Here is a 128,083-nt window from a genome sequence, read left to right as displayed (position 1 = left end):
ACAAGATACAAAAAGGCTAAAACCCAACTGCCACTTCTGAGGTGCTGGGAGCAAAAGCAGGGGACCGCACATGCCCCCTGCACACAGCACCACCAAAGGGGTGGACACACCATCCAAGCCGCCCCTCCTGCCTGACCCATCTATCCGCCCCCCCCCCATTTAAGGGACCAGCTCGCCCCCTCTGGGGAGCAAACAAGGAAACCTGTTACTTTTTTTCACTCCCTCCTGCTGCCGCATGAGTCCCAATAAAGCCTTGCCTCAGTTCCTCATCGACCTCTAATCAATTTCTAGTGATTAAAGTGATCCAAGAACCTAGTAACAGCATCACTTAGGAAAGTCCAAGCATTTTAGGAGCTCTGCACCAGGAATGAGCATGAAGACCACATAGGTATTTCTTATTATAAATCATGATCTCTCACCCTGAACCCCCTTAGCTCCATGTCTGAATAGACTGACTTCTATCAGTTCTCTCCTGGAGTTTGGGTTGTAATAAGTTTCCAAGAATTCCTCCCCATAAGCTGTTACTGAGGAGTCGCAAGACGTGTGTGTGTGTGTGTGTGTGTGTGTGTGTGTGTGTGTGTATGAAGCAGGAGCTGTGCATTTTCACAAGGGATACCTCGTCACTCCTTCCGTCATAACACAGATGTCACTTTATTCAAATGTTGTTTGCACTGACCTGACCTGTTGCAGTCAGCTCAGGTGGCCATAATAATACACCTTAAATAACAGGCATTTATTTCTCACAGTTCCGGAGGCTGGAAGTCCAAGACCAAGGTGCTGGCTGATTGCGTGCCAGGTAAGCAATTCCTGTTGCCCTCACGTCGCAGAGACCACCGGTCGGTAACACTGGGGAGGCCTCGCCCAGGCTCCAGGCTCTGGGAGGGGGGTATTCTCTCCGCCTCCCGGGATACCCAGACTCAGCAACTCCAGGTATTACTTGGTTGTTATTTGTTTGCTTGAGTCTGTGGAACCTTCTCTTGATGATTAGATGTTCTGAATGTACATCTTCTTTCAGGGAAATGAGATGTGGCCTTACCCTGAGATCCTGTGATAAGAAAAAGTTCTCAGAAATACAGCCTGGTATCCAGCATTCATACACAGATATGAGATAGGACAGGAAGGAAAGGGGAAGACAGAGAGTTGATACAGACCTTCAGGCACATGCAGGATGGGGACGGAGGAAGAGGAAGCTGCATCTTCCATCCTAACATGGAACCATGGTGCCAGAGCCATGGACACCACGGGAGTGAGGAAAGTATGAGAGCTCGGGTCAGGCACAAAGGCTGATGACCTAACGACACCAAAGGCAACAGCAGCGAACTGAGGTCTGAAATATTAGGAGAGGTTTGCCAGCTTGTCCGGGGTTAGAGAACTTAAGGAGATTGAATAATCTCCTTAAAATAAAGTATCTTTAAAATCATAGCAGAATAAAAGTTAAATACAAAGAAATCAAATGGTTCTTAGAAACAAACAGAAACAAGAATCTCTAAAGGGGTCTCCAGGTCTGTTTAGGTCCAGAAAGGGTCTTTGCAGCCCCAGTTCTATTCTTACTCCCATGGTCCCCCAGAACTGTCCATCCACAGGTGGTACCCAAGGCCCCGTGGATCCTGGCCGCCCAGGACCCACCCTCCACCCTCATTTCTGGTAGACAAACCCACTGCCTCACCCAACCAGATGACCCCGCCTGATGTGTCCTGGTTCTGCCCTCTGTGGCTGTGCTGGGGCTCTTCCCGCTGTTCACTATGTCCGGGTCAGCTCTCTGGGAAGCAGGCTCTGACATGGAAGTTTCCCGGCAGGGCATGCTCTGCAACTGGCTCTCGCAGGGAGTGGGGAGCAGAGGCCCTGGGAGGCGGTTGCGATAGAGCTTCAGCTGATGGGACGTGGCTGGGACCCTTCAGGAACGTTCCAAATTCATGCAGCTGAGCAGGCGTTTAACTCCCAATGGACCGATGAATGGAAGCACTGCCTCCAGACATCTGGGCGAGGCAGCTTCCTTTGGCAGAGGAGAATTTGCAGGAAGTGAGCTGTCGACACCCCCTCACTCCAGGCAGCTTGGGGAGTGAGCGCTGCCTGGAACCATGGTTCCATGTTAGGATGGAAGAATGCAGGTTCTATAGGCGGGTCTATGCAAGGCACTACAGCATCGACCTGTCACATCTCACCCAAACCCTGTCCAGTGGACGGAGCTCCATGTCCTGTTCCCCTCTCAGCCTTTATTGTAAACCTTTAAGACATTATACCACGTGGCCACACGCATGAGGAATGAGCTCCGGGCACCACAATCTCTGTTCTGATTCTCGCCTGATTTCCTCACGGTGTTGCCTTTCTGCCTCTCTGATGCCTCCATTCCTTCCAGGTTCCCATATTCTCTGGCTCCTGGCTGCCTGCCTCAAACGTGCTCTCATGTCTAAGACTTGATGACTCATTCTACTTAGCTGGTACTGCACATTGACTCTCCTTAAGACCCACAGTGAATTACTGTGACTCGACAGCAAGTCTAGAACGAAGGCATTAGTAAGTGTAGACTAGGTTTCCATAGCTTAACACATGCAAGTGTACATTCTTCTGGGAATTACCAGAAGAATTACCTAACAGGAGGTAACCCAGGGACCCAGACTGATTTCACCGTAGGGTCCAGCCGTCTCACTAGGTGGCTGTGTGCTTACTGTGATGGGGACAGGCCGGGCCAGTTAGAGGTCTTTAAGTTCTTCTCTCTGCCTCAGCTCAGAAGTGACAGTCCTGCGCACAGTCTGGTGAACAAAATGAGCCACATGCCCCCTCCTACCTGCAAGGGGCTGGGAGATGTGGGGGAGCACGTAGATATTTAGCGAGCATCAAATGTCTGCCCACAATTAAGTCCATCTAATGTTGAATATAACTTAGTCATTCCTTCAGAACTGGAAAAGCCTTTTAAAACTCTGCCAAGTCACAAGGGTCATATCCTATTGATTGTTCTAGAAAAGCAATATAATAAAACGTGAAAATAACTGAATCAGCCGAGAACCTTGAGTAGTAGTACCGTGGGTGTCACTAACTGGCAGTGATCTTGGGACCTTCAAGGGCCACTTTAAACCTCAGTGTTTCTACGTGTGAAATGAAAAGATGAGATTAAATTTTCTCTCTGATCTAAATGTCTGTGTAGAACCTATGGCCTTTGCATCTGAGCCATATAGAAGTACAAGGTAGCAGAGAGTCCTGGAAGACAAGATTCATCTGTTTCTTTAGACAAATATTTATTAAGTGCCCAGAACTTGTTACTGTGCTGGGGTTAGTGGTGAACAAGACAGAAAATGTTTTTACTTTCTGAGAGGGTGCCAGAAAAATATCTTTACTTTTTGATTAACATGGTAACCTTCTTGCTTATTAGCATGTACTTTATCACCTTGGTATGACATTTTTATATTTGTTATGAAATTATTCTCTAAATCGTAGTTACACATGGACACTTTCTAGCTGCTTGTATTAGTGTGCTAGGGCTGCTGAAACAAAATACTATGGGCTGAGTGGCTTAAAGAAGAGAAATTTATTTTCTCACAGTTTTGGAGGCTAGAAGTCTGAGATTAAGGGACCGGCAAGGTGGGTTCTTCCTGAGGGCTGAGGGAGAATCTGTTGCAGGCCTTCTCCTAGCTTCTGGGGCTTAGCTGGAATCTTTGCTGATGCTTAGTTTGTGGAGGCATCAACTCATCTCTGCCTTCACGTTCCCATGGTGTCCTCCCTGTGTGCCTGTCTCGAAATTTACCCTTTCTATGAGGACACCAGTTGTATTGGATTAGGGCCTACTCTTCTCCAGTACGACTTCATCTGCAGCAACCCTATTTCCTTATACGGTCATATCAGGAGGTGGTGGAGGTTAGAACTTCAACCTATGAATTTGGGGGACACAGTTCACCCCTAGCAGTGCTGTTGTTAAGTGATTGCAAGGATGAATTTCCCCTTCGCTTGTACTTTCTTTCCTGAAGTTCTGTTTTTCTTCCTTAAGCTATCATGCTTTGTTGTTTTGACCACACACTTTATTGTGACGGTAAGGTAGTTTTGCTTTTTTTTGCATTTTCTCTCCACATGTTCTGGGAAAATACCCGGAGCCTTGGATTTTTTCTAGCTCCAGGGGTCTTTGTACAGCAGAAGGCAGAGCTGCCCGAAGACAGCCTCTCTGGGTTCCTTATGCGATGCTCCACCTGCAGAGGAGATTATTTGGGACATCTAGGCTGGGAAAGAAAGAGAGGGGGTCTTTGTGGGAAGGGAGGCAGGGGCTGGACAAGGAAAGCTTTCCCAAAAGGCCCTGAGAGCGGCAGAGACTTGGCATCGCCCTGGAAGGCGGGGAACCTCTCAGCTGCCCGTGTACCTGGGAGAGAAGCTGAGTACAGCCTGCTTGCAAGGGACTGCAGGGCATGGAGAAGGGACTGCTGGATGGACAGCGTGATGGGCTGAAGATGACAGGTTACATCCCATATCTCAGCACTGTAAAATCCCCCAGATTCCTGTCGCCTCTAGGGAGAGAGAAGTAGAACAACAACTGACATTTTGATTGCTTGCTACTCTAGAAATAAGGAATTGAATTTAAGTTAATTTTAAAAATTAAAGAAATGTGAATTTTCTGTACTTTCAGAATGTGTGATTATGAATTCATACAAACTCCACTGTCTAAAAATGTTCTATTTTAAGCCACCAGTGTGAATCTTGAGCTTCGCTCAATTTTCTATGTAAAGGAGGAACTTCATAACAGACTTCCATTTCTCCAGCCTCTGGACCATTTATTTACTGTGGCACTGATTCCCTGGCCTGTAACCATCGAGCACAAGAATCTTGCCCTTAGTAGGTAATCAAAAAGGGGCTTGTTCAGAGAGTGAATGATGAGTCACATTGCCCACAGGCACAAACGCTTAGCAAGAAAAAGTATTTTTTAAAGTGATCTTGACCTGACAAACCTCTGGGTGAGACGGTTGAGAGCCGTGACCTGTGCAGAGGGTCAGTTGGACAGAAAACCAACCAGCGATGGGTGGACGTGACCTTGAGAGACATTGGAGAGAACCAGGAAGGTTGCTCAGTGGTACAGCTCAGAGCAGATGACTCTAGTCTTTATTTATTGAGCACTTACTATGCTCAAGGCCCTCTGGGAAATTCCATACAAAATTACTTCATTGCTGTTCTACAGAATCTCACGACCTAATAAAATCAGGCAGTAAATATCCAAAGCATGAAGTCTAAGAGATGCCATGATCAGCATGGAGACAAACTATTATACAACTTCAGACTCCTGGAGATGGGGAAAGCAGTGATGGATTGGGAAGACTTCACAGAGAAAAACGACATTTGAGATGCAGTGCATGGCCTGCTGCAAACTGTATTGTCAACGATGGTGTCCTCTTTCCCCATCTCCCCAACAAAAATGATGTTAACAAAGACAAACAAACAAACATGGGAATGAAGTCACACACACACACACACACACACACGTCACTGCTTAAGGACCCAGTGGCTCAGTTGGGTAAGAAGTTGGCTTTGCACCTCAGCCCTCTTCCTGCCAGCCCTCCCCCCATCCCCATTCCCATGCCCCTGCTAACCATACAAACATCTGCATCTCAGTATGGGCCCATTCATCTTCCTCCCTGCTACTTGCTGTCATCCTTTCATTCATTTAATCATTCATTCATAAGCAGTATCACACCAGTACATTCCTGGTACCACAACCAGTGTATAGAAGGGGTGAATATATTTTCTGTGAAGCTCAGGCCTTTATGCAGAATCATTTTCATCTTCTGGTGAGAGGCTGGAGTAACCAAGTATTGTTGGAATTCTTCCCATTGTGCCTTTTCCTTGAAAGATGACATTTGTACAAAGAATTAGACAAAGACATCAGAAGTGCTCATTCATATTTGGGGAGGAAAAATATTTACCAGAATAACTTCTCAATGTAGATGAGAAGATTTATTATAATGATTATTATTATTTTTAAAAAGATGGTTATGTCGTAGAGGAAGGCAAATGATGCAGTGTCAAGATAGTTAAGAATCTTGTAGTTTGGGGGAAAATGAGACAAATAACAGCTAAGGACTATGGACTCCTTATAATTTTCCAGTTATGTTGAGATTGCTCTATGCATATTTGCCGTATTTAACCCCTGCCAAGATCTCGATGACCATCTGTATTTTTCAGATAAGAAAATCAAAGCACAGAGAAGTTAAGTAACTTGCTTAAGGTCACTGGGCCCGTAGGTGATGGCATTAGAATTCGTGTTGAAGAAAGCTATGGTGATGGGTTTTCCCATACTTCTGGAGAAAAGAGTCTGTCTATTGAAGGAGGCATTCTTTCATAGGCACCAATAGGTTTTGTTCAGATACGCATGCCTGAGACATATAATTTAGCACTGGTGCAACTTCCAGCTACTAGAGGGGGTGGCAAAGAGAAATCTTACAGGAAAATTCTACCTTCAAAGATCTTTGGCTCTAGCAAGCTAGAAACCCCAAGAATAGGAAATAAACTGCTGTGCCTGGATCTCGGGAATCCCCAGAAGGAAGGACCAGACAAGTTGCCTCCTCTTCTCCGGCCGTCCAAGCAATCAGGTAGTGGGAGGCAAAGACATTTCACGTGACGCTGGCGTGGAAAGGCCCTCAGCCTTCATCTCAAGGTCCCCACACGCCGGGGCATCAAGCCCAGGTTCTGGGAGCCCCGATCTGCTCTGAGGCAGTGCTCTTTCTATCACCCGGCTAAGAGTGTTTTGGGGTCACCCATTTCTCTCCCGTCTTGCTGATCGTTTCTCCCCGGCGCATGGGCATCTGGGGCAGTCTTCTGGCTGCCTCCGGACGACGCGCCCCGTGCTCCTCTTGGCGGCGTGAGGTCCGGGTGGTCCTCGGGCACCGGGTGTCCCCGCGGGCCTGCGCGGCCGAGGGCGGGGCGGGGCGCGGCGGCGGGCGCGGCGGGCGGGCGGCAGGGGGCGCTGCGCGCCGGGCGGGGGCGCTCGGGCCGAGCCTGTGCTCCCCGCGTCTTTGTGCCACTCGGCGCCGCCGCCCACTCTCCCCCCGCGGGCCGTGCGCCCCGGCTGGAGGGCGGGCGGGAATAAAGGGCACCTCCGGGCGGGGCGGCGGACGCGCAGCGCGGACACCCGGCCCCGGACCGCGGACCTAGGCGCGGCGCGCGGAGCCCCGCCCGTGGCCGAGCAGGAGCGGCGGCCCCGGGGCCCCTGCCGCGCGGGACCAGGTGGGTGACGCGCGTCCCCTTTGTGTCGGCCTCGCGGGAGCCGGGCGCGGCCGAGGGGCCCGAGAGAGGTGGCCGTGCCGAGCCGGCCTCGGGCGCCGGGAGCGGGCAGGGGCGGGGGCCGGTCCGCGCCCAGGGCGCCACCCTGGCCCTGCCCCTCGGTGGCTCCAGTGCCGCGACCCCTTCGGGACCCCGCCCGCCTCCCGGTCCGCCGGGTCTGCAGCGCCGCGTCCCCGCGCTCCGGCCGGTCCCGCGGACGAGGTGGCGGCCCTGGGTGGGGGGCCGCGGGACGGACCGCCGCGGTGGACGGGGTCTGGCGAGGGCGAGCCGCCGGGGCGCGGGGCGGGGGGGGCGTCGGGAAGGTTCAGCCCGGCCAGAGTGGGCCGGCGCCGCGTCCTCCGGGGGGCACACCCCGGCGCCCGGTGCCCGCGGCCGCCCGCCTCGCTCCTCCAAGCCGTCCCCTCCCCAGCGGCGCGCGGAAAGTTCCCTGCGGGTCTCCCCGCCCCACCCTCCGGCGGTGGCTGCCCAGCTTCCCCGTACCGTCCTGGGCACCCAGCTCCGGGCGCTCCTGCGAGCCTGGAGGCTCAGGGTCGCGGGGAGGAAGGGGTGCCTCGTGCACCCTAATGATCTCCGTAGGCAGACCTCTGGATGGGCACTCCAGAAGTTCTCTCTGCCTGCCCTCTTCCCAGTGAGCAATTATAATAATAATAAAAATCTCGCTCGACAAGTATCCCATGCTGGCCTCGTGCCAGGCCTAAGGCAGGCGGGCTGAGGGAGCCCCAGGGGAGTATCCCCAGGGGGTCCTGCTGCCCTGCCGGGGGGGAGGGAGCTCTGGTCCCTGAACTAGAAACGGACCTCACATCTTGCTTTGAACTGTTGTGGGAGGAAAGCCTTTTTCTAGGAGCCGGCCTGGGGATCTGATAAGGACACATTCCAGCGAATCTGGCCTGGGGCAGCTGGCAGATAAGCTGTGCCGATAGTAAAGTGTGAGACGGAAAGTGCGGTGTGCGGACACCTGCCTGAAGAGCTGTGAGCTCTGTGCGTGCCCAGGAGGTAGAGGCAGGGGAAGGAGGGGCCCAGCTGCTGGGGAGCCTGGTACTGGGTCAGAGCTTGAAGGAGGGGCAGGTTCTAGGTGACAGGAAGGGCCCCAGGCCAGAAGGAACTGCCCAGCGGAGGAAGGGGGAAGGAACACAAAGTGTGACCCTCGAACTTTCCCCCAGGCCTGCAGCCCAGGTGTTCCCTTTCCTGGTACTGAGACTCGGGACCTGGTCTTCTGCAGCTTTCCAGCACCTTTTTAATTTTTGCTTTTATTATTTTTTAGAGAGTGCAAAGGAATTATGCCTAGAGCGGTCAGATGAGGGTAGATGGTGAAATTCTGAATTCCAGGCCTCCTTTGGCCTTGATCCTGTGGCAGTGGGCGCCATTGATGCTTTTGGAGAGTGAGCTGGGCCCTGGTTTAGAGTGGTGAAGGCGCGGTTGAAGGATGGGGACCACACCTTACTGTCCAGTGTGGGGTGTGTCGCCTTTAGTCCCCAGCGTGGGCTTCCACCTGTGCCCGTTATCAAAGGTCAGGCATGGATTCAGAACCTCAGGAGAAAACAAGGTGCAAATGACCTAATTTTAATGGGAGGGGCCTTCTCCAATACAGCACCACTGGGGTTTGGGAGGTTGTTTAAAGAAGCTCTGATTCAAGTGTCAGGACGCTTGGAAGAGGAGCTGGAAGGGAGAACTCAAGGGCTAGGGGCAGAGCTGCAGCCGGCGGGTGATGGTATGGGCGCCCACGGGCCATGAAGATGGCGGTACTGAAACCTGCAAGAGCACTTTCCAATCCCTGTGTTCTAGAAGCCTGTTCCAGTGCCCTTACTTTGATCGCGTGTTAATCCCTGCATCCAGGTCTTCACCTGAATTCAGGGCTTGGCTTGTGGGCTCGATGTGGTTTGGGACTTGGAAGGGACTGCCCACACTTCAGTTGAAGCTGCTGGCATTTAGCGGGTGAACGTGCCGCTAGGCCAGACGGCGGCAGGGCCAGACGCCGGGAGCCACGTTGCCTGTTTTTTCCACTGTGGTTCATAATTTGTCCCCACTGCCTTCTTTTGTGCACATTTCTCCTCCTTCTTGAGAGCCTTTCTCTCTGGTGTACAGACAGGGGAAGTCTGTCCCCGCAGACTGAACATCACAGAGCTCGCTGGTCAGCACAGATCACCAGGCCAGCCGGCCCACTGTGACTGAGGACACTGTGGGCTGGAGGGGGGAGGTCAGGGGCCCCAGCGACACAGAGGGCCATGGCTGGCCTGGGCCTGGCATCAGCTCTCCCGATGGTCTGCTGTCCTTTCTCCTGTTCCACCCTAGAACTGGGAGGATGGAGACGTGTCAGCTGCCCTGGGGTCTGGTGGTCTGGAGCCCCTCAGACTCTTCCAGGGCATCTGGCCAATAAGGACCTCCCCTGGATCCCGCGGGTGTGGAAGATCAGAGGCAGCCATGAGGCTGTGAGTAGAATGGAATGCTTCTACGGAAGATGGACCCTCTCCGTATTCCCTTGGGTAGTTTCCTACCTTGGAGACCCGAGAACTAAGTTGAAGGTTCTTTCCTTTAAGACTGGAAAAGTCATGTGAGGCAATCGTTTCTGGAACTGGCCTCCTCTCTCCTTTGTTTCTGCATTACTGACACACATGAATACCTTTTCTAAATTAGATGAAGAAATTAAATGGAAGCAACTGTTCGCATACCTGCTGGGGATTCGGGCTGAAAGGCAGAGCTTGTACAACTTTCTGACCCAGCTCTGTGACCTTGAGCAAGTGTCTTAACCTCCCTGTGTGGCCCCAGTTCCTTCAACTGTGAAACTGAGGTGTTGGTCTAAATGATTTCCAAGATCCAGATATAAAAATGTGCTGCTTTAAAGGTCTTTTCCAGGAGCATCAATATTGCCAGTGCAACCATTTTTAAAGAATTTTGCAAGAAAAAACATTATATATATTTTTGCTTTCAGAACAATGGCTTTTCTCAAAGATGATAATTTGAGAGATGGGCTCTGAAGAGGGTGGCTCCTTGGTGATGAGAGTCTGCATCTTCCTTCTTTCCTGGAATCTAAAGCCTGAATCGGATTGTGTTTCCTGAATGGCCTATAGATAGACGCAGAGTAGGGCTTTCACCAGGAAGCAAGTAGACAAGCTGGATGCAGTGTTACAGAGGAAAAATAAGCTCCTGGGTAGCATGAAGAAGCATGTCAACCAACATGTTATAGTCTCCTGGAGTTTGGCTCTGGAGAGCCAGGGAACAGTAGGTGTTCATTTAGCGTTTTCCATCACCAGGTGCTGATAGGAAGTTCTCTGTGTGCTCGGACCCAGTTCTCACTTGGCCCGTAGGACAGGCATCTCTACTGTCCCCAACCTACCGAGGTGAGAGGGACAAGGAGAAGTTGTGGCGTCCGAGGCCAGGTACGTGGTACATGTTGAAGCTGGCACGGAACTCAGAGTCCTGTGGAAAAGGATATCTTCCGTGACCTTGAGGCGGCTATGGTCTGGGGGGCGGAAGGTAGCCAGTCACAGATTGTTCTAGCGCTGGGGTCGGTGTGCACCGTGCAGTGGGGCGTGGTGAGCAGTCTGCCCGCTGGAGCCATTGGTGCTGGCTAGGACCTGAAGGATGAGTCCCGGTTAACCAGGCGAATGAGAAGGTCAGGGTCAAATTCTGGGGCTGGGAACAGCAAGAAACTGCCCGGGGTGGGAAGGGAACTTCGGGCTGGCCCGGTGGGGCTGAGGCCCTGTCCTGCTGGAGGGTGGCCCGGCTCTCTCTGAACGCTGTTCAAACCAAGCTCCTGGGTGCAACGCCGCTGCTTTCACTTCTGGAATCTTCTGGACCATCCCAGCAGTGCGGGGGACTTTCGTTCTTTGGTGTTGGAGCCTCTGTCCTAGAAGTCTTCCCTCCTTTTCCCTTCCCGCCCCCAGTTTCCTCGGTAGGGGAGAGAGGCTTCAGGGAAGATGAGAGGAAGCCCAGCAGCAGCCGTGGTGGTTTTTACAGCCCAGTGTCACCACGCCCCGTCTGCGGGGTCATCTGAGCAAGGCTGCTGTGATTCCCCAGGTGCTGGCAGCCGGGCCTGCAGTGGGGACGCTCCGAGCTGGAAGTGAGCCCCAGCGAAGGACGGCAGTGAGACGGGGGTCAGCCCTGCTCCTGCCGGCTCTACCCTGCAGGCGGGAACCCGGGCGGAGCCGGTGGGGCAGGGGATTCCAGACCCGGAAGATGGAACCCGATGACATGGTTGACCTGGGACATGTTTTGGCCTCCAAAGGGTCAGTTTTCAAACAGTCCTTTGAAACCGGGCATGTTTGATGTCGAGGTGGCAGCGTTTCAAGGTGGTTTGGAGGGCGGTGGGCTGTGCAGGCTGCATCGAAGGGGAACAGAATGCCTTTCGGGCTCCCACTGGCCCGCTGGCCGCGCAGGGACCCGGGGAGCCGTTCCTGACGGTCTGTCTCTGCATCCGGGACGTGGTACCTGGCCAGCGGCAGGTGGTGTGTGCATCCCCTCCCCGCTTGTCCTCTGTAGCTGGCAGGTCTGCAGGCGCTCCCACGTTCCAGAACAGCCCCGCTGGCCACCCCTTGCTGCCCCCTCCGCGGGGAGGCTCGCCCACACACCCTACAGGAAGGACAGCCTCCTGGGCAGAGCGGCTGCTTTCTCCCCCGGCTCATGGGTGGACAGTGCGCAGACCTCTGCATTAGGGGCCTCTTTGACCTCAAGGTAGGACAGTCTCTTCAGTAGGTGTTCTGAGGCCAGAATCATTCAGATACTGTTTCACTTTCCCGGGATGATTTTTGTGGTTCCCAGTGGTGTCCGCCTCCAGGCTCACCACTGACCTCTTGTCGCTTTCCTGCTGAGACACCGTTGTTTGTTAAGTCACGCATGTGCCCCTGGATCGAGCTTCCGAGATTCTTCCCACTTGGTTCCAGCCCGTCTTTCCAGGCTGATCTGTCCGCAGCTTCCACACGTAGGCCCTGGAACATTCTCCCACCACCTCCACGTGCCAAATTCCTAATGATCCTTCCAGGCTTCACACACATGTTGCCTTTTTCTTAAAGCTGTGGGATCATCGACGTGGGGGCCGTGGAGGCCAACTCCACCAGCACTGGCGTCTTGCAGATGAGAAAATGCAGGCGCGGAGCAGAGAGGACGGAATGGCAGACCTGGGGCTCCAGCCAGGCCCCTGTCCTTCCAGGCCCCAGCCTCCTGTTTCTCCCGTGAGCTGGGAGCCTCTTCTCTACCAGGTGTTTCCACAGCAACATTTTTTCAGAACCTGTAATTGCACTTAAACCTCTCTAATCTAATTTTCCTGTAACTTTATCATTTCTTTTTTTTTTTTTTTTTTTTTTTGAACTCTACTTTTTAATGGTTGGCTTTGTTCATCACTGAATTTTTGTCTTGTCTTTTGTTTTTCCCTCCTATCATTTCTTTTACTAAATTATAAGCTCTACGAGGGTAGGAACTTCTTCATGTTTGCATTCCCTCAGTGCCTATCGTGCTCTCTCTAAATGAATTTTTGCTCTGTGATTGAATCCAAGATAGAGAAACCTGGTTCAAAAGGGAACCTGAGGCAGGTTATCGACAGGGAGATGGGATCAGGGTTCACATTCTGTTCTCCAGCAAGATCTGAGCAAATCGAGAGATGCTTTCTCTTTGGGGAGGTCAGGCCACAGAGCAGGACACTGCAGGATGCGTTCATGAGGATGTCGGGGACCCGGGGCTGAGGATGAGGCTCTCCATCAGCCTCACGAGTCTGGATCTTTCTAATGGGAGACAGAGGTGCTCTAGGTAAAGAGGTGGTCAGGGTTCCTGGAGGGTTTGCCAGGTGAACGTGGTGGGGACCCTCGAGTCACATGGAAGAACGGAGTTGTTAGAGGTTCTGTACCTACAGGGCATGTAAGATAATCCATAGTGGTGGGCGTGTTCTCTGTCCCTGAGGAGTCTATTTTTTGAGTGCCTTCCCCTCTGCTTTGGTGCATGGGGCCAGTTTGCATTCTAGAGCATCTTGTAGGCTGTGTGTTTCCAGAGCAGCTTTGCTCTGGGAAGTGGGAAGGCTTGCAGACACCCTGGGGGGCTGGCTGTTGGTTATGACATTAAGAACATAAAGAAACAAACAGTCCCATAAATTGATTTTTCCTGACACCCTGATTGCCACATGGTACTTCTTGGTACCACATGCATGGCTCATAGCAGTCCTAGGACAATGGAATACAAAAGCTTCCCGAAGGCTTTCAGAGCTGGTGCCTTGGGAGCCGAATTTGTTGGTGAAAACTGTATATTTCTTCCTAATCGCGTGGCAGGGGTGAGGCAGCGCCAGTGCTGGTGTGGACCAGACAGAGATGGCTGTCCCTGCTGAGATCGCAGTTGCTTCTTCTTCTTTCTTCTTTATGTCTTGATGAAGCATTAGCCTGAGATAGTGGGAGGTAGAGCGGTGGGTGGGCTGGATGTATGAGAAGAAGAAAAACGGGGTCTTTAGTCCCTCAGCTCGTGGGACCCTAAGAAATTGCCTCTGCTTCCGTGTTTATTCTCCCCGCTTCTCCCAGTCTCGCTCATTGAGACCTCCCTAACTTCCCTCTTGTCCTCAGGCAGACGTGTGATGCTATAGACCCAGGCTTTGTGTGCCCCCCCAAATTCGTTTGTTGAAACCTGACCCTCAGTGGGATGTTGCTAGGAGATGGGGACTTGGCAAGGTGATAGGTTTAGATGAGGTCGTGAGGGTGGGGCCCTCATGAACGGGATTAGTGCCCTTGTATTGATAAAATAGACCCCAGAGAGCTCCCTCGCCCCTTCTCTGTGGCAGGATGTGGTGAAGACCGCTGTCTGTGAACGAGAAATGGGTCTCACCAGACACCAGATCTGCTGGCACCTTGTTCTTGGACTCCCAGCCTCCAGAACTGTGAGGAATAGATGTTTGTTGTTTAGAAGCCACCCAGTCTGTGGAATTTTTGTTAGGGAAGTCTGGATGGACTAAGATAGGCAAACTGGCTCATCACCAGTCATATTGGGGGTGAACCCACTCTGCTGATCATCTTCAGAGACCCTGATAAGGTCATGTTCCCAGACGCTGGGACCTAGGAGTTCAGCATATCTTTTGGGGACACAGTTCAGCCCATAACACACATCTCCTAGTGCCACGCAGTACATGTGCATATGTCCTTGTATGTTACTGTATGTCTGGCCAGCAACACAACACTCCCTGTGTCCTCGGTGACAAGGCATGGAAGGGGCTGGTGGCTGGCCTTGGTTCAGCTGCTCTGACAACCCAGGGTCTCCTGTGTCTGCACCATCTTTCCCTGGACCCCAGGGCCTGATGGCTCTCCAGGCTGCACTCACATCCGTGTTTAGGTAGCTGGAGAGGTGGGGCAGTTGGTGTCAGATCCATTTGTCTTTCTTTATCCTGGAAACCACCCTTTCCAAAAGCACCATGGCTGCCTCTGTTTCTGTCTCATTTCGCTGGGCTGGACGGCAGCTCCGGGGAGTAAGAGAAGCTGGGAACGTGAGAGACCATGGGAGCAGGGAGAGCGTCCCCGAGTGGATGGGACAGGACAGAGCTTCCGGTGTGGTGCATGGCTAGACTGTGATTTAATACAATATCTTTGCTGCTCTCACTTGGATATTTGTGGTTTGGGGTGCAATGAGGGTCAGGAAATCAGTCCAGTCTTGTTCATTTCTGTATCCCTCTAACACCTGGCACACGGTGCCTGGGACACGGTAGATGCCCAGTAAATATTTGTTGAACTTAGTAGGCGTCTTTTTCCTTCAAAGACGTTCGAGTCCAGAAACAATATCGTCATTCCTTCTTTCTTTTTGTTCATTTATTCACTTGGCAACATGGTTTTGGTCCTGGGGGTTGAAAGGCAGATTAAGGAATAGACAGTGAGGGTGAGCCATGGGTGGGGTTGGGGGGGACGGACTGGTGAGGCGTTTCTAGAACAAGATAGGGTGTGCTGTTCAGTAATCAACAGGACGGACAGGTATCAATCTCGTAAACTTTTGTAATTTTATAAAATCCAGTTTCACTAAAAACAACCACTTGGGACACATAGGAATTTCCATGTAGCAACACCACTCACTCTCCATTTCTCTTATTTGTGAAATAGCTCCAAAGTAAGGTGCATGCTTTTTAATATGCTCAATAAATATTTATTGAGCCCTCACGCTAAGCCAGGTCCTGGGCTGTGGAATGTGCAAACGTGAATAAGTCTCTGAAGGAAATGTTTTCAGTTTGTCCTGTAATGAATGTACCCTTCCTATAGCGGAGTGGGAACAGTTCTTATCTGTTAATACTTTAATCACTCCTAGGATTCTTTTCCTTTGGCCTGAAGCCATGCTTCCTTGATAGTGACCTTGTTTTCTCCCTGTCCCCAGCCACATGCAGCTGGTCCAGCCTTTGTCCAGGAGGACCAGCTCGACTGCCCGCGGGGGCCGCTGGTTGGAGGCCTTGGGCTGTGTCCTGGGGCCTGACAGATAAGGCCTCTCTTTGGGGACCTCTTCCTGGTACAGCAGGAGCAAACCAAAGGCGGGCAGGCAGCGGGGAGTGCGGGTGGAGGCCCGGGCTGTCCAGGCAGCAGCCACTGGCCCCGTGGGGCTGCTGAGCCCTTGAACTGTGGCCAGTCCCACGTGAACTGTGCCCTGAGTGTAGAAAGCATCTGGCTTCCAAGATCTAGTGTGAAAAACAGAATGCAAGATATCTCATTAATAACGTTGAAGTTGATTACACGTTGAAATGATTTTAGTTTGGCTGTATTGAGTTAAATATATTACTAAAATGAATTTCCTTTGCTTATTTTTACTTTTTTTTTTTTTTTTCTTAATGTGGATACCAGAACATTTAAAATTACCAATGCGGCTCTCCTGATATTTCCTTGGACTGATGGTCCGAAGGGACTTGGAGGGGTGAGTTTCTTTTTCAGCTGACAGACCTTGTGACCAGCCTAGCCCTGTCCCCTTCTAGAACCTGGCCACCCGGGGACTCGGCACTGGTGGGCTGGCCAGGAGCAGGTCTGGGCCTGGTTTGTGTCGAGTTTACTATCACTGGACGGTTCTGTCTTGAGTTTAGTCCTGGATGCTTGAGATTCCTGCCCAGCTCGGCCCATCCTCTTCTCTGCAGCCTTCGCTATTCAGATTCAAGCATTCCACTGAGGCCATTCAGTACCAATTCAGATGCAAGTCCGTAGACTTTTATGTTTAATTTGTAAAAGGAGGGGTTCACCTTAGATGAACATTTTTCTTTACAAAGCTCCTTGATCATTGAAATCTGCCTTGACTGTCAACTTCCTGCCGGGTTAATAGCCGCAAGCCCTCCTGGTTTCCTCTCCCGAGTCCCCCGTGGCTCACAGTGTCCACCTGGCTTTCCCTGGGACATTGGCTTCTGGCCACCCGCTGTCGAGGGTCAGGTCAAGTGCATCCAGCAGTCCTCCACCACTAGATGCCCAGTGGAGACTGGTTGAGAGAATCCTCTCCCACACATGTCCCCTCTTGGTGAATCTTGCCACCCATGCCTGGCCTGAGTCCACACATCTCACCTAAGATGTTCTAGAGTGTTTTCTCCAGCTGGTCAGCCGCCCACCCAGGCATCCTTCTCTAGCTGACCTCCGGAAAGCTGTCGTCCTCATTCCCGGCAACGGTGCCTGCCTTGTTTGCATCTCCGCTTTCAGAGCTGCCAGCTTTTTTCCCTGCATCTTTGAGATGTGTTTCTTTCGCCTGCCCTTTCCATTCTCTGGCCTGCCGTCCTTGGCTGGCTGTGTTCCCTGCCGTCACTGGACACACTGCCGTGGTCCAGGGCGTCCCAGGATACCTCTGTCTCCACATCACCTGCCTTTCCCTGCATCCCAGGCTCACCTCCGCTTTCCTGACTCGGCACTCTGCCTTCTCCTGTGGCCATCCTGGCTCACCAGCTGCTTCTCTTCCTGCCGGTTCCCGGGAGCTCTGCGCGGCCCCTTTGGCCCTCATCCTGTCCCTGAACTGCCCTGGCATTTTGTGGATGACACGGAGTTGAGTCAGCGTCCTTTTACTGCCGATCACAGCAGGCACGGTGCCTAGGGCCTGTGAGCTTTGCAAAATTGAGTATTTTAAAATCCTGGAAACAAGTATTAGCTCCAAAGTATTAAAAAAAAACAAGAAAAGAAAAGAAGCCCAAAACCTGAAAAGCCAAAATTTATGGTAACACCCGTGTCATGTTATGTAAACAAAATGTAACTGTCATTTAGTCAGCCGAGAGTTAAGACACAGTCATACAGAAAATCATATTTAACCTGAAATGAGGGTACTTTTTAGTGTTTGGCATGATTCATGGTGGGGCCTCTGGGAGTAAAACATCCCTGAGGGAAGCACTGCTCTCCATGATTCTGCCCTCTGAGATTCAGGCTTCCCCATTTATTTGTCACACTCTCCTCGCTAAATGGCAGGCCAGGCCTATCACTCAGTTTTGAATTCCCAGCACTGGGCCTTTTACTCCCAGCTTCAGTGTGCTAAACTTTTATCGCAATTCAGTACGTTAAAAACATGAGTAAATAAGGGACATTAAGATGCTGCCTGAAGGTTTAAAAGTTTTCTCTTTTTTCTAAAACATTACCATATGGTAGTTTTTAAAACCATTGACATTTATAAACTGACCCCACGTGACAAAAACCCTTAGATGAACTGCTAATAAAAATAATCATCTAGAAGCTGCAAATGTAGTTTGTATCATTTTAGCTTAAATTATATGTGGATCTTTCCTTCCATGGACCCTATGTACTTTATACCACACTGCTTATCTAGAACCCCGTCTAGTTACAGTGTAACTACCATTATGTGATAATAAATACCTTGGGTCGTAAGATAAAAAATTTCTGGGTTAAAATTTTTTTTAATTGAAAAACAATCCGAAGATAAGTTAAGCTACAGGGAACATTTGCTAATATGATGAAGTGGGCTCTGCTGCAGAGCAGGGAGTGTTTAAATATAAATCATGTTGCCTCAGCAGGAAGAATGAATTTCTAGGTCTAATCTGGGGGAAGGGATGACTGAAGGATAAATGCATGATTTTTATTTGTAACCGCATGATTACTTCAGACAGTTGCACTTTGGAGAATTTTGCTCAAGGAAATGATACTAAATCTGGAGAAAAAGAAGTGCTTTAGGCCCAAATGCTCGTCATTTGTTTCTTTGTGTGTTTTTAATAATAGCCCCAAATGGGAAACATCTAAATATGGATAAGCAAATATCCTGCTCTTATTTGGTAAGATTTTTAGAGATTATGGTCATGGGAAAATGTTTAAAACATATCATTAAGTGAAAACAATTATGAGACTGAATTGTATGCATGATATGTGTACAAAGATGGAAAATATACTACAGAAAGGAAATCCTAACTCACAAGGGTTGTGACATTTTTTTCTATTTTTGATTTTTTAAATTGTGGTTCTTTTTAATTTTATAGTGGAATTATTTCAGTTTAAAAATGTTTAATTATAAATTCTGTGCTGCCCCCCCCCCCGAATTTTATTATTTCATATACAACAAATATATTTCGGCAAATAACCCTGTGTCTCAAGTGGACGTTCTGCTGCCAGGGCTTGAAGAGAAATGAGTGTAAACTAGTAGACACCCCTCCTGTTAGTTAAACAAGATAAAGCAATACAAACACTGACATTTTTCCGGAAAGGGGGCTCTTTCAGGCTTGCTTATAGGTAATGCCCCTGCATCCCAGCAGTGACACTTAATGTCAGAACCGTGAGACTCGGCCTGTGAAGTCCGGGCACCTCCTAGTCCTGTGGTTATGGTCACTGCCTGAGCCGAGCGGAGCAGGACCACAGGCCCGGTGGCTCAGAATCCTCCTCCAGACTCCACATCCCATCGGTCACTTCCGCAAAGACCTTTAACCTCTCTGTAAATGGTCCCATTTTATCCACCTAAAAAGTGAGACTAGTACTAAGGCTACTTCTTTTTCGGGGCTCCTCTGAGGATTTCATAAATCGCCAGTGAGAAAACCTGAAGAAAAGCCTTTAAGCTCTATGCAAAAGGCAGAGTCACAAATAAGTCTTCAGAGTTCCACAGGGACGGAGGCAGCCAGGTATGAGATGTGAGGAAGTGGTGAGGGGTCTGGGAACTCGGACAAATACTGCCTCTAAATGAACTCAAATTCCATCTGGGAAGCACGTCCCGGTTGGATACAATACTGCCCTTCTGGTCCACAAAAATGGAAAGTATTAGACCCATCAAGGCTGTTATTTTCTCTGGCTTTTCAGCTGTTTCTGTTGAGAACAGTCTAAATGAAATAATGCCACATTTCTTCCTTTCCTTATTTTTCTCTTTTGATTGTTGTTTTGCTCTAAATTTTCAGTGAAAATACCCCAAACCACTGCATTGCTGGTAGACACGGCAGATACAGGCTATGGGCTGAGGTTAGTCCTAGGTGCATTTCTTATTGAAAGCTCACACTCCTTATGCTTTATGTACCATCTTAACCATCACAATTTTAGCCTAGCTAGATGTTTATCAATTTTATTGATCTTTCAAAGAATCAGCTCTTGGTTTTGTTGCTTTTCTCTGTTTTGTTCTGTTTATGATTTCATTGATTTTTGCTCCAGTTTTTATGTCTTTTCTTCTGCTTGTTTTAGGCCTAAGTTGCTCTCTTTACTCTAGTTTTCTAAACAGGAAGCTTTGATTATTGGTTTTAGATCTTTCTTCTTCTGGCGTATAGGCATTTAATGCTATAAATTTCCCTGTCGGCACTGTGTTTGCTGCATTCTGCTCATCTTGATAAGTTATATTTTAATTTTCATTCAGTTCAAAATATTGTTAGTTTCTCTTGAGACTTCTTCTTTGGTCCATGTGTTATTTAGAAGTGTGCTGTTTAATCTCCAGATAGTTGGGGATTTTCCAGCTATCTTTCTGTTATTGACTCCCAATTTAATTCCACTGTGATGTGAAAGCATACTCTATGATTTTTGTTGTTTTTGTTAATTTGTTAAAATGTGTTTTATGGCCTAAAGTGCTCCATATGAACTAGAAGAATGTGTATTCTGCTGTTGTTGGATGGAATATTCTATGTGTCAAATAAATCAAGTTGATTGTTTAGTGCTGTTCAGGTCAGCTGTGTACTAACTGCATTTCTTGCTGAATCTGTCCATTGCTGAAAGGAGTGGGGAAGCCTCTTAACCATAATAGTGGGTTTGTCTATTTCTCCTTGCAGGTCTGTCAGTTTTTGCGTCTGTATGTTCCCACTATGTTGTTAGGTGCATACACGTTTAGTATTTGTATGTCTTCTTGGAGAATTGACTCCTTTATTGTTACGTAGTGTCCTTCTTTATCCCTGATGATTTTCCTTGGTCTGAAGTCTGCTTTGTTTGAAATTAACATAGCTACTCCAGCTTTCTTTTCTTTATCATTAACATGTTATGTCTTTTTCCATTCCTTTATTTTTAACCGGAGTCTTTTTATTTAAAGTGGGTTTCTTTAGACAACATTTAGTTGAGTCTTGCTATTTTATCCACTCTGAAAATCTCTGACTTTTAACTGGTACAGTTAGACAGTTCACACTTAAAGTGATTATTGATATAGTTGGATTAATACCTACCATAGTTGAAATTGTTTTCTATTCATGACATCTGTTCTTTGTTTTTTTCTCCCCCTTTTTCTCTGGTTTTGAGTATTTTATATCATTCTATTTTATCTCCTCTATTGGCATATCAGTTATACTTATTTTTAACCTTTTTCAGTGGTTGTTCTAGAGTTTGCTATATATATATATAACATATATATATGTATGTATTCAATATACATATTTTACTAAACTAAGTCCACTTTCAGATAACACTATACCACTTGCTATGTAGGAAAGGTGCCTTATAGCAAGTATTCCTGATTCTTCTCTCCCTGCCCTTATGACTTCACTGTCATTCTTTTCCCTTATCCATATTCTGTAGTCACCCAATGCACTGTTGCTATTCCTGCTTTAAATAATTTTCTTTTAGATCAATTAAGAAAATTAAAAAATGAAACATTATATTTTACCTTCATTTATTTTCTCTCTAACTCTTTCCCTGTGTTTATGTTGATCTGTGTTTCTCACTTATTTTCTTTCTCTCTAAAGAACTTTACATTTTTTTGTGGTAGATTCCCTCAATTTTTGCTTGTCTGAAGAAGTATTTATTTTTCCTTCACTTTTGAGGGATAGTTTTCCTGGAAATAGAATTTTAGTTTGGTAGTGGCTTTCTTTCAACATTTTAAATAGTTCACTCCACTTTCTTGCTTGTATGGCTTCTGTAGAGAAGTCAGATCTACTTTCTTATACCTGCTCCTCTATAGGTACAGTGTTTTTTCTCCTTCATTTCTGGTTTCTTTCAAGATTTTCATTTGGTATTTGATTTGTGCAACTGAGTATGGTATGCCTAGGAGTACATATTTCAGTATTTCTCCTATTTGATGTTCTCTGAGCTTCCTGAATCTGTGGTTTTGTGTCTGTAATTGATTTTGGAAAATTCTCGGCCATGCTTGCTTCAAATATTTTCCTCTTTTTTCTTTTTCTGGTGTTCTAATTATGTATATGTCATATACTGACATATGCATATGTCAGTATGTATATTGAAATTTTCCTACAGTTCTTGAATGTTCTTTTATTTATTTATTTATCTATCTATTTATTTATTTCTGTTTGCATTTTAGTTTGGGAACTTTCCTACTGTTGAAATTTGAAATTTTCCTACAGTTCTTGGATGTTCTCTTCCTTCCTTCCTTCTTTTCTTCCTTCCTTCCTCCCTCCCTCCCTCCCTTCCTTCCTTCCTTCCTTCCTTCCTTTCTTTCTCTCTCTCTCTCTCTCTCTCTCTCTCTCTCTTTCTTTCATTCTTTCTTTCTTTCTTTTCGGTTTGCATTTTAGTTTGGGAACTTTATTTTACCTATCTTCAATCTCACTGACTTTCCTCTTCGCTGTGCTTACTCTGTTGATGAGCCCGACTAAGGCATTCTTCATTCTTTACAATATTTTGTTTTCTAGCATTTCCTTTGATTCTTTAAAAAAAATTCCATCTTTATGTTTACATAACTGTGGATGAAAAATGTCACCTGCCACATCAGTAAACAAAGGATGTTGTGGCCATCAAGCCATCAGCCACTGCAGCCACCGCCAACTGTGTACCCTGAGGGGATTTAGGGTGGAGAAAAGTAGGACACTGGCCCTAGATAGCTGAGGTGCACATCAAAGGAATGGTTTCAATGAGTCCAGACTCTTACATCTTCCCATACATAGAAAAGCGCTGAATTCATTAACTTGAGATGTCTGTTTTTTCTTTAATTAACTGTAATCTTTTAATGTTCTGAAGACCCGGTTTTTGTTGCAAAACTCCTATGAATCCTGGTTCCTCCCTTACCTCTTCAGAGCGGTCCCTCAGAGCGATTTGAGAGGCTGTCTCCCAGGCTTAAGTCCTCAGAAAATCCTCCAAATAAAACATAATTCTCAGCTTTTAGGTTGTGCATTTTTTTTCAGTCCACATAACCCATTGGCTTTGCGTTTTGTCTACGCTGCCCAAAAGAACCCTTATTGTATTAACCATAGCTATTTTAATCCCCTGTGTGATAATTCCAGTATCTGTGTCATGTCTGGGTCTGGGCTTGATGCTTGCTCTGTCTCTTCAGATTGCAATTTCTCTTGCATATGGTATGCTTTGTGGGTTTTTTGTTGATAGCTGAGCATGATGTATTTGTTAGTAGGAACTGAGGTAGAGAGCCTTTAGGGTGAGGTTTTATGTTAATGTTGGTAGGAGCTGAGCTGTGTTTAATGTGTGCTGTAGCTGTAGGTGCCAGAGGCTTCAAATTCCTCTTGTGAACTTTTTTGTCTTCCCTGACATCTTTGGGGTTTCCTAAGAACTTTCTTAAGAACTCATCATTAGAGAGTGTCTGTTTCCTGCAGCCCTCTCACCTGTAATTCACTGTTACCATACTGGTGCCCTGTTAATGGGGCTGTAAGTTGAGAGGCAGGGGAGCATTCTATACTCTCAACATTAAGCCTCAGTCTTTCAGCAGGACAGTGTACCTGGGCTGTGTTCTTCACAAGAGTTTCTTAGCTATTTTGCTCCTCCTTGGGTGAGACAGGGTGAGACAGGACTGGAGTGGGGTCATTGCTGTTCTTCAGGTTAGGTGAGGGCTGCAGAATGGGCCTGTGTTATGTAGATCGTCCTGGGCATATTTCAATTGGTTACTCTTCCCCTCTCCAAGCTAGAACCAGGAGTGAATTTTCTTGGTTCTTCACTGTGAGAACCTGGTGGGATTCCTAGAGGTCCAACCCACCAAAGCATGGGGGCCTCCTCAAGACTGTGGCCCCTCGTAGTTTCTTTCTCACTCAGTCTAGTTCATACTCAACCTCTAGCAATTCATGAAAATTACCATGTAGGTGATCCTATCTGTTAGGGCCTAGAGGATTCTCCTTCTGGTGAACAGATCTTGGCTGTGACTCTGTGACCCCTCCAGATTTCAGGGGATTGGTTTGCCCTGTGCCCTCAGTTTTCTGACGAGTCCAAGAAGTTTCTGACTGTGGGTTTGTCCAGCCCTTTCGTGTGAGGATGGGAGTGACAGCTCTTTATGTGTCAGAGCTGAAACCTCAGGTCTCCACCCTCACAGTTTTCTGCCCACATGTGCTATTCTGCCTTACTCTCCTTTGTTCAATAACAAACCTTGTGAAGGCGTTGGCTGTGAGAGTGGAGAGGATATCAACGGAAACCAGGGCACTCAGAACTGTGGTGTGACGCTGGGGAACTTTGTGGGTCTGGGCCTTGACTTTTTAACCTATAAGTGAATGAAACCTCTGTTCCCTTCCAGCTTTGAATCTAACCTTCTCTTTCTTCTAAATTACTCATGATACTTTGCAGGATATTCTGCATAAGGTAGGTGTTCAAACTTTTCTTCAGTAGGCTGATAACTTTTTGCCCTTTGAAGTGGAACATAATTAGCTGAATAATCTTTTCATGGCTAATTTCATTGTTCTGTCATTTATGGGACATGATATAATGGATTTACATATATTAGGCATTTAAATATTTTTGAAAAACGGAGTGAATGACTTGAATGGAATTTTTCCAGGAAATATTTTATTTAAATTTTAGTTTTTAATAATGAAGTGCAAAAGAACCCAGACACAAAGGGTCACATATTGTATTATTCCTTTTTGTATGAAGTTCCCAGAATAGGTAAAACCATAGAGACAGAAAGCCAATTTCTGGTTGCCAGGGACCGGTTGGAGTGAGAGTGGAGATTAACTGCTTAGTAGGTAATGGGTTCTATTTTGGGGTGATGGGAATATCTTGGAACTTGATTGAGGTTCTGCTTGTACAATATTGTGAGTGCACTGAATGCACTGAACTGTTAACTTTAAAATGGTTAATTCTATGTTATGTGAATTTGACCTCAATAAAAATTGTATATAGCACATTAAAAATTCAAAAGTCTAACAGTATAAAAACTTTTACAGTACAAAGCAATTCTTCCTTCTGCCCCAGGCCTTTAATCTTCTGAACCAGATGCACCTGCTATCAGTTTCTTATATACTTCCACACCAGTCCCTCTCACCTCCCTTTTTAAGTGGGAAATGCTGCATATTGCTTTTTTTCTACTTATTTTGGATTTTTCTTTATCAGCACATAAAGAACTACCTTTCTCCTTTTCAGAGCTACATAGTCAAAGGAGTTATTTTCTAAGTTCTTAAAGTTGGTGTGTGTTTTATCTCACCATTCTAAATAAACCATTCTTTCCTGTGGTAATGCCTCTACTATATAACAAGCTGCTTAATCTGTGCCTAATTCAGTATCCAGTTGGGTAAATCAATCTGCTCTTTGTGAGCAGGTTTAAACCTAAGAATTAGCTTCATTTTTATGAGTCATTTCTTAGAATCAGGAAGGATGATGGTATTAGCCAAATGACTTTTATCACAACAAGAGAATTGAAAATCATTTAATTAATTGATAGTTAAGGAGCCAATGAATCTGTTCCATAGTTATAATTTGACAAATATCTCCATTGCTGAAGACCATATTTTATTTTCCCCCAGAGAAGACAAATGTGAAATAACTAACTGCAGGACGACTCCAAAGGGATGGCTGTGGGGCCCTCTGTCCCCCAGTGTGCGATGCTATTAGTATACAATGCCCGTAGACAGAGATGGCTTTATACACGCTGGACAAGACCTCTATTCATCTCAGAGTCAAACAAATTGCACATATGAAAACCTCCACTTACTGTGGCCACAGAAGCTGAACCGAGTAGAACTACACGCATGTTTGAATTAGGAACTTTCAAGCCCAGCAGCAACTAAAAGACAGTTCTTGATTTGGAAATTGAAAGATTGGGAAGAGGTGGAGGGACTGCCTTTGGATCTCTTTTGAGTACTTGTGTGTATGGAATTGTAGGTAAGTGGGAGGATCTCACTCTCTGAGCTGGAGTCTGTGCTGATAACCAGTTGGGTCTCAATGTCCACTCAGTGTAGAGACAGACAGGGAGAAGGAAGAGCCTCCACTAACCCTAATCCCTGTGCCCATGGCAGAGCCGGTTCCGCTCTAAGGATTTGCTTCAGGGAGCCCGGAATGCAAAGCAATGGGGCTTTTTGTGGGATTTTAATTCAGTCTGCAATATGAGATCCTGTGTGAAGCCAAAGAAAAATAACTACTTTCTCTCAATGTGTAGCATCTCATGGGGAATAGACTACATCAAAAATCTTTAGTGCTAAAAACTTCGAGTTATAAATGTAGAAAGTAAAAAAAAAAAAAAAAAAAAGTTTAATTAGGAATAAAATGAAGAGTAAAATTCCCGTTAGTATAAAGTGATTACTGTTTTTTTCTACATTCTTCTAGAAAAGTTTTGTGCGTGTGAGTGTATAACTAAAACTTACGTTTGTGAATGGGATTATTATACACATGGTTATGTATTACGCCTTTGTATTTGCTGTTATGTCTTAGACATCTCTTCATACCAATGCCTGCAGGTCCAGCTCCTTCTTCACTTATATGAAAGACACCATCTTATGTATTCAGCTTGGCCCTCTTGATGGACATTTAAGTCACTTTCCAGTTTTTATCTTGCAAAGAGTGCTGTGAAGCATTCTGTCATCTGCCCGTTCCCAAAGTGATACCTGGTTATTCCGACACCCGACATCCAGCACCCACCCTGATCACTATCGTTCCTCATTGCAGCTAATCCTTTTGCTCCTGGTCTTCAGAAATACTTCATCCCCACAGGATCGTCAGCCCTACTTTCTTTTCAGCGTTCACTGCCACCCTTATGTCTTCAATCCTCTTCTTTCTGAAATGTGGCCCTTTCTCCCACTTTCATAATCACCTGGCAAAACCCATTTTTGGGTAAGCCCATTTTCCAGGGCTCCGCCTGGTCCCCTGCCACCCTAGATCTGCACAGTGCTACCTCAGCAGGGCCCAGCAATCCTGCAGTATGTGTGTATATATATATATATGTATACGTATATATATATGTGGGTGTGCGTATACGTATTACGAAATTCTGAACGTTCTGAGTGGTTATCCCTAACCCCAGTTTTTTCTTTTGTTTTTGTTTTTTTTTTGGCCGTGCCATGAGGCACAGCATGCGGGATCTTTGTTCCCCAAATAGAGATCGAACCTGTGTCCCCTGCAGTGGAAGCTCGGATTCTTAATCATTGGACCGCCAGGAAATTCCCCCAGGTTTTTTCTTATAAGCCTGGTTATTTTAGTGATTCCAGCTGTTCTTTGTGTGGTGAATGAATTTAACAAGGAATAATATTATATATAACTCACTAATAGGACCCATTTATATATTGATGTACATACAATTGGTGAAATAATTTCTTTAATGCGTATTTTTGTACCAGGTTGGCTTTCTCAGGTTATTCCAAACAGTTGAGACCTTTGTTATCTGATGTAGCATCCCTGTTCCTATAAAAGGGTGAATTTATTAAATTTATATTGGAATGAAATTGAGATTCCAGAGGAGCACAGACTTAGGAAACAAGAAGCCTGGTCCTAGGCTGTGGTGTGTCATATTTGCTTCCAGTGACAAACGGTAATGTTTTTTTATGTTTAATCACCCAGGAGAGTAATGTGTGGGCATAAAAGTTCCTATCAAGTCTGATCTCCTTGAGAGCAGGATCATGTCAGATCCATTTTGGTATCATCCCTACCCAGCATCTCAGCAGATGGTAGGAGTGCAGAAAAAGGTTAATAACTGATAGATGTTTACTATAGGTGTTTCTGCTAAAACCCAGTACATAGATTCCTGGTTCTCTGCAGCACCAGCGCTAAAAATAGCAAGGCTTGTGGGGACCTAGGATGGGGACTGACCGATCACAATCTGTGCAGCTTTGTAAGCAGAACTCTGTGAAGGGCAGTGTTTCATACCTGGAGGATTGAGCCGAGGCTGGAGGTGGCCACCACTTCCACGAAACATGTGACTGAAGAACTACCGTGGGAAACGCTGCAGCGCTTTAATACTTTAAGCCCTGCCTGTTTGGGGAGCCCAGGCAATGCCAGCGTAAGGCAGCCCCCAGAGTGGGGCTCTGGAAGGTGGGCAGGGGTTTTCCGACCTGCTGGCAGCCTGAAAACACACAGGCTCACGGCGCAGCCTCCGGACAGAGAGCTCTGCGTGCAGCCTCTTTTCATGAACCTTTTTCTAATGCAGCTAAAACAGTCTTCTGTTGTCACTGCACCAGCTCACCGAGAGCTTTTCTTTCTTGCTGAAGACTATAGCTCTATTTACTGGCTCTTCGTACCTGGGGAAAATGGCAGAAACATGTAGTAAAGCAGACTTTTGTATTATCTTTTGTTTGAAGGGTTCCTATTGATTGCCAAGTACAGGCAGAGAAAAGATGTGCAAAACACAGGGTCACATTTTCTGAAGCTGGTACCTTGATGCTTCAGGGCAGAGGAGGAGCTTCCTGCAGATAGACAGGGTTGCTTTGTGCAGGGGCCAGGTGACGGGCGGGGCTCGCTCAGAGCCCTCAGCCTCCGCATCGAAGGCTGTAGACTCTGGGAGCTGGTCAGGAGCATTGCAGGAAAACTCACTTGCTCAGGCCCCACGTGGGCAAAGCTTGTCGTTTTAGTAAAAGCGCAGGGAGGAAGGGCTAGCTCCAGAGGAGATGTGGGTTTGTCCATTGGGATGTATCTCACGTCTACTCGGATGGAAACATCTGCTGCTCTCGGATGCCCTACTTTGAAGTGACTAGAAAGACAGAATTGATTTTGTTCTTTGCTTCCTGACCATAGACGCCTAAAAATAAGCCAAGTTCAGATGCTGGTGTTGCATTTCTGATGAGCAGGTGTTGTACTTGAGGAGAGAGAAACTTGGGAAATTCTGGAGTTATTATGCCCTTACATTTTTTCCAGTTGATATATTTCTTTTTTAATAATAGTTTCATTGAGATGTAATTCATAGAGTATAAAGTTCATCATTTTGAAGTATACAATTCAGGGGTTTTCAGGATATTCACAGAGTTGTACAAGCATCACCATCATCTAATTCTAGAACATTTTCAGTTCCCTCCCAAACCCCTGATCCAATAGCCGTCGCTCCTTACTCTGCCTTGCCTCAAACCCCTGGAAACCATGAATCTACTTTCTGTCCCTCTGCATTTACCTGTTCTGGATATTCCATATACATGTTTTCTTGCAGTTTGTAGCCTTTTTGGTCTGACTTTTTTTTTTTTTTCTTTTACTTAGCATGATATATTCATAGTTCATCCTTATTGTAGCATTTCAAATCCATTGTGTGGACATACCACATCTTGTTTTCACATTCAACAGTTGATGGGCATTGGGGTGGTTTCCACTTTTTGGCTATTTTGAATACTGCTACTGTGAACTTCCACGTACAGGTTGTTTGTGGACGTTTGTTTTCCATCCTCTCGGGTGCATACCTAGATGTGGAATTGCTGGGCCATACGTGACTCTGTGTTTAACCCTATGCAGAGCTGCCAAACTATTTCCCAAAGCAGCTGCACCACTTTAGTTTCCAGTAGCAATGTGTAAGTGCTCAGAATTCTCCACACCCACACCCATGCTTGTTATCTTCTGTCTTTGATTCTAGTCATCCTAGTGGGTGTGACGTGGTATCTCATTATGGTTTTGATTTGCATTTCCATAATTGAATAGTCATGTTGAACATTTTTAAATGTGCTTATTGGACATTTGGATATCTTTTTTGGAGAAGTGTCTATTCCAATCTTTCGCCCATTTTTTATTTGGGTTATTTGTCTTTTTATTGTTGATTTGAATGTGTTCTTTATATAATCCGGATACAAAGTCCTTATCAGATACGTGATTTGTATATGTTTTCTCCCTTTCTGTGGGTTGATTTAACTTTATTGATGGTGTTCTGTAACACACAAAACTTTAAAATTTTGATGGAGTCCCAGTTTATCTAACTTTTCTTTTGTTGTTTGTGCTTTTGGTGACATATCTAAGAAACTAGTATGTAATCTAAGGTCACAAGGATTTACTCCTATGCTTTCTTCTAAGAGTTTTATAATCTTTGCTCTTACATTTAGGTGTACAATCCATTTTGAGTTAATTTTTGTGAAAGGTGTGAGGTCTGTGTAGAGATTCATTTTCTGAGTGTCAGTATCATTTGTTAAAAAGCCTATCATTTACCCTCTGGACTGTCAAGGCACTCTTGGCGAACATCCATTAACCATAAATGTATGGGTTTATTTCTGGACTGTCAATTCTAAGCCATTGCTCTCTATGTCTTTCCTTATGCCAGTATCATACTCTCTTGATTACAATAGCGGTTTTTTTTTGGGGGGGGGCATCCAAAAGTGTGAATTCTCCAACTTTGCTTTTCTTTTTCAAGGTTCTTTTGGCTATGTGAGATGTCTTGGATTTCCGTATGCATTTTAAAAACTGCTTGTCAATTTCTGCAAAAAAGAAAGCTGAGAATTTAATAGAGATTGCATTGAATCTGAAGACCAATTTGGGGAGTATTGCTGTCTTAACAATATTGTCTTCCAACCCATGAGCACAGGATGCCTTTTCTGTGTACTTAGTTTTTAACTTCTTGTAATGATATATTGGTAGTTTTCAACGTACAAATCTTGCATATCTTGTTAAATTTATTCATAAGTATTTTATTCTTTTTGATTCTGTTTTGGTGCTCTTCTAACAGCGTATGTTATGTATCCATTGTACCAATTTCTGCCTTTTGATTGGAGCGTTTAGACCATTTAGTGTAACTACTGATAAGATAGAATTTATGTCTGCCATTTTGCTTTTTTTCCTTATGGATCTTATGTCTTTTGTGTTCCTTTATTCCTCCATTTTGCCTTCTTTTGTGTTAGTTTCTAGCATACCATTTTAATTCTGTTGTTCATGTTTTATACATTTTTCAGTTATTTTGTTAGTGGTTGCCCTGGGGATTACAGTTAACCTAATCTTGCCTTATGTTTAAACTTTTCTATGGCCCTAAACCTCTCCCTGTAGGAGTCCCATTGGGGCAAACCTGAATGGCTGTGATTGGAAAAGGAGGGGACAGAAATGGAGACCCAGGGACACACTGTTATCTGAGAATTGCCTGTGTTGGTAGATTTATCTGTTAACTTCTTTGTGGAATTTGATTACCTATACCGTAAACCTTAGTTTCTTCTCCGGTGATACTTTACAAATGTTGATCAGATTAGATTTCTAGTAGTTATATCACTAGCTTTCCCTCTTGGGCTGGGGATTTGAAAGGCTGATGCTGGGTTCTAAATCAGCACAATGATCTTTGCTGCCCCCTGCCACCCCCCAACCTGCTCTCTAAGCTCCTGTGCCCTCCTGCTCCCCAGGTGTTCACCCTGCTGAGTCTGATACACTCCCCATCCCCCAGGTCTGCAGGAACCCCAGTGCCAGAGATCTTCTCCCACTACTCCAGATGGGCAGCCTGACATGAGAGGGAGGGCCAGCTGAGCACATCAGGACACCAGGATTTGGCCAGAAGACCGTTCCTCTCCTCCCATCAGGACTTTTCAGAGGTAACTTTGAAATTGGAAAATGAAAGCTTGAAAACCTGCATTTATGTCTTCTTGGTGGAATCTCAGGCCATTGTTGGGAAAGACCCCAACCTGGATGGGTTTTCCTGTACCTCTTAACCACACCAAATAAGCAATTGCCTAGTTTGCTTCCCCTGAATGAATTTTGAGGATGGTCTTCAACATATTATGTTAAGCGGTTATAGTAATTAGTATTTTACAAAGATTACCACACGGGTCCTCATTTTCTGCTTTTAACAAACTCATGAGGCTGTTATTGCTAGTCTGGTTTTGTAGACCAGGAAACAGGTTTAGAAGATCAAAGTGATGCCTCTAGGGTCTCAGTGATTCATTAAGTCGTCCAGAACATATGGATTGAGCAACCGTATTGTGCCAGGTGCTGTTCTAACCCAGGACCCACGGTGAGCACAACAGACGCAGACTTCTCTCATGGAGGTTCCAGGTTGGGGGGGGGGGCGTGTGAGTGGAGGGTGGACACAGGCACCAAGAGACTGACCGCCATGTGAAGAAGTAAATTTTATGTCTCATTCCCAGGCATAAGTGTTGTGGAGAAAATAAAAAGCTACCAAGTTTAGAGGGGTGGAGTTTTAAATGGAGTGCTCCGGGAGGTCTCATAGAAAAGTCGACATTTGAACGTGGATTTAAGGAACTGTGGGAATTAGCCATTTAACCGACTGGGACAAGAGACTTGGAGCTAGAAGAAAAGGTGGGTGTGAAGGCCCAGAGTCCAGTCTGTGCATCGCAGCACGTTGGGGGAACACCGAGAGGCAGGGGAGCCAGCAGAACACCGGGCGGCAGGGGGCAGAGAGTGGTCAGGAGGTAACAGAAACTTGACCATGTTTAGGCTTTACGATGGGCTTTACGATGGGAAATCAGTGCAGGCTTTACGATGGGAAATCAGTGCAGTTCTAGGCTTTACGATGGGAAATCAGTGCAGTGTTTTAGGCAGAGGAGGGACGGGATCCATTCTGATAGGCTCATTCTGGTATCAGTGTTGAAGGATGGGGGGGTAGACCAGGAGACCACTTAAGAGGTCATTAAAGAAATCCATTGTAGTAATTCAGACAAGAGATAATTTGGTGGCCTGCTCCACTGGTAGCCGTGGAAGTAGGGAAACGTGGTCACATTCTAGATATATTTTGAAGAAAGAGCCTTTAAGATGTCCTGGCAGAATGGGTGTGGGGCTTGAGAAGAAGGGAAAGTCCATCATGATGGCAGAGATTTTAGGTTGTGCAGCTAGAGGGAGTTGTCGCCACCTGAGATGGGGAAGTCTGCAGGGTGGGGAGGGTTTGGTGCCAAAAGAGGTTAGAAGTTCAGTTTTGAACAGGTTGAGTTTGAGATTATAAGACCCCCCCAAATGGAGATGCTGAGTGGACAGGTATATCCAGATCTGATAGTTGAAGATGGTGATCTGAGCTGGAGGTACAATGGGGGTCTTTGGCCTGCAGTTGGTATTTAAAGGAATAAGGTCAGTGAGATCCTAGTGACAGAGGAGTTCTCAGGAGTGGGCCCTGGAACATTCCGGCTTTAGGAAGAGCAAGGGAAGAGAGACACCAAGAGGCAGTCCCCGGAGAGGGAGGGGAAATCCAAGGGTGAGGCATCTCGGAAGCCACGTGAAATCACTTCAGAAGGAGGGAATGGTGAGCTGTGCCCAGCGTGTGGATGGGCCAGATGAGGCGGAGACTGGAATTGACCCTTGGATCAGTGCCACGCAGGTCATTGGTGCCTTCGGTAAAAACAGCAAAATGTCATGTGGGTCTGGTGACTATGGCAACCGAGGGAGAGATGGAGGGAGAACTCTGAGACCGAGATTGTTGACGGCAGTTTGGAGAAGGTTTGCTGCAAAGGGGAGCCGAAAATGGGGTGGTACCTGGTGGGGTAAGTCAGGCCAAGAGAATTCGTTTTTAGTTGGAAGCATTAGCGTGATTTATACATGGATGGGAATGATTCAGTAGAGAGTAAAAAGTTGATAATATAAGACAGAGGGTTGCTGGAAGCATGTCTTGCGTGGGTGAGGGAGGTGCATTCGTGTACAGGTGGAGTTGTTTGCTTCAGGAAAAGCACAGATAGTTACTGGTGGGGGACGGACTACATGACAGACACATGGGTGCCGAGGTGGCGCTCAGAAGAGGAGTTTTCTCCGGATTGCTTCTGTTTTCTTTGTGAAATAGGAAGTCAAGTCCCCAGCTGAGAGTGCCGTGGTGCAGGAGGGCTTGTAAGTTTGGGGAGGAAGGGAAGGAGGTGCGGAGTGATCACCTGTTAGTCATTAAGAGTCCACCTGGAGCTCTTGGCCACAAGTTGAAAGACCCCATCGGTGAGATTGTGTGTTTTTCTAGACAGCTCAGCTGGGGAGTTGAGGGCACACACACAATAGCTCAAGAATTGAATTATGGAGATCTGTGAGTCTGTTTCTGTTTTGTAAAAAAGTTCATTTGTATCTATTTTTAATTAGATTTCACATATACATGATATCGCATGATATTTGTCTTTCTCTGTCTGACTCACTTCACTTAGTATGATAATGTCTAGGTCCATACACACTACTGTATATAAAATAGATAACTAACAAGGACCTACTGTATAGTACGGGGAACTCCACTCAGTATTCTATAATAACCTATATGGGAAAAGAATCTGAAAAAGAATGATGGATACATATATAAATATAAGTGATTCATTTTGCTGTCCACCTGAAACTAACACAAATGTGTAAATCAACTGTACTCCAATAAAATTAAAAAAAAAAAAAGAATTGAATTATCATTTGGCTGAGCAGAGAGGGACAAATTGAAAGGGGTGGCCCCAGCAATGGCATCTGCAGGAGAGAGATGGCCCAGGTCACCTGGAGATTACCACGGTGACTTGAGGACAGAGGACATCAGTCGTGAGGAGGAGGTTGGACTGGGCGATGGGGGGATTGGAGGTGCCGGAGAAGGGCCAGAGCTGTCTGGCCGGGGACACTGGAGAGAGCGGCTGGGGAGACAAGAGGTGGTGGGCTGACCGTGTGCCTGAACCTGGGGATTTGGGGTGCTTTCGGGAACCTAAATTCCAACGTTCCTTCCCCCAAGCCTCAGGTTCTCATCACCCCGCTTTGCCTTTTCACTGCCTGCCCTTTATTTTTTAAATTTTTGGGGCCACACCTCTAGGCTTGTGGGATCTTAGTTCTTAGACCAGGGATTGAACTCGTAGTGAGAGTGTGGAGTCCTAGCCACTAGGCCACCAGGGAACTCCCTCACTGCCTGCCCTGTAAAAGGGCCTGCTCGAGAACTCTTGCTGAATCCCGAACCAGATACCAATATTACCAATGTTCCTCTGGTAATACTGGGGATATACTGCTGATTTCTTACCAACACATTTCTTTGCTGAGGCAGAGGGAGGCCTGCAGCCGGATCATCAGTGCAGTAAAGACACAGGAAATGTGACAGCTGACATTTGAAGCCGCCCTTCCCCTTCTCCACAGGCCTTGGACACTAAGAGGATTTTTCTTTTTCTTTTTTTTTTTTTTTTTTTTTTAACCTCGACTTTAACGTTTTAGGGTTATTGCATCCCTCTCTGCAGTACATTTGCTGGTCCAGAGATAGAGTTCCCTCAGGTATGAGGGAAACATGAAAGCACCCTGGAAAAAATGAACTGCAAGGCCAAGTGGAATTGTGCATTCTTTCCTGAATCTGCCCACTCCCACCTCCCAGGACGTTGTGTTTGGGAATCTGTCTCCAGCAAATTCCAAGAGCTGAAATGGCTTCGTAGTTACAAAAGATTCATGTTGAAGAAGCCAAAATACCAGAAAATGGCATTCCAGCACAAGCAAAGATATTTTTAAATGTTTAGGATTTATAAAGAGAAACAGCCTCCGTAGGGTATAAACCACCCCCAATTCACACTTCTGTCATTGACGTAGCTATATCTAAAAGATAGTTTTCTTTTTTCTTTTTCTTTCTTCCCCAAGTGGAGAATGTCATTGGTAAGAAAATAAATCTTCTGTTAAGAAACTTTAACTGAGCCTTGGCCTTGACTCAGCCTTGGGAATGGCCGGCATTTGGAGAGCTGCAGCTGGGACAACGGGGCTCAACGCTGCTCTTGGCTGGTGAAGCTTTAAGGCAAAGGTCGTTTAAAACTCTAACTAGAATCGAAAATATCAATACCCTGCTTTACTTCTCATGGTTTTGGAGTGGCTGAGGTGGTTACACGAGCAATATTTTTAGAAATAGAAACACTTAGAGATGCTGTTCTGAGATGCCATGGTGGAAGGTCCTGTTAAAATAAATCTTAACGACCACATTTCCCACATTTGTCTCAATTGCAGTTTCTTTGAATTTTTTTTTGTTCTTTTTTTTGTTTTGTTTTGAGAGCTATATGTGCTATCCTCTAAGCCGTGCTGTCAAGTCAGTATTTCTTGGGTAAGTCTCCGTGAGCGTTCTCAGTGTTTCCACATCCCAAAGTCCAGAGGCAGCGAGAACCACTGGTCAAGGAGAAGCAAGTGCCTGTTCCCTAGGACAGTGTGGATTTCTCTAGACAGCCAAGCATCAGACACCTAATGAACATCTATTATGTGCAAGGTCATGTGCTTGGGCCAAGAGGGATGGAAGAGTAGACACGGGGCGGGTTTCTGCTGTTATGTTTTCCTTTGACTACTGTTAACAAGCAGACGTGGAACGCCAATTCCCAAAACTTGAGTGCAGGACAGAGCAGAAGTGAGGCTGCGAGAAGTGGGTGCTGAGCACTAGATCCCTTCACGGCTGAGACATGTCTGAGTGGAGAGGAGAGAGGGACAGAGATGAGAAGGCGGTACGGAAGGCCACTCGGGCTGGACCCTGCAGGTTTGGAGTTAGACTCTTTCCTGTGGCTGGTCGGGAACCGTTATGATTTGCTAAGGGTAGTGATAGGATTTTTTTAAAAAGTGATTTGGACAGATTCATTGGGCACTCTTGTGCTCCTAATACAAAGAAAAGATGGAAAGCAGGGAAAACAGTCAAAAGGAAAAGTTTGATCATGTGGCTTAACAAAATTAATGGAATATTTTCCCCCCGATTTAAAAAATACAGTACGTTTTTGATTATTCCCCAAAGCCTAAGAGCAGAGCTTTACAAACACATGCAAGCACTTTTACCAGAGAAATATCCTTCTATCATACTTATGATTTTAGCTACATTTAGCATTGCTTGATTAATATCAGTGAGGAAACCTTTAGTATCTAGCCATTATCATGTATTGAAAACTGCGTAGCATAATTGAATTATCTCAATCTCATTTTAATCCTGAATTTACTTATTTTAATGGCTGACTTTATGAGTGTATGCCATAATTTATCTATCATCTATATATAAACACACTTATTTGAATTTAAAAACAAGGTAAAATCTCTCTGATAGAAAGGAATTCTTATTGGCTCATTGGTTTGACAATGAAAACTGTCTTCATCTCTTAAGTTATTGGAAGGAGCTAAATATGCAAATACTATGGACAAACATATAGTTGAAACATGGTTATAATAAAATCATGTATTAAGGTATTTTCTATGGAGAGGTGCATTGAAATGAATGTATTTTTTCTCAAATTTTTTTCTGAGTGTATTTGTTTAAACAAGGGGCCTCTATAGTCAGCATGTTGTACATTAGATGCTCAGATCTTATTCATCTTGTAACTGAAAGTTTACACTCGTTTACCAACCTCTGCCTATTTCCCACACTTCCTGCACCTGGCAACCACCTTTCTACTCTTTGCTGTTTCTCTGAGTTTTACTTTCTTTCCTTTTTTTAGATTCCACATGTAAGTGCTACCGTGTGGTCTTTTTCTCTGTCTGGCTTATTTCCAGACAGAGAAATAGCCTCCAGGTTCATCCATGTTGTTGCAAATGGCAGGGTTTCTTCTTTTTTTGAGGCCGAATAATAATAATAATAATTATACACACACACACACACACACACACATACACACATATCACGTTTTCTTTATCCATTCATCTGCCAACAGACCCTTAGGTTTTTCCATACCTTGGCTGCTGTGAATAGAGCTGCAGTGAACATGGGGGTGCAGATATCTCTTTGAGTTCAAGATTTTGTTTCCTTCGACATATACCCAGTAGTGGGATTGCTAGATCACATGGTAGTTATATTTATAATAATTTGAGGAACCTCCATACTGTTTTCCATAGTGGCTGTACCAGTTTACATCTCCATCATGTGTCCAAGGGTACCCTCTTCTCCACATCCTTGCCAGCATTTGTTAACTCTTGTCTTTTTGATAATAGACATCCTAACAGGTGTGAGGTGACATCTCCTTGTGGTTTGATTTGTGTTTCCCTGATGAATGGTGATGTTGAGCATCTTTTCATGTACCTGTTGGCCATTTGTACATCTCCTTTGGAGAAATATCTATTTAAGTTCCTTGCCTGTTTTAAAATTGGATTATTTGTACTTTTACTATTTTTTTTTTAATAAATTTATTTATTTATTTTTGGCTGTGTTGGGTCTTTGTTGCTGTGTGTGGGCTTTCTCTAGTTGCGGCGAGCGGAGGCTACTCTTGATTGCAGTGCACGGGCTTCTCATTGCGGTGGGTTCTGTTGCTGTGGAGCACGGGCTCTAGGCGCGTGGGCTTCAGTAGTTGTGGCGCATGGGCTCAGTAGTTGTGGCTCGCAGGCTCTAGAGCGCAGGCTCAGTAGTTGTGGCGCACGGGCTTAGTTGCTCCACGGCATGTGGGATCTTCCCGGACCAGGGCTCGAACCCGTGTCCCCAGCATTGGCAGGTGGATTCTTAACCACTGCGCCACCAAGGAAGCTCTGTACTTTTACTATTGAGTTGTATGTGTTCTTTCTATATTTTGGACATTAACCCCTTATCAAACATAAGATTTACAAATATTTTTTCCCATTCTGTAGGTAGCCTTTTCATTTTGTTGATGGTTTCCTTTGCTGTGCAGAAGCTTTTTAGTTTGATGTTTACTTTTTTTGTTTACATTGCTTTTGTTGCGTTTGCTTTTGGTTTCAAATAAAAAAAAAAATCATTGTCAAGGCTTTTGTTAAGGAGCTTACTGCCTAGGTTTTCCTCTAGGAGATTTATGGTGTAAGATGGGGGTCCAGTTTCAATCTTCTGCACGTGACTATCCAGTTTTTCCAACACCATTTATTGAAGAGATTATTCTTTCCCCATTGTATATTCTTGGTGCCTTTGTTGAAAATTAATTGATCCTATACATATGGGTTTATTCCTGGGATTTTTATTATGTTTCTTTGATCTATGTGTCTGTTTTACCCAACACCATACTGTTTTGATTACCATAGCTGCATCATACAGTGGGAAATTGGGAAGTGTTCAGCTTTGTTCTTCTTTCTCAGGATTGCTTCAGCTATTCATGCATATTAAAAAAAATAAATGATATACTAGAAATTACATTTTTTGAACTGTTGCTACTTTATTTTAAAAAGGCAATATTTCCAATATGCCAGAAGTTACGTATTCTGCAACTATTTAAAATTCTTCTATAATTTTTAATGGCGACTGAGGAATGTGCTAAAGGCCTGTGTACTTGTAAAAGGTTATTTTTGGCTATAGCCCAGCCCCTCTCCAGCAAAACCAGAAAATCTCTGCTTTGGGCCACACAGAGCAAATTCAAGGCTTTGTGGTGTGGTGGGAAGTGATGGACACAGGGGTCAGAAGACAGGTCTAGGCCCAGCTTCGCCACTAACTTGCCCAGTGCAGCTTGGGAAAGTCACTGACGTCTCAGAGCCTGGATTTTTTCTTAGCAAAACGGGAATGACAGCAATGCTTCCCTACCTACCCGGAAGTCCCTTGTGAGGATCAGATGCGAGTGAAAGATGGGGACGTTTCTCATGATGTGTAAACAACTGTCAGCTATTATTTACTGGTTAGGAACCAAATGCAAGTGAAATGACCACCTGCAGCCTCCTCTGGGATCTGAGGGAAGGGGCGGTGAAGGTGGTGTGCGTGCAGGTGGGGCCGGACCTTGGAACCACAGAAGATGCAAACAAGATGACAGGAAGCACATTGCTCACAGCTGTGAGGAGGGCTAGGCGTTCCCACAGTCATGCACGTTTTGTTCTCTGAGGAGGGATATTCTGATTACTAGGGAGGGCTGCAGGAATTTGGAGGATCTGGCTAAGGGATGTCTTCCAGCACAGGAGGGAGAAGCCACAACCCTAGAGAGTTTGATTTACTCTCTGGCTTCTGAAGCCACTGTCGAAATGTCTAGGGAGAGATGAGGTAACTAGTGATGGCTGCTAATAGCTGTCGTTGGTTTATCGCTTTGGAGTTCATACAGGAACCTCCATGTGCACTGTGTACTGTTATTAGCTTACACAGCTCTCCTGTGATTATAGCTATTGTTCTTCCTACTGTCCAGCTGAGAAAACTAAGACTGAGAGCGACTTGTTCGAGATGATGCAACTGGAAATTGGTGGTGGAGCCCAACAAAACCAGGACACCCAACTTCCAGATCTCACTTGACCTTTCTGCCTGATAAAGAAGGTTTTGTATGGATTCTCAGCCCCCAGGAAAGCAGGGAAGATTAGGAAGTCTTGGAGAACATCTTGGTTCAGAAAGTTCAGAAAGGAAGTTATTTAAGTTTTTTTTTTTTTTTTTTTTGCTGGATATGGTTAACTTTACAAGAAACTTCCAAACTGTTTTCTACATTGGCTGTAACATTTGGCAGTCCCATGAGCCATGTATTAGAATGTCACTTCCTCTGCATCCATGCCAACAGGAAGTTATTTAGGTTTGCAAGACATCTTGAGTGCCGGTAGTAACTATGGGAGGGGCCATATATATTGAAAAGGGATGAATTATTTGCAGAGTTTAGGAACATCCTTGTGAAGTCCATTAGTGGGCGGGGTTGGTGTGGTGAGGGAAGAGGCCAGTTGGGCTCTGGGGCATCCATCCCTAGAAGTGTTAAGAAGTGTAGGCTGTATAAGATGACCACAAGGTACTTTGTAATTTTGTTCTGGATTCTCTCTGCTCAGTTCAAGTTCAACACTGTGGTGCAAGCTGAAGTGAACACCAGAGAGTGTAATCTTATCACTAATATCCCCCAGAAGGAAAATCAAATGAACTATGGGGTTTTGAAACATCAGAATGAAGATCATACTGTGATTTCTCCACTGTGTGAGTGAGTGAACTGAATGTGAGGATTAACAAGAAGCAGGATGTTTGGTGTATAAGTTGCTCCAAGATGGGGAAAAAATCATATTTCATAATCTTTGAAGAGGGGGCTAGCCAGGGGAAAACAATTCATAGTCCTTTCTTCCCCCGTGTTTAGGGAATCAGAAAGCTTCCAATAGAATAGAGAAGAAATTACAAGTACAGAATCTGAGGAAGGTTCTTATTCTTTTATAGGACAGGACCCAAAGGGTGTCCTCTTTATTGAAAGGATCATGAAATCTGTAGACCTTAAGAGCTGGTATTGGAGTTGAATCTGGACTTCTTGTGCCCAGAGCTGCCTCCCTGGCCAGGGAGATGGAGGCGTGGGATTGGGGGGCGGTGTGGGCATGGTCCAGGACATCCGTTCAGAGAGCTGGCCACCAGCTCAGCCCGGACATCCCTGTTTTCTTTAATTTCATCGATGATGAATCAACAATGAGCTTTCTGAATCCAATGAGCTATCGTTGCTCATAACCACCAAATTCGAGTTCCTAAAGCTTACCAGTTAAGCTGGTTACTTAATTTTTTAAATACGTATATGCATGTAGTAAAATTATTAAAATACAGACAGGTTATTAAATACAAATGTAAATGCTTCCTCTCTGTCCTCCCCAGAGAAAACCACTATTGATTTTTATTTTTTATTTATTTATTTATTTTTTAGTTTCCCCATCTAGAAAGTTTAGTACCCATGAAAAGATACCCGTTTTAAATCTGAACCAGATTAGACAACACCATTCTAAGCAGAGCTTTTAAAGAAATGCGTTAAGTCGGATTCGGTACATACAACACTTTATGTATGTGAGTTATGAAGCATAATTAATGAATATCCATGAACCTGTCTCTTAAAGAAAAACATCATTAACACTGTGACATTGATGTGGACATTTTCCTCTCTCTGACTGCTCTTTCCCCCGCACTATCATTTAATCTTCCCTTGCTATTTTTGGTAGTCTGTATTCCTAAAAGTATATATAATGTTACTCATTAAAAACTGTGTCATGCTGTTGTTCAGTGTTTTGTTTCTAAGATTTAACCACCTTGTTCCGTGAGGCTATATTTATTCATCTCACTTACATAATATCTGATAAGGTTGACATCCATGCTTCCTCCTGTCAGTGGGTGTTTGAGCTATTTTCAGGCTTTTACTGTCACAAAATACTCTGCTATTTATATTCTTGCACATATCTCTGCTATACGTACACCATTTTTTTTTTCCTTGGTTATATACCTAGGAGGAGAGTTTGGGCCTGAAGAAAGGCTAATTCATGACCAGCTTTACAAGAAAATGTCCTGGTGATTTCCATAGTGATTATACCACCAATGCACATTGCCATCAGCAGTGAATAAAAGTTTCCTTTAAGATTCATGCCTGCCTTATCCCAACACTTGGTGTTATTGACTTCTTAATTTTTGACAAATTAATAGTAAAGTGAACTTAATGTACCAATAATATTGAGCTTCTTTTTACATATTTAATTATCATCTGTTTCATCTATTGTAAAAGGACTGTTCATCTCCTTGGTCTAGTTTCCCAATGGGTTGTATATTTTTTTTCATTGATTTGAAAGCATTCTTTATATATTCTGAAGATTCATACTGTTAAAAATATTACCTTCTAGTTTGTGCCATATATTTTCACAAGGTGCTTTTTGATGAACAGAAGTTCTTGATTTTAATGTATTTAATGTATACAACCTTGGCCATTTAGAGCCTTTCATTTAAGATATTCTTCTGTATCCCAAGGTTATAAGTTACTCCCTTATTTCCTTTTATCAGTTTTACAATTATTTGGAATTAATTTTTGTGTGTGATAGAGGAATCCAGGATTATTTTTATCCATAAAGAATAATAATTTGCCTAGTACCACTTATTGAATAATCCTTTTTTTTCTATTGATCTGGGATATACAGTCTGTAATATATTGAGTTTCCCTAAGTGCATGGGTTTGTTTTTCTGTGTTGTCTCTATTTGTATGTTGGTTAATTTGCCCACCTCTGTATCAGTGCTGCCTGCTCTTAATTACTGTAGCTCTCTACGAAGTCTTGATATTTGGTCCTTTCATCTTTTCCCTCTTACTGGGTGATGTTTGGCTGTACGTGGATTTTTGCTCTTCTATAGAGATTTTAGAGTTAGTTTATGAAACAGCAATAGCAACAATAAAAAAAAAACAACAAAACCTGTGGGGAATTTGCCTGGATTGCATTCAATCTATAGATCAATTGAGAAAAAATTGACTTTTTTTGATATTGAGTTCTCCTATCCATGAACATTGTGTCAGTATCCATATATTTGTCTTCACAAATGTTTTTTGGGAAAGCTTTGTACTTTTCTGTAGATAGGTCTTACTCATTTGCTGTATGCTTCTAGGGACATGTGACATGTTTGTTTGTTTCCAGCCACCTCAGTTTTGGGGTGCCTTCAGAGACGGCGTCTTTGCTGGAGGATAAAAGTGTAATTGATATCTATACATTGATCTTGCATCCAGCCTCTTAACTAAACCTTTAGTATTTCTAATATTTTGTCTATGGATCCTCCTATATGTAAAAAGCCATTTGTGAATAATTAAAGTATGGTTTATTCCTTTCAATTCTCACATTTTCGTTTTCCTATTTTCCTTGTTTGAGTTAGGACCTCCAGTACAATAATGAATTGGAGCAATAGAAGATAGCCCTTCATTGTTCCTAATCTTTATAAGGAGCGTTCTAATTTGATTAAGAATGTTGTTTGCTATCACTTTTTTTCCAAATACCCTTTATTAGGTTAAGGAAGTTCCCTTATGTTTCTGTTTTACAGAGTTTTGTTTTCTGCTTTTATTCGTAAGTGTATGCTGAGTTTTATCAAAGGCTGCTCTGCATCTATTAGGATGACCGTATGATTTTCACTGTTTTCCTGTTACTATTTTATCTTACACGTATGGCTCATTCCGATGGTAAACTCTCTTCTATGCCTAGGATAAATCTAGCTTGTTCGACTTTATTTTTTTCCCCCTAAATACATGCCTTATGCACATCTGGATTCTATTTGCTCTTATTTTGTTTTAAATTTTTGTTTCTTTACTCATGAGTAAGTTTGACCTCTATTTTTCCTTTCTTTAACTGCTTTTTGTCTGATTTAGAGAGAGTTTTTTTTTTTTTCTATTTTTCTATTTCTTGCAAGATTTTCTGTATGATTTGAATTATCTCCTCTTGAAATTTTGGTAGTACTCAGCTAAAAACAAGAACTCGTGCTTTCCTTGTTGCAAGATTTTTATCTATTTAATTTTTTTGAGGCTTTTAAAATGATCCGAATCCCTATTTCTTTTTAAACTGAATTTCTTTCAGTTTTCTTAAATTATATTTTTCTAGGAGTATATTCCTCGTTACCTGTTTTTCAAATTAAAATTAGCATAAAATTATTCATTTAGTTTAAAATCCCTGCTATCCATATTTTTCATTACAAATATGTTAATTGGGCCATATCTCTTTTTTCTTCCTTGACCAATCTGCCAGACAGTGTATGTTTTATTATTATTTTCAAAGAAAAATACTTTTGACTCTGTTGACTCTATTTTAACTTTGTGTTTTATTTATTTTTGTTTACCTGTTAATAGGTCTTTTCTTCTACTTGCTTTGTGTTTATTCTGCAGTTGCTTTTCTAACTTCTTAAACCAGAGACGGCTCAATAACTTTTAGACTTCTTTTTAAATATAAGCATTTAAGATTGTAAATTTCTTAGTACTGCTTTAATGGCATCTCATAGGTTTTGTTAAACAATATTCTCAGTATGTTTAGTTCTACATGTTTTTAAAGTTCAATATTTTCTTCTAAACCGATGAGTTTATTGATAAGTCTTCTGTGATTTTCAAGCATGGAGAATCTTTTCATTATTGATGTCTGTCTTGCACTGATGTCAAAATACATGATCCATATGATACCAGCTACTAGAAATTCGCTGGTCATTCTTTATGTCCCTGTGTAAGGTCAGTTTTTGTAAATGTTCTGTGTATTTTTGAGAAGATTGTGGATTTTCAGTTTGTTGATTATGAGAGTTCCTATGTCTATTAAATTTAGATTGTTAATAGTGCTTTTCATATCACCTCTATTTTTCCTAATTTTCTATATTTGCTATTAAACAATGTATTGTGATTTCCCCACTGTGGTGGTATATTTGCCATTTTTTTCAGAAACTATTTTATTTTTGCTTTTTATATTTTGAAGCTATTTGATATATACAAACTTAGAATTACTATAGCTACATAATGAATTGGGTATTTTATTGTTATATAATTGCCTTCTTTTACTCTAGCTATATCTTTTGCTTTAAGTCTTCTTTTGTCCGATAGCTTTCTTTGGGTTGCATTTTTCTGGACCACCTTTCTCCATCCTTTGACTTCCAATCTTTCCAGTTTCCTATGGTTTTATGTGTATCTCTGTTTTTAAATTTCAATTTTATCATTTATTTCTTTTGGCTATTGAGTTTAATCAGTTTATTTCTTATATGATTTAATAGGGTTGGTTATTTTCCTACTAAATTATTTTTATACTATTTTCTTTGTTGCTTTTTTTTTAAAGTGCATGTTTGTCTCTTTGTGTTCTTTTTCCACTTCCTCCTTTTACATTAGGCAGTTATATATTCAATTTCTCTTCTCTCAGTGGAAACTGCTGAAATTTTACCATAAATACATCTAAGGTCTAAAATAAATATTTTAACTCCTTAATTCTCAAAATACACAAAAGCCTCAGAACACTGTAATTAACTTGGAAGCATATAAGCTAGGGGTACTTATTTATTTTTGGTTCAGTATTTTAACTGGACTTTAGTTGTTTTCCAGTGTGAGAGACCTTTGCAGAATCTAATTCATCATATTGAGAGAAGTGGATGTCTCCCATTTTTTTGTTTTAAAGTAATTGCATCTTTGTTGCTACTGAAGATACGGATGGTTTCCAAGCCCATTTCAGTATTGGGAACATCACTGTGGGTGATAACCCCTTACTGCTAGGAAGGTTTTCATGACACTTATGTAGATGGTCAGTGAAATGGGTGCAGCAAGTGTTAGTGTAAAGAAATATTTGTTGGTCAGTTTGGACCAGATGACTGATCCAGATGTAACCTGTATGTAAACAGAGGGGCTTCCTTCATACATCATACAAACATACAGAAAGGACACAACAGCATTAACATTACTTCTTATCAACATGGTATTCTAGATTTTTTAATTCTGTAATTTCATTTTACCCTTATCTTCTATAGTGTATCAACACTTATAAAGAGACTTACACCCTCTTCCCTCAAAAAAAAAAAAAAAAAAAGTCCAAGTGTGTATTTCTTTAAAAAGGAACCTCTCTGTTCCATGTTTTTCTCAGTGACTTGAAGTTCTGGGACATACCATGGTTTCATTATCCAAAGGCTGGCACTATGCCAGACCCGATGGGGCAAGATCGCCACTCCCTCTTCTCCTGCACGTTTCCCTGCCAGGCAGTGCCGATGTGTCTGGATATAGAATTGTGGAGTGTTCTGCTTAAAGGAAATCGTGCTGCTCATGTAGCACGTGGTTTTCACAGTTATTTCGGGGAAGGTGGTTCAGTGATCCTTTCTTCAAAGAAGTCTTCTGGAAGCCTGATGTCTCAAAAATAAACAGGCTCAGATTGGAACAAACTTGGGGCACCTGTAGCCCGTGCCAGTGAAGGCCTCCCCGCCCTGGCCCCCAGGGAGAGCCGGGGAAGTGCAGACCCTACACAAGGCCTTTCCTTCTAGCTCCTAGCTCAGCAGAGGAGCAGCTGGAGACCTCAAAGGGGCCCCAGGTTGGCTGGGGGCTGGATCAGAGATCAGGTCTTTGCATCCTTTTCTAGGCCTTCCTGCCACTAATGGTTCATTTCCACAACCAGGATAGCTGCTCCTTCGTGCAAAGCCCATTAGGAAGTGATGTCCACGTTTCCACTTTCATTATTTTCTTTATATTCAGAACCACGTCTAGACGTTTTGCTTGGGTGACCCCAGTTCACCAGCTAGACTTGCTGCGTCCTGTGTCTTCTGAAACCCCAGCCCCGGGTCTGTTGCCAGCTTTCTTAGGGGTCTCCCAGACTGGGGAAAAGGTGGCTGGTAACAGGGAGATGGTGACAAAAAGCCTCATTTTATTCTGTGTCTTGGGTTTGCTTCAGGCCCTTTGCTGGTCTTCTCACTGCTGGTCACAGAGCGACCCATTCCTTCAAGCAGACAGACCACATGCTATTTCTGTTCTGTAAATTTCCAAGGCTTCTTCCCTGGCCACCTCTCCAACCACACGCAGGAGCAAAAAGTGTATTTGCAGCTATAATCAGCACGCTTAAATGCCGGTTAAATTCAGAGTAAGTACAAAATCTGTACTGCTCGTGACTCCAAAAGAAGCTATAAAAAATACCACATGGCCTTGAGCCGTCCGAGACCTTTGACAACGAGGTGGTCCCTCTGAATCTTTTCAAGGCTTATGGCTGTTCCAGAATATCCCAGATTACATGGTAAGGGGGGGTGTGATTCGTAGAGGATTGAGTCTTGGCTGCCGACTGGCAAATTCCTCTCTTGTTTCTATTTTCCTGGGACAAGATGCACAGTAATGGTCATTTATTTTCTTGTAAACGCTGTGAGGGCGGCGCCTTCCTTAATTGTCTCGGCAGCCTCAGTGTCTGGCACACGTATGGGCCTGAAATAGTTGTGAAGTGGCTGAACTAGAGAGTCAGGGGGCGGAGAGCAGAAGAGGCCGCCAGCTCCCTGCCTTGCCGCTCCCACGCGGACGCCCCTGATGCTTTCCCGTTTCATTGGTGCAGTCCCCGTGACGGCCCCATGAGAAGTGGGGTGGTTGCTTTTAATCCCACATGACAGATGAGGGTGCTGAGGCTTCCAGGGGGTGTGGAATCATCCAAGAGCTTGTGAAGTTCATGTGCCATCGGCTCTTGAGTCTAGGTCTCTTGAATCTTAGGGGTTCTTTTCGTCTCACTACTGGTATATCCTCAAAGATGCTCTTTTGTAATCTCCTGGCCCCTGGGGGCGCTGGGCTGCCTCAGCGTCACGCTTTGGAAGGCTTGCCGCTGTAGATCCCACGCCCCCACACGTTCCCTGGTAGCCTTTCACTATGTACAGACACTGCTGAAAACAGAGAGGCCACTTCCACATTGTTACTGATCTTCAGCAAAGTTCTCACTGGTTTCTCTGTCCCGGTAATCTAACTGGATTACTGCCGCGGAGTAATCGTCCTAAAATGATAAACATAGTCTCTGTTCAAAACTCCATCACTGGCTCCCAGAGCTTCAAGGACCAAGATAAGAGTCTTTATCTGAACCCGCGAGGCAGCTCCAGCCTACCTGCAGCCTTGTCTGCTCTGAGGCCCCCAGCACGCACCTGGCTGGAGTCCGAGGAGTGATTTCTCCATTGTTACTCCCTTCCCTCCGTCCAGTGTCTGCAGGAAGCTGGTCCTGAGAGCCAGTTCGGTGGAGAAGCCCCTCCCCTGTCCCCTGCATTTGCTTCTGTTGGAGCCCGTGTCCCTCCTCCCTGTCATCAGGATTTAACCAGCTCTGAGCGGGCTGTGAGCTTGGTGGGGAAGACCGTGCATCCCCTTGGGCTCTGACAGCGCCTGGAGGGCCATGCACTTAAGTCAGTGAGTGAACGAACTGCGTTTACAGTTCAAAAATTCTCTCTTGAATCCCCTTACACGTGTGTGTGCAGTATGGGTATTTGTAAGGATGTGATGGAGAGGAGGGAGCTTGCCATGGGGTCACTCAGAGGGAACCTGCTCCACCTGACGTTCACCTTGGCGCTGGTCCTGGGCTCCAAGCCCCTGATGTACGGACGGCGCTCTGGCCTCTGCCAGGGAGGCTGCCCCATGAGGTTCGTCTCTTTGTTCTCCCAGCAGCTCTGCACAGCGCTCTGGCATGGCGCTGGCTCTCAGCCATTTTTATGGGATTGTATAACACTGTAATTTCCCTCAACACTTGGACTTTTTGAGCCTTTTCGGTTCTGGGCCTCTCATAGATCCCAGAGGACACTTAGAGGGACGCTCTGAGAGCTAATTCTACAAATGCTTTCGTTGTAATAAAAGCAGTGTCCTTTGCTCCACCCTTTCCAGTCTTTGAGCTGTGTCACCGTGTGTGTCACCCTGTGTGTCACCTGGTGTGTCACCCTGTAGGCCCCGTGGGGACCTCACACTCCCTGCTTTCCCAGCACCCTGTCCTGACTGGTCAGCAGCCCGATACAGGTTCTCGGCTTTTCTCCTGGACCGAGGCCACCTAATCTTGGATGTGTCCCATTAGTCACCGACAGACTGGGCTGGGAGTGGCAGGAGGCGTTCCGGGAAGCATGTGGGCCCCTGGAGGGCTTCTGCCCCGTGCGTGGAGTGGACAGAGGGACGCCCGGCAGTCTGTGGGGTGGCGGTCTTGTGGCTACCTCAGGGGCCAGGCCCGCTTGTTTTCAGAATGCTGGGCCCCGTCCCATCGGCCCTGCCCCTGCGGCCCCTCCACGGGCCCTCTGCTCTGGACTGCTGCTCCTGTAGAAGCTGGGAAAGGTCCAGAAAGTAAACAGGAGTGATGGAAAGACAAAGCCCAGCTAACTCGCTAATGCTGTGACAGAGACGGTGTACACAGACAGACGGACAAAAAACAGACAAGCTCTTCTTGCTCTCCTTCCATCACCCAGTGAGGGAGAAAAAAAGCCCTCCTGCAGGTAGAGCAGTTTCTAAGAAGGAAGGTCCTTAGCTCCCCCCAGGCCTCTCGGCACAGACCTTGAGAAAGTGGCATGGGACCCGTCTGCGGTTCCGGGGGAGCTCGGGGCCCCTTTGGGCATCACACAGTCAGGCTGGGCTCGCACCTTTAGCTGATGACGTGGCGGCCTCTCTCCTGAATCACAGTGGCAGGTGCCTGGGCCTTTGGTGTGGCTTTTTGCGCCAGGCCAGAGCCGCAGCGCCCACTATTCTGGGAACATCCGTGTGACCGCAGTTGACCTCCCAGAGGGTCCCAGGCTGGCCTTCCCTCCCAATCAGTCCGGTGTTCCCGTGAATCTCGGTAGGAGGTGTGAGGGGTTTGGCCCACACGTTGCACAGATGTCACTGACCCCGGGAGGGTGCGAGTACCTGAAAACACGGGATTTAGAGGAATACAGGGGCCTTTCGGTCCTTGGTTTTGTTGTCAGGGTAGGTGGTGTTGCCAGAGCCTGTCCACAGCTGCAGGGTTCAGTCAGAGGGTCTCAGACCCACAGGGGCCTTAGCAACGAATATAGGCCACATGTTACAAACTGCTTTTGTTTTGGCAGTGGAACTTTTTCCCTCCAAATCAGCTATCATGTGTGATCTGAGCTGGGGTGGAGGACGCAGAACCCCCTTCCCTTCTACCCCAAATCATTGTGAAGACCCTGGGGCCCCTTTCTGGTCCTAAGCCAGCCCGCCTGCCTGCACAGGTGCACAGACACACAGATGCACAGACACACAGACACATAGATGCACAGACACACAGACACATAGATGCACAGACACACAGACACACAGACACATAGATGCACAGACACACAGATGCACAGACACACAGATGCACAGATGCACAGACACACAGATGCACTGACACACAGACACATAGATGCACAGACACACAGATGCACAGATACACAGACACACAGATACACAGATACACAGACACAGACACACAGTTGCACAGACACAGATGCACAGACATACAGATGCACAGACGCACAGACACAGACACACAGATGCACAGACACACAGATGCACAGACACACAGACACACAGATGCACAGACATACAAATGCACAGATACACAGATGCACAGACACACAGACACAGACACACAGGTGCACAGACACACAGATGCACAGACACACAGACACACAGATGCACAGACATACAGATGCACAGACACACAGATGCACAGACACACAGACACAGACACACAGATGCACAGACATACAGATGCACAGACACACAGACACATAGATGCACAGACACACAGACTGGGGTTCGGAGGCTTGAGGGGCCCGGCGGGTTGTCCAGACGCAGGCGGGCTGGCCAGCAGCGTGAAGGGGGAAGGCCAGAGTGCTGTCTCCCCCTCACTCGTCCACACGCCCGGCTTCACCATGAACATTCACCAGCCTCATGCCATCTTCTCGGACCTTGGCTCAGGTGTCGGGGGCCTGGTGGCCTCGGGCTGTCGAGGAGTTGAGGCTTCACCTCTGTCCTCCTGGGCTACCGCCGCTGTGTGCTGAAAGGGCTGCTTTGCCAGTGCCTGCGACAGTGAAGGATGACCAGCCCCACTGACCACTTCTTAAAAACCCTTGCAGTTAGGGTGTGGTGTGTTTATATTAAATATTAGGGAGCTTAGTGTTTTGTTTTTTCTTTAAGAATCATTTACAAGCCCTTTCCCGTCAGTTCAGTGCTGACTCTGTAGTGAAGCACCGGATTCAGGCAGCTGTCACTGGCGGGTTTCCTCTGTCCAGGCCCTGAGTGTCTCTGTGCGCAGAGAGGCTGGTTCATCCCTCGCGGAAACCTCACGAGACAGGCCTTATGCCCCTGTTTTTCCCATGACGAAACAGAGGCGCAGAGAGGTCAGGCTTGTGCCACGGGGCTGGTCAGTGCTGACCCCCCTTAATGGCCATGTTTACCTGACTCCACATCTGCCCCCTGCGTCGCCCACCGCCCTCCACTCCTCCGGCGGTCAGGGCACACTGTGTTTTATTTTTGTACATTTTTATACACCTGTGCCTGTTCTCCCGAGGCCAGATCAACTCAGCACAGGTGAATTAAGCTTCTGTGTTGCAGAAGGCAAATGTCAGAAGACCTAAAGGATGAAAACGTGGAGAAACTGCCACTTTTCTCTCAAAACCCTGGAGGAGAGGGTCAGGGTCATGATCTGGGTTGAGTGTCCAGGGTGCAGAGCAACACTGCGGTGGGTTGTGCAGAGCTCAAGGTCTAGAGCAGGGAGGCCGTCTGAGAGGACTTTGGGTACTGAATTAAGAATTATATTTTCCCCAACGGTCAGCCCCCCTAAATTCCACTTCAGATGAGCCAGCGTGTGGCTCGGTCACTGTCGAGCAGGGCTGGCTTCTCCTCTGATCGTCCTCTTCTCCCCTTCGAGCAGGGATGTGCGATGCTCCCGTCAAGTTGCCCCGGTGACTTATCTGGAATACACATCCCCCCCTCCCCAGTCCCCACCCTGCGAGGGCAGGGGGCCTCCGGATCCCTGTAAAAGGCGCTGTTGCACCCCAGTCACAGCCCCGGGCCAGCCCGGCGATCTTATACGGCACGAGCATCCCAGGCCTGAACCCAGGGGGCTCTCAGTTCCACACCCCTGGACTCTTAGGAGGCCTTGAAATGTTCACAGCCCCTCTCCTAATGAGAGGTCTGGGGTTCCCAGGAGTAGGAAAAGGTGGACAGAAAGAGGAGGAATTGAGACCTGGGATGGAGCAGTGGGAGGGAAACTCAGAGCCCCTGCAGAATTTGATGGCTAGTCAAGAGCGTGGAGGCCTTGGGTCCGTTTGCACGCTCACATCTGGGCAGGAGAGTTGCAGCTGGAACAGCCCGTGGAGCCCCAAGTCCCATGGGTCCCCCAAGACTTGTCTGGCACCAAATAGGACTTTGATCTCACCTTCCTGCAGGTACAGACATCACACGTTTCTCCTCTAAGCCACTTCTTCTCTGTGACCCTTTGCTTCCTACCATCTCCCCAGCCCTCACGTTCTGTGATTCTAAGGATTAGTTCTTTGGAAATGTGCAGATTGCCTCTCATACTTGAAAGGATGCTTTATGACAGTGGAGGCCTTTGGAAAACTACACGGACACACGAGAAGAGGAAGAGTCAGCTGTGCCTTGTTTTGGTTTCTTGCTTATTGAAACCCTTTAATTTTATTTTATTTTTTCTGTTTCTCCCCTGGAGTGGGCTAGGGAAGATGTACAGTGTAGATGGAGATGTTGGTGCCTTTGGTAGAGAGTCTTTATAGCAGAGCCAAGCCCTCTGAGGTTTCCAGATAAACGCTGGCCTATGTTCTTATTTTTTGAAACAACCTCTCAACAGTCTGCTCTGGTGCTTGGAAGGCTCACCCAGAAGGGAGCCTTTGCTTCTGTTTTGTTAGCAGTTGAGTGGGGGCGTGTCCACGAGGATCCCTACGCGCTGCCCTTTCCTCTTGGCAATGAGGGTGGCCAGGCTCGCGTTATGGAAAGTGGTGACCCAAACCTGTAATTGAAGAAATTTAACCCAATCTTGAACGTGAAGAGAAAGCAGTCATGACTCAGACGTGCTGGAGTTCAGGGAAAGAATTACTGAAGTCAGAGGAGTCATGGGCTTGCTTTCTGCCTGGCGTTTATTTCATCTCACTGGCCCTCAATTTCCTCACCTATAAAAGGAAGAGGTGCTGGCAGTCCTGTCTTTGCAAATCGCCCTGCATGTGGCTGTGTGTGTACTTACTCCCCTTGCCCTGGACGGGTGAAGTGTTGCAGGCAGGGTGTCGGGAGCTCTGCCGTGTTCACATTCACAAGTGGTTTGTTTGCTACCTTCAGTATGAAAGGAAGAACAGAAGAAAGTACTGTCTGCCTTTTATTTTGAACTTGGCAGTGAAGGGATTGTGTGAAGCCATTGCTCAGTGTAATGCCAGTTTAGGGTGTGTGTGTGTGTGTGTGTGTGCGGTATTGAAGAAACTTTTAAAACAGCCTGCTTAGGTGTTTGAAATAAACCTGGCCTCCTTCATGTCTTTCTTGGTTTGTGAGTTTATCATTTGACTCTTTATAACTTTTATTGTATTTTCTCTTTAAAATATCAAGCCATACTTTTGCAATTGGAAAAGAAATAATAAATGCTTTTCTTTTTTTTAAGTCTGATGTTAAATCAGTCTGTGGGTTTCTCACTGCCTCTTACTGCATTACAGAGAGGTTGGTTGCTTCATAGGTATTTGATATATATTTAGATTACGTTTTATTTCTTTCGTTGTACTCAGATGTTAAAATGATAATATGCCGCAAGATCAGACCAGGAAAAAAAACAAATGATTTTCTAAGGGGTGGAGGTATTTTATTTTTGCCGTTGAATTCCTGTAAAAGTACACTGTGCATCTCAGGATGCTATCTGTTCGTTTAAGATTTGCGTTAAGTGACGACTACACTCAAGGCTCTGGGAGTGGACCTTTTGGGGATCTGAAGATATTTGGCATAGATCCAGCCTTCACAGAGATGTTTATGTATTTGGAGAGATGAGACATGCATGATAATGACATCGTTAATACTTTATTTCAAGAGACACATGTCACTAAGTAATGGGAATTCCAATGAGCTTGGCTCCAGCAAGGTCGTGCTTTCATTTCCGGCGTGTGGTTTGTTACTTTCCATCACTCCCTGGTCCTTCTGCCTGGCATCTCTTTCCTCTCGCATAGCAGCATCTTAGTGGTCCCTTAAAGTCCCACACAAATAGCTCCTCTCCCGTGAAGCATTACCGATGAGTTCATCTGGAAACGCTGTGTCTCTTCTGGGAACTCCTAGAGTGTTTGGCATTAGCTATGGTATCTGGTTGGCATTTGGAAATCTCCCATTGTTGACTAAATACATGTAAGATTTTGTGAGAAGTCTTTAACCTTCTGACAATAGGCTTCCTCATCTGTAAAGTTAGGGTAACAAATATCCCATTGGACTGAGGGCATGGCTAAATTAATGTAAATAGGTAAAACTCCTAACACTTACTGGGCAACCAGTAAAACATCACTTCTTTTCCCTTCTATGTTGTGTAGTTATTTGTGCACGTGTCTTATTCTATCACCTGCGTTGGAAACCTCGTGAGGCTGGATGCTGTCCTACCCAGGGCCCAGTGCAGACCCTCACACACAGACTGGACGGCCCTTTGCCCTCTCCATGGTTTGTGCCATCGTGAAGCCAATGCTGAACTTTTGGAGTCTTTGGTTGGTCTTGGTCTAGGGAGACCGCATGATCATAATGTTGATCTTGAAAGACGGAAGAATAACGGGGCCGTCCTCGGTGCAGAGAAGCAGAGGATAGGGGAAAAGTTGCACGTGGCCTGGAATCAGGCAGCAAGTCTGAGAGCAGCAGATTGATTGTTGAGATCCAGCTTTCTGTGTTTGAGACACGTGAGGACATATTTTTCTGTCCCTTCCACAGAGAGGCACTGGGCCTTGAGAGGAGAGATCAAGGTGGCATCATGAGTTCTCCGATGACACAGACTTTAAATGCCTAATGATGCAAGCCCAACTTTTGCACGAGTGTATTTTCACCCTCACTGGCCAAGCGAGGGGTCTTTGGGTTGAAGTATGTCCGTGCATTTTAAAGAGAAGAGAATTTCCCCTCATTTTGTTAGGGCACCAAGTTACCATGCAGCCGATTCTGATCAGATAGATCCCCCGTGTTGGCTTCTTCCTGTTCTTGAAGGTGTTGATCGAGCCGAGTGCCCTCCACGTGCCCCAACCTTCTCCGCGCATGTCATGCTGCTCCTTGGCGCCTGGCTGTCCTAAGTTAAACCCTTTGTCTGGCTTCCTCCACCTTCTCAGAACGAATCTGTATAGTCAAAAGTGTGATGTCCACTTAGATGTCCTCTGCCTGAGCCCCACGTCTGGAAAGAAAATGACAGAACGAAAGAACATTACAAGAGAAGAGAACCAAATAAACCACATGGTTTAACTAACTCCCTTTCCTTCCTCCTTCTCTCTTTATCTTTCTTCCACTTTTCTTTATTTTTCCGCACCCTTCCTCCCTCCCTTTCTCCCTCCCTCCTATTGATGACTAAAAGTCTTCCAGCTGGTTCATGACCTGTCCAGGGGTAAAACTCAGGGTTTCTGGCTCATTTGTCCTCTATGTGCCAGTCATTGGATGAGGAACTGGGGTCATTGAGATGCATTTAGTCTAGTCCCTGGTCCCGAGTATCCTCACCTGGGGAAGGCGTCGGGCACACAGGCTATACAGAGTGAAGTGGTTTTGCACTGGAGAAGGGTCCCTCTGGGAGCTCTGCTGGGAAGTGGTCTAGTCTAGTGTTTTCCTTGCTCACTGACCAGCCCACCTCACCAGCTTGAGGCAGAGCTGTAGAAGAATTAATGAAGTGGCCCGGAAAAGAGGAGTAGGGTTAAAGGAAAACCATTGCAAGAGTAGCGGAGATGGAAAGGAACAACAAAAAAGCAGGGGCAAAGGAACACACTGGTTCCAGTGTGAATTCTCCTTATTTGGAGCAGGGCTTATGGTTTGAGATCAAGGAGACAGTAAGGAGATGAGATACAAAAGCAGGGTTTTCCGCATAAAAAGGAGTCCCGCGTGCGTGTTTATGCAGGGCCCTCGTTTGGAATTGCGTGTAGCCACGTGTACCCAGGTGGGAAACGTTTCCTTCACCTTGGCTGGCGAGGCTGCTTTGAGCATATTACAGAAGCACAACCACTCCGCAGACGAACGGGCAGTGATCGGGCTGGTGAGGAAATGAGGACGTGTCCTTTGCTGTTGAAGGAGGGTTGTCTGAGGCGGTGACACGAGACAGGTTTTCTGACCCTGCTGGGGAGACTGAGGTGTCTGTGCAGGGCTCCCCGCCGGCCCTCCCCGCTACCCACCACACCTGCCAAGGCCGATGGGAGCCCCGGGGTGCGTGGGATGGCAGCACCAGGCCCCCTTCCCTGGGGAGGCTAGATTTCTCTCAGTTACAGAAAGGTCTGTACATTTAGGGACTTGGTAAAGTTTGGGGGACCCGTTTCTTATAAAGGCAGAACCTCCCAAAGTCTTGGACAAGGTTGTAAAACGTGAGCACAGGTAGCTGCTCCAGGTGCAGGCGACTCCCCCAGATGTGCAGGGCTGATAGGCCAGCGGCACCAGTTCTCGGAAAATATTACAGGATTCTATCTTCAGGGTTTCCTAGACGAAGCCATTTGTCTGTCCTTTCCGGGTGAACAGTGAAATAAGCACAACATTTTTCTTTTTCTGCAAGTAACTTTGTAATAGTGGAAGGAAATCTTTGTTTTAACTACCAGGTGTATGTTTCTTGGGGTTTTCATTTATTACGTTTCCAGTTTTTAAACAGGATTTGCATTTCAGTTTTGAGAGAGTTAAAAGTTTAGTGTTATTTTAAAAAGGAAAAAAAAAAAAAGAAAGAAAGAAAAGGGAAGAAAAAAGAAGACTCTCCCCAAACCAAAATCCCACGTTCAGTATTAGGAAAGTCTCACTCAGGAAGCGCTTGCTGTGCCCTCGTGAGGCCCTGAGTTTGCCTCGTTTTTTTAACTCCTATGTAGTCAGAAAAGAGGAGATTTAATTGACCGTGTGAGTCTTTTTTTTTTTATAAGTAATTAACATTACAAATCCATTGCCTTTATTTTTGAAGATATTGTTCCTATTCAGTTAACCACAATTTTTTTGTGTTCTGGGGATATATATATATATATTTTTTTTTTTTTAATTAATTAATTAATTAATTTTATTTTTATTTATTTTTTGGCTGTGTTGGGTCTTCGTTTCTGTGCGAGGGCTTTCTCTAATTGCAGCAAGTGGGGGCCACTCTTCATCGCGGTGCACAGGCCTCTCGCTATCGCGGCCTCTCTTGCTGCGGAGCACAGGCTCCAGACGCGCAGGCTCAGTAGTTGTGGCTCACGGGCCTAGTTGCTCTGCGGCATGTGGGATCTTCCCAGACCAGGGCTCGAACCCGTGTCCCCTGCATTGGCAGGCAGATTCTCAACCACTGCGCCACCAGGGAAGCCCTCCATGTGAGTCTTAATTGTGACAAATTGGCCAGAAGGGCTCTAGAATATCTTAAGATTGGGGGTATCCTCTCAATGTTGGGTATTTTCTTCACCTTCAGGCTAGGGTGCAGGACCCAGACCACAAGCTCAGCGGGCAGACTGCATGGTATCCAGGTGCCATGGCCCAGCCCTGGGCTTCCCAGAGCCGGGAAAGGCTGGGCTTTGAGGGTTGTTTTGGGAGAAGGGTAAATTGCCACTGGAGAAATCCCCGATCACCAAAATATCCAAAACTATCTATTATAAAAAGAACATCTTAGGGTAGAGGCAAATAGTAGCTAAATTAACAACTTCCCCCCTTGCATTTATGAAGTCCAGTCAATATTGGTCTGAGAGGGTGAGAGATTGGAGGCTATTTTGGGGTGGTCTGAAGAACCTCAAGTTTGTCTAGTAGAATAATAACCAAGGAGGGTGTTCTGTGAACAGGACAGTTAGGAGGTTAGTGGTTAGGGCCATTGGGCAGGTTTCGGCATGCCAGGTGGTCCCTTGGGCTGTGGGTACCCAGATGGGTATACGAACCACCCGATTCCCTGTTGACAGACCCGGGATACAGAGACTGGGTTTGTGTGTCCACCTGGAAGCCCTTCTGTCTTGGGAATGTCCTTGTTTCTGCCCGGCACAGACTCCTGTTCCCAAATCAGCCCTGCTTTCTTGACTTCTGTTACCGTGTCAAGAGTGTCTCCAGGACCTGCGAGGGGCATTCGGGGAATACTTCTCTGTCTCCTCCTCCCCGGCCCCCCATCCTTCCCCGCATCCCTCTGGCATCTTCCCTGACTATCCCCTCCATCCTCTGCTCCTTCATTTTCCCATCGCCATCCCCCTGAATGCAGGTTCTCATCAATTCAGACACGTATTCTAATAAATTCTAACCCATCTCTGTGCATTTAGGTTGTTCTGTCTCCAATTAGAGACTAATTTATCTGACAAATTACCCCAAATCAAGCTTTGAAAATGTTCTGTGAAACATCTAATTCCTCATGTACAGAAAGACACAGCCTGTTTGTCACCTGCCCCAGGAAATCTTCCCCGAAGCTCAGAGCTGGGCACTCCCATTGGCGGGGGGATGGAGACCCCCGGTCTGCGGTGACTCTGGTGGTCTGTACCCCGCCCCCTGCAGCACCCAGCTGTGGTGAGGAAGCCCCCATTAACCACCGGGGGGGCTGCTCCTGATGAATCCTGCTCTGGCTGCCTTTCCTCTCCTGCCTCACTCTGCACGTCTACAGCTGGGTCTCTGGGATCACTTCCCAGATAAACTGCTTCTGCTTCTGGGGGAGGCCAAGTTGAGATGCTTCCGTAGACTCTGTTTCCCTATATGCGAAACGAGGGAAAAGCCAAGAGCTTGCTGGGAGAATCAGATGAATTAAAGGGAATAGATGTACTTTTAAACTCAAAGCACTAACCTATTTGAATTTGGAATCCATGTGTTGGCGGACCTCCTATGAGCATTTCAAGGAACACTGATGCTTTTCAGAAACGGGTCACTGCTTGCAGTGATGAGTCGCTGATATCTCTGGGGCCCGAGAAATGGTTCCCTCTTGAAAGGATTCTTAGTTCTGTGGGATTTGTTGTTAGTTGCTTTTAAATTGTGTCCCTCTCCTGCACTGCACTACTATTCCCCCTGCATTGCCACTATGACACGGAGTGAAGGGAACTTTTCTATGAAGACAGGATATTATGGCCTGGGACAGTCTGATGCAAAGACAGGACGGCAGGGACAGACGTGCTGGACTTGAGGTCCGCAGCCAGCCCATCCCTGCCAACCCCGAGTGCGTCCCTTTGTCAAGTCCCTTCCGCTCTGTGGGCCGCTGTCTGGAAGGCTGGCAGAGAGACATTCCAGGGCCCTCCGGCTTTCCTTATTTGCATTAGAAAATACAGAGTCACAATATCCTCCAGGATGACTCTCAAGTTGAAATATGTTGGCAAAAACACTTTCATTTTATTTTGGTCGAAGGAGGAGTGCGGTGAACGTTTAGGGCACAGAAGGAAGCCAGGTGGGAAGTAGGGCCGCAGCTCCCTCCTGGCTGGCAGGCCCCGCTGAGCCAACTGCTGTTCACCTCTGCAGCCGGGCAAACCCTTGACTGATTCTGGGAAAACACAAACGCGTCCAGTAATTTCAGTGTGTCCTGTGGCAGCGGCAGGGATGAGGGGCTTCTGGCCCAGCCTGCTCTGGTCACAGAAACAAACATGCTTGACACAAAGGTCATTCTCTCCAACCATACAAAATAGCACCCGGAATTCCTTGTGAATTTGTTCTTTACAAGTCATTTGAGCCACCATGTCTAGAAAAACGAATTCACTCTTCTTCAGGACAAAGGAGGCACTTAGAACTTAGGGGGCAGTGGGCAATGGCTCTGCAAAGCCTCCTCCTCCAGCACCAGAAAGGGTGATGGTGGCCACTCTGTGTCCCCGAGTGCTGCCTTTCCAGGCCACCCCGTCCCCTGCAGAGAAAGCGTGAGGCTGGCAGCGTGTGACTCGTCCTGTCGGACAGACGGGGTCCTGTGCCTTGGGCCGTGCCTCCTGCCTCTGGTCCAGGGCTGGGACACGGCCTTGGTGACAGCCTGCCTGGGAGCTCTGGGAGTGATGATGGCAATGGCGGTGAGTCCGTGAAGGGCACTGGCTGAGTTTAGGGCCCTCAGCAGAGTCACTCAGGGTCTTCACAGATGGAATTAAGTTGAAATGAGGTTATTGGGGCGGACTCTAGCCCAATATCGTGAGTGTCCTCATCAAAGGGGGAAATTTGGAGACAGAGGCACCACAAAAGGGAGGACGATGTGAAGAGATGCGGGCAGAAGATGGCCGTCCACAAGCCAAGGAGAGGGGCTACAGAGGAACCAACCCTGCCCCCAGCCTGCCCTGGGACTTGCAGCCTCCAGAGCTGTGCGGCAATAGGTGACTGTTGTTTCAGCTGCCCGTCGGTGGTGGTGTGTTAAGGCAGCCTTAACTAACTAATGCACGTCTCCTTATCCTCATTCTATAGATGGCAAAACCGAGGCTGGGTTGGTTGAGTAACTTGCCCAAGGTCCCCAGAGAGCCCGGGCCGCAGGTGGGTGTGACCTAGGTCATCTGGTTCCAACCACGTGCTCTCGGCCCGCAGGCCCGGGGGGCAGGGGATGTGAGCCTTCTTCCTGCACAAGCTCAGGGGCTGCAGGGTGAGTTTCCTCACCCTGCGGAGACTTCTCAAGGGACCGAGGGCTCCCTGCCTTTCTCCCAAGACCTTGTCCCTGTTCAAAGTTTTTTAAAAAATTAATTAATTAATTAAATTTTGGCTGCATTGGGTCTTCGTTGCTGCGCGCGGGCTTTCTCTAGTTGCGGCGAGCGGGGGCTACTCTTCGTTGCGGTGCACGGGCTTCTCATCGCAGTGGCTTCTCTTGTTGCGGAGCACGGGCTCTAGGCGCTCGGGCTTCAGTAGTTGTGGTGCTTGGGCTCAGTAGTTGTGGCGCACAGGCTTCGTTGCTCCGCGGCATGTGGGATCTTCCCAGACCGGGGCTCGAACCCGTGTCCCCTGCATTGGCAGGCAGGTTCTTAACCACTGTGCCACCAAGGAAGTCCCTGTTTGAAGTTTTGAGCTAAATTTATTGCCCCTGAAGCATGGCCTGCACACAATTTATTGCAGAGAAAAACATTTGTTAAAAAAAAACGGCAAACAAACAAAAACCTTGACATGAACTTTGTGCGCTAAAATCACTCAGCTCTACCTTACTTTCCTAAACTTTTTTCTTCTTTGCCACATATTTCTTACTTGTTTTTCTTCTTACAAAGTATAACATACACTTTGTGAAATATCTGGCAAATCTAGAGAAACAGGAAGACTGATTAGCACCTTGTTTGACTTCATTGCTGGTGTCACTGGTTGCCCACTGTCCCTTTCTGTCCTGGCTGCAGAAGCTCCAGCTGGTTTGAAGTTCACTGGAGCCCGGAAGTTATGCGGGGGCCTCGAGGGAGGGCTGTGCAGTGTTCTCTTAATTCTCTGATTTCCAAGAGTCTGTGAACCATTGTGAACCCATCTGAATACTCCTCCAGCTGTCTGGTTTCTCCAGTCGGCCTGATTTCTTTGGCGCTGGGAGCCCAGGACGGGGCTGTGATGCGGATGGCTGGGGGGCGGTCCCGCTGATTGGCATCTGGTACACGTGGTAGTTCCGACCTTGCTCCACATAAATGCCAGGAAGATGCTGAATGTTGCGAAATTAAAATACGGAGCTACCTCTGAGATGTGATGGTTAAGATTGAAAAACAGAATGAGTTCTTGGGTGGCTCTGGATAAAAACAAGATACAGTGTCAGGGTTACTGAGCGTTTTCCTTGACCCTTCTCTGTAGACCTCGTGCCTTCTAACCCTCATTTCAGCTGCGTGAACAGCTTATTCTAAACGCAGACAGCCCTCCAATCTCACCGTGCTGGTACAGCACCTCCACTGACCTGCGGATTAGGGGCCTGTCTTCTGATTAGATTCTGCCGCTCTGCTCTGTGGCCTTGGAGGTCTCTTGTCTCTGAGTGATGTATATGGAAGAGGGCTTGGACAGTGTGATTCCCAAAGCTCTCCCTGCTCTTTTACTGTGTTAACAGAATGGAGTAAACTCTGCTTAACTGCAACTCTACCTTTGAATGAGACCTTGCGTGTTTCTCTGCTGTGGGTTAAGTTCAGCATGTATATTTCTAGATTCCTTGTTTGCTTCTTTTGAACTGATGCAGTTTTCTTTCTGGTCTTTTCTTACTGGTTTGCACACAGGGGAGACCGTAGCCTGGTTCACGAGCGGTGGGCCATGGGGGAGGAGCCTCATTTCTTTGTCCTCAGGCTCCTGGGGAGGAATGGCTCCCACCCCCAGGCCCACAACCTTATGCAATAACCGCAAATCAGGCTGGGGCCACAGAACCCCTCCGCCATCCTGGAAGCCCCAGCGCAGCACACAGCTGAGAAGATGCTAATTTTACATGGTCTCCCTCCCCCTCCCCACCTCCTCCTCTTCATCACGAGCCAGGGTTTGGGGTGGGCTCGCTGGTGGGCACATCAGCTCCACGGAAAGATTGGGTGGCAGTCTGAAATGCTGCCACATTTCTTTGTTCATTTGTCAAACTTCGGGAGACAGCTTCCCCCAGCCTACAGAAGGGATGTTATGTAACTTCTGGCAGTCACCTTCTTAAACTGCAAGTCTTCATATGTTTGTAACTGATTTTTCCCTTTTAGAAGAATTTTCCAGTGGGTCAGGCTGAGCAGAAACAGCCCCAGGTGGTTTCTTCTGTGGGCTAATTGCTCTTTCTTGGGATGAGAGCGTAGGATCAGACTCCTTGGCAACCCTTTCCCTTTCTAGGTCCTCCCCACCCACTTCCTGGCCTCTCTAGCTTATGCACCATCTTACCATTGGCTGTAGATGTTGCTGTGATCTCGGTTGACAAGGCAGCCGGCAGTGTTCCAGGGTATGTCTGACCCTCCGTGAGGGCACTGTCCACACCTACCGAGGCTGAGATCAGGGGGCCCATCCCTGGGCAGTGTCCAGGCCCAGACTCCCAGAGGAAGACCTCCTGTAGATGCTTGTGGCTGGCGGAGCAGTTGATGAGGCAGGAAAGAGTTGATGAGCTCAGTTCTCCAACCCACCTTAGCTAGAGAGGTGTACATCCTCTACCAATGAGGAGAGAATAATCATAATAACAGCATGTGTTGAATGATCAATAACAACAGACACCATTGCCAGTGATACCCAAGGGGCCCTAGAGTTTATGGTTGGAAGAGTGGGATTCTGGAGCCAGAATACCTCGGTTTGGAACTAGGCTCTGCCACTTAATGTTGGACAAGTTGCAGAACTTCTGTGCCTCAGTTTTCTTATCTATAAAATGGGGATAAGAGTGCATATGTCACAATAGGTGGAAGTATTAAATGAAGCAGTATGCATTTTATACAGCCTAAGATAGTGCCGTGGTAACTGTAAGCTGATGTTAAGTTTAAGTGATTTGCCACCATCCTGTGGCCGTGCTGGGCTTCAAACCCAGTGACCTCTGGTCCTGGAGATTGTCTACTTTCAGCAAAGGCCACTGTCTATAATACTAGGCTCCTGTGGATAAAGAGACTTAGGACCTTCTCTCAGAATTGCCACTAACTCTTTAACCACAGCCCAGGCGGGCTATTGTACTGCACCTCCTCAGCTCCCCACGTGTGTATTAGGATGGTAAAGCCATCCTATATCCATTGACCCACAGAATAAATGCTTACATAAGAGTCAGGAGCGCAGGACTTCCCTGGTGGCGCAGTGGTTAAGAATACGCCTGCCAACGCAGGGGACACGGGTTCGAGCCCTGGTCCAGGAAGATCCCACGTGCTGCAGAGCAACTAAGCCCGTGTGCCACAACTACTGAGCCCATGCGCCCACGTGCCTAGAGCCCGTGCTGCACAACAAGAGAAGCCACGGCAATGACAAGCCCACGCACCGCAACGAAGAGTAGCCCCCGCTCACCGCAACTAGAGAAAGCCCACGTGCAGCAATGAAGACCCAATGCAGCCAAAAACAAATAAAATAAAATAAATTTATTAAAAAAAAAAAAGAAAAGAGTCAGGAGCTCAAGGCAAGATGGCATAGCTTTGTCCGGAGGGTCTTAGATACTGAGCATGGAGATAAGACATTGTGTCTGAATCTAAGTTGTGGTCAGTGTACCTCAGACCTGAGGCCAGTGAGATTCATGGGAGGGTCATAATGCCTTGTGCTGCGGTGGTCCTGGGAGATGCCATTGAGCTGGATGGTGAGGGGGGCACGGATTCCCTAGGTGGAGGAGAGGCGTGGATGTCCGTGCCCTTGGAACAGAGCGAGCAAAGGCCCAGGACTTCTTCAAGAAATAAACACTAGAGCACGAGGCCCGAATGGAAGGATCTTTCTTGACCTTGACTGGGTCCCCGCCCTGCGTGAAGCCAGGCGGGCTGTTCGGTGCACAGTTTCTTCGGGCTATAGTTGGCTAAGCATCAGGGTGTGAAGTGTCTTCACTGCAGGCTCAGGCATTCAGAATAGAAATGATTTAAAAAAAAAAAAAAAAAAAAGCAAACTTTGTTACAGTATTTAACCACGGTAGGCAGGGGGCCGGTCAGAAAGATGGGCAGAATTCCTCCACAGGCACCTACACCAGGGTCAGGATATGGTCCCTGGTTTCACTGGCATACAGCCCCGCCCATGGGTTAGGAGCTGCCTCTGGCTGCTTTGGGGCTACGACTGCCGAGTCTAGCCGTTGCTGCGGAGCCCCTCTATGACCCATGAAGCCTACAGTAGGAACTCTCTGACCCTTATGGGGAACATTTGCCAGCCTCTGGTCTACACCTTTACTGGGCTTTCGTAGCACATTATTCACTAGTGGAAGGAAGGATGTAGAAATTAAGACCGGGTAAGAATTCTAGAGTCCACAGCTCCCAGGCCATAGTTAGTGCTCATCTATTGATGGTAGCTTGGAGACCTCTCACTTACCAGCTCCATCTCATTCATACTCTGTGAACTGAGATGGCGAAGCTCACTTACCCCCGTTCACCAGGAGCGTTGTAGTTGAACACATAGGATTCTTAAAAAGCAAGAGCGGCGATCGGAGCGTGGTCCTGCGTGTCGCTGAGGTTATAGCTGCCTCGTGACAACCAGTGCTACATGCGGTCTCGTTGCATTCAGAAAATAAAGACGTACAGCCTTGTGGTTAGAGAACAGGCCTGGGTCCTGCCTGCCGATAGATGCACCCCACCTCCACCACTCAGCCTCCCTGTACCCCAGCCCTCCTGCAGATGAGGGGTGCTGTTTCTTACAGCTGTTGTATGATTAAGTGGCTCATGAATTTGTGCACCTAGCACGTTCTCAGTCAATGTTAGCTGCTATTATTATTTCTTCATCTTTATTTGAATTGATGTTGCTTTTTGTCCTTGTGGGAAATATAAAACCCTCCCCCAAAGGCTGACACTGTGAAAGTCTTATGACTCCGTGAGCTGACAGGCCCTTGTCTGAAACCTTAGCACTGACAGGCAGCTGATCAGAGAATGTTGAACCTTTCGACAATAAAATAAATGCCAGATTTTAAATTTGGAAGAGACACGGAGGAGAGCAGACATACGTTGACAGTTTTGGAACTCTGAGCTAGCTCAGAGAAGAAAAACACTATTAAAATATCATTTGGAGCTTTTCTCTTATACGATTTTGAAATGCATCCCCTGACTTTAAGTAAGCAAGTCTATGTGTAGAATGAATAGGCATTATCCCTTGATTGAAGTAAGACCAGGCGAGAGACCCTCTGTTCATTCTAAATTACTGTTATTAAAATACTTAAGTTTATTTCATTAAAATCTTCGTAATCTCTAAACAGGAATATCCACATAGTTCACAATCAATTTATTTAAAGGTAATATTTGAAGAGTCCTGTTTGCCTCTGTGCCCGGTCGGTCCCTCCACCCTCTAGCCCAGCTCACTCGGCTAGGTAACTGCTTTAATTATGGTTCGGGTATTCATCCAGTGTTCCTTTTTTTTTTTCATTTTCTTTTTCTTTTTTTTTTTTTTTTTGTTGAAGTATAGTTGATTTACAATGTTGTGTTAGTTTCAAGTGCACAGCAAAGCGATTCAGTTATATATATATATATTCTTTTTCAGATTCTTTCCCCTTATAGGTTATTACAGATACTGAGTATAGTTCCCTGTGCTATACAGTAGTTCTTTTTTGGTTATCTGTTTTATATGTTGTAGCGTGTGTGTGTTAATCCCAAACTCCTAATTTATCCCCTTTCCCCTTTGATAACCATAAGTTTGTTTTCTACGCCTGTGAGTCTATTTCTGTTTTGTAAATAAGATCATTTGTATCATCTTTTTAGATTTCACATATAAATGATATCCTATGAGATCTGTCTTTCTCTGTCTGGCTTAACTTCACTTAGTATGATCATCTGTTTTTCCATCCATGTTGCTACAAATGGCATTATTTGTAAATAAGTTCATTTGTATCTTTTTTAGATTCCACATATAAATGGTATCATATGATATTTGTCTTTGTCTGACTTACTTCACTTAGTATGATAACCTCTAGGTCCATCCATGTTGCTGCAAATGGCATTATTTCATTCTTTTTTATGGCTGAGTAATATTCCATTGTATATATATACCACATCTTCTTTATGCATTCATCTGTTGATGGACATTTAGGTTGCTTCCATGTCTTGGCTATTGTAAATAGTACTGCAGTGAACACTGGGTGCATGTAACTTTTTGAATTATGGTTTTCTCCAGCTATATGCCCAGGAGTGGGATTGCAGGATCCTATGGTAGCTCTATTTTTATTTTTTTAAGGAACCTCCATACTGTTCTCCATAGTGGCTGCAGCATCCAGTGTTTCTTTATGCAAATACAAATAAGTACGAATATATATATGAAGTTTACACAACATTCAGTATTCAATATACACGTTCTACACTTTGCCTTTTAAATTTACTACACTGTGCAAATCTTCCCATTTTAATGTGTGGAATGTTTCTCCTCTTTCTACAGTAGCCTAGTAATCCATTCCAGGGTTGATTTCCTCAGTTTATTTAACCTGTCACCTACTTGGATTGTTTTTAATCTTTTGATATTTCAGACAAGACCACAATGACAAACTTGGTCACATGACCACAATGACAAACTTGCTCACATATACGCTGGTCACATGCCCGAGAAGTGGGATTTCTGGATCAAAGGATAAATGTAGGTGAAGTGTCGGTAGATTCTGACAACAAAACCCCTTTGATGTGTTGTATCATCTCGGACTCCAGCCAGTCGGGCAGGAGGGCAATTATTGACCGACAGCCTCGTGGACAAGTGTTTTGTCAAACGTTTGAATGTTTGCCGGTTGGAGAGTTGAGAAGTGACATCTTGTGCAGTGAATTTGCATCTCTCTTCTTAGGAATGTGTCCATCTGGGGACACTTGTCTTTCTTTCCCTGTGAACCATTTCTTGTTCTTTGATCATTTTCTATTACTGTTGCCCTTTTATCTCTCAATTTCTAAAACTCTGTACAAAGGAGGTTAACTGGGGTAAGTTTTGCAACTGTTTTATTAAATAATTTTGTTATTTATTTTGACTTACCTTGGCTTTGCAGAAGTTTTTGAAATTGTATATATAAAGGAATATTGCAGGAAGAAACATAATGTCTCCTCATTCTAATGAAGCAATGATTTTACTTGTGTGGGTGTGTATCCTTTCTTTGTCTGTGGTGGCTAACATAGCATGATTTTTATGCTCCTTTTCCACTCACCAAAATTATATTGTAAAGCCATTGGTTAAGACTGTAAAATATCATTCTGTGGCTCGTACTTTTCCATTCTTCTGTTTTTACTGGTTTGATATTTCTTTTTAAAAAGTATATTTATGCTCTGAAAACTTTTTTAATATTACAGGAAATGCTATAATGAACATTTAATGCCCTTGATTTTATTCTTTTTTTTTTTTATAGATTTATTTATTTATTTCTGGCTGCATTGGGTCTTCATTGCTGTGCACGGGCTTTCTCTAGTTGCGATGAGCGGGGGCTACTCTTCGTTGCGGTGCGCGGGCTTCTCATTGCGGTGGCTTCTCATGTTGCGGAGCACGGGCTCTAGGCGCGCGGGCTCAGTAGTTGTGGCGCACGGGCTTAGTTGCTCCACGGCATGTGGGATCTTCCCAGACCAGGGCTCAAACCCTTGTCCCCTGCATTGGCAGGCGGATTCCTAACCACTGCACCACCAGGGAAGTCCTGATTTTTTTTATTCTTATGGATGAATTCCCAGAAACAGTGTTACTTGATCAAAGGAGTTGAACATTTTTAGGGTCCTTGGAAAATATTGCCTGCTGCCTCTCAGTAGTGGTCTATCACTATGTATTTCCATTAGCCATGTGTATTTAGTAGTGGCTCCGTGACTGTGACCAGGTTATTATAATTCAAAAAAAGTGCAGTTGATTTTATAGGTGGAAAATCAGCCCTGTCATCTTGCACATGAGTAACTCAGGGTGCAGAGTGCCCAGGAGGTGGGTCAGGGTCACAGAGCTGGCTACAGCCAGTGTCCTGGTTCCCAGGGAGAGAGAGCTGGCACATTGCCACATGAATTCACACCAAAGCACAGGTGACTGGACGTGGTCCTTTGGACAATTTTCACGTAAATTTAACTGGGCCAAAATGAGCAATTTTATTTCACTGCAGAGAAAAGTCACACCAAATTGCTAATTTAGTAGTTATTGAGACATCCACTCAGTAAATATTTACTTTCCACATGTAGCCCATAATATCAGGTAGTGGATATGACATGGACATAAAATCCTCCCTGTTCCAGAAAAGCTTCTAGTCGAGCAGAGATCCCTCTCACCCAGCCACCCTGGCTTTCTCCCAGGCATGAGTTTGGAGCATCAGGTAGATGGTGCTGACCTATTTTTATGGGACGCGTCCTCTGTGCCGGGGCCTTTGGATGCAAGTGTGAGCAAAGCCAATGAAAACCAGCCTCCTCGAGGAAAGGGCGGCAGAGGATAAACGGGATAAGTAAGGTAAGCCGCAGACAGTGATGGGCTCTGAGGAGGAGGAAGGTGGGTGCAGGTGGGGCTTGAGGGCTTTGCATTTCACCTGCACCGCTGGGGAGTGGTCGGAAGCTTTCAAGCAGGAGAGACCTGATGAAATAGTGTCCTGCGGACACGTGAGGCTGCTGCCGAGCCTGGAGAGACAGCCCCTCGGCCCCCATCCTTCAGCTTCCCTGCGCAGGTGCGAGCAGACTTGGAGACGAGGTCTGGGTGCCCGTGGGCGAGGGTGTGTGTGGACTTCCACGGCCCTGGAGCCCCTGAGCCTGCTCCTTTCTGGAATGTCAGGAAGCCGGCAGGCGGCCCTTGATGCATCAGAGGCCTGTAATAACCTGTGAAAGGGGAAAACATTGGCTGGACCTAGCAGGTCCTATTATTTTGGGTGCTGTAATTCTACACTGATGATTCTCAAGTGACCAAAGAGTTGTACGTCTTTGAGAGAACGTAGTCCCTTTAGACCCACTATCATGTCAACAACTTGGTCCTTCCCCGCAACAGACTTCTCCACGTCTGTTCTCCGTGAAGGAAGGCTCCACGCACAGGAACACCACGTGCCGGTCCAAGGAGTACAACCCAGGTTTCCACACTGGGCTGGAAATCAATGCACTTTCTAGACTCGCTTTCTTACGGGTGTTCCCAGCAGGAATGCTGCCCACCTTGGAAGCTGGGTTTTACTTGGGAGTAATCTGAAGTTGGCATCCCTGTTTCCCTGCAGGAAAGGTTGCGTCAGTTTATTTGATTACATCCAGTTCCCTCATGGGTGGGCTTCGAACAAAGCTGCGTGTTCAGGAGACGGTGCAGTAGGTCTGCAGGCAGCGCGCTGACCCTGTTCGTCTGGGGCCTTCCTTCCGTCTTTGTGACTCTTCTGTAAATTAACGCTCTGTGTCTGTACCTGTGGGGCATTATTACCACCATGTCAGAAAGAATTTTGAGTAAGTTTTGTGGTTTGCATATTTAATAGAGTCCCCAGTGTTGTCTAGCTAAAGGCTGGGGAGTGGGGACAGGCGGGGTGTTGGAGCAGGAGGGGGTCAAGAAGGGGTTCGTGGCATCGCCATGATCCCATCTCTCTGTCATGACTTGGGTGTCTCTCTCTCCATCCAGTAAGCCCATCTGCACTTGGGGTCTCCTCAGCCAGGGGCAGGAAAGAGAGATTGGAGCAGCCGTAGTTTTCTCTGAGTCCCTACTGGAATATGAGTTCTAGAATCGCGGGCGAGGGCTGAGCCTGGGGCTTGGGCACGTGGGGCTCAGGACTGAGTGGGAGGGACCTGCAGTCGTGGACCCTTCCTGACCTCCTAATCTTGGCCACACCTCTGGACCCCTGGTCTTCAGTCCTGTCCAAGGACATACTGACGACCCAGCCTTCCTCACAGAGAGGTTAGGAAACCCAGTAGGGTGATAGATTGTTTCTCCTGATTATTAGAAAGTACAGACTCTGGCATTGGGCCTGGGGAAGACAGAGGAGCTTTCTGTGAGATTATGATTCATCATCTCATCAAGGAAGTTGAGCGCTGCATTGATTTCGGCATCTTAGCCAACTAAATGGACTATCCTTACCATCATGGGGCCAAATGCCTCACTTCATAACTGGAGGACCCTCGGTGACGGAAAAGATATTTTTATGTGCAAAACATGACACTTTCAGCATGCTTAGGTTAAAACAGCAGTGGCGTATTTTCTCAGAGGGTGGCCTCTCTTGTCATTTAAGGTGGAACAGCCCGGTTAGCGATTGGCTTTTGTGTGCAGTGGACGAGAGCAGAGGGGCCGTGAGTGGAGTTCTGGTGAGTGAAGGGGCCTCTCTAGGCTCCAGGGAAGACTCTGCCACCCCATCAGCAATCTGAGCAGTGGGTGCTTTGAGAGCGTTCGGTGGACCCGAGAGTACTGGAAATGTTGGTGCGGGAAGAAAATGTGGCTTGGAAAGTCAGGAGACTGGGTGAGAATTCTGGATTTGCCATTTGTTACCTTGAGACTTTGGCAAATGTGTGACTCTTATTCAGCCTCTGCTCTTATCTGTTAAATGGAGATAACTGAACTGATTTCCTTCTTTGAAGTGTTGACTATCAACTATACAATACAAAGTGTTTTTGAATAGAAGTTCAGAAATGTCGCAGGCGATCACAAGGGTATTCTGAGATGCTATTCAGCTTTGTTTGGTCAGAAAATAGGTATATCCTCTTCACCCCAATGAAATAAGTAATGCCCACTGAGGCTAGTATTTTTTTTTTTTTCCACCTAGTTAACTAGGCAGTAAAAGAAAGAACAAAATACAGCCATATTTTTCTTTGAGTAGGTTTTTTTTAACTGTCGAATGGTAATACTGACTCTTCTCATGGAACTTCCTTTCGAGGGGGAAGAAAACAATAAATAAATAAAGAAGTGCATGTAGACAATGCCTGGGGTGTAACATAAAGAGAGGCAGGGGACCAGAGGTGGGGGAATGCAGGGGGTTTTATGTAGGTGATCAGATGATTGAAAGAAGGTGAAAGATGTGATAGTCTGTAGGTCATGGGCTTTGGGAAACAAAGATTCGTGATATTACTGTCATAATCATCATACTGATGAAGTGACATGGGATTCTTTAGGCTTGTTCCAAGCTCTCATTTTCTAAATACAGGGGTCCTTTCATAGTTATCAGGCCATTATTACATTGAGAAAATAGCTGAGCCCCCAAGGAATGAATGATGTGGATTCTGCCCAACTCGGGGCACAGCGGGTTATAATTTATTGGTGATTAAAAGTGAACTCTGAGTATACCCAAAGGTATAAATGAGAGTTTGGAGACAGCGTAGGGAAGATGCTTGTCATAGAAGTGTTACAGGGTCCAAGGCAGGGGACACCACTCCTGCTCTGCACATGGGATCTGCATGTCTCGCCCACGCCTGTGCTGGCAGGTGTCAGAGGTTACTGCTTCCAGATCTAAAGACGTGGGGACTGAGAGTGGCTCACACCACGAGGTGATTGCACTTTTACGCGTCTGGTCCCTGTGTGAGCAATCACCTCATGGTCTGCTCCAAACAGGAGAAGCGGAATTTAAAGCTTCCTGTTTGCTTTCCCACAGGAAGTCTCCTGGATGCTGAGGGTGTGCGCTGGACCTTCTGACTTGGGCCTGCTGTGGTCTTTCTAGGACAAATCCTTAGGAGCCCTTGGGTCTCAGTGAACTAGAGCACAAAGGATGGGGCACTCAAAACTGTCTTGTCCAGGCAGTGTCCAGCCTTTGGCTGTCATACACGTGGAAGCAGAGAAAGGGCCCAAACCTCTAGTTCTTTCACTTCCTTTCTTCGAACCTCAGGAGGCTTCAGAGAGTTGCTCACGGTAACGTGTGTTTAAAGTGACATTTCCAGGATGCTGTTGTCAGGCCCTGACCTTGGTCCTGACCTTGGGCCTGCTCTCCTGGAGGACTTCTTGTAGGAATTTCCTGTTTCTGAGCCTCATCCAGGAGTCCTAGTTGGCCCCACGCACGGAATTGAGGAGGCCGACCTGTAAATCAGGGGCTGGAAGACTTTTCTATGCAGGGCCAGATAGTGAGCGTTTTAGGCTTTGCTGGCCCACATTTCTTTGCTTGTGTTTTTCTTTGTCTTATAATCTCTCAAAATGCAAGAAGACATTCTTAGCTTGAAGGTTGTACAAAGGAAAGGCCTGGCCCTGGTTCGCAGACCCTGCTCTTCACTTGGAGGGCTTCTGCCCCGTGCAGAGCCTGCCTTGCCTGCTGGTAATGTGTACCTACCGTGTCTGCTTCCTGGGAAAGCAGTTGAGCTGGGCTCAGAGGGTCTCGCTGAGATCCTGCAGCCGGCGGTAAATGATGGAGAAACCCTGGCACCTTCCTCCCACGCCCACCAGACTTGAGCAAGGGCAGCTCTGTCCTTCAGTCCTTCCACTTGTGAGGTCAAAGGCCTTGGGGCTGGCCTGGACCCTCTTTCTCTCATAGCCATACCTGGGCTGTCAGCTCGTCCTAACGGCTTTTCTTTCCAAGCAGGTCTAGAGTATGACCACTTGTCCTCGGCCTGTTTCTCATGGCATCACCCGGACACACCCCGTCTCTCACTTGGACAGGTGCCGTTGTCTCCCACCGATCGCTTGGCCTCTGCCTTTGCCCCGCTGGTCTGTCGGGGACACTGGACACCATTTCAGCACATCTCCCCCGCCCTGCTTGCTTTGCCCACTGCACACGCATTACTGGCTGACACACTGTTTTACCGATTTACCTTATTTATTTCCTGTCTCTCCAGCGGAGTGTTCGCTCCCAGAGGGCAGGGGTGCTTGTAGAGTCTGTGCACTGTTAACGTTTCCGGTGACCAGAGCAGTGCCTAGAACAAAGCGCTCCGAGATACCTGTTTAATGAATGATCGAAGGAAGACTGCCTTCTGTTGTCCCAGGTGTGAATTCCCCTAGGGACACTTTTTAGTTCATCCCAATGATATCGTGTACATTTGAAAACTAAGGGGTTTATGTGTATGTACGTTTCTCGGGCATGCAGACCCTGAACGACCCCAGGCCTCTAGCACGTGCCGTGGCCTGGCCTGCAGGGGCACCACTAGAACCTCAGGCTGGGCCATGTGTGCCTCTTGGTTATTTCAGGCCCCTCACTGAGTCCTGCATATCATCCTGCCGGCTCTGTCTTTAGAGACTCTGGCAGATACCTGGCCTCCTCACTGAAAACATGAATCAGCTCTAACTACCCGAGTGGAGTTTATTGTATCCACTTACTCTGTTTTTAGCAATGCCTCTTCCTCTCATCTGTCCTTAAGAAGCAAAGAAAATCCAAATAAACCTGATAGAAGAAGTGTATATATCGGTACAATAAGAAATCTGCTCCATGTATTTGGAAGCTCCAAATTTTACCTAATTTTCTGGCTAAAGTACATCAAGGAAGCTAAAACCACCTGCAGCTCAATATTGATAAAAGGGTGATTCTGCTCGACTCCCCCAAGGTTTCTTTGAACAGATTCCCTGTCATTGTATCCCTTTTATTTGATCCATTTTCTTTCATGATGAGATCTTCACAAGCAGGTGCTTCAACCGGAGAAAAGGCTTTGGTTGTTGCCCGACGTGCTGTGTGGGTGAGACCTCTGGCCCTTGTAATCCCGTGTCTAGAACAGTGTTTGGATCATTACAGAAACCTAACGCCGGCTGGCTAACTACTGATGGCGAGTAGGTGGAAGGATTGGGGTGTGTAACCATAGGCGCTGGGATGGGGAGGGGCTTGAGGTGGAATTGCGGTGAGCTCTTAGAAAGGGAGGGCGGGAGTGTTGAGATGATTTGGTGGACAGAGGGAGCTCACAGCCGCAGGAGTACCTGAGCTCGGAGATGGGTCTGTGGTGGCAGGATCGAACCTTCGAGAGCATGTTTTATCCTCTAGCTCTCTCTCTCTGAGACGCATCGCCCCCCAACCCCCCTGCCGAAGCCCCCCTTTGCTGCGGCAGTCACAGCAGCAGTCCCTCTTGCTGAGAGCTGGGTGACACCTTCCCGGATGGGGGGAAGGAGGGAGGGTGCAGGGCCTGGAGGAATCCTGCGAGCCAGGCCTGAGCCAGAGCTCAGGTGAGCCTGCTCATCCAGGAGGGCCCAGGACAGGTCACGGGGGTTGCGTGGTCGGTGGGCAGCGATGCTGATGTGAGAAACTCGGCTTCTGGAATCTTCACGGAGGCCTGTGTCCATCCCACTGCGTGCTCCCTACTCCATCACGTCTTGTTCTGTTAACCCAAGGGATTGACAAGCTCCACACCCAGGAATTGCCCAGGCTCCTTGTCTTAGCAGCAGGACCTCTGTTTGGTGCCTGGAAGGACACAGCCTCGTACCTGTCCTACCCCCGTCTGAGCTGGCCAGAGCGTGCTCCCAAACCACCTGCCATCACCCAGGACTGACTTAAAGGGGCGGGAGGACGCAGAGGACACCTGTGCCCCACCGGGGGCCCTTTCTTTGGCAGAGCGTGATTGGGGATGTTTGGAGCAGGGAGTGGGCGTGCCCCATGCTGTCCGTGCTCTATCCTACGTGTGTGGACATGTTCTGCTGCTCTTTTCTCTGTGTCCTTATCTGAAAAATAAAAAGTGGAGACAATGATTCACTGTGTCACTGGCAAGGTTTGGCAATAGTACGATCAGGGTAGTTCATGACCAGGTAGAAGGCGGGGGGATGGGGCGAGGGGGCTGTGCGACCCCTTAGCAAATCCCTAACCAGCTGGGAGTAAGGAAATCATCTCTAAAAGGACACACAGTCTGACGATGGTCCCCATCAGCCTTAAAACGCAATGCTTCTAGGTCTGATTTTTAAAGTTGTCGCTCGCCGGTAGCCAAAGTGTGACGTTTGCGGTGGGAATAATAGTCCCTTTGTGTCTCTGTGTGTCTCCCTCTGCGTTTCATTCCTGGACTGAGGTCAGAGAGCCAGGCTGGGCTGGGCCGTCTGCGGGAAGCGTTCTGTGATGAGGAAGATACTGGGGCGTTGTGAGTGAGTGCTCTGCCCTGAATGTCACTTGTTTCCTAAGCCAAGCCTCCCACAGAGGGGCAACTTCCAGAAACAAGTGCATAGGTCTGCCCAGGCCGGGGAGGAAACGTCTCAAGGCCGGAGCCCCGGCTGGTGCTGGAAACATCTGTAAGGGCTTTTTCAGCCGGATTTCTGTCGTGCCTGTGTGGCCCTCCCTCTTTTGCACCCCAGGCAGCAGCAGGGGCTCCGGGCCCTGCTGCAGGAAGACTCACTGTGTTGGCCTCGCCCCAGCCCAGACTTTTTTCTGGCAAGAGAAGCGCAGACCCAGAGCACCAGGGTAGGATGGAGGGAGGAGGTGGGCCTGCTCTGTGGAAGGAAGCGGCTCCTTTATGTCAGCCTTCCCCTCAACCCCACTGTGTACTTCAGCGCCTAGTAATAGATGCTGCATCACGGAGGCTCCGGGTGAAGGAACTCCTCTTCCCTCTCACCTGTGCAGGTGCATTTGAAAGGTGCAGAGCTCCCATTCGTGGATGGTTTTTTAAACCCACTTTTAGTACATTTCAAGATTTTGAATATGACAAGTTTATCAGGCCATGAATCTGTAGGCAAGGCAGTCAGAACCCCATAGCCCAGTGGCGATGGGAAGCAGATCTCCTTCGCCCTCCAAACGACATCTAGAAGGGGGTTAAGGTGAAATATGTTGAACTTGAGATAACTACAGGCAGAGAAGCTCCCGGGGCTCAACAGAGGAGGGTCTGCTCCCGGGGCAGATCCCACAGCATTAAAGGAATAGAGCATCGGGCCAGACCTCTGCCTTCCCTTCCCTGCTTGAATGCAAGTATTTCCCAGCATTAATTAAAAAAAAAAAAAGACAAAACTAAAAACCCCATTTTACGGAAGAGGTGACTGAGGGACACCAGTGTCGGGTAACCGACTGACGACCTCAAGGGGAAACAGGCTTACCTTCCTCAGACGCGGGGCCCGGCTGGGACACGGGTTTGTGGGACAGCCTGGCAAGGGGGTTGCCTTATTGGATGGGGCCTCAGGAACGGGGGGGCAGCCGAACGCAACGGGACCTGTTTGCCCGGGAATGGCTGACTGCCTTAGACGTCCATGCTTTTAGCACAAAGAGGCTTCTGGGCCACTGTTAACAGAGGTGAGTTTATATGCTTGTAAAATGGTCCGAATCTTTGGGAGGCAGGAGGGAAGTAAACGGAAGGTCCCAGGTTAAGTGAAGGCAGGTTTCCTCATCCTGTCTATGGTTAGGGACCCTAGGGCCTCTACGACATGTGGAGTGGAAACCCTTAGCTGCGCCTGGCAGGTCTCGGGCTGTTTTTCCTGTGCAGAGTGCAGCTCGGACAGGCCGGAGTTCTCTCGGGTCCCTGGGCCCCTTGTTGATTGTCTCCTCTTTGCTCTTTTCCCTGCAAAGTCTGAATGCTGGGGAACCTGTGACAGCGAAATGACTGAAAAGTAGCTTTTTTTCCCCCCCTTTTTAACCTTGATGGTGTGTGGTTGTGCTTGAGAGCGTGTTTTGTGCTTCGTCCAGTGAAGCCATACTGTACGCCCTTCTTGGAGTATCACCGTGTTCATTAACACCTGAAGGCCCGCGCGGGGTTTGATGGTTAAAAATAAGCACGCGAATCTGCCCAATTATATTTAATCCCGTATTCCTCTGATTTTTAGTATCACACTTCATAATACTGTTTGGGGTCGAATCTAAAAAAAAGGATACAAATGAACTTATTTACAAAACAGAAATAGGCTCACAGACATAGAAAACAAATTTATGGTTACCAAAGGGGAAAGGAAAGGGAGTGGGGAGAGATAAATTAGGAGGTTGGAATTAACAGATACACACTACTATACATAAAATAGATGATCAACAAGGACTTACTGTATAGCACAGTTTACTATACTCAATGTCTTGTAATAACCTATAATGGAAAAGAATCTGAGAAAGAATATATATATATATATATATATATATATATATATATATATATATATATATATAAAACTGAATCACTGTGCTGTACACCTGACACACAACATTGTAAATCAACTATACTTCAATAGAAAAAAAAATAAGTTAAAAAATAAAAAAATAATACTGTTTGGGGAAAACATGGTCTTAAAACAGATTAAAATCTTAGACTCTTAAAAGATTCCAGTTGACTCTGCATGGTAATAGGCTTATTCGGGTTTAAATGAAAACAACAAATTTTTTTAAATAAACTTTTTATTTTAGGGCAGTTTAGATGAACAGATTTGGTTTTAAATATAGCTTTAGGTTAACAGATTTGGACTTATATTTAGAAAGCTGATGCAGATTGTATAGGGAGGTACCATATAGAAGAGTTTTAGGTCTCCACCACTGCTGACATCCCATCCCCACCAGAGGTGCGGGTGTTACAGCGCTGAACCTACACTGAGACATCCCTCCCACCCAGAGTCCATAGTTTGCTGTATTAGCCCAGGCTGCCATAACGAAACGCCGTAGACTGGGTGACTTAAAACACAGAAATGTATTTTCTCACAGTTCTAGAGGCTACAAGTCCGAGATCGGGAGGCCAGCAGGGTTGGGTTCTCCTCAGGTGCCGGTGAAAGCCCTCTTTGTGGCTTTCAAGTCGCTACCTTCTCGCTGAGTCCTCACCTGTAGGAGAAAGAGAGGGGGATGCTGAAATCTTCCTCTCTCATAAGGCCACAGCCTTACTGGGTTAGAACCCCACCCTTACGACCCCACTGAACCTTCATTGCCTCGAAAGGACACACAGTCATCACATGGAGGGTTAGGGCTTCAACATAGGAACTTTGCAGGGGACATGACTTTGCCCACACCATTGACATTGGGGTTCACACTCGGTGTGGGTTTTGGCAGATGTATAATGACATGCATCCACCATTACAAATCATACTGATTAGTTTCACTGTCCTAAAATATCCTCTGTGCTCGGCCTGTTTATCCTCTTCTCCCTGACAGGCAATCTCTGATCTTTCTACAGTCTCCATAATTTTACCTTTTCCAGAATGTCATATAGTTTTAATCAGACAGTCTGTGGCCTTTCAGAGAGATCGGCTTCTTTCACTTAATAACATGCATTGAAGGTTCCTCCATGGTTCTCCATGGCTCGATAGCTCATTTCCCTTTAGCCCTGAAAAAATGTTCCATTGTCTGGATGTCACACAGGTCATTTATCCGTTCATCTCCTGAAGGACATCTTGGTTGAGGCCACGCTTTGGCAATCATGCATAAAGCTGCTGTAAATGTCCACGCACAGGTGTCCGTGTGAATACAAGTTTTCACGTTAGTTGGGGGAATACCTGGGAGCAGCACCGTCTCCGCTGGAGGAGGCGACATTCAGACACCTTCCTGAAGGTTCACGGAACCACTTACGCTTGGATAAGTCGACCTCCCTGCAGTCAATTTTCTACCCAGCCACCAACCGTTCTCATGTTTCTGCTGTGACTGGCAGCTCCAAATTGTGACGCTGTAGCTTTCCACCCCGCCGCCAACATGGAAGCACTCGGGTTAGGCCCAGGAAGCTCCGTGGCAGAACTGGAATTAGTTTGTCTACAGACCCAGAAGGCTCCGTTCTCACGCAATCCATAGGATATACAAAGGAGGTCTCGCAGGCTGGTTACGTGCCCTCTCTGTGTCTTGCTTTCCTCATTGTTGAAATTGGAATAATAGCAACTATTAAAGCCTCGAAGTCACTGTACAGATACGTAAAATAATGTATAAAATTGGTTCACATAATGCCTGATGCACATATATGTGTATGTATGCTGGTCTGCCTGTGACCAGCACTGTCCAGCACGATAGAAAACACTGCTTATCAATTTGGGGGACAAACTAATACACGTGGCAGACGTGGAAAGGCCACACCTCCCCGGAAGGAGTCATGGCAAAGCATAAAGGAGGCTAATATGCAGAGTCTAGCCCCGTGCCTGGCAGACACAGGCTGCGCGGTGTAGCATTTTTGAGAGGTGATCATGTGTTGGGCTTAAGCCCCTATGGGCTTCGGGGTGGGAGGGTCCTGGGGGGAGATGCTATCCTGTGGAATCATGTAGCCCAGTGGTTCTTAGACTTCACTGCAGATGGGAATTCCCTGAAAGGCTAGTGAAAACTCAGATGGCTGTGACTCTCCCTGCCCCCTCGGCTGGGAAAGAACCACCGACATGCCTCTGCCGGCTTTAGGGCAGTCCTGAGAGTAAACGTTGGGTAGTGATTGGCTGACACCGATTTGATTTTCCCTTCCCCTACTTTGCTTTGAAGGGGTGACAGTGGGTGAATAGGGACCTGCAGAATCCACAGAATCCACAGAATCCCAGGTGCGATGGTCCTGGCCAAATAACCACATCGTACTTTTAGACTATCTCCCTCAATGGGTTCTTTTCCTTTCTAGCTCTTTCTCATCCTTGTATACCTCTCATCACAATGCACCCTCTTTGCATAACTCAGTCATGCTTAATAAGTAACTTGCCTTATAAACATATTGAGTTGCTTAGATTGAATAATGCTTATAATTGACCAGATGTTCTTAAAATAGTTTGTTGTTTCATTCGACTTGACATTCCCATTAGGAAAACAAAGACTGTTTTTTTCTCTTATTGTGCATTGTGATTTTCTTTGCAAATTCCTATTTCAAGTTTGCAGCTGTTCAATGTTTGCAAAATAATATTCAGCCCATCCTGTGTGTCGGGAAGGTCGTGATGGGCTTAGACAATGTATCCTTTTTTTTTTTTTTTTTTTGTAAAATACGTGCAATTGTTGTTCCCATTGAATCATGATTGGGAGCTCACCTTAGAGAGTGTCTACTCTGTAGGAAAGAATACTGACAAGATGCCAGGAGACCGTATCTGACCTGCTTCAAGGCTGAATCATGGGGCTGGGAGGTGAGAGGCTACAGCTAACCTGTGTCCAGGGCAGTGGAGGCCACACTCTCTCAGGTCAAGTGGAAATCATGGTCCAGGAAGAAAGGAAGTGAGAAGTCAAGCCTTGCAAGTTGAACTGAGGGTCATTATAAACAAGAAAGGAGCCAAGCTCAGAAGCTGGGGGAGAGAGAACTGTCTGGGGAGGAACCAGCCAGGATGGGACCAGTGGTCCAGGGTGAAAGGCAATGAGTGGGGTCAGGGCTGTGGGCTTCAAGGACTATGTCGAAGGGTTAAGTCCCTGATTTCTGCCGTTTGGGGTGATGTCCAGCCTTGGAGCACCCTGCACAGCGGAGGCTTCTGAGGTTGTGGTGTTTGCTTCTTCCAAAGATGACGGCCATCAGCGTGAACTTCCTAAGTCCATCTTATCACCTCTCAGTTTTTCTCCTCTCCTTGGTTCGTATGGGTTAATGCCCAATCTCTTAAACCTGACATAGCCTAATGACCTTTACTTACCAGGAATTTTAAACATATTGTTTCTCACTCTTCACAAGTGTAGATGGGAGGTGATGGTGTATAAGTTTTACAGAGAGAAAAAAACTAAAGTTCCTCGAGGTTGAGTAATTTCTCCAAAATCACATGACCAAGTGGCAGAACAGGAATTTGGACCCAGGTCTGCTGGGTGACATGTCATCTGCTGCTCAGTGCCCTGCAGAATCTGGACCCCAGACCTTTTGGACAGTGTCCACTGCTGCCTTTCCCCAGCTCTCCAGGACAGAAAAGCCAATTAAGCAACCTCTGTCCCCTTGGGGACATTTCCAGTCTTAAGCGATTTCTCAATGCTTCCAGTAAAGGTTTGTGACCCCTCTTAGGGCTTAGCTAACATTCTTAATCAAAACACAGTTGACACTCTGTACTGTGAGCTTTAAGAGATATTAAGGATTAAAACAGAAAAAGGTGCCGAGAAACATACAGAAAAAAGTCTTGGCACCTGAGCCCAGGATCCAGGAGACACTGGACATTTAAAATAATCATAATAAACATAAATTCAAGATGCAGGGAGACGTTCCAAATGAAAATGAACTCAGTGACATGAGGAGTCTTGATTCTGGTACGCTCTGCACCCCCAGATCGCTGAGTGACCCCCAAATCACCTAAGTGTTCTGGTGCCCTTGGACTAAGGTCAAACGATCATGTTTGTTTAAATTATCCAGAAGGCCCCAACCCACCCCAAAATTCCTTGAATTTGTGTCAGAGTTCTTTTCTAACAATGGAAAGTACACTTACTTTAGACTAAGTCACCCACAGATATTAACTGGCCTGGGAGGAGGCTGCAGTCCATTCCCCGCCCCAAACTTGGATTTCCCGCCTTCACTCCCAATGCCTATTCCCGCCGGAATTCAGTAACTCCCCTCACTTGCTTGAGCTCTTATAGGTCAGGGTCTCCTCCGCTGCTCTGCCACCCTGACATCACTCATGCGTCTGGGTCGTGTGTCGCTGTGTCTTATCTCCTCTGCGCGTTCCCAAGACCATCGCAGAGTCTCTTCCCCAACTCACACGTGCCTTCCCCGCCCCCAGCGCCCCGCGTAGAACCCACAGTGGTTCGTCCTAACTAAATATTTGCTTAGTGATACCCGTTGAACTGTGACTGTCAAAACATGAGAAATGGATATAATTTTTTTCTAAAAAAAAGTATCATGACAGCTCCCTGACCCTAGAAATAACTTGCACACCCAGCCCCTGATTGGTATCCTCAGAGGCCTTCTCACAGGTGGACAAGCTATGGCCAAATGAGGCATCCCAGGGGAAGGGGAGAGGGTTTACTGAGCATTGCCACGTGTGCCAGGTCCATCATACGATCTCTGCTAATCCTGCACCAGCCCTGGGAGATGGAGGTTGTGGCCTCATCACACACATGAGCAGACTGAGGCTGACAGTGGTCAAGTAACCCAGCACCCTACTAGATATGGGTGTTCTGTTTGCCCTGGAGGAGCAGAGTTCCTTCTGTCCCTACGGTGTTGCCTCCACACCCTGTTGCCTGGTGAAAGATGCTGGGATACTTCTCTCTCTTATTTTGATATCCACCCCCTTTTCACCTGTATGAAATGTAACCTCCCCTTAAAACTCAGGCCTCATCTCCCCTGTGAAGTTCTATTCGGAAGATTCTAGCCCAGGCTGATTTCCAGTTTTCCCGAGTGCCTTGAGCACTGATTTCACACATAATCCTACACTCTGCCTTGTGTTATTACCAATTAGCTTTTTATTTGGCAAAGGATGTTCCAGAGTTGAATCCAAAGACCCTAAGGTGGGGAACTCTGTCTCATACATCTTTGAGTCTTTCCAAGATCCGAGAGCCATTTTGTGTACGTTCTGGTCATTGGTTGGTATTGTTTTGTCTTGTTTTCTTTCCCTTCATGTATGTACCTTTGTCATTATGCATACAGTCTTCTGCTGTACATGTGGAGTTGAACAAGACAAACCCTCTTTTCATGGCCTCACAAACTCGGGGGGAATGTATCTTTCAATCCAAATGTGTGTCTTTCTATCCAAATCTTTTCATGCCTCGGTTCAGAGAGTGAGGTTAGGGGTTCAGTAGGGAAGGATACCAAATTCTCTAAATCAATTTAGGTCCTGAGATTTGGATAGCAGATAGTGAGAGTTTGGATGGCTGTGGATTTTATCTGAAATTTTAACTGAATCTTTCTCAGTTCTGAGTTTGGGGGGCAAGGGGGTGCTGGTAGAATAAAGCACATACTTACCCACCACAGGTGCAAAATAAGTGTTGTAAGGCTTAAATCAAGTTGAGGGGGGACACGCTAGGAGTAAGGAGCCATTTCCCTGGATGCAAGAATTCAGTCAATCAACAGGCAATTATTGAGGCCACCGTGGGTCAGAGCCGAGCTAAGAGCTGGACACTCATACCTTCTCTGTTCCCCCGAGCAGTAAGCAGTGGAAATCGGTGTGTAACATAGCAATAGGAAGATGCCTGTTATCAGGGGAACACAGACCAGGGGTGGATGTGCACAGAGAATGTTGGGGAGGGTGGGGAAGTGAGGATTGTTCCATGGATGATTGTGAAGTGTCTGTCACACACCGGGCACTGTTGGATGCACTTGACCCACATGAATGAACAAATCTGCCAAAGGCCCTTGCCTCCCTGAAACTTACATTTTAGACAGTCTTCCAGGACTTAGGAGGCAGTGATGCTTGAGCTGCTTCTGGAAGGTCAGGTGACACCTGGGCAGTGATGACCAAAACCAGTGTGGAAGGACCATTCTACTGGGAGGGCACAGAGAGGCCAGAACTTCCCCAACTGGTTTCCCCGGGATATCCCTACAGCAGAGACTGGAGCACAGTTTGATCTGATCAGTAACTATTTTAACAAAAGCTTCCTTCGCCGGGTTGCTAAGGTTCTGCCCTCCTGAGCTGGGTGCTTCGTTAGTGGACGGCGTCTTCCTCAGTACCCATCGGAGGGGTGGAGGGAAGGATGCCGACGGGTAGATCACTCGCCGTCTTGAATATTACCATCAATACGGGAAAGGAATCACCCACAGACTCAGATCGGGGACCTCTGGCTAAAACTTCTCAGAGAACCCGTACGAGGACTGTAAAACCCCGGGCCCCTCAGTGTTCACTTGGCCACCCCCAGAGCCCCAGTTTCAGCCAGGAGTGACCCCTGCCTCGGTTCCGGTGGAGGTCACAAGGGTCTGATGGCTTGTGCTTCTCTCGTTTCAGACTGCTCTGCCATGAGCACAGCGCGGTGCCGGCCCACCTGGGACCTGGCCCTGGACCCGCTGGTGTCCTGCAAGCTGTGTCTCGGGGAGTACCCAGTGGAGCAGATGACGACCATCGCCCAGTGCCAATGCATCTTCTGTACCCTGGTGGGTCTTGCAGAAAACGCCAGTGTAAAAGAATTCCAGGATGAGCCTTTTTCACTTTTGTTTTCGGAGACACCTTGCAGCCCTCTGCCCTCACTTTTACCCAGTTATTGGAGGGATTCTCCTCCAAATCAGTCAGGCTCCCCAAGCAGGTTCGATGGCAGGCACTCGTGGTGCAAAAGTAATCAGTTAAACAGAATCTTAGGAGCTGGGAGCGCAGTTGAGAAACCCTGATCATGGCGTGTGCGCTCCTTTCTGGAAAGGAAGAGCTTCACCACAGCTCCCTTTAAATTTAATTGTACGATGACATGCCTGAGATTGCAGGGGTGCTGGCCCGGTGAGTGTGTAGGGCAGGATAGTCAGCTCTCTGTGTCAGCTGTCACTGCTTTAGTGCTAAGCCGGAGAGGCTGCATCTTGAAATCACATTTGAATTTCCTGAAGATGCAGCCGGCGACATCCTGGGCCAAATGACCTGCTCTTAATGCCTGTAGGGGCTTCTGTTTCCATCAGGCCTCACTCAGACCCAGCATTTTACCTATCAGAAGAGAAAAATGAGGGTGTAGGGTTTGTTTTCAGTTTGTCTCGTTTAATTTTGCTTGGTTTTTCTTCCCATTCAAGGAATACAAAAAAAAAAAGAAAAAGAAAAAGAAAAAAGAAAAGTCCAGAAAAACAATTTTTCTTTAAATTGTGAAAAACTAAAAAAGTTTCTGAATTTGACTACTGTTATAAACGGACTACAGGAACGGCCTTCCCGTGCATTGTTCAGATGTCTGGATCGGGTTCTGTCCCCGACAACCTCCTTCTGATTTTCAGAGACTTCTTTCTTCCTGCCCCGATTTTACAGACCTTATTCTGTTTGTCTCTGTTTTACAGACCTTGTCTGTTTGGGACCTATGTGCATTCAATAGCATCATCTGCATTTTACAGATAAGGAGACGGAGCTTTCAATCGTTGAAGTCTGGGTCTCTGACTTCCCTTTATATGTTAGACACTGGCTTCCTGAGGGCACAGTTCTGCCCCCAGATGCCTGGCTTGCAGCAGGGCCCATGACAGATGATCGGTAGAGGCAAGCGGGGTTGAACCGCACAGAGTCGCCTCAGCCGTGTGCTTAGCAGCTGAGAAACGTGCCTCATTAAAGCCCCAGGAAAGTAACTTCAACCTGGAGCGCTGGAAGTTGCTTTGGGCTTTTTCTGAGCTGGGGAAGGATGGGAGGGAGACAGCCCGGGGGGGAGGTGGGTGGAAAGACAGACGTGCAGCCAATGAACACAGAGAATTGGACTCGTTTTCATCTCTGGAGGATGAGACGGTCCAGCGTTGGGATGGATTAAAGAGTTCTCTCAATGCGAAAATTGCCTCCCTCTTGCCTGAAGGGAAGCTTTCCGCAGTCGCCACCAACTGGCTTGATTCCCCTCTGCAGATGTGCCTGTAGGCGAGCTTGCTGCCACTAGCTGCCCCCTGCCTGCATCGTGCGGGGAGGGCCTCATGGGACCACGGCTTCTTTTCTTCCACCGTGAGGTCGCCCATTCACCCTGGCATGGTTTTACCCAGCCTTCCATTTGTTGTCATTGTTGTTTTAGTTTTCTATTTCTAGAGCATAGTAGTGAAAATAAATAAGCGAGTCTAATTCAGATCAAACACTTAATTTAAGTCAGGCACTGTGAATAGAGGAGAATAACATTGTTTTCTCAAAGAGGGGCTGCTGGGAGCACTGAGAAACAGGTGACAGCTGTGATTGTTTTTTCACAGCCATTTATTAAAAATTAAGATGTTGAGACAGGCTTACTTGTGCCTGCAGCTCCCTGCAACGTGAAGCACAGGAAACACCTGCGTGTCGCAGACTGGGGGAAGGCGCCCATGTCCCCGAGGGCTTCCGTCACCTGCTGTCCCCTCTGTGTAGGCCTCAGGGCCCCCCCAGCCAGCAGAACTGCCACTGTCTTTTTCCTGGGGACAGACCTGGGAAGGTAGGAAAGAGTGAAGAGAGAAAATTGTGCAAAGCTGAAAGGGGGCACTCTTCAAATAAAAAACTGCTAGAGAATTATGAGCTTTAGGTCTGAGGTAGATTGACCTCAAGGAGGAAGGGGCTCGAGGGGAAAGCCTGGTGTTTGGGGTCAGGTGTCAGGGCACTGAAACGCAGGCTGTTTCTGACCTCAGCCTCCCTTGTGTGCCTCATCTGTATAATGGAGCTGAACGGAGTTTACCCTGAGGTTCAGGAAGGACATGTGTGAAGGAGTTGCCACGTGGAGGCTCAGATCCTCTCCATCTCGCTTCTGAGCTGGGACTTAGAACCGCAGGTATCAAAAGGAGTTTTGGGCAGCTATCCCCAAGCGTGTGTCCTGAGGAACACTTGTCTTCAAAGATGCACTCAGACGAACTTTGTGGTTCAGTGGATTTGCTAAACACAGCATGCCGTGTCCCTCTGTGCACCCTTACCCCTGGGACGCTCTGGGTGCCCAAGAGCACAAAGAAAGCCCCGAGGAATCCACACGAGGGACAACTGTTGATTTAACTTGCATCTCCCCAAATTACTCGAGCGCCAGAAATGTCTGCCTACCAGTTACTAACGTGGCATGACCATGACACATGTTCCGGGGGATCTCCCTTGTTTATAGGGTGCCTGGTGGCTTTAGGGTGAGTTCAAAGGTCGTGGACAGCCTGTGCACGGGGCCGGTGGGGCGTGACTCAGGTAGGAGAGGGATGCACTGGTCCAAGGGTCTCAGTGGCTGGAGGGACCCTCCCAGCCCTGTGCACGTTCCAGGTATGATGCTAAGCTCCAGGGGTTTGGAGATGTGACGACCACCAGGTAGCTCAAATGGTCAGGTTTTGGCTGAGTGTGAAAATGAAACTTAAAGAGATAAACGTAAACTTGAACATTTGTGTGCAAAAATGTGAAATCTTCAAGGATGACCAACAGTTTCTGTGCAAAAGTACTGGGAGGAGAGAAAGGGTTGTTGACATTTATGTCAAAATATGTCCTTAAAATAAGATCCTGCACTGAGAGCCAATCCCATTTCCATTTCGTCAACCTATGTTTCTGGTGGCCTGGGAGATGCCCCGTGGACCAGAAGCTACAATGTATGACATTTTAAGCTAAAATGAAGCCCATCAAGGCCACTGTGGTCTCCCCTATACTTGCAGCGTCCTATAACATAGAACGTTTATGGTGTTTCACTGCTGACAAAGCAGGGTCAGTGTGACAGCTCCCAGCACTGGAGGGGATCTTCTTGTTCCGAAGGTTGGGGGGACTTGAGGCTCAAAGACGTGGGGTCCTGTGGTTCCCCCCTCAAGATAACACGCCCCAGGGATCAGGAAGGTGGACATGTCTGTTTTCCGAGACCCAGAACTTCTGACTCTTTCCCTTAGTTATGTTTTCTCATCCAGAAATCCAGCAGCTGAGGAGATGGGCTTTGACTTGCACATCGTAAGATCCCCGTCAGCTTTGCACAAAGTGGCTGCTTGGTGACTTCCGTTCTTCAGTCCTTGTCAAGCGCCAGCCTGTGCCAGGTGCCCTGGGTACCTGGGGGAGATGAAAGCTTCCGGTCTCTGCTCTCCCGATCCCAGGTGTAGGCGAGAGAGAGGTCTGGGTCGCTGTCACTGGGACGGAAAGACTTGTATTTGCAGTGTAAACAGAGGTAGGTGGCCGCACAGAGAAGGGAGCTCACCGGCAGGCTTCAGGGGGGCGCGTGAAGAAAGCGTGATGGACGGCGGCCCATCAGGAAGGGCAGGCGAAGGACGGGGTGTCGTGAGAGGGGCCGGAACAGGAGGATTTTGCTAGGGTTCCCACAGTGACGTAACTGGCAGGGATGGGAAGGGCATCAGGCCGGAAAGCTGTGGCTGTACGGCTCTGCTTGGATGGTGCCCTGCAGAGAGCAGGGCAGCCTTGGGTCATCCGCGTCCCGCAGGAGGCCGGAGACGCGCAAGGAGCAGAAAGCTCTGCGCCCAGGAAGTGCATGAACCTTCCAGTGAGACCGGCTTCTCTGCAGGGCATTGTTTGCACAGACAACCACAGTTTGGACATTGTAGGAAGGGCGCTTGGCTGTAATTCACAAGTGGTGACTAGTTCTAGGGTCCGCCCCGCCGTTAACAATGGGGGTCCCTGGGCGAGTCCCTTTCCCCATCTTCTCTGGTGCCCTCGTCCAGGGAAGGAAAGCGGGACTCTTTAGTCTCTGAGCTCTCAGACTGCACGGACATTGTCACTTGCCAGTCCCACTGGCACTGCCTCTGTGTAGGCATTAAGAGCTTCAGGTGACATGAGGATCCTGCCCATGACCCAGGAAGTCTGCAGAGCTGGGGCTCCCAGTGATGGTAACAAAACGGTAGCAGCTGCAGACGGCACGTCCTCACCCCGCACTGTCCACAGGTAGAGCGAGGGCATCTCTCTCGGTAACTTGTGGGTAAAGGAGACACGTGCGTTCCCAGGAAACCCTCCGGCCTCCTTGGTTGTGTGACCGTCATTGATCCTTCTCCTGGGGCCGGCGAGTTGGGGCACTGCTCACAGGCTCCACAGGCGTGGTTTTCATGTTTATGTCTGGATTTAGGGTCCCTCTAAAACTTTACCTTGTGGGTGAAAGAACAGCATCTCTGATTGCTGGCGGTCTACCCCGTGCCTTGCAACATGGCCGCACTTCCCATAAGACCCTGCAAACTGGGCAGGATTCTCCATCTCCTAAAAGGGACACCACAGCTCAGAAAGACGGGATGAGGTGCTCTAGAACGTTCACTGGGTGTGCCTTGACTCTGGTGCATTTGCTTTTTGCATTAAAACCTGATGCCTGTGCACTAACCATGCAGAAGAAAGTGCTGACTCCTGGTATCAGCTTTGCTGACAAACATAGCAAAGAGCTGAACGGCTGCTGGGAGGCATTTGCAGGCCACGTCCTGGGTCATGGGCACTGGGCTTCCTACTCACGCCCCCAGATCTCAGTACCTTCCTACCCGGGAAGGACACTTGGGTCCCTCTTTCTCTCTCCCCATTTTGTGCACTTGATTCTGAATCTCAAAGCCGACCTCCCTGTTCTCCTGCAGGAGGCCCATCTGCATCCTGCTGAGGTCAGGGTCCTGGAACCCTGCCCCATTGCTGGCAAGACACCCAAATGGGCATTCTCGGTCTCCCCAGCCCCTTCTTATTCATGAGATAAAAGACAAACAAAACTCTTGGTTTCTCCATTCAATGGAATAATCTCCAGTTGTTTGGAAAATCTAGACCACTTGACATAACGAGGCCGGGTGAACAGAGTGCCCTCTATTAGCATTAGCCCTCAGGTACCGCCGATTCTGAGCTGTTGCACATGTACTCCCATTGTCACACCCTCAGACCCTCAAACTCGTCGTATCCTTGCATCTCCTTCTCTCACATGCCTTCTTCAATTCACATGCACACACACACCCAGATCCCACACCACTGCACACGAAACACACTCATTCTACTTTCAGGAAGAGTTCAGCCCAAGGTTTATCTGTTGCTTCTGCATTTCCGGCCTCCCGGACTTTTGGTGCAGAGTAAATGAATATCTGTTGAGTGGATGAAACGGAGGACCCCTTCGTGTCCCTGACTCTGATTTCCATATGTTAACCCAGCCCACCACAGCCAGCTCTGTCTGGCCTTCCCTGGGAGGTCCTGGTGATGAAGGTGTGGTTGGTGAAAGGCTCATACTTGCTTCTCCGCGACTTTGGAGAAGAGAGACCTTGTCCTACACACACGGCCTCTCCTGCAGCTCGTTTAGAAGCCCGAGGGCGAGGAGAGCGCCCTCCCTGCGGAGGAGAGAATGGTGTCTTCTCCCCAGAAAGTCCCAAGGACAGCCGGGGAGCAGAGCACCGAGGGTACCTGGAGCAGGGCTGACAGTGGGGCTGCACGTGGTCTTCAGCAGAGCCGAGGGGTCGGAGCTCAGGGCAGCTTAGTCCAGGAGACAGCAAGCAGATCCTGTGGCTTGTCAAGAGCAGAGGACAAGTAGTACACGTAGATGAGAGCTGGGTTTTGTTTTTTGGGGTTTTTTTTTTGGTAGAAAGTAAGTCTGAATTTTGTTTTCCCCTAAAAATTTTACAAAAGCAACCTTCATACTCCGGACTCCCCTGCTTTGGGTAAAGTCACATTCCTGCAGCCTGGAGCAGCCTCGCTGCCAGAACATTCACCGCGGGGCTGGCTGGGTGGCCTGCTCAGGTTTCCAGCCCCCGGTGGCATGGCCGGGGGGCGGGGGGGGGTGCACGAGGCATCCTTGTCATGCCCGCTGTGCCAGGCGGTGGCCCCCGCCTCCCCGAGGACAGCTGTGTGAGGAAGGGCTTGCCCTCCCCACCCGCGGAGATGCCCGCGACGCCACGCCGTCCAGCTGCTCTCTGGCAGCGACCTGAGGCCCGCGCCGCCCCGGGTCTCCCCGCCTCCGCACGGCTGCCGAGCGTCCGCGTCCGCGCGGGCGTCGGCTTGTGGTGTGTGTGAGCGCTCACCTCCCCGGTTGCTGGCATCTGCCTTTCCCTGCGGCGTCGTCGATCCCTTGCTTTCTGCCAGCACTCACAGGCGCAGGGGCTGGAAAGATGAACAGTTCTTGCTTTCAGAGAGCCTGCCTTCTAACAGAGAAGGAATGTAAGCAGACCCTCGGCGGTGGAGGCCGGGGCGTGCCGAGCAGGACACGTGGCGCGTGTGCGGGCACCATGACGAGCGCTGCGGGCCCCGGGGCACCGACTGTAGACTCATCCTCTTCTGTCCACCAGGCTTGTCTCAGTCCACGCCGCGGAGGACGGGGGCTCAGAGAGGCGCAGCTCCTGCTCCAGTCACACATCTGGCAAGCGGGTTCACTGGCATTCCAACCCAGGGCGGGGATTCCAGGGTCCTTGCTGTTTGGACACTGTTCGTGGGGGCCCCACCGCAGTTGTTTGGAGCTGCCTGCACGGACGTTCGTACACAGTGGGTCTTGGTGAGCAGAAGCTACTCAGGCGCCTCTGAGCACAGTTTCTGGGGGTCCCTTTCGGCTTTTAGCATCATCAGTAGCCAGCAGGCCTCCAAGGGAGAAAATAGATGAAGTTCCAACTTGCTGCAGACTTTACATCAGGCCGAGGTGTCTCTGTGGCCCCCTTCTCCTTGGCAGAAACATTCTGACACAGCGGAGGTACCTTAGCAGATCAGCAGTGCTGCCTCTGCCTTTGGACCGGGTTTCAAAGAGTTGGACGACAGAGTGGAAAACGAAAGGCCTGGAACATTCTGCGGCTCTCGACAGCCCCCCTCCCTCCTCCTGCCCTTTGTGTGGTAGACGCTCCTTTGCTGGGACGTCCTGTCTCTCTGGCCAGCTTTCCATCTCTGGGAGGCCTTCCTGACCACCCGCGTCCCCGAGGCGGGACCCCACTGAAGCCCCAGCACGGTGCGTCTTAAGGATCTGCACCCGCATCTTTTCCCACAGGGGCCTTGGGGCCTTGATGTCATGGAATGTCCTGGCATCCAAGCATCAGGGACACATAAGGACACAGTCTAGTTTGACTCAGACTTTGCCACTTTAAAATGCATACAATGCTTTGTACTGAAAAAAAAAAAAATAAAACCTCATGAGGTAACAGAAAATAAGTAATAAATGATTGCTTATGAAAGAGTTCTTGATTGGGGAGGAAGAACGCACGAGTTTAGAAAAGCAAAACCCTCACCTCTTTGGAGTCAGGCACATGTGGGTTTGAGCTCGAGCTCCTCCGCTTACGGACTCCACCTCTGGGCCCGTTTTTAACCTCCCTGGGCTTTGTTCTGTCCTCCATAAAACGGGAGAGATTAACACCTCCTAAGAGCCTCGTGTGTGTTTAGTTGGCTAACACAGGTAGTGATTAACACAGGGTCCTGAGGCATTTGGTTACAGAGAGCTATAACTAATATGATAGTAGGAAATATCAATACATCAGTGCCTGCCTTTGTCCTGTATATTTTGACTGAGGTTTCTCTGGCATTTTTTTGTGCTCATTTCAGAACATCTTTTTGCTATTAGATTGAAAAACATAGTTTGTGAGTCATGGCCTGCTTTATATCTGGAAGAAGCCTGGGCTTGTTTTCCATGGATGCTTGGTCAGACACTTGGATCCTCATCTCTTTTTATATAGTAAACAAATGGATGCTTCCAGAGCACAGTCATTTTGCAAATTGCATAGAGGCCTGCGAATGGCATAGGACGTGCGCCCCTGGGCAGTCCTCCGCAGACGTGACGCACTGCTTGTTGATATGTGCAGTCTCTTCAACAGCGTCGTTTAGACTCGGAGATGCCCCCCCCCCCGGGTGTGTGCTTCACACCAGCTTTCATTGTTGCATTTTGTAAACCTTCTCTCATCATGTACTTCTCTGCACAGTATTGTGAGAGTTTTCAGCATTTTATCAGTTTACGGCATTCCAGTGTCCTCCAGAGACTCAATTTAGACAAACTTAATTGTAAAAAGTAAAATAATGATCTTGTTGCTAAGGTTTTGATTTTTTTTTCACCTATGACTGTAAGACATCTATCACCCAGATAGACACACAGCAGGTAACAGCGGTCCCTCTTACTTAGCTGGTCTGTGTGTTGGGAATTGTGCCAGGTGCTTTTACATAGTTTCTTTCTTACCGTTGCAAAAGCCCAGCAAGATGGGCATCTGTATTCTGTAGTCAAGGGAGCTGTGGCCCAAACTCATCACATAACCGGCCCGCGGCTCTGCTTGGAAGGGCAGGGATTCCAGGTGGCTCTGTAGCTCTGAAGCCTGCCGTGTCTCTCCTCCTCAGCCTGCCCCCAGCCCCACACAGGACATTCGCTTCCCAGTCACCTCCCACTGTGAACAGACCTTGCTGTGGGGGTTCAGCGCACCACCAAACCATGGTGCTGTCTTCCCGAAGAGGTGCAGGCCTGATGGAGGCTTGGCGTGACCCCCTCTCTCCTCCTCTGCCCCTCCCTCGTTCTGGGAAGCTCCTGTGTTGGTTTTGATGAGTTTACCTCTGAAACCTCTGCCATCTTAGGCCTCAGAGGGAGCGCCAGGACCAGGCTCATCCTTACTCGGTTCTCTGGAGCTCTCTTCATCATCATCGCATTGGTGAAACATAGATGATCTGGGAAAAACCTAAGTTCAGGGCCCGTGTGGTCACAGGGAGCTTGGACAGGACAGAGGGATACAGGGCCCTTGGGTCGTAGGCACCAAGGCTGCAATTGACACGTGAAGTCAGCGTTCTGCTCAGTGCTCTTGAGAGAGGCTGTAGGAGATGGGTCTTTTCGAGGATTACCTTGGTTTCTGTTTTTTAAAGAAATTGCCATCTTTAGAGTCTTTAGCGCATGAAATATTCTGGTTTGCTAAAATGATGAGAATTACGCATTTAGATCAATTGTCATTTATATATTGAGCATACAGTCTTTTCCATGTAGTCTTCTAGACTCTTTCTCTTTTTGTTTTTCAATATAAATTTATTTATTTACTTACTTATTTACTTATTTTGGCTGTGTTGGGTCTTCGTTGCTCCGTGCGGGCTTTCTCTAGTTGCAGTGAGCGGGGGCTTCTCATTGCGGGGGCTTCTCTTTGTTGCAGAGCACGGGCTCTAGGCACTTGGGCTCAGTAGTTGTGGCGTGTGGGCTCAGTAGTTGTGGTGCTCGGGCTTAGTTGCTCCGTGGCATGTCGGGTCTTCCCGGACCAGGGCTCGAACCTGTGTCCCCTGCATTGACAGGCGGACTCCTAACCATTGAGCCACCACGGAAGTCCTCGACCTCTTTCTCTTGCACAATATTCTTTCGACTCCACCATGAGGTAGGCTGAACCACCCTAAAATGCAGGTCCAGAAAATGAGGCTGGTTTAGAGGCAGACTTGTTCAAAGCACAGAACCAGTGGAAACTGCAGCTGGATCTGATTTTAGGCCCATCCGTTCTAGTAACCATGCATTCTTATAATGAAATGGATTAGACATTTTGGGGGGGAGGAAGAGGCTTAGGAAACAGCTTATGTGCTTTTCTTTTTTTTTGTTTTTGAATTTGAATTTTATTTTATTTATTTTTTTATACAGCAGGTTCTTATTAGTCATCAATTTTATACACATCAGTGTATACATGTCAATCCCAATTGCCCAATACATCCCATCACCACAACCCCTGCTGCTTCCCCCCCTTGGTGTCCATACATTTGTTCTCTACATCTGTGTCTCGATTTCTGCCTCACGTACTGGTTCACCTGTACCTTTTTTTTAGGTTCCACATATATGCATTTAATATACGATATTTGTTTTTCTCTTTCTGACTTACTTCACTCTGTATGACAGTGTCTAGATCCATCCACATCTCAACAAATGACCCAATTTCGTTCCTTTTTATGGCTGAGTAATATTGCATTGTATATATGTACCACATCTTCTTTATCCATTCGTCTGTCAATGTGCATTTAGGTTGTTTCCATGTCCTGGCTATTGTAAATAGTGCTGCAATGAACATTGGGGTGCATGTGTCTTTTTGAATTATGGTTTTCTCTGGGTATATGCCCAGTAGTGGGATTGCTGGGTCATATGGTAGTTCTATTTTTAGTTTTCTAAGGAGCCTCCATACTGTTCTCCATAGTGGCTATATCAATTTACATTCCCACCAACAGTTTATGTGCTTTTCTTGATGAATCGTTATGACACATAATAGTGTTATTATAATAGTGTAGCGGAGATGCTGGTGAGATACTGTGCTTTGCTTCCCTTCACTGAAAGGTCCGGTTTCCCATGCTCTTTGAGTTCTGATGTAAGCGCTTCAATGTTTGTCTCAGTCACATTTGGTAGTGAGCTTGCAACTAGGGAAGGTCATGACCTTTCTTCTACTTGTTGTTTACGAAGTGCTTTTTAAGGGAGTATTGGATTTCTACGACTAGCAGACAGTGAAGCAAGAGTAAACCGGCATTGGGAAAGGCCTCCTCACTTTGGTATGAACTTTGCTTTGTGTCCCTCACTGATTTTTCTGAACTTACTTCAGATGTCCCGCCAGACTGCCAAGTAGGGGAAGGTGGTAGCAAGTAACTGCCCAGTAAGTAAGGGGTCACTGAAGGAGGATGGGCAGCCATACCTGGGTTCTTGGTGTGGGGTGCAGGGGCGATTTAGAGGCAGGTGAGGCTGGGTTGGGATCTGGGCTCTGCCCTTGCTGTCTGGGTAAGCTGGCAGTTCCTTCTTTGGTCACTCAGTGTTCACACCTGAATGATGACATGGTCACACCTGTCCTGCGAGAATGTTCTAAGGAGCACATGAAACAATGGAGTATAGGGGACTGAGGATGGTGCCTGACGTCTGATGTGTGTCTGAGGGACACGGCTTCCCTGCTTCCCTCGATGCCTCTGCTTCTGCCCTGGGCTCACTGGCACGGTGTTTGCCGAGGTCGGGCCCAGGGCTCCAGCCCGCATCCCTAGTCCTGGTGCAGAAGAGGTACCCCGCAAATATTTGTTGAGTGAATACAACCCCTAATTTGGTCGTTGCTATGGCTACACAGCAAATATACAAAAAACCGTATTGGAACAATGTGCTTGATTTGTCCTTTTGTTTTTTTTTTTTTTAATGCCTCACTGCTCCTTCAGCCTTAAGGAAGTAAAGATGTTTACAGATATTTCTGTTTTTTTTTTTCAGTGCCTGAAACAGTATGTGGAACTCTTGATCAAAGAAGGATTAGAAACTGCAATTAGCTGCCCTGATGCTGCCTGCCCCAAACAGGGCCACCTACAGGAGAACGAGGCACGTTCAGCTGGGGAAACTGGGGTGCACGAGCATGGGCTCCTCAGCGATGGGGGGTCATGGGCTCTGTCTAGACTGACCTGGCATTGTAGTCTAGCCCTCAGATCATTTTACTCCTTTTTCTTTTTTCCCTTAGATTGAGTGTATGGTTGCAGCTGAAATCATGCAAAGATACAAAAAGCTACAGTTTGAAAGAGGTAGGTGCCCCCGTGTCTTAGCCAGTTATGATTCCTGTGACAGAATCCGGGTAACCCGGGGGAGTGCTTTCGGTGATTGTGATTATATATCATTTGGCTACAGCAGAAGTGAAAACATTGATGTAAAGTAGACTTCTAAAGTCCGGCTGTCATTTGAATTCTCTGCAGAGCTCACAGTTGGAAGGCCTCTGTTGGGGATCTAGTTAGGAACAGGAAAGATTCGTGAAACACAGCTTGCTTCTAGGGGTTTGGGATTTTGGGGGTAGTTTAAAGAGACCCTCATGGGGCATTGTTCTCCAGCCAGGTTAAGGCCTAACAGTCTGAGAACTAATTCTTAGACCTCCGGAGAATTTAAAAGATACAAAGGCCTGGAAGCAAGTCCCGAGGTCAGGCAGGGTGGAATCGTGGCCCTCACCATCCCGAGCGCACGCATGTCCATCGCCTTGACAGGCTGCCTCGTGCACGCCGGGACCAGTGGGTGCTGAGCCCTTAGTTCACCAAGTCTCCCAACAGCCCGACAAGGTTGTCTGTTAACCTGACACCCACAGAGGCTGACCGACGCGCCCTGATTTCCATCTCTGGCGGGGAGTGGGGTGGGGTGTGGACCAGGTCCCCCGCAGTGCCCTGCCCAGCCCTGCTGGCTGGAGCCGGGCCGCGCCGGAGTTCAGACACGCTGACCGTCCGGGATGGGTCTTTCTCTTTGCTGTCTGAAGTACGTCAGGATCATAACATGGTATTTTTTAAAGAGTCTGTGGATTCTGTTTGGCCTCGTTTTCATGTATATTCTGGACCTTGGGCTCACCCGAAAAGGAGCAGAACAAGACATGGGTAGAAGATGCTCTGTAGGTAAAACTTTATCGCGAAGATGCCGCATCCGGATTGTAAAGTTTTCAGCTCGGTTTGCGAGCACTGAAGTTTGCTCCCCCCTCTTCCTGGAGGAGTTCCCAGCCCTTGCCTGGATCAGGCCTTTATGAGAGGTGCGGCCCTGGGTGGCGTGTTTACAGGAAAACACCATCAGGATGGGAATGGAATGCGGAATAGACTAGAGGAAAGTGTCCAGAGACTCTTAGTTTAGCTGAATGTGGAAAGTTTTCTTTTTCTATTTTTTTTTTTTTTTTAAGAAATGCTAAAGATAGCTGCATTTCCTCTTGAGGCTCACTTCTCAAGGAAAAAAAAAAAAAAAAAAAAGGTAATGTGTGGCCAACCTAAAAAAAATCAAACAGGATTTTTGATGGCATTGAAATTTGTTTACAAGAGTTTATTTATTTAAATGCCATATATTGTTTGGTTTGGGGCAGTTTATAACTTAAATATAATGCCATGTGATACAAACGTCAGTATGTGGAGCAATAAAATTAATTTGGATTTCTGAGACTTTGAGCGTCTTCTGAAAACATTTTCCAGTGGGAATCTTGACAGAAACTGGCAGTTATTTGGGTTACAAGAAAATGAACTTTCTATGACATTGAATTTAAAAACGCAGCTGGGTAAATATTCCTACATAATAATTTTAACTGTGTTATTTCTTCCGAACTTTAGCTTAGTCAAAGATTTTTTTTTTTTTCCTTTGCATAATGAACCCAACTCGACTTAGGTTAAAAAAATATCTCTCAAACCCATCACTTTAAAACATTTTTCTAGCATTACGTTCAAAGCAGCAAAAAAACACAAAAAGGACTCGGACTTAATAGGACCAGAGACCGGTCTGAATGAAATGTTAAAATGTTAGGGCTAATAAAATACAGCTATTGATTATAGCTGGTCACTGAGCAAATTCTGAGACAGGATCAGTGAGCAAGTTTCAACGTACTCTCTCCCTTTGAAATTCATTTTCAAGTGAGGATGGTGACTGGATTAAAACTGACAGTTGCCATGATTTTCTGACAACCTTTAGTAACTAAAAAGTCCTATGGTTAAAGTTTCAAGCACTGTCTTCCTGTGAACTTTGCATGTCTCATCTTATATCAGAGCCTTGATTTGAATCTGAGTTTCCCCACTCCTCCAGCCAGGTCCTTGGGAAGCAGGAAGCCAAGAGGGAGGCTGTGAGGTGCTTTCTGAGCACCTACTCTCCCAACTGGAAGACCCCCAAGGCTGGGAACAAACAAGCTTCCAGGGAAGGTCCATCGCCTTTGCCTGCATGCCCCACTGGACTACACACGAGCTCCTATTTGAGCACCGACCACACCACGCTGCAGGCGTTTGTTTATATATCCAGGGCAGTGAGAATGGACCAATATGAGTGGGCGTGCTGGGCCCTTCACAGTGTGCTTCTCAAAGGACAGTTGTGTTTAAGAAAGAAAAACATCTTTATGTGGCACATATATACAATGGAATATTACTCAGCCATAAAAAAGAAATGAAATTGAGTTATTTGTAGTGAGGTGGGTGGACCTAGAGTCTGTCATACAGAGTGAAGTAAGTCAGAAAGAGAAAAACAAATACCGTATGCTAACACATATGTATGGAATCTAAAAAAAAAAAAAAAAAAGGTTCTGAAGAACTTAGGGACAGGACAGGAATAAAGACGCAGATGTAGAGAATGGACTTGAGGACACGGGGAGGGGGAAGGGTAAGGTGGGATGAAGTGAGAGAGTGGCATGGACATATATACACTATCAAATGTAAAATAGATAGCTAGTGGGAAGCAGCCACATAGCACAGGGAGATCAGCTCGGTGCTTTGTGAACACCTAGAGGGGTGGGATAGGGAGGGTGGGAGGGAGACGCAAGAGGGAGGAGATATAGGGATATATGTATATGTATGGCTGATTCACTTTGTTATACAGCAGAAACTAACACACCATTGTAAATCAATTATACTCCGATAAAGGTGTTAAAAAAAAAAAAAAGGAAAGAAAAACATCTTTTAAAAGAGTCTTGGGCTTTTTGATAAGTAGAGCTATTAGGGACCTGCTTCATTAATCTATTATGAATATACCTTTGGGAGATGGGAGTTAAGATGAGTTTCTTCTAGTGTGCCAGGAAATACACTGCTTGCCTTGTGTGAAAATATATACAAATAGGTATATATATAAATATTAGATACAATATTTATAATAGTTATAATATATCATATGATATAATGTATCTAATGTATAGTATAAGATATACATGTAATACATAGATAGATAGACAGACATAGATATGTAGGTATATACACATCCTGGAAAGAAAACCTCTGCTGTTGCCCAGTGTGGATTTTCCTATTGATCGCGTCTCATCTTGTACACTCAGCTGGCAGACTCCAGCAGCGGGGTGATGATGTAGAATTCTAATAGACATCTGAGAGAGGAGCCCAGGCTGTGCCCACAGGGGCATGCGTGCCGGCAGCACTGTGGAAGGGTGTTCTGAGCTAGCAGGTCGATGGGGCAGAGTGTTTGCCCTCTACGTCTCCCACAGGGAGTCTCTCCCATGGGGATGGGCATTGCCATAAGGACACAGGTCGCACTGTTGAAGTCGTTACCATGGAAACCCTAACTGGGTCTCCGCTGCTGTGCGCTGCAGGATATAATTGGGCCTTTCATGAAAAGGCCCCCCCCCCACCCTGGCAGCCACGCGTGCCCTCTAAGAGGAGTGGACGGAAGATGGCGCTTGGCCGTGAGATGCAGGAAGAGGTTCTGCTGGTCCCCTCCTGAGGTCACAGCCTCCTCAGAGCAGAAGCGGGGAGCGGTGGGAACTGGAAGGGTCTAAACTGGACAGTGGTGTCCCTTTAGGGGCAACAGCGCTCAACACCTTGTCAAGTTGGCAGGGAAAGAGACCCCGCTGAGGACGTACCTGCCCGTGTCCTGCTGTTGGCAGGCCGAGCGCCCACATCCCGCAGCACTGTCCTCGGGGGCCGGGCCCATGGGGGCCCCGTGATGCAGGTGCCGCAAAGCCTGGCTTACCCTCCACGCACACCAGCACCGGAGGCAGAGCTCTTAGAGAATTCCAGATGAGGGAGGGGGAGGGCCGCCGCTAAAAGGCACAGGACCCTGGGGCAGCGGCCTTTGGTGTGTCCCCCGCGTGCCCCGGGCCGCCTCTGCATCCCTCCCCCCGCCTTCCTCCTGCCTCCTCAGCCCAGGGGCCTGCAGGCCGCTGCCCCACACACGTGCGTTTTCCCACAAAACCACGTCCTTGGCTCGGACAGCCAGAGACAGTCTGAGAAAAGCCAACTCAGCTCAGCGTGACAAGAGCTGATTTTACTCCTTCGCTCACTATTAGGCTCATCAGGAAGATTTTACCTTGTTATAAAGAAAAACAATGAAAAAGTATCACATTTTCCTGAATGCCGGCGTTCCTTTGTATTAGCAAGTCTTCTAAAGCTTCTGCCAGACCTACCAATTTGATACTTCTGTGCTGTTGATTAATTCACCTTTTAAAAAAAGTTAGATTCGATTAGCAGTCGGCCAACCATGGCCAGTGGGCCAAATTAGTACGGCCCCTGGCTTGGGGTTATAAATCAAGTTTTATTGGAACACTCATTTACGCATCAACACAGACGCCTTTGTGCTACCACAGCAGAGCTGAGTAGTTGGATGGAGACCTCATGACCCTCAAAGACTGAAATACTTACTGTTAGCCCCCAGATTGGATGGTGAGATGGTTTTTAGTCCCGTTGTACCTGACAGGAGCTCATTCATGGCGGGCTGAATCCACATTTGATTGGGGAACATGGCAAACACACGGGTGGCCTGTTGAAGTGAGGCCCGGGCGCCTGCAGCTCATGACAGCCCCAGCCTGTTGGAGGTCCCAGTGCCTCCAAATCCTGTCTCTGATGTGGGTGAACCGACCCACCCCGGCCATCGCTGGTCACGTGGCCGAGAAGCCTGCAGGCGCCTTTCACTGCTTCCAAGTTCCCAGCACAATACAGTCCCTTCCTTCTCAAGAGTGACCCTCCGTGGCTGACTTGGAGGCCTTTGAACACACCCTGGAATCCTCTGGCCTCTCTCGCGGCGTTTTGGCCTCGCGTCAGCATCCGTGTGGGTTCCTGCCCAGCTCTCCCTCCCGCTGGCCTGCATTGAGAGTCCAGTCACACTGGACAGAGGGTCCAAGGAACCAGTAACCAGGCTCACGTGAAGGACAGCTCGGGACCGTTATTTAAAGAAATGTGAGATATGAAAGCAGATGTGAAGGAATGGGAGTGTTGTGGTGGTCTGTTTTTCAAAATAAACCTCCTGACTAATTTCATCAAATCAGGCTTCTTAGTGACGTGGGCTCCACTTCAGAGGGAAAGCCTGCTGTTGAAGAGTGAATTTCATACAGTCCTTGGCTCAGGGCTTAGATTTGAACTTGGGAGGGAGACAGTCATAAGTCAGAGGTCTGACCTTTGATGAGAAGAAGAATCAGCCATCTCCCTTCCCTCTTTTCCTTCCATCCTTAACCAATATTTTGGGATGCCCGACGCACACCCCACCCTGGGCTAGGTTGTGAGGCTACGAGCCTGAAGGACGGGCCTGACTGCACGAAGCTATGTCCCAGGGCAGGCGGGCAGGGAGCAGGAGGTGATGGTCCCTGGACCACGAGGCTTCCAGGATGTAGGGGCTCCTGAGCCACGAGGACTCTGGGAGTAGTTGGGGATCTGCTGTCCCCCACGTGAGTGGAGTGGGAAGTGGGGAGTGGCCCGGGGGGAGGAGGAGGAGGAGCCAGATGGGTCCCGGATCGTGAAGGGTATATTATGTCTGACCTTGATTTCCTTTTCTCCCTTAAATACGCGAAGTCCGTGTCCATCAGTCCGAAGCCCCGCCAGATCCTTGGTCCTGCAGAGTTTGACTTGCCCGTTTTTATTCCCTGTGCCAGAGGTGCTCCTGGACCCCTGTCGGACTTGGTGCCCAGCGTCCACCTGCCAGGCTGTGTGCCAGCTCCAGGAGACGGGGCTGCAGACGCCGCAGCTGGTGCAGTGCCAAGCCTGCGACGCGGAATTCTGCTCCGCCTGCAAAGCCAGCTGGCACCCTGGCCAGGGCTGCCCGGAGACCATGCCCATCACCTTCCTTCCCGGGGAGACCAGGTACGCTCGGGGCACAGACCGCAGGCCGGGCGAAGGAATCAGCCTTCTCCCTCAATGCGCCTCTGGGGAGGACAGGCCTGCAGCCCGGTCAGTCTCCACGTACGCTCTTCTCTTGGGTCTCATTCAGACCTGGATTTGTTTATTCGTTTATTATTCATTGTCGAGAACGGATTATGTGCCTGGCACTGTACCAGCCTCTGGAAATAGAAAGATGCGTAAGGAACAGAGTACACTCTGCCCGTCCAGCAAGGCAAACGTGTGAACAGGCAGTTACTACGCAGGGTTTTAAGTCCTGTGATACCTGAAGTTTTTCCAAGACTCCATCGTGCTGAAGATGATCCGAAATGGGGGTGCAGGAGCAGGAACGAGAGGAGGGGGGGCAGTGGTTAGAAACACCAGAAGGTTCACCAAATACAGGCTCCTGGTGCCTGAGGCCAGGGGGGCCACATGTGCCTGAAATGGGGGGCTTGGCAGGAAGGATGCGGTAAACCGCCGTAGCGGCTTTGCCCTCCCGTCCCCCGCCAGACCCTCAGCCTGGATGGCCAGGTGGACACCACAGCGTCACTCTGTGTACCTTGAAATTTAGTAGGTTGAAGCATAGAAATTGATAGTATTCAGCTGTTTTGTCCTCCAGTATCTGCAGTGGCATCTGGCTCAATCAGATAGAGGTGGCCCAGCGCCTGTTGAGGCCACTTCCTGGTGGAGTAAATCTCACCATCCACCCGAAGGTGTCACCAGCCTCTCTTCCTCTGTCCCCATCTGCTGCCCCCGCCCCTCTCCCCACAGCTCGACCTGCCCAGGGACCCTCGTGGTGACGCCGGACACACCCCTGTCGCCTGCCGCCTGCACCTCTGTGCTGTGCCTGGAATGTCCCTTCTCTGCCCTACTGCTTTCCCTGGGGACTCCTTGCCACCCTCGAGGACGTGGCTCATGTCCCCTCTTTTGTCAAGCTTCCCAGTTCCCAGGGCAGGGTTGCAGACCCATCCTCTGTGTCCCCCATGGAGATCGTTTGCATTGATGACAACACCAGCCTTGTTGGATGTTAGTTCATCTGTTTATGTGGCCAATCCCTTCACTAGGCTGAGCTCTTGTGTTTGTTTGGATGTTGTCACCCCAAATCTCGGCATACAGCAGGTGCTGAAACGCTAGAATGATCACTTAACTTAGGGTCTTGATCCTTCATAATTTTGCGAGAAGAGCCACACTGCGTGTGTGACAGATTACACATAACTGGGAGAGCTGGATTTCCAGGCTGGGGAAGAAGCAGGTAGAGGGCAGGCGGGGCTGTGCCCTTGTGAAGCAGTCGGGTGACTGTTTAAGAGAAGGCCCCACTTAGTGAGTGAGGGGCTCCTCCCTTCCAAGAACCAGCAAAACCAGGAGTCAGGAAGAGCCGGTGTCCTGCTCTTGGGAGGGATGGAGAAGGGGTCCATAAAACCTTCTTAAGGTGGAGGGTGGTGGGTGTTGGGAGCCTGACGACTTAGTATTTCTTCATCTGTGGTGTTCTGGTCTCATGGAGGTCATTGCCCAAAGACCGCAATCGTGTCACGATGGCACGACGTGCGTGTATATTAAATCATCCGTGATATACCTTAGAAAGAACCAGAACAAACAAAATGAAAAAAAAAAAAAAATCAGGTTGTGCAACCTAAGAAACTGACGCAAGGGCAACTTGAATAAGAACTCACAAATCTCATTTTGTGAAAATATAAAAAACAAAGATTTTACCAAAAAAACCTGACTTTCTGGCTTATCCAGCCACATGTCATAACACATGTTATGACAACCCTGCTTCATTGTAAATCACATTCTGTGCGGCCAGGCGGGTCTGCAGTTTGCTGTTAAATTAGAGATGAATTTGAGCTACAGTTGTATTATCTTTCAGTAATAGTATTACTAACAACTAGCATTTATTGAGTGATTACGTGCTGGATTCTATGTGCTCAGCACAGAGAAACTCTTTACATCTTCATCACTCGCTCTGAGACGGATGCAGTTGCCTCACGTCTGCAGACGTGGAGACTGACAGTATGTACACAGCCCAGCCAGGGCTTGCATGTCTGTCTCCAGACCCCCTGACTACGAGGAGGTACTGCTTCTTTCCAGGGCGTCTTACCTGGTCACCTTGTACTAGTGAACGAAACAAGAACCTATTAGGCTGGAGCACATGCCCCACGGTGTAGGAGCCCCGAGCTTAGGAAAACCCTGAGACTGCAATTGTTTGGAAGCTCACTGATGCTCAGACAACCGTGTAAAGTGATGACATAATTAAGGCTGACATTCACTATGATGCTTGTGGAAGATCCTTCAGCCAGAATTTACTCAGGATGCCAGAATTTGCTCACTTGTAGTGAATTTATACTCATGAATGCATTAGGTTTTGAAAAGACTGCTCATCCCAATGGGAAATCATTTTTCTCCTGGTGACATTGAGTAGCTGCAGTGAGTTCAAACAGTACGTTCCCCATGATCAGTGATAACTGCCCTTGACCGCTTCTTTTTCCAGATGATTCCATATTTTTAGCTGTCTTTTAAGATGAATAGCATGGGATGGACATCGTTCTACAGTCAACCTAAAAAGATACCTGGGCTGTCTTTTTATGAGCAGCATAGAATCATTGCTGCCATTTACTGGGCACTTCACACAGGCCTGCACTGCCCTGCGCCCTTCACACATGCATAACGCCATCTGTCACACTCACACTGGCCAGAAGGCTGGGCCTCAGAAAGGTTGCCACCCAGCCTGTGTGCAGAAGAGCTGCACTTGACCCCAGGCTTAAATGCCACCATGCTCACCCCTGGGGGCCTGCTCAGACCCCTCAGGAAAACAATTTTGTACAGACAAGCCAAGTAGATCTTAATAAGCGATTAGTGTGTGTGTGTGTGTGTGTGTGTTTTTAACATTTTTTTTTTTTTCTGATCATGGCAAAGAGCATACCATGTGTTATCAACCCTTAGGAAAGCACACAACTATATGAATAAGGGCATAACGTTTGACCGTACTCCCATTATTCAGAGGCCTCCATTCTCAGCCCTGTGCCCTATTTTCTTTGGGTCGTCTGTGCGCATCTAAATGTAGACATGTGCTGACCGTGCTCTTTTCCCTAAGTCAAACTGGCTGCTTCCCAGTTTTGCGGTGATTGTTTTCCAGAGTTCGAGTCTCTTTGGTTTCAACATATTTCATTTAACACAGGTGACCTCAGTCCCTCTAGTTGAGCTGGTGTGTCCAGGGTTAACCTGTGCTGGCAGGTGTCTCCTGGCCCTCTGGCCCTCTGAGCACAGCCCTGATGCAGCTTCTCCCTCAGCAGCTCCGCTTTCCCGCTGGAGGAGGACGACGTGCCCATCAAACGCTGCCCCAAGTGCAAGGTCTACATCGAGCGGGACGAAGGGTGTGCACAGATGATGTGTAAGAACTGCAAGCACGCCTTCTGCTGGTACTGCCTCGAGTCCCTGGACGTGAGTACGCGGCGGGGGGCTTTGTGGGTCGGGCTGAAGCCGGAGGCGTGCGCCAGCCGCTTCACTGAAGTTACACGGTCAGGCGTTTTCTCTGTGCGTATTTATGGTAATATGAGCTCCCTGGATGCAGTGGTATCAAAAGATGGGAGTTTGTGCAGGAGCTCTGGGAGCGGAGGGTCAGCTCAGGCTGGGGTTCAGCCTGGGTGTTAAAGGGGTGGGTAGGATCTCAGCATCTCCCCACATCAGGGAGCTGAAACAACAGACGTTGATCTCACCGTGCTGGATGCTGGACGTCTGAGATCAGTGCCGGCGTCATCAGATTCTGGACCCTGTTCCTGGTGTACAGACGGCCGCCTTCACTGTGGCCTCACCTGGCAGAGAGAGGAAGCTCTGCACTCTTCCTCTTCCTGTAAGGACATGAATCCCCTCACGGGGGCCGCAGCCTCATGACCTCCTCTGAACCTAAACACCTCCCAGCAGCCCCACCTCCAGACACCATCACACTGCAGGTCAGGGCTTCAACACAGGAATTTGGGGGAATGCAAACAGTCCGTAGCAGGGGCCATTCCTGGAATAGCAAGGACGATGGAGGCAGGGGACCGCGGATGCTGGGCGCGGGGCAGTTACTTTAGTGACGCTCGTGTCACCTGCAGGGCAGAAGAACATACAGACCCTCTGCCGCCTGGCAGAATGGAAGTTTCTGGCCTCGTACGGCCACCATCTCCCCAGTGTACCCTGCGCTGTCTCTGCTGTTTAGAATGATGTCTGAAGCATTACAAAGTCTTTAGGGCCTTCAGAGGCTTTATGTGTATAGTTTATTTATATATCATATATATATAATTATATATATAGTCTATATATATAGTCACTATATATCATATACAGGCTATATATAGTCTCCCTGTATTATATATAATATATATATATATGTAATTTGTATTTTACTGTATTTCTTTTTTTTGAAAACTGATTATTAAATTATGTTATATTATCTAAAACCTGGCCTGCAATTTGCAATTCCTTATTAACTTTTCCTAAAGGGGAAAGGAAATGAAATGCCAGTTTTACCTCATGTTATCAAATCTCCTGGTAGATTTTTTGGGGGAAGCATTAGAAATGGACAGACACAGACTTCCAGAGGGAGCATTGCGTCTGCTGTGACCTCCCCTGCTACCTTGACCTCCCCGTGGTCTGTCCCCTTTGAGCCCAAAGCTGTTCTCTCTCTGCTCTGGTCTCTGGAGAGACACCCTCTCTGTCCGTCTGTGTGTCCGTCTGACTCGGCTCTAAAGCACAGTCCCCGCCGGCCAGAGGCCCCGTTATGTCCTGGCTCTGCCCGGACCGGGGACAGAGGTAGCACAGGGCAATTTCTTCCTTGAAAGTCAGCGTTCTCGGGGCCAAGGGTGGCCTGTTTTCCTCTGTAGATGACAAGCTGCTGACAAGTGACCCTGTGGCCACAGAAAACAGACCCTGAGGGGCAGGGGGTCAGCTCTGCAGCGGTCAGTCAAGGACAGTAGCCGTGATTTAAGACAAGTGTGTGAACGTGTGTCTGGAAGCAGCAGAGCTTCTGAGACGGAGGAGGGGCTTACACGTCCCCCTTCCCTTCTCTCGGGAATTTTCCTCTCCGAGCACTGGCTCCTGTGTATGTACACCTCCCGGAGTTATCAGTCATCTTAGGGTGATTCTTTCCATCCTCGTCCTTGCCCCTGCCCCCCGCCAGGCCCCGCCCTCACCCGTGAGGCCCAGGACCGCACTGCTTCTCTGCTGCCCCTGCAGGCCCAACATTCACCGCTTACAGACAGAAGGGACCCGCTCGCCTTCTATCGTTTTTGGAGGTGGTGGTCAATGGTCCCTATTTATGAAGTGATGCTTATGTGGGCTGAAGCTTAGGCTATCTGTGACTTGCACTGCACACCTCTGTTGTTTCATATGGGCACTCTTTCTGTGAGAGGTGGAATGATGATTTCCTGACTTTAGGAAGCAGTCCAGGAAGGTTAGCCGTCTTTCCCCAAAGCACCGACGGAGTGAGGAATGGACTCGGCATCCACTCTCTGGTCTTTCCGACCCTAAGGCCCAGCAGCTTGGGTACGACCAGTCCCTGTCGGCCAGAGTAGGGCAGGAAGCCTCAAACCTTCCGTGGTGGAGCTGCTCTGAGGAATTCATTGTTATCTGTGAGCATCTGGGCCACCGTGCTCTCCTTCGCCAGCACCATTGTTTCTGCTTCCACCCAGAAGCTTGATGAGGCTTCTCTGAACAATGTAAGGGAAACGTTCACTCTCACCACACACCTAGGTTCCTGGCAGGCCCTGCGGTGGGTATGCCCAAGGGCTTCATCCAGGAACTTAAAGTCATGATGAAATCACTTTTATATTGTAAAAGCATCTTGGAGTGCTTTTGTTAGGGAGAAGGCTTTTGTTTTGCTCAGGAAGCGTGCCCTGAGTGTTGGCAACTCAACTCCGCATGGAGGCCTGGGCTGCCAGGATGTCGCTGGCAAAATCTGTGACCTTGAGGGGCTGGTGACCTCCCGACTGAGAAGCCCCTGGGAGCACCAGTTCCTAGGGAGCAGTGCTACAAGACAGCTGGTGTGGAATCCCCAGCAGCCCCTCTGGGGCGAGTCACTGGGTCTGGGGTGGGAGTGGGGTGTGGGCACAGCTATGGGGAGTTAGCTGACCGGGCAGAGGGCAGAGTGTGGGAGACGGGTCACCTCCAGAGGACAGGACGTGGTCAGGAAGGATGTGGGCTGTACGTGGTCTGTGTCTGGCCGAGGCGGGGGACGTGACCAGGGTCTCCGTGCCGAGCTAGAGCTGGACCTCTGGCACGGGGGCTAGTGCCCCCCGAGCACTGGTCCAACAGCAGCTTGATGAGGGCCACGTGGGGCATCTGTGACCTGGGTACCCGCCCCACCCCCGACCCGGAGTCAGAATCCGCGTTTCCCCAGGTGGCCCCGGTGACTGTAACGTCCAGCTGGGTTTGTCCAGCTTTGCCAGGCGAGAGCCCTGAAGACTTCTCAGCTGGGTGACGCAGCTCAGCTTGCGTTTCGGAAAACAAATCCAAAGGCTGTTAGGCATCTACAGAGCAAGACTGTGAGAGGCAGCCTGGGAAAACGAGGCTTAAAATGGGATGTTAATCTCCGTGGTGTGTGGGTGAAAGAAAACAGAATTAGGAGTTCAAGGAACAGAGAGTCTCCGTGGACAGAAGTCATGAGAAATGGCCCCAGAGAGGACAAGCTCCAGCCGGAAGAGGCGTGCATTCACCCGCGCCTGTGCTTGCTTGGACAGATGAGGGTCTAGGACAGGGGGTGAGTCGGGGGTGGCAGTCTGGGCCCTCGCTACAACCCCCAGAAAGCCAGGATTTCCGGATGCTCCAGCGTGGGTTCGGGCTCCGCGAGGCCGACCTATGAGATCATCAGACTGGAGGCCGGCGGCTCTCAGGATGAGCGGGGGGCTCCCTGGGAGGACCACCCAGCGGGGCCGCGAAGGGCCAAAGGACACCACCGCCACCGGCTCTGCCCGGCCCTCGGAGGAGTGACTTCCCGTCTCAGACGCCCTGGGCCTGGTGCTTATTTCCCCTTTTCTCAAAAAGAGGCTCTGTTTACAGCCTCAGTCAAGTGAACAAACAGCATCAGCCTCTCTTTTGTGCTGTTTACTGAGCTGGTTCTTTCCGGGACAAAGGAGAGAAATGGCGCCTCCTGTACGTGGAGAAGCAGACGGTTTTGTCCAGAAAACCCACTCCTGCACCTCGGTCACTGCTTGCTGAGGTTTGGGGGCCGGGCACCGAGCCGGGGACGTGGTTACAGAGGCTGACATCAGCTCAGGGTCCCAGCTCCAAGACCCTGACGGTCTGGTGAAGATTGTCAGCGGAAGGTGATTGGAGATGGAGGTGGGATGTGAGGACAGCTGGAGGTGGTAGGGTGGGCAGGACGTTCCCTCGAGCTCCCTCTCACTTCTAGACAGTCCGAGGAACTGTTAGGTGGAGGGTGGGTCTCCTCTTGAGAACTGAGAACATTTTCTTGGTCTGAGCTGAGAGGAGGCACTTTCAGGGCGAGGAGGATGGAGCAGACATAAAGGAAGTCATTTCATCCCGGAATAATCCTGCCAGGGTGGCGGGAAGATGCACAGGCAGAGGCTCGTGGGGAGTAAAGCACAGCCAGGGCTGGGGGAGCCTCTGACCTACTTGTTCAGAAGGCCTGCATCAGCACGGAGTTCCTGAGCCCCGGGGGCGGGGAACCGGGCTGGGGCAGAGACCAACACTGGAGCAGGGCTCCCTCTAGTGGCCCCTGAGCAGTCTGTCGGGGACGCTTCACGGAGGAGGGAGAGGCTGGGGACTCACGGGGACCTGGGGTGGCAGCTGCCCCCTCTGGGTGTACGTTCTTCCTCTGCTGTCATCCTCGTTCTCTCACATCCCCAATCTAAACTTAAAAAACAGGAAACTGGGGGCTTCCCTGATGGCGCAGTGGTTGAGAATCCACCTGCCAATGCAGGGGACACGGGTTGCAGCCCTGGTCCGGGAAGATCCCACATGCCATGGAGCAACTAAGCCCGTGCGCCACAACTACTGAGCCTGTGTGCCACAACTACTGAAACCCACGTGCCTAGAGCCCGCGTTCCGCAACAAGAGAAGCCACCACAAGGAGAAGCCCGTGCACCGCAACGAAGAGAAGCCCCTGCTCGCCGCAACTAGAGAAAGCCCGCGTGCAGCAAAGAAGACCCAACTCAGCCAAAAATAAATAAATAAAATAAATAAATTTATTTAAAAAAAAAAAAAAAGAAACTGGGACCAGGCAGGACTCATTCACTAAACAGAGAGGACTCTCCCACCCACCCCTGTTCTTTCTCTTCCTTCTCAGGATGACTTCCTCCTGATCCATTACGATAAAGGGCCCTGCAGGAACAAGCTGGGCCATTCCAGGGCATCTGTCATCTGGCATCGGACACAGGTAGGAGGCCGCTCACTCCAACTCTGACCTCCAGGGGGAGAGAAGGAGAGAGAGTGTGTGTGTACACGTGTGTGGGGTTTCCAGGAGACTTGCCAGTTGGTCCAAGGTCTGTTATATAGAAAAACAGCTAGTAAATGGGGTTCCTGCCTGAATTTTTCCCGGACTAAGATTATGCTTTCAGTAGGCCTGGAATAAATAGGCACCACACTTAGCCCATGATGATTCTTCAACATCAGGCTTTCGATTGCTTGCACCTACTCTTGACCTTGGTAATGACCTGCTGTGCTTAGTCAATCCTTGCATGGCCTTTAATGGAAGAGCTTTCCATAGAGGCTCCCAGGTGAGCAAGTTAGTCACAGAGAAGGGAAAGAGGGAAAGAATGGAAAGGTCCCTGGGTGGTGATGTCTGTGCAGCTGGTGCGGTTATTCATACTTTCAACACATACTTATTTCCTACTGTGTGCCTGGCAGTATTCTAGGGGATGGAAACACTCCAGTGAATAAGATAGATGTATCCTTCTCTGATGGAACCCACATTCCATGTAGGGACAGATAATGTATATGTACATGATGTGAATTCAGCTATAGGGGAGGTGTGACTGGGGAGGGGTCTTTTAGATGGTGTGGCTGGGAAGGCTTGTTGGAGGTGATGCTTATGACCGAGCACTGAGTTTTGGGGAGCTGGCCGTGGGAGTAGGTGGGACAAGGCAGAGGGGACAGTCCGGGCAGGGGGGACGGAGATGGGCTGATGGGCAGAACTATGGCATAAAGGTCCGTGGGGACAGAGCAGCAGGAGGCAGCAGTGGTCAGAGATGATCAGAGTCGACCCCGTGGGCTTTGCAGGCTGAGGTGCGATCTTCAGGGTGTGCTCTGGGCGCGGGGGCAGCCCACCGAGGGGAGCTGCAGGCAGGACCCAGGTGTGCGCCAGCTCCTGGGTGCGGGGAAGAGCCCTGATGGGCTCCGACCATTACCACATTCTCGGCATTTCTCAGCACAGCCTTGAAGCAGGCTGTCTGGGAGATGCAGGAACCGAGACTCAGGCAGTTTTGTGGGAATAGAAAGAGACCACCCGTAACTGTGCTTCTTCGGTGATCCTCACTGCAGACCACGTGGCAGGGCTGATGAGTCCACAGGCGGCCGGACAGTAGGCGGTCCTGGCTTTGCAGGCCATAAGGTCTCTGTTGCAACTATCAGCTCTGCCTGGTAGGGAAGCAGCTGCGGCAGACAGTATGTCAACAAAGGCCCATGGCTGCATTCCAGGAAAACGCTTTAAACAATCAAGTGGTAGCATTGACTGTGGCAAAGGTTGCACAATTCTGAGTGCAGTAAAAACCATCAAATTGTGCATTAAATAGGTGAGTTGCGAGGTATGTGAGTTATAGCTCCATAAAGTTGTAAGAACCAAACTAAACAAAACGGACTGTGGACCAGATCTGGCCCGAGGGCCAGTCTGCCGACCTCGGTGTGGAGAGTGGATTTTAGCTGCATTTTATTTCGTCCTCCTGGCCAGTACGGCCAGCTCCAGTGCTCGCCCCTCCACCTCTGCTGTGTAAAAAAAGCACCCCAAACAACAGAAATAGACTCCCTCGCGGTTCTAGAGGCCAGGAGTCTGGAGTCGAGGTGTGGGCAGGGCTCCCTCAGAAACCTGTAGGAGGGGCCCTCCTGCCTCTTCCTGGCTCCTGGCCATTCCCTGCAGTCCCAGCTCCCGGCTCCCAGGTGCATCTCTCCAGTACTTCATCTTTCTCTGTGCACACCTGTGTCTGTGTCCAAACTTCCCTCTGGATGAAGACACCGGTCGTAATGGATCAGGGCCCATCCTGGTAATGTCATTTTAACTTGATTCCCTCCGTAAAGACCTTCTTTCTGAATAAGGAGCTGCCTCTCCATGTGGCCTGAGCTCCCTAAGAGCATGGCGGCCGGAGCCGTGGCAAGCTTCCCAGGAGAGCGTGAGAGCCGTGGAAACCGTTGTCACCCTGTCCGATAACAAGGCTGGGCTGGGCGCTCACACCTCAGCCCTCGTGCCCGTTTATCCTCGGGAGTGAGTCACGTGTTCCTGGGGTCCTGGAACAGCTGCAGTTCCTGGTAACAGTCATTTAGAGAACGGGCCCTTGAGAAGTGCAGAAGCCTGGACGGGGGTCCGTAGCCTCCCTGTTGTTGAGGAAGGAGCCTGGGGGCACCTCCCACCAGCCTCTCTCAGCATCGTCGGTTGGCACCTGCCAGGGGCACCTGCTGAGTGCCAGCTCTGAGCCACATGGACAAAGGAAGCCCCCCCACCCCGATCTCAGGCCCCTCTCGGTGCTGGTGGAATTGAACAAAGGCACTCGGGGTGCAGGGGTCTCTTCCTTGGGGTGTGAGGAGCCCTGGAGACACGCAGGGTTGTAGACAGATGTCCACACGTTAGTGCTGGATTTGGGGTAAACAATAAAATATGAGTGAACAGTGTCAAAAGGAAAGTAAGGGAGTCACAAAAACTAGCAAAACGTGTGACATATAAACCAGGAACGAAGGCCGGAGGCTTGGGAATTAGCGAGGGACATGGTGTGCAGCGGAAGAGCCCCACCCAGAGCAGACATTCGCGTACAATCACAAGACCAATTTGCTCTTAAGCCTTCAGTTTTCATAGTTAGAACCACCTCCCAGCACAAGATACAGAATCTCCGTTACTGAAAGGAACTTTTGCTCTCGTAATTTGCTTTTAGAGGTAGAGTATCCACGTGGAAGCTGAGAAAGTCCTCATTTCCCTTGTGAGTCTCCTGGTTTTCCATCTGATTGGTGGCCTCCATTCCCTTACCCATCAAACGGGCTTCTGGCTCAGGGCATGTTCATCATATGCTTCGTCAACGATCCGCGAGTGGAGTTTCACTTTGTATTTATCACCGAGTCTCTTAAGCAGAAATGCAGGCTTGATTGTCTTCCATCAATTTACTGAGGAAAATTGCATTCAGTGTCTCCCTAGCACCCGGAAGTCGTAGTAGGCGCTGATGTTCAGATGCTCTGGGACGGCGGGCAGGCCCCCATTCCATGGCCTGACTCTGGGTCTCTCTTTGCAGCCCCCCTCCCCTCTTTCTCCTCGTCACTGCCTGGCCTTCGGGACGGAAGCCCCCCGGCTGTGCTGTGTCCCTCTCCCTGGCCCTGCTGCGGCCCCGCTGCTGTCCTGGTCCTTGTCACCCACTCCTCTGTCTCCCTGTCTTGTCCGTGCCCGGCTCTGCACGTCCTAATTCTGCCCCCGTCCCTGACCACACTGAGGGGTCGCGGCCCAGACCTTCCACCTGCCTTCACGAACATCCTCTGGAAACACGCTTGTTGTGGAGCGCCCCTTGCCTTTCCCAGTGCTGTTCCAGCGATCAGCCATCATGCGTAAGAGACAAGGGCGGCATTCCTTTCTCAGTCAAGTAAAGCTTCTTCCTTAGGAGGCCAGCACCTGACAAGGGGGTTCTCACCCACGCTGGCTCTTCCTTTCCTTCTAAGCAGGAAACCCGTCTCCCTGTAGAGAGAGCTCACTTTTAGCCTGAGGGCGGCATTTAACACGCGGCTGGTTGCTGATGTCTGTGCTCACCTGTGCTGGAGGTGCCCTCGCTCAGCCCCCCGGGCCGGGCCACAGGCAGGGGCCTCGCGCAGTCACCTGTTCGGAGGGTATTTTTCACTACGCTCAGGAAAATACACACAAGTCGTGTCTTGTACTTGAACTAGACGCCCAGGCCTCTCTGGCTAAAGTACTGGGGCCTTTGGAATCGCTCGTTGGCCATAGATTTTGCATTGGTGAAATGAGAAAATTGGACTGGATTATTATCCAGGGTCAACCGTGGTTTCATTATTCTACGTTTATAGGGAGGTGGGACCCGCGCTTGTGACCACGGCAGGGAGGGGACGTTGTGTCAGCCCTCTGTGTGCATTCCTAGAGCCCACGCCCCCCTGGGGCTGCAAGGCTATGTCTGCCTCACTTCGTTTTCCAACCTGGCGGCCCCATCGAACTCCCAGCTTCGTGCCCACCTGGCTGCCAGCGCCAGACTTGGAGGTCTAATGGTACATTTCAGATAGAACAGGCGTGAACAGAAGTTTACACTTTCCCTCAAGATCGCCTCCTCCTCCAGGTCTCCCTCATTTCGGGAAGCGCACCCCCAGCTTCTGTATCTTCTAAACAAAAGACCTGGGCCGCCCCCAGGGTTCCCACTCTCCCCAGCACCCCTCCACTCCGGCCACATCACCTCCTTCCTGCTCCCCGAACGCTACTCCCAGCCTCCCTGCACGGGTAGCCGTCCTCACCTTCCCTGCTGGGGTCCTTCTCCTTCGGACAGCAGCTCGGCGGTCACATCCTCAGAGACGGCTTCCCGTCACTCCCTTATCAGACCCCCGTCTCCACCTGCCTGACTCCTGCGGGACCTGCCGCCTCTCCTGAGGCTGTTTTCAGTGTCCTGACTCTGTTTTTGTGCAGAAGTTTTTCATTATCTGCGTCCACCTCCTCCTCCCAACAGGAGAACCCATTCTCTCAGAGGACAAAAGCAGACCCTAATTCTCTCGCACTCTATCCAGTTCAGAACAGCAAATGTTCATTAAGCAGAGAAAAGAGGAGCTCTGTGGTGGGGCGAGGACGACTGCAGTGGGAGCGATCAGTAAACGTTCCACGTAAGCGACGCAGCTGCCACCGGCGCTCTTAGCTCATTCGTCCCCTGCCTCAACACACACGCAGGGCCAGCGTAGTGAGAACATTCAACAACCGGCCATGGGGCGGCAGGGGGCAGGCCGACTTGAGTAGGGTCGGTCGCTTTCTGTGGCGTCAGCACCCCCAGGATGGCTTGGTGATGTTTCAAGTTGCCAAGGTGATGTTATTGGATGGAGAACTGGGAAGAGACATGGGAGCAGCCCCCACATACCCCAGCACAGCCCTCGGCCAATGACCCGGCCTCTGTGCAGTCAGGCCTGGGCGCGGCAGACACCCGGGCTGTGTCCGATGCCAAGTTTCAGTGAATTAAATGTGTCCCGTTCATCTTACCATCTCTTTGACTTGGGTTAGTGTTCCCAAGCCCTGGAGTGGTTTTGTCACAGAACTCTCTGGGGGGAGAGGATTCAGAAGCTACTAGATTCCATTGAACTGGTTCATCCTATAAACACATATTGGACGTTTGTTAAGGCAGAGCCACCAGGCTGTGCACAGGGGCTTATGATGGTCACACAAACTGTGTTCTGCTCTGATCGAGTGTACCTCTCGAGAAACTGTCTGACTGGTTAGCCGTTCCTTTAAATCAGGGTTTGCCAGTATGAATGATCCCCGTTTCACCGTGATTGCTTCTTTATCCTTCTGTCTCCTACAGTGTATCATTTCTGCCTGACACGTACTTATAAGATGCTCACTGATTATTTTTTTTAATTAATTAATTTATTTATTTAATTTTGGCTGTGTTGGGTCTTCGTTTCTGAGCGAGGGCTTTCTCTAGTTGCGGCGAGTGGGGGCCACTCTTCATCGCGGTGGGCGGGCCTCTCACTATCGTGGCCTCTCTTGTTGCGGAGCACAGGCTCCAGACGCGCAGGCTCAGTAGTTGTGGCTCACGGGCCCAGTTGCTCCGCGGCATGTGGGATCTTCCCAGACCAGGGCTCGAACCCGTGTCCCCTGCACTGGCAGACAGATTCTCAACCACTGCGCCACCAGGGAAGCCCCTAAGTGATTATTTTTGTTGTGAGGTATTTGCTTCCTGTCTCATTCTTTATTATTGGCTGACTTCCTTCTGACAATATCTGTATCCTCCCATCACCCGTTGGGACCCACTGGGTAACATCGCTTGTTCAATGGCATGCAAAGAAAGAGACAAGATAGCCTGAGTGAAAATGAAGATGGTGTCTTTCTTATTGACCAAGAATGTGAGCATTTGGTGAAGGATTTTGGTGTGTTATTGGTGCAAGAGTCCCTGGCTCCCTAGAGACTGAGAAAGTGTCCCAGGTGGTTGAGGTTATTCAAGGTGCCCTGCAGATCAGTGACACCTTCCTGGGGGGTTTTATGTATTCTGAAACATCTGTGTGCGTGATTTTAACATAGCATGATCTGAATCCACACCGCGTAGTTCCACCGTTGACATCATGTTCAGACAAATGGACTCAGCCAGTCGGCAGAAAACACAGATTCTTAGCATGAGCACAATCTAATTTAGAAACACAACATGGTGTGTGCGTGCGTGTGTGTGTGTGTGTGTGAGATGGTTTTCCGGCAAAATCTAAGGGTGTACTTTCATTCACGCTGCTGTGATGCTGTAGTGTAGCATCATACTTCTGAGCTGATACTAGCTCTCGGAGATCTTTTACTTCATCTGCTTATTTTATAATTGAGAAAACTGAAGCCCAGAGAGGTGAACACACTGAGTCAGGATTAGAACCATGAGCCCAAGGGGTTCATGTATTTATCGCTCTGAACACTAGGTGGCGGACGAATTCCACCTTCGGATTCCGATTCTGGGCTCTAGCAGCTGGTGGAGGGGACCAGTTAAAGAACAACCCCCCTTGCTTCTTTGTCCAGCCTCACTGCCTGATTTGAATGACAGTATGTCTACATTTGAGGCTTATTTCCTTTGGCATTTACTCATACCTAGGGGTAAACATATGTTTTTTAAAAAAATCAAAATTCGTAGCTGTAAATGTTGGGTTTTAAACTCCAGGAATAACACAGGTCTGGTCACCCGCTAATGCACCATGCCTGTGCCTTTCTGTTCTCCCACCTGGAATGCCTTCTCCCACTCATTTTCGTTTACCACCCACCTCCTCATAATCCTTATAATCTCAACCATTTCCCATTGCACGCAAAGTCTCCTGCCCCTGGCTAATGTAGGTGTCTGGCTCCTGGGCTCCCTTTACACCCTGGGACCCAATGACAGTTTCTGTAAAATGTATTATTATCAGTTGTAGTCATGGTCTCTTTCCACCAGACTGGGTGGTCCTTGAGAGCCAAGATCTAATGTGCCTCTGTGTTTGCCACACCTAATACAGCGTTTGGCTCAGAGGAAGCTTGTTGGTTAACGGGATGTATAATTGGATGGAGGTTTGGGTATTTAGATGGAAGGAGGGAAGGGAAGAGAAGGGAAAGGAAGAAAAAAAGGGAAAAAAGGGAAGAGGGAGTGAAAGGAAGGAAGTGAAGGGAAGGAAATATGGATGGATGGATGGATGGGTAGGTGAGTGGATGCTGGATAGATGGATGATGGATGGATGATGAGTGGATGAATAAATGGATGGATGGATGGATGGAGGGATGATATAGGTGGTAGATGATGGAAGCATGCACGGGTGGATGGACGAGTAGATGGAGAGATGATAGATGTATGGAAAGATGGGTGGATGTTGTGTGTAGATGGATAGATGGATAGATGGATGGATATACGTGGGTGGATGGTGGATGGGTGGATGGATGGATGGATAGATGGATGGATATAAGTGGGTGGATGATGGGATGGACGGGGTGGATGGATGTGTGGATGAATGGATGGATGGATAGATGGGTGGATATAGGTGGGTGGATGGTGGATGGATGGGTGGACAGATGGATGGATGGGTAGATGGATGGATGGGTGGATATAGATGGATGGATGGATAGATGGATAGATGGATGGATATGGGTGGTTGGATGATGGATGGGTGGATGGATGGATGGATGGATGGATATACGTGGGTGGATGATGGATGGATGAATGGATGGATAGATGGGTGGATATAGGTGGGTGGATGGTGGATGGATGGGTGGACAGATGGATGGATGGGTAGATGGATGGATGGGTGGATATAGATGGATGGATGGATAGATGGATAGATGAATGGATATGGGTGGGTGGATGATGGATGGGTGGATGGATGGATGGATGGGTGGATGGATAGATGGGTGGATATAGGTGGGTGGGTGATGGATGCGTGGGTGGTTGTGTTGTTTATACTTTAGCTCTCGAACCTACAGACCAGCCAACTCACCCTCTGCTCCTCTGTTTCCTTCTTGCAGGTTGTGGGCATTTTTGCTGGATTTGGGCTCCTGCTCTTGGTGGCCTCGCCTTTCCTGCTCCTGGCCACTCCGTTTGTACTTTGCTGCAAGTGCAAGTGCAGTAAAGGCGACGACGACCCCCTGCCCACCTAGAGGAAGGCGTGCTGCTGGAACAAGACCCCACCTCCGGGAAGCGTGGTTCTCTCCCATCCCACCCGCCGTCCCCCTCTCACTAAACATCTTTCTTGCCTTATGTGCCCCATTGAGCTTCACAGTGTCACGCCGGATGCCGTGATTTCAGGGACTGATATCAGATCGTTGGCGGAGGCCCCAGGTGCAGTCACCCCGGCGTGGGGGAGGCAAGGCTGGCATGGGTGGGGCACGTCCCACAGAGTCGGTCGGTCTCTGCAGACTTGACAAGGGAGCTGCTGTGTGGAGCACCAGGCAGTGGTAGACTAGGAGCGTCTGGTGTTGCTTCGGAGACCTTCTCTCGCAGAATGTTGTCCGTCTCCTCCTTGGCTACAAGCTGGAGCCACGTTGCTGAGAGAAGAAGTCTTTTAAGGATCGCCTCTCACTTCAGACAGAATCCAAGTGTTCTGACTTGAGAAAAGCACTCTGTGTATGACAACTCTTTTTATTACTAATGGCATTTAGTAAAATCCTTTTTAGAAGGTGTTTGTTTGTTTTTTTTCCAACTGAGTAGTGAAAAATCAACAAGGTGCATTGAAACCATCCTATGCCTTTTCTTGAAATGTGCATTTTAAGAAGTTATGGTTAAATGACCTTTCTGGCTCGGCCACTTTTCAGGAGATTTAGAAAGCCTTATGTGCTCTTTGTGTTTTTCTTGAAACTTGTGGAGACTTTTTGGATGCTGTAAGCTGTGTACTGTTACCAACGTGTTTCCTGTCTCGTTGCATTTCTTTGAAAATACTGATGCATTTGAAGGAACATGTCCATCCTTAGGTTTGCCTTTTGTTTTTCTCTCTCTGGTGATTCAGCTTAGTTCACAGGGCTCCTCTCTTTTCACCCAAGTGTCAGTAAATATTTTTTCATGTCTTCGGAAACCAAATGTTTTACTTGGAAATAGTTCTGCTGAGAATCCCTGTGGTTTGGCGGTAGCCTCAGTCTCCTCAAGCAGACAAAAACCAAGCAAATAGTGACATTGATGCCCAGAAGGGGGGCCTCCTATCAGGGCTGGGGGGCTCCCAGGGCCTGGGGGAGAAGCTTCCGGAGGTTCACAGTTTTTGTAATGACTAAGTTAATTTGGAGAAATCATCTATCTTAGTTCCAAATCCTGTTGCTTACCATTTTGCTTACCCTGATGAAAAAAATCTTCCATTTCACTTAGTTATTTTGATTGGTCTTTTACAGGCTGTGTGTGTCTATTACCATGGCAGCAGGATGCCCGGATCAGTAAGACACACGGAACTCCATCAATTGCCTTTGGACAGTGTGTTCTTTACAGAAAGTTGACTTTAATAATGGCTTTTAAAGGGCAAACTGATGGCATCCAACTTGGGACTTCTAAACATAGTAGAAAGGCAAATGTTGTAGATTTATCATGGTGGAACTTTTTTTAAAGCTTACTAAGCATTCCACAAAGGAGTAAAATGAAAACAAACCCTGACTTTTATCTCAGTTGTTTGCTTGTGGCAAGCACATTTGTAAAGTGTGGTGGTGTTTTACATCCTTGACTTCTGCGTTTGTGTACCTGTCTCAGGTCCTGGTTTACCTTCCCGTAGAGAAATGTCTTTATTTCCTAACATTTCATCAGTTGGGAGACACAGGCTCACCTCACTCTTCCCCTCTAGTATTGATTTTCTTTTTGAAACTGAAGCCATTTAGGAACCCAGTCTGTGTCAAAATTACATGCAAAATATCCTCCTTATAATTGCAGTTTGAAAACTCAATAACAATAAGAACATGCCTGGGACCGTCTTTCCGAATGAAGCCTGAGCACCAGGTCTCTGTAGCTTGAGATGTTTTGATCGGGCCTGGAGGTAGAATGGCTTTTCTGGAGAGAGTGACAACTCCGTGAGGCCTGAAGATGAGGTTGGTGGCCCAGGCGTGAGACCGCATCGCGATCTGTGAGTGCGCTTTAAAATTCGTATGGAATACAGCAGGCTCGTGGCCCGTGTCCAGTGGTCCACGGAGCAGGTCTTCATCATCCCAGGTCATCCTGCCTGCGCTTGCTACTGCCCGTTGCATACAGACGTCCATACAGTAGTACCCCCTCCTTTGGGGTGGGAACCAGAGCCTTTGGAGAGGTTGCATTCCCTGGGTCAGCGCTCAGGTCCCTTTATTCCTAGCGAGTCGGGCTGTCTTGTCTCTCCTAGAAGAGTCCACGGGCAAATCATGCACATCCTGAGCACCAAACATCCCTGTGCCTTTACCTCTGACAGGCTCATAGCACGTGGTTTGACCCAGGTAGGAAACAGCGGAGATTCTGGGGCCGGCCGGGGCCAAAGCAGCACCTACTTGCTCTGAGGTTTTGCATCAAGCATGCCTCAGAATGCTCAGTCTGATTCAGTAAAAACAAAACTAAAACTGTCTACTCCCTAGAAAGATACCAGCGGGATCGCATTGAGATCCTTACGTAGACTTGCATCGCCCCCATCTGACTCCTTTTTGTTCAGGGAGGAATGCCATCCCATTGTTTGTGGGGACACAGTATGAACCAGGCTTGATGTCAGATGTAAACAGGATGTGGGAAGGTGGCCTGCGGTTTGGGTTTTGACCTTTCTGTCCCTCCCAGTAAAACCTGGGGATTCGATGCTTAGGAGGTGGTCTTGATTAAAAATGACACTTTTACAGGTGGTTTTCCTGCTGACTCTGGAAAGTCAGCAGGAAAAGTCTCTGGAAGCACACGTCTGTTTATTCATTTAGAGGCCTTTAAATCTGGGGACGAGGGGAGGAAGAGGACGGAGACAGACCACGGCTGACCCTGCCACTGTCCGGGTGGGGTTCTCTGAGTCCCTTTGGTAACTGACAAGGCCGTGAGGTCTCCCCGGCCGTGCCCGGTCTCTGATCCTGATCCTGCCCTGCATCCTTCAGCCTGGCCAGCCGAGCTCGCCATCGTCACGGGGGACCAGCGCCTTCACAGGCATCTCTGTAGATGTTCACGGGGCAGAGACCGACCTGGGACCTAAGCATGCGCAGAGCCTTTGACTGTCCAGACCAGTGTCGGCTCCACCTCCAGGGGGAGCTGCGGACTGAGGGACCAATATCCGCCACCTCTGGCATCTTTTTAAAGGGGAACAAATTCTCTTTACAGCATATTATTGCACAAAACCGGTTTAGCAAACCAGGCCAGTTCCCGGGGGAAGGAGAGTATCAGATATGCAAAAATTACTCCACGATGATTTTATCTTCCTCTCCTATGTTACAAATGTTAAAGGTTATTTCGCACATTAGAAGAGAGCATTTTTCCCTTGGTCGTCTTTAAAAATGAGAGGATTGGAAAGAACCAGGGTGGGTTTTTTGTATTTTTCTCAGATTCTCGTTGATTAATAAATACCCGGGTATGTGTATATAAATCACAGTAAAATCATCAAGGGAAAACATTTTGCATGTATAAAGCTTCCTGAAGGTCTCTTTAAAAAATACCAAAGCTTGTTTATTCCTTATCATTAACGCAAGCCCTTATGAAAGTAAACAAAATAAAGCGTTATGACTGGTATTGTCAAAAATGCCTGCTGGAAAGAAGGGGCTGCATTAAAGCAGAATGACGGGTGCATCCTAACCAGGAGAGCCTGCTGTTTGGGTGTGTAAAGCCCGTGGTCTCCCCGTCCTTGGTTTGCACAATCCTGTCTTCCGAGATTCCAGCAGCCTTCAGGGAGGGGTAGGTACCCGACCTTTCCTTCATTCCATGCTCATTTTACCATGGGTGTATTTTAATCTTGTATAAAAATATGCATGAATGAGTCATGCACATGTATACATTATGTATTTGACAAGTGGTGGTAAAAACAAAAAAACAAAAACAAGTTTGGTTTGTGTTTTTGAAATGTCAGTACGTTTTGTGCCACTAACACTGTGATGTATAAAAGAGCTGTTTGAATGCCTTTTAATGTTGTGTTTTGTACTTTGGAATCATATGGAAAAGTTTGATTTGTAATTTCAATACATATTTTAAGTGTATTGTGTCTTATGTAGTTTGTCCCCCCCTTTAGAAGGGATTTCTTTTTAAAGATATTTTGGCTGGAATACAGGTTACTTTTGTAAATCCTGTCTGGCTCCATCTTTTTTATACTCTTAGTTGACTGCTGTCTTGAAGATTGAAAATATTATGAGGATTGGAGGTGGACGGGAAGGGGAACTTCTACCACTGGGAAAACAGCTTAAAAAAGAAAAAAGTAATAATTAACATACACTAGGATATTGTTTTGGGTGTACAGCATAGTGATTCAATATTTTTATACATTACGAAATGATTACCACAGTAAGACCGGCTACCATTCGTCACCATATAAAGTTTTTACAATCTTTTTTTTTTATTGGAGTGTGATTGCTTTACAATGTTGTGTTAGTTTCTGCTGCACAGCGAAGTGCATCAGCCATACGAACACACACATTCCGTCCCTCTTAGACCTCCCTCCCATCCCATCCCCCATCCCACCCATCTAGGTCATCCCAGAGCACTGAGCTGGGTTCCCTGTGCTATACAGTGGGTTCCCACTTGCTAGCTATTTTACACACTGTAGTGTATGTATGTCAATCCTAATCTCCCAGCTCATCCCACCCTCCTCTTCCCCGCCGTGTCCACCCTTCCGTTCTCTACATCTGCATCGCTATTCCTGCCCTGCAAATAGGTTCATCTGTACCATTTTTCTAGATTCCACATGCATGTATTAATATACGATACTTGTTTTTCTGTTTCTGACTTACTTCAGTTTGTATGACAGACTCTAGGTCCATCCACGTCTCTACAAATGACCCAATTTTGTTCCTTTCCTTTTTATGGCTGGGGAATCTTATTGACTATTTTCCCTATATTACGTTGCACCCCTGGGATCTTACAGCTGGAAGTGTGTCCCTCTTAACCCCCTGCACGTTACCTTGTCCGTCCCCCAGCCCCCTCCCCTCTGGCAGCCACCGGTTTGTTCTCTGTAACTATGAGTCTATTTCTGTTTTGTTTCCTTTGCTTGTTGCTTTTTGTCTTGTAGATTGCACATATAAGTGAAATCATAGCTTCTTTGTGTTTCACTGTCTGACTTATTTCACTTAGCATGATACCCTCCAGGTCCATCCACGTACACTGAGGTGTTCTCTCTTGGGAATGTTCTCAACTCTGTTCTGCAGCCAAAACGATCTGGGACGCTGGGAAGGTGAGCCCACTCAGCCTCCCCCGTCTCCTTCTCACGGTGCCCGCCCAGGAAGGCGGCATCGGAAGGCGTCCCAGCCTGGCTCCTCTACCTACGTCCACAGAGACAAGCACTTGCAAAACTACCAAAGTTTACTAGACCATCATCAAAATCAGTGATCATCCTTTCACTACTGGGAAAAAAAGAATAAATATGGATTCTGTGTGTTTAGCAGGGGAAAAGAATAGTAACTCTGAGTGTTCCACCTTGATTTTCCTTTGCTTCATCTAAACCTCATGGAAGAATGTACGTACCTCACTCGTTAACTTGAAATGAAAGGCTAGACATAGACAGTTAGTTACCTGTCCTATGGCTACGTTTTTAAAACCACCCTTAGAATCTGGAGATGCAGATGGAGCGAGGAGTGTTGTGTGAACTGGGGACTCGTTGCTAACATTGAAGACACAGAGTCCCTGCTCACAGGGACTCCTAGTCTGGAGTGAGGCAGGTCTGCCCATCAGAGACGATGATTAGTGATCTGCTGGGCCACCTGCAGCCCCTCAGCCAGAGAAGGCTGTCAGGAGGATGAGCTATGTGAAGTGGGTCTTGGAGGTGAGCAAGGGTCAGCCAAGCAAAAACGAGGGCTGGAGTGTTCAAGGGAATGGCCCAGTTCAGCAAGTGCAAGGGCTTTGGTCAGACCAGCACACCGGGGCTGAACTGTCACTCAAGCGTCCACCTGCAGTGGGCATAGCGTGAAAAGCTCTGGGACTCGACCTTCATTCTAAAGCTACGGGGAGTGGGTCGGTTTTCTAGGGCTGCCATAACAAAGCCCCACAGACTGGGGGGCTGAAACAACAAAAATGTCTTCTCCCACAGTTCTGGAGGCCAGAGGCCCAAGGTCAACGGGTAACAGGTTTGGTTCCTTCTGAGAACCCCGAGCGAAGAGGATCTCTTCCAGCCTCTCTCCCAGCTTCTAGGGGTTTGCTGACATCTCAGGCGTTCCTTGGCTTGTTCATGCCTCAAACCAACCTCTGTCTTCATCTTCACATGGTCCTTTCCCGGTGTGCCTGACTGTCTCTGTGTCCACATTTCTTCCTTTTATAAAGACACCAGTCACTGGATTAGTCCCACCAGGGACTAATCGTCCAGGATGACCTCATCTTAACTTGACCATTTTCAAAGACCCTATTTCCAAATGAGGTCACATTCACAGGTGCTGGGGGTGAGGATTCCAACATGTTTTGGGGGGACACAGCTCAGCCCAAAGAGGGAGCATGGCCCATGGGTGGACAGCCCTACCCAAGTGAGACCGATCACAGAAGGCAGAGAAGACCCAAAGATGGTGGGCTGCCAAGCCTCCCCCGCCCTGAAGCAACCCCTCCCCACTCTGGTTGGACCTCAGTTCTTCAAGCTGACCTGGAACGTGAGAATCACCCCAGAGGACACTCTGCTGAGAAGCAAACTGCTTTTAAGCAAAATAAATCTGTGTGTGTGTGTGTGTGTGTGTGTGTGTGTGTGTGTGTGTGTGTACACATGGGCGCATGGATTCGTCCTCCCCACAAAAAATACTCCTCTCTGTACCAGCACTCACCAACATCAGCCTCTTAGGGGACCCAAACTGCAGGGCATGGGAGGGTGTCGGTGCTAACCACGGCTTGTGTGCCTATGAGGGTTGCTGCAAAGGTCGACCTCACCGGGTGCCCTGTTCCTAGGGGAGAACGTAGCTGCTGATGTGGCCAGATCCGGAGACAGTGTCAAATGCTCCTGTTCCCTGGGCTCTGTCTCAGCCCCTGGGTGACTCAGACGTTTAAAAATAGCCATTCCTGCTCATTACTGGTTTTTTACAATTCTTCCCTTTCTAGCGTCTCTCAGGGTGTGCGTTTTAGGAATGGGGCCGACACGGGACGGGCGGCAGAGCATCATGGTCAGGAGTGCGGCCACTGTGCTCAGGGCACCCTGGGCTCAGGTCCCAGGTGGGTGACTTCCTAGGCATGTGACTTACCCAGGGGGTCCCTTTCTTCATTTGAAAATGAGGGTTAAAATACTTCACAGGATTTTTTTTTCTACTTGCTTTTTTCAATATTTATTTAAATTTAAAAAAAAATTTTATACAATTTTTAAAGGTTACTTTGCATTTACAGTTATCACAAAATATTGGCTCTATTCCCCAAGCTGTGCAATACATCCTTGAGCCTGTCTTACACCCAATAGTTTGTGCCTTACATTCCCTCTCCCCCGCCCCCGTGTTGCCCCTCCTCCACTGGTAACCACTAGTTTGTTCTCTGTATCCTTCATTGGACCTTTCCAAGGATAAATGAGAAAATGTAAGTCAATCGTAGAGTGTTGGGCAACATGTCAAGTCATTGATGAATTCCGGTTCTGATGTGGGTGACGGCTCCACCAAGAACAGTCACTCACATCCTCCAACTACAAAACACCGAGGGCCCCTCCCCCTCTTCTCAGTCTACGACCCGTGAAACATGCCGGATCCGACCACTTTTCCCTCTGACATCACAGCCCATGCTTCCAGGGATGCTGGTGATGGCTGTGCTGGACTCTTCAACACAAAGAAAAACGGAGTAAAATTCTCCATATGGGAAAACCGAAAGTCATTCACTTGTCCCCCTAGGTAGTTATCTGGGTCTTTTAAAATACATATTTTAACTCATTCTATATATAGTTTTTATCGACTTAGAAAATCCACTCAGAATGTCCATATATTTAATGCAGTTTTCATCACACTGAAAAGCTCCAGGAGAGCATAGTCTGTTCTCACACCTCAGAATCTCTCTGTTTATCACAGCTTTTATGAAAGGCCCAAAATGGAAAAAGAGTAAATTTTGAAAGCTTCAGAAAAGTGAACTCGATCGTTAGTTTTATCCAGGAGGTTAGGAAATTATCATTATAAATACGGGTTTTTACTGTTGGCTTCACTAACTCCTACTACTGTCTGACACATTAGGTAGAGACACAGTAGATGCTTGTCAAATGAAGGAATTAGTTGCTCTGTGTGTGTGTGTGTGTGTGTGTGTGTGTGTGTGTGTTTACAGGAGGAAGGTCAATTGCTTGGGTCATTCGGTTAAAAAAAATCAACCATTAAATTTGAACTGGCAGACCCAGCAATCCCACTACTGGGCATATACCCAAGAGAAAACCATAATTCAAAAAGACACGTGCACCCCAATGTTCATTGCAGCACTATTTACAATAGCCAAACGGATAAAGAAGATGTGGTACATTTATACAATGGGATATTACTCAGCCATGAAAAGGAACGAAATTGGGTCATTTGTAGAGACATGGATGGCCATAGAGACTGTCATACAGAGTGAAGTAAATTAGAAAGAGAAAAAAGAGAAAAAAATATCGTATATTAATGCATATATGTGGAATCTAGAAAAATGCTATAGATGATCTTATTTGCAAAGCAGAAATAGATACACAGACGTAGAGAAAAAACATATGGACACCAAGGGGGAAAGGGGAGGTGGGATGAATTGGGAGATTGGGATTGACATATATACACTATAGATACTATATAGAAAATAGATAACTAATGAGAACCTACTGTATAGCACAGGGAACTCTACTCAGTGCTCTGTGGTGACCTGAATGGGAAGGAAATCCAAAACAGAGGGGATATATGTATAGCTGATTCACTTTGCTGTACAGCAGAAACTAACGCAACATTGTAAAGCAACTATACTCCAATAATAATTAATAAAAAAAAAATTTGAACTAGAAGTATACATACAGTCTAGAAGCAAAAGGGTCACTATAGTTGTATTATGAATTGGGACCCTATCATAAGCTGGGCAGTTTGCTCACTCCCTTACACGGGTTGATTTGAGTGCTCACAGTTCTGCAAGGACTGTCATCTCCACAGCACAGGAATGAAAGGGGCTCTGGGAGGCGTGGCCACAAGGACCCCTGTAGGAAGTGGCAGCTGGCGGGGGAGGCAGGTCTGCCCTGCTGGACACATGTGCTGCCCATCGCACTATTCTCCTGCCTTTTCTTTCTTGATCCACTCTTAACAAAATTATTATATATATAATATATATTAGATGTTGTAAATATATTACAATAAACCACTCTGCATGGTTTATTGTAATATACTCTGTAGAAGTTTTGCAAACAGAAACAGTGCACAACAGATCCAGGAAGGCAGTTACTTTCTAGAAAACTGGGGGGTGGCAGGGTGAGGGAAGGAAGGGGACACCCATCAGAGACTTCTCAGCCTCACCTGTGATGTTTATTTCACACACCAGGCATATAACTGAGCTCTATAGGATTCATGTTTTGTTTTGTTTCTTTTTACTTTTGGGGGGGTTTATTTATTTATTTATTTTTATTTATTTATGGCTGTGTTGGGTCTTCGTTTCTGTGCGAGGGCTTTCTCTAGTTGTGGCAAGTGGGGGCCACTCTTCATCGCGGTGCGCGGGCCTCTCACTATCGCGGCCTCTCTTGTTGCAGAGCACAGGCTCCAGACGCGCAGACTCAGTAATTCTGGCTCACGGGCCTAGTTGCTCCGCGGCATGTGGGATCTTCCCAGACCAGGGCTCGAACCCGTGTCACCTGCATTGGCAGGCAGACTCTCAACCACTGCACCACCAGGGAAGCCCAGGATTCAGGTTTTAATCTTTTTTTTTTTTTTTTTTAATTTAGCTGAAAAGTTCATGGGTGCTTGTTACACTATACTTTTTAGTTTTTTGGGTTTTTAATTTCTTAAGAATTAGATTTTGACCCCCAGCCTCCCATACTGCTCCTTATTTATGCTTTTAAAATTCTAAGACAATAACATATCCCAGGAGTGTGAATTCTCTGGAGAGCTTCAGGGAGATGCAGAAGAACTCTCCCTTGAAGGACTGATTCCTGGCTCTCTCCTCCGACCTCATGGAGGAGACCCCGAAAACC

General features: G+C 47.7%; 1 protein-coding gene across 7 annotated transcripts; it reads left to right on the top strand.

Annotated features, from left to right (window-relative positions):
- The first annotated feature begins 6,937 nt into the window (after positions 1–6,937).
- On the top strand, positions 6,938–122,006 carry RNF144A (ring finger protein 144A). 7 transcript variants are annotated; one of them, XM_057558273.1, is made up of 10 exons: positions 6,941–7,194; positions 31,012–31,156; positions 39,530–39,654; positions 83,558–83,703; positions 95,253–95,357; positions 95,494–95,554; positions 101,329–101,536; positions 104,839–104,989; positions 109,833–109,922; positions 117,888–122,006. In XM_057558273.1, the coding sequence occupies exons 4-10, from the start codon at positions 83,569–83,571 to the stop codon at positions 118,017–118,019; spliced, it is 882 nt and encodes a 293-aa protein (XP_057414256.1). In that variant the 5' UTR covers positions 6,941–7,194; positions 31,012–31,156; positions 39,530–39,654; positions 83,558–83,568; the 3' UTR covers positions 118,020–122,006. The 7 variants fall into 7 exon arrangements, with proteins under 7 accessions (XP_057414260.1, XP_057414256.1, XP_057414257.1 ...); XM_057558276.1 differs by lacking the exon at positions 39,530–39,654 and having other exon boundaries at positions 6,942–7,194; positions 104,842–104,989; XM_057558272.1 differs by lacking the exon at positions 39,530–39,654 and having other exon boundaries at positions 6,942–7,194.
- The last annotated feature ends 6,077 nt before the right edge of the window (positions 122,007–128,083 follow it).

Source organism: Balaenoptera acutorostrata, chromosome 12 (genome assembly GCF_949987535.1).
Source record: "Balaenoptera acutorostrata chromosome 12, mBalAcu1.1, whole genome shotgun sequence".
In the NCBI taxonomy this organism is placed as follows: Eukaryota; Metazoa; Chordata; class Mammalia; order Artiodactyla; family Balaenopteridae; genus Balaenoptera; species Balaenoptera acutorostrata.
This window is presented reverse-complemented; position numbering and strand designations above follow the sequence as displayed.

What these genes read in the sequence shown, in the direction of transcription:
- RNF144A (XM_057558274.1), top strand. Translation starts at nt 83,569, where the DNA reads ATGAGCACAGCGCGGTGCCGGCCCACCTGGGACCTGGCCCTGGACCCG. An exon ending in AAAGCTACAGTTTGAAAGAG is followed by an intron (nt 95,555 to 101,328) that starts GTAGGTGCCCCC and finishes TCCCTGTGCCAG; the next exon opens with AGGTGCTCCTGGACCCCTGT. An exon ending in ACTGCCTCGAGTCCCTGGAC is followed by an intron (nt 104,990 to 109,832) that starts GTGAGTACGCGG and finishes CTTCCTTCTCAG; the next exon opens with GATGACTTCCTCCTGATCCA.